The following is a 144,179-nucleotide window of genomic DNA, read 5'->3' on the forward strand; positions in this document are numbered from 1 at the left end:
AATGTGTGAAAATGTAAAATTTGTAACAAACCTCAGTGATCCTTGGTAGGAGAAAAAGCAAAGGCCAAAGAAAACTTGACCACCTGCAGGAAATCAGCATCAAATTACCATGCATGCCACTTTGGCAATTAACAAAAGCAAAATATTCTACCCTGCTTTCTGTTGCTACATGAGATAATGATGTTTCATTTAACTTTTCTTACAATCTTTCCACATCTGTCATTTCACTGGATTCTCTCAAAATTCCTCCCGGGTAGGCAGACCAAGTGTTTATTTTCCATGATGAACAAAATAAAACATTGAAACAAGAGAAGTCTACTCACCTGCCCTAAATCATACAACAAATAAAGCAGAACTGTTTTTAGAACCTAGAATTTAGGACAACAAGCTCTTCCCACTAGATCACACTGTTTGGTTACAACGGCAGTTTCAGAGTCTTATCTCCGGAATTGACTTGGGTCTTTCCCTAGGCAGGGCTTCCATGGTAGTTTAGCTGGTAAAGAATCTGCCAGCAATGCAGGAGACCCTAGTTTGATTCTTGGGTCAGGAAGTTCCCCTGGAGAAGGGATAGGCTACTCACCTCAGTATTATTGGGCTTCCCTGGTAGCTCAGATGGTAAAGAATCTGCCTGCAATGTGGAAGGTCTGGGTTCAATCCCTGGGTTGGAAAGATCCCCTGGAGGAGGGCATGGCAACCCACTACAGTATTCTTGTCCAGAAAATCCCATGGTCTCATGAAGTCAGACATGACTGAAGCGACTAAGCATATACACACAGTCATTTATACACTCTTGAAGGGCTTCCTTGGTGGCTCAGATGGTAAAGAATCCACCTGCAATGCAGGAGACCCAGGTTCGATCTCTGGGTCAAGAAGATCCTCTGGAGAAGGGAATGGCAACACACTACAGTATTCTTGCCTGGAAAATCCCATGGACAGAGGAGCCTTATGGGCTACAGTCCATGGGCTTGCAAGGAGTTGGACAGGACTGAGCGACTAACACGTTCACATTCCCCAGACAGATTCAGCCCTCCTGGGGACAAGATCCAATGCAGCCCAGTAAAATAGCTTTGGGATTTATGAGAAACTGGATCATCTGTGTACAGGAGGCCAGCATCCTAGATATATGACAGAGTGAAAACTTCAGTGTTTAAATCAGCATTTGGGTGAAGATTTGTTCAGTTTTAGGGAGAGAAACCAGCCTGGAACGAGCACACAATATTTTAAATCATATCTCTTCCATTCATTTCCCATATGACCTTGGGAAATCACCTTTCCTTCCTGGATCTCCATTTCTCTAAGGCCCTTCTGCTCTGACATTCTTTGAAGATCCTAAAATGTCTAAATATATGTTATAAAAGGTAATGTTCCTTTTATTCTAAAAAGCATTAAATAGATTCAGGAATACCTGGGTATAGATGAAATGTGGAAATCAGAAAACCAATTGCCTTTATGTATATAGCAACATAAAAATCACCATATTTTAAAAACGCTTCTATTTCCTCTCCCATTAACAGATGGGAAGCAGTTTGATGGAGTTTATTGGATGAAGCAGCTGCCATCTGAGCAGTCACACCACATGAGTGACACTAATGAGACCGGTGAAATATTCAAGAGTCCAAGACTCCCCCCCAGGAAATCACTGCATCTCTATCAGGGTCATAGTGGGCATGTTTGTGAGTTAGTCCTCAGCTCTAAAAATAGGCTGTGTAAATAATAAGGCTTATAATGATGATGACTATTATTTATAGCTTGCCCCAGCCTCCCAGGCAAATGTCTGGGGAAGAACAAAAAGATGCTTAGTATAATTAAAACAAAGAAAATACAGAGGTGCAAGCATATGAGGAAATGAAGCATTTGAACATCAGAAGCTGAGAAATATTTGTTGGATTTGATTAATAATCACTAATGTGGATTTTATTTTAAGATCATTCAGCTAAAAAAGCAGATTGCAGGAGTTTTGTTTTATGCATAAAAAAAGCATCCTGAAACTGACTTTTCTATTAAAAAGTTCCTGTATGGCTAAACCTCTTCTGAGCTTGACTATATTTTTATACTTTACTTTTTCAGAAATAACTTGAAAGAGCAAGTTTTTCTAATCTCCAGATCTTGAGGGATTCCATTTGAGATTAACTCAAGAGATACTTACTACTAAGTGTACTAATGTACACTTTTCAAGCACACAATTTCAAGCACTGAGAATACAGATATTTTATATATATGTAATTTATGGGCTATCTCATTTAATATGTGATATATTATATATCATATATATTGCATATAACATATATTAAATGAGATAGCTCATAAATATGTATAATTCATAAATTCCAGGGGCTCAGGAAGGGATGGAGAATTAAAATACTCTGAGATAAACTGAGTTACAGGATCTGGGAATGTTGGGGACCAGAGTTCTGAAAAGACTTACTACAGAGTGCTATTGATATTTCTCCCACCTGAAAGGATATCTTGGACTTCATCCATTTGACACAGGAGAATGGGGCATTCCAGGAAGAAGAAATAGCAAGGACAAAGGAAGAGAGGAGTGATATAATACTTTAAGAGAAGAGAGAAATGCAACAGAAGGAACAACCAAAGCAAGATTGCAAATGACCACATGAGTCATATGGTGTGACCATATGAGTTCTCCGAAGAATGTCTGACTGTCCTGGGGTGATGAGGAACCACTGGGGGTGTGAATAAAGGGGCTGCCATGATCATATGTATCTCTTAGAAAGATCACTGGACAGTGTATTAGATGATCTGTATATGAAGACAGAGAGACCAATCATAATGCTGTCAAAATAACTCAGGCAAGAGCTGATAAGGGGTTGATCTGGGCAGTAGTTCAAGGGAGGATAAAAAAAGAAGATAAATATGAGACCTAAACATATCAAAGTTCCTGCTAGTATCACTACTCTAAGGCATTTCTCAAGTGATTAAAGAGCCAAAAGGCAAACACAATCAGGTGAAACCATTTAAAAAGGCCACTTTTTGTAATTATTATATGTAGTAGCTATGTGCATTTAAACATAAAACATCCATGTACTGCTCTCAGGGCTTGTAAAGAAACTCTGCAGAGTCAACCATTCTGTTTGGTGGGAAGTTTCACTCTAGTGTCCAGCGGTATTCTCAGCTCCCTACATTGAACACAATCTCTGATAACAAGAGAGAGTCCTGGTCTACGTCTGAATCAACCTGTCTGCTTGCTCACTGATAAAGCAAAGAAACTATTTGCCAAGAAAAGGAAGATCTGGTAGTCCAAGGAATTCAAGGTTTGATCTTAAACTGTGATCCATGACACCTGTTTTATTTTCGTGACTGTGGTTAGGACTCAGTTGACGACTTGAACAAGTTACATCAAGCCTTAATTTCCCTGGCTATAAAGTGGGTGTAGTCGGAAGTGATCCCTACTTAACTGTTTGTGATGCTGCATAGATGACTGGGCTATGCCTATTAAATGTTCTAAGCCTTTGCTCAAAGGCCGTCTTACATGTGTCATTACTTTGTTGACAGTGATTGTGGAGTTGGTGTGAGCTTTGTGGGTGGTGAGGTTGAGTCCCCTAGAGGGGCTGACTCATTTGGTCAAAGGTGCCAAAAGATGATGGAATCAGCAAAACCTGGACTTACCTGGTCCATCAAAGATCAAGATCAACTGACCTATGAAAGAGTATTAAAGGGTTTAGGAGAGAATGGTTAGAAGAGAATGGTTTGATGAGAATGGTTTGAAGAGAATGGGTCAAGTCATATATTCTTGCAAATCAGAGAAAGAAGCAAGAATCAAAAGCAGAAATAAGTTTATAATGCAAATAACTAAAATTGTTTTTAAAATTTGCCTAACTATGCACTGTAGCTTCACGTTCAATATCTCATTCATGCTTCCAACTGATACACAGTTCAGTTCAGTTCAGTTTAGTCACTCAGTCGTGTCCAGCTCTTTGTGACCCCATGGACTGCAGCATGCCAGGCCTCCCTATCCATCACCAGCTCCCAGAGTCTATCCAAACTCATGTCCATTGAGTTGGTGATGCCATCCAACCATCTCATCCTCTGTCATCCCCTTCTCTGCCTGCCCTCAATCTTTCCCAGCATCAGGGTCATTTCAAATGAGTCAGCTCTCTGCATCAGGTGGCCAAATTATTGGAGTTTCAACTTCAACATCAGTCCTTCCAATGAACACCCAGGATTGATCTCCTTTAGGATGGACTGGTTGGATCATCTTGCAGTCCAAGGGACTCTCAAGAGTCTTCTCCAACACCACAATTCAAAAGCATCAATTCTTCGGTGCTCAGCTTTCTTTATAGTCCAACGCTCATATCCATACATGACTACTGGAAAAACCATAGCTTTGACTAGATTGAACTTTGTTGCCAAAGTAATGTCTCTGCTTTTTAATATTCTGTCTGGGTTGGTCATAACTTTTCTTCCAAGGAGTAAGCGTCTTTTAATTTCATGGCTGCAGTCACCATCTGCAGTGATTTTGGAGCCCCAAAAAATAAAGTCAGCCACTGTTTCCACTGTTTCCCCATTTATTTGCCATGAAGTGATGGGACCGGATGCCATGATCTTAGTTTTCTGAATGTTGAGTTTTAAGCCAACTTTTTCACTCTTCTCTTTTACTTTCATCAAGAGGCTCTTTAGTTCTTTTTCACTTTCTACCATAAGGGTGGTGTCATCTGCATATCTGAGGTTATTGATATTTCTCCTGGCAATCTTGATTCCAGCTTGTGCTTCCTCCAGCCCAGTGTTTCTCATGATGTACTCTGCATATAAATTAAATAAGCAGGGTGACAATATACAGCCTTGCTGCTGCTGCTGCTGCTGCTGCTGTCGCTTCAGTCGTGTCCAACTGTGTGTGACCCCATAGATGGCAGCCCACCAGGCTCCTCCATCCCTGGGATTCCCCAGGCAAGAATACTGGAATGGGTTGCCAGTTCCTTCTCCAATGCACACATGCATGCTAAGTCGCTTCATTCGTGTCCGACTCTGTGAGACCCCATAGGCAGCTCACCAAGCTCCTCCATCCACAGAACTCCCCAGGCAAGAATACTGGAATGGGTTGCCATTTCCTTCTCCATATACAACCTTGACGTACTCCTTTTCCTATTTGGAACCAGTCTGATACACAGTAGACACCCAGTAAATGTCAGTTGCATAAACGACTTTATGGTAAGTCCTATTGTTCTCATTTTATATACAAGGAAGAGACAAGGGAGAGGGAAGTTCTGCCCAAAGTCATTGTGCCTTAAGTGCAGAAGAGCCCAGATTTAAACCTGACCTCTGCAAAACTCCTACAAGGCCCCCAGGTCTCCCTGCCTCCAGATGTCACTTTCCTTCCCTATTACCACTCTGTGCTTCATTGCTGGGGCTGCCTTTCTATTTCTGAACTAGGTAATTTTTCTCCATTCTTGACCATCGTTTGACACTATTTCTCCAGATCCTGAGAATTTATTGTTCCTTCTTCCTTTCTGGGGGACGGATGGATGGTGCTGTTTATAACCTTTTACCCATTTTGGAAGTCAATATCTGTATCACCCACACTTGCCACACAAGAGGGATCTACTTCATTAGGAATGTTCTTTACATTCAAAAGGAGGACTCTTCTTAGTAACTGACAGAAACCTAATGAGATCCTCATTCAATGGGAGAAGATCTGAGACATTTTGCTGTTTTATTAACAGAAGTTTATAAATGGTTGGGAAAAATCTCTAAAGAAATACAAGACTGGATTGAATACTTCACTCATTCAATTGTCATTTATTGAGCATCACTTTTTTTCATGTATCAGGAGTTCTTTAAGATTCTGAAAAGATACAAAGACCAATAAGACAGAGATCCTGGAGGCAGAGTTCATAGACTCATTTGGAGGCGCATACAGTCTACATTCATCATTTGTGGATTCTGTATTTGCAAATTTGCCTACTTGCTAACATCAAAATTACTACTCTCAGTGCTTTTGTGTCATTTATCAACATGCACCAAGCAACAAAAACTCAAGCCACCAATGAGCATGTTCCTAGTTGAGGTCAATTGAGAGAAAGCTCTACCTTCTTGATTCATGGCACACTGTAGACAAGTGCCATGTTTTGTTGTCTATGTATTAATAGTACCGTGTTTTCACATTTTTGTATTTTTTTGTTGATTTCACTCTCTGGTCCTCAAGCATTGCGATGAAGTGCTGTCTGGTGTTCCTAAGTGCAATAAGGTGGGTGCTGTGCCTTAAGAAGAAAATGCCTGTGTTAGACAAGCTTCACTCAATCATGAGTTACAGTGCTGTTGACTGTGAGTTCAATGTTAATGCATCAACAGTATATATTAAATCAGTATTTTTGAGCAGATTTTGGGCTCCAAAACCACGGCATATGGTGACTGCAGCCATGAAATTAAAAGATGTGTCTTGGAAGGAAAGCTATGACAACCCTAGACAGAGTATTAAAAGGCAGAGACATCACTTTGCTGACAAAGGTCTGTCTAGTCAAAGCTATGGTTTTTCCAGTAGTCATGTATGGATGTGAGAGTTGGACCATAAAGAAGGCTGAACATCAAACAATTGATGCTTTCAAATCCTGATACTGGATAAGACTCTTGAGAGTTCATTGGACCATAAGGAGATTGAAACAGTCAATCCTAAAGGAAACCAACCCTGAATATTCATTGGAAAGACTAATGCTGAAGCGGAAGCTCCAATACTTTGGCCATCAATACGAAGAGCCAACTCATTGGAAAAGACCCTGAAGCTGGGAAAGATTCAAGGCAAAAGGAGAAGGAGGAGGCCTAGGATGAGATGGTTAGATAGCTTCACCAACTCAATGGACATGAATTTGAGCAAACTATGGGAGTGAAGGATGAAAATGTTATCACCAGAAGCTCACAGGAGCCTAATCTTGAATTTTTCCTAGGAGCAATGGTTCAATATTTGTTAGGTCAACGTTTGTGGTGATTTCATAGAACACAGTCACTGGGAATAACAAAAATCAACTACATATAAATTTATCAGATTCACACAACTTTTTGAGTGATATGATAAAGGTATGAATGCAATACTATGAAAGCCCACAAGAATGAACATTTGACTTGGCCCTGGAGAGTTGAAGGAAGCTTTTCAGATGGGTTGTTTTTGGACCAGGATGTTTAAAATGAATAGAAACTCAATAAATGGAGCAGGCTGGAAGGTCATTTAAGGGAGAGAACCATGTGCAAAGAAGGGGAGCCTGACACGCTGTGAATTAAAACATGATGATTTCGGCCATCTTAAGTCATAGGCTCCAATTCAGCCACAGGCAATGATTTTCAGCCATTACCAAGTTTCTGTACATAGTTTGGGCTGTGATTTTTCTTTTTTTTTTTTTTTCTACAACAAGGAAGTGTGCAGCGTGTCAGCTGTGAAAATTGGCTCAATATTCATAATCAAATCTATTACGCTCCCTCTGAAGCCAGGGCCATGTTTCCGTAGAAACACTCAGTTACATAAAAGAAGCCTGGCCTGCAATGGGCAAGAAACCCCACCACCCTTGGAAGCCATCATCGTCATACTAGAGGGAAGGAGCGATATAATTCCTGAGGAACTAAGTGAAGTGGGAGGACAAAATAAAGATTTCTCCCTGTGAAGTAGTAGGCAGAGAGCGCTGCAGGGGTTCAGCCTCCATTCCAAGTTCTAATCTATGAATCAACGCACCAAACACCAAGTCTGAAATGAGCACCTACTGAATGCCCAGTTAGTCAACGCACTGGGAGGAAAAGCACACATACACACACAAAACTATTCTTTCTTTCACAGTTTCAGAGCTGACATCAGCTCTCCCATCTATCTGCTGGGATAAGTTTTATTATTCTAATTTTAGAGATGAGAAAACTGAAATTCCAAAGGATTAAGTAACATAGGTTCGTACAGCCAGTGAATGACAGAATCAAAATGTATGTTCAGCTTTGACTCCAAATAAAGTGAAGGTTTTCTCTGTGTCTCAGATAAGATCCTTGTCCTCAAGAAACTTGCATATGTGATGAAGCAAAGAGTGAGTGGATCAGATTGTCAACTTCACAGAAGTTTAGAAGAAAGAAGTGTGAGCCTATAGTTCACCATTGTCCTGAAGGCATCATTAGCCTTGGAACCAGTGGTGTTTGACAGCTGGAGATGGGGCAGTAAGTCGTTGGAGGTGTGTATATGTTTATACACACAATCAAAGGATCAGAACAGAAATGTCTTTGGAAGCACCAAGGGGAGCTATGCTGAGAAGTGAAGTGAAGTGAAATTCGCTCAGTCCTGTCCAACTCTTAACGACCCCATGGACTTAGTCCATGGAATTCTTCAGGCCAGAATACTGGAGCAGGTAGCCTTTCCCTTCTCCAGGGGATCTTCCTGACCCAGGAATCAAACCAGGGTCTCCTGTGTTGCAGGCGGATTCTTTACCAACTGAGCTATGAGGGAAGCCCATGCTGAGAAGGGAAAATCTTATGTGTCCAGGGATTTAGAAGGAATGTTCCACCTGCCCTAGGATGAATCTCAGTGGATGGAGAGGAGCCCTGGGTGGGATCAGCTCTTGTTGCTTTGTCTCCACAGGGGATCACTTGTACCCATCACTTTCAACCTTATTGCTCGCTCAACAATATTATTGGAGACCAGTTTGTGCCAAGTATTGCTCTCAGCACTGGGGATGCTTCCGAGAATGTGTTTCCAAATGTCAGAGAGTAGAACTGGTCCACGGAGGGCAATGCAGAGCCCCTGGATGATGATGGCACTTCGCTCCTGGTCTTTCTCATCACTGTCTCCTTTTCTTCCTCCAAACTGCAGTCAGTCTCCTTATTTGAGGTTCCAGTCAAGGCTGCCCAGCCCATGGGAGTTCCCAGAATCAAGTGTAGCCTTCTCAGGTTGATTTTCAGGGTCTCCATTCTCAGCCACACTTTCTCCAGCCCCTGACATTGCAACCACACCAGACCTCTTTGTCCCTCTACCTGGAGGGACCTTATTTCCCTCTACCTTGACCTCATTTCCTGCCTCCTGAAGTCTAGTCATCCTTCAAGGTTCAGCTTAAAAGAATCTGAACCCAATTTTCCCCAATCACAATGAACTCCTTGTCCTGAGCCCACATGAAAATACGTGTTTTAGCCTATTTTCTCTTCTGCCTTGTCATAAACTGGGCTGGCAATCAGTCTGTCTACTTCTCAGGCCAGGGGCGTGTGTTATGTCACCATCATTTGGTTTAGCACAGTGCCTGGCCCTTTGTCAAAGCTCAAGGTATCTCTTTAAAAAAATACATACATGACAAGGATGTCCTTAAAATTAGAACAGTCTGGTTTAAATTTAATTTAATTAAGGTTCATTTTAGAAAATGTATATTTTGAAGAAAGACCACTGAAATTTCATCTCAACCTACCTGCCCCCTCACTGACAGCTTAATTTCACTGTAATCTTTATTATAGTAAACTCTAAACTTGTTATTAGTATTACTGACAAAGTTGAAAGACCATTTCATCCGATTATTGTGTCTTAGGAAACACATAATTATTAAATTTCACACTAATAATTAGAAACCCTATTATTTCACAATGGGCTAGGCAACACCACGCAGGTAGCCCTCAATTACTGAAACAGAAGCCCTCTTTAAGTGTGTGGAAGTGAAATTTCATACATCAAATAGTCTCTTCTCACCAACTTCAGCTGTGTTATTAGAGACAGACGAGTGTGAAGTAAGGAGTCCTCCCGTGGTCTGAAATGACGATGTCGCATGGGGTGAATGGTGTCTGTGGCTGGCTTGTCCTTGCCCTCCTCAGACCCTGACCAGGTTCACGGTGGATTGAATAAGTCAGAAACTTTGCTGTGTATATGTACAGGGGTGGAGCAAGAAGGATTTTCCAGTAGAGCCGCCCAAAGATAATACAGGTCTTTGCAGGGATTGACAACATGGTCTGGTTCAAGTACAGGCAACTTGACTGGCAAAAATAAAAAATGGAGACCTGTGCATTCTGATCCTAAGGTCCCCTACCAATAGGAAGACTATTTCATTCTAACTAGACTGTGCCTTCCTGGCCCCTGTCTGAATTCTTGCCAAAACTCAGAGCAGGAGCTCCCTCAAGAAGAAGAACTTGACCGAGGTCTCCTGAAGCTTTCTAACTCCAGAACCAGGACGGCCTGATGCGCCCAAACCACACATTCCTGGAGCAACTGCTGCAGCCCCCAGCACGTTCGCGGCCTGACCCCTTGTAGGGGTTTAATAAAGTTTCTCCGATGCTCTGGCTGATTGACTGGGAAAGGAAGCAGGAGAGGCCTGTGCCTGCAGGAGGGCCCCCCCAACAGGAGCTCTGACTCACAACCTGTTTGGCAACGAGCAGCCCTCTTTGGTTTCCTGAATCTCTCTCTCTTAATGGCAGATGTTTTAAAACAATGATCGTGACAATGACACTGTAATCCCCTACTTTCCCTTGCATCATAGGGTTTTTTCAAGTGTTTTTGCAGACTTGCTCTGAAGGGTAATAACATTTTTTGGACTAAGCATTTGCAAAGACTTTTGAGGGTCCCTTCAGATAAGGGCAGCCCCCAGGGCTGGGAATCTGTTAATAGTCCGTGCCGGGAGGGGCAGGGAGGAGAACTGGATTCAAAATCGAGGGTAATTTGGAAGGGGGTGGTTGAGGCTGGGATGGTCCGGCTGGGTGCATGGGCGCACATTTGGAAGTGCGGCTAGAGATTAATCAAAAGACCGGTCCCCCGTCCTTTTTCTTTTTAGAGAAATAGTTGGTATGGTGGAATTCCGTGTGTAGAAGTAGCAGGGGCAGATGCAGACTTCCCCTTGGAGGGCAAAGCCAGAGGCCAAGGCCGAAAAAAAGAGCAGGAATAACCGCGTGTGGAGGTGGTCAGCACTATGGGTCTGGGAAGGGAACCCGGCCGGATGACGGCGGGGGTGGGGCTCCCTGGGGGCCGGGGCGGGGCGGCCGCAGCGGGCGGGGCTGGGGGCGGGGCTGGGGCGGGGCTCGGGGCCGGCTCGCAGGCTGCGGCGGCCGCGGGAGAGGCGTCCACAGCGGCGGCGGCTGGGGCAGAGGCGGACGGGCGGCGGAGCAGGGCGGCGGCGACTCGGGGTGAGCGCGGTGCGGGCGCGGCGGGGTTCGCGGCCGGGGGCCTGCAGGGACGCGGACTCCGGAGGCGCCCGGAGAACCCTGCCATCCTTCCCCAGCTCCCGACGCAGCCTTCGGGGAAGGGCGGGCGGGAGGGCGAGCCGAGGACCCAGTTCTTTTACCACGTCTCCGGCGATCGCCGTCCAGATGTCCGGTTGGAGCCCTTTTGCCCTTCTGCGGAGCACAGCCTCGTGATTGTGCCCCGGATCATCTCTCTCGTCGCTCAACCGCTCAACATCTTTCCCCTTCAACCCCAGCGCCAGGTAGCTTGGGCTCCAAAGCCAATTCTTCCAGAAGACCCCCAACTCTGCTTCCCCGTTCCCACCACCAGAGACCCGGCTCCCCACCACTCCCTACCGCCCCCAGAGGCAGGGACGACCCCCGCTCCCTGGGGCCTGCACACCTGGACGTTTGTGCTGCCACCTGCCAGGGAGATTATTTGCCAGCCAGACGGCCCGCAGCTGTGCGGGGACCCAGACCGCCTTGCCATCACCCTCCCCCTCCCCCACTTAGAATCCCAGTCTGAAGAAAGGGACTTCACCGGATCCTTAGCTTTGGGAACAATTTGACCCACTTCCCAAAAGACTGGTCCCAAGCCAGCCAGGCTGTTTGGTGGCAACACCTGTCGTGCCTGCCAGCCGAAGGACTGAAGAGCCTCTGTTATACCGGGCCAGAGGGTCCCTGCGTCCTTCTCCAGGCTCCCCTGATTTTGTGACCAGCGTTCCCAGAGACTGGGGCCACGAGCTTTTGTCATTTGCCGACCCCACCCCGCGTTCTCCAGAATTCCCCTCCCCTGTAGGGTCCAGGACTGATGGGCAACAGTACTGGCCCTGGCCTCTCCTCCCTTGCCCCTGTTTCCCCCTCCGCTCCCCCCAGGGAACCCAGGGCAGAGTCCTGGAGCCTGTATGCAGGGCCTTGATCTCCCTACCAGCCCTTTGGCCCTCCTTCCCTTCCCTGTTAGAAACTTTCCCCTTCTCTCCAGTCACCATCACTCTGGTCGGGCCCGGGGCCATCTGCACAGCGCCGTGTCCCCAGGGCACTGAAAGCTGGGCTGGGACCGTGGGCTGGGACGTGTGCTGGGCCAGTGTAAGGAGGGTGGCTGACAGCCAGGTCAGGCTGGGCATCTGGGCCCGAGTGTTGGTGCGGGGGGTGGGGACGGGCAAGGTTTAGGGTGGGCCATTGGCTTTCCCTGAGCACTGAAGGAGGTCCAAGAGCTTGCTTTGCTGTAGAGAGAGAAGGCAGAACAGGGGCTGTTTTTCCTGCGTGCTTCTGACTGTCTTGTGTTGCTATGGTGACAGTTTTGCCTCTCTTCCTTCTTCTGACTCTTCTGGGAGCTGGTTTTTATTGGTCTGTTGTCCTGTCTTTTATGGCTCTAATTTCTCCTTTCTATTTGCTCTGAAATAAACAGTCGTAAACCTGGGCCCCAGGCCGGGGGACTGGCAAAATCTCACCTCCTCCTGGCCCCCAGGCTCCAGTGAGGGGAGGGTAGAGGAGAGAGGTAGAGACAGACCTGGCCACACCATCTCCTGCCCCCAGCTCTGGGATGGGGGCTGTGGCATCACAGCCTGGGGCTCACAGTGGATAGCACCAGGGCCCCAGTGCTAATAATAGACCCAGGTGTGATGCAGAAGCCCGGGATATTATTTCCTTTCATCTTCAAGGCAGTTCTGTGGTGTAGGGTCCGTCTCCACCTTGGAGATGCCAAGACTAAGCTCAGAGTGAGCTATTTCCCTCAGGTCACTCTGCTTTCAGCACATAGTGGGCACTGAGCTTTTGTTGAATGGATGGAAAAGTGATGGAGCTGGTGGGCAAACACCCAGCTCACTCCCTGGCCACCCCACAGGCTTCCAGGTACTGGTCCCAGGAGAGGGATAACAGAGCTCCCTAAACCTTCGTGCTGGGAGACTCGAGTGGGAAGGGTGTTCCCTAGTTTCTCCGGTAGACCCCTCCAGAGGCCCCTGCCAGAGAGCTACCTGTAAGGTCCTTTGTGTACCCTTGACTCTTCAGGTTGGGGGAGCTGAAGTTGGGAGGAGAGTCAAGCCACTTGGGACTTCCTGTTTTTACTTAGCACCCAGAAGCATTCGGTTTGCTTTTACTCTCAGAGCCGGGTGAGTCGGGGACACGGAGAGCTCAGGAGATCTTCCCAAGCCAACCCTGGGCGAGGAGTTCAGAGCTGTCCAGGCCATGGGTCACCAACTGTCAGCTGTCAGTGACACACTCCCAGAGAAGCTGTTCCCCCCTTTTATTTTTCCCTTCACCACACACTCTTTTCTTCCCCACCCTGCCCCCCCACCCTTTACTTTGCGGGTGTTCTTGGCCTGTTAGTAATGAGCTGGAAAAGCGTCATGGTGGCAGGAAAAAAACAGGGAGTCAGCAGCCCATTGTCAAATTCCAGCCCTGGGGCAGTCACTCATGTGGACCTCAGTTTTAACCTTTAAAATGGGGTTGATAGCATCTCTCCTCCTGGCCACAGTTGGCTTGTTTTTGTAGCTGGAATGCAGTAGCTTACAGGGAGTACATTTTTTTTGCAAAATTGAAAGCCTGGGGAGCCCATCATGTCCTCTTCCTGTTGGGAGGTCTCCATGTTAAAGACACCCCCAAACCACTGCTCAGAGATGAAGAATTGATTTAAGAATAATTAATCTGTGAAAGCTTAGGATCAGAGGCATTCTCCAGTCTGCAGGTCCAGACTTGATGCTGGATCAGTCTGTTTCTTTAGTTATGCACCTTCTGTTAACTGAGCATATACTCTGTACCAAATATAGTTTGGGGAACTGGGGATTTTAAAAAGTGAACACTATTTCTGTTTTCAAAGAATGTAGTCTGAGGGTAAAGACAGACGTGAAAGGAGAGCCTTGCAATCCGTAGGAGAGGTGGGTGATCAAGGAAAAGGTAGGGTGATGGGGACCCAGAAATGGTGACTTGACTCGGCCCCCATGTTAGGGTGAATCATTCATCCTGTGCTTTGTGACTGAAACACAATTCTCTTGCCTCTGCCCACGTGGCAAGCCCTCGGTCCAGCCCTCCCAGCCAGAGGGGATGGTTGCTGAGCCCCTCATTCAGCTCTGTGAGCAGTGTCAGGTTTGTGGCAGGGGCCAGTCCTGCCTTCCTTCCTGGCTTTTGACTCATCCACTCACCGTAGCCTCTGGCTCCGAGTTCATCTTGGTCAAATCCTTTCTCCAAGGCTGCAGGAATTACCTGCCAAGGCAGCATGGTGACTGGAAAGAAAGTGGACTTTTGGAGTCACTCATAAATTCAAACTCTCCTACTGCTGTGTCCTAGGGGTGGGCTCCTGGAAGAGCATCTGACCTCCCTGAGCCTTGGCTGTTGCACCTGTAAAATGGTAATAATGAGACTTGCCTTCTAGGAAGTGAATGATCTTATGCATTTATAGGGTCTGGCCTGGTGCCCACCTCACACTTGCTGTTATTTAGTTATATTGATTAGAAAGGAGTTCTCAGTTACTGGCCCTCTGGGTCCTTTTAGAGCCACGGTGGGGAGCTTTTTGATCTAATTCTGGCCTTCAGAGATTCATTATTGGGGAAAGTTAAAAATCACCCACACTCCTGTTCTAAGCACTGCTGGTTAATCTTTGAGTTCTCTCTCACCAGATAAACTATGCTGAGCAACGTGGTGTTTGATGTCCTCAAAAGGGAACAAATTTGAAACGGCAACAAACACCCTGGGTTTAAGAAACGTGTCACTATGAGAATACTTTGATGTAGTTCCACTGTTTCTTTTTGGTGTCAAGTTCCAAAAAAAAAAAAAAAAATCATTGCCATTGAGGAGATTACTGCATATGTTTTCTTCTACAAGTTTTATGATTTTAGGTCTTACATTCAGTCTATTTTTTGAGTTACTTTTTGTGTGCAGTGTAAGATAGTGGTCCAGTTTGGTTCTTTTACACGTGGCTGTCGTTTTCCCAACACGATTTATTGAAGAGACTGTCCTCTCTCCATTGTATACCCTGGCTCCTCTGTCAGACAACACTTTGAAATGAGTGCTTCACATTTTTATTCTGGGCCTGTTTAGTTTCCTTTTATTTTCTTAAGTTACACTACCTATGGAAATACATTTTCTCAAATCATCACTGCAACTCTGTGATATTAGTATTTTTTGTGCCCTTTGGACAGTGAAGGAAATTGGCAAAGGTCTCTGGTGCAGAGTCCAGCAACTAGTAAGTGGCAGGGCCAGAATTTAAAACTGGGTCCTACTTGCTCTTCGTGCCAAGGTACACAGCACTGTCATCTTCCTTGGCTGGTGTGTCAGTGACCTAAAATAATTGTGTTTGGAGCATGGGAGCAGATTTTAACAGGGGTGGGACCGGTCAGGACTGTAACTCAGACCCAGGCTCATAGTAAGTATTTAGAGACTTTATTGGGGTTTTGCTGTCATCACAGCATTATCAAGGTTTTTGGCAGTTGGCTGAGGTGTCATTCCTAGAAGTGGTGAAGAGGAGAGGAGTTTGGCATGTGCAAGTTCAGAGAAAATTTTGATGATGCTTGAAATAGCTTTCTTTGCCTAAGAGTGGGTTACCGGTTTGTCATTGACATAAATTGAACTGATTTTCGGACTGAACGTATGAATGGAAAGTATGACAGGCACATCCCAGGGATAGGGGGACAGAAGCAAGAAGGTCAGAAAACCTGGTCAGCGGCCCAACAAATACAGGGGTGGTTGGGATTCAGTCTATTGGTATAACTCATGGCTGGGAGATGGAGGTAGGAAAGTGATTACAGAATGGCCCCCTCCTAGCATTTCTTTCCTGGGTGATTTAGAAATTGAATTTCTTTGGCCCAAGGACCCCATTGTTCTGAAAACGGTGCCATGTTTGCCGGCAACATGCTTCCTGGTCCAGCTTAACTCTGCTGACAGATCCGTTTCTATTTGCAATTATCTCAAAGCCTGAGTCTGGTGTCTGCTTGTTTAATGACTTCACTTTCTAATAAAAATTCTATGTGGCATAGATAATTAGATCTTTAAAATGAAACTGGGGAAATGGGATGCCCCCGAAGAGTTGAATTGCAGTTTTATGATGGATCAAGCGTAAAAAATGGGATCATTCACTCATTCACTTAGCAAATGTGTATGAGACTGGTTCTTGCCCGGTGCTCTGCTAGACAGAACACAAGGATCAGGATGGTTTTGCCGCTGCCCGCAGGTAGTGCTCACTCCAGGACAGGCAGGGGAGGAAACACACACCTGAGATGGAGCTTGGAGAATGTCATAAAGAAAAGCAGTGCAAGGGGGTGGGGAGTGGGGAAGTGTCATTGTTTCAACTCTTATTGCAACACAGTCCATTTTGCTCCCCATGGGTGTTGTCTGCAGTACACCTCTATCACACCTGACACTGCAGGGAGAAGAAGCCTGGAAGAGAAAAGTTAAAGCCTGGATGGTGAACGACTCAGCTCTATTCCTAGCTTCCTGCATTGGGGAGGAGGAGCGGTTCTCTGTAGGAGACCGCCCCCCGCCCCCGGCCCATAGCTACAGTTTACGGCTTCCCAGGTGGCTCAGTGGTAAAGAACCCACCTGCCAATGCAGAAGCCACAGGAGATGTGGGTTCGATCCCTGGGTCAGGAAGATCCCCTGGAGAAGGAAATGGCAAACCACTCCAGTATTCTTGCCTGGAGAATCCCATGGTCGGAGGAGCCTGGCAGACTCAGGCTGCAGTCCTTGGGGTCTCAGAGAGTCAGACGCGACAGAGTGATTGTGCAGGTGGGCACACAGCCATAGTTTCAGTTACCCATTCTCAACCTCAGTCTGAAAATAGTAAATGGAAAATTCCAAAACTAAGCAATTCATAAATTTTATGTTGGGCACCATTCTGAGGAGTGTGATGAAATCTAGCACTTTCCGGCTCAGTCCTACCTGCAATGTGAATCATCCCTTTGTCCAACATATTCCTCCTATTAATCACTTAGTACCCATCTCAGTTATCGGATAGACTCTGGTGGTATCACATTACTGTTGTTCAAGAAAGTCTTATTTTACTTAATAATGGAACTAATGTGCAAGAGTAGCGATGCTGGCAATTTGGATGGGCCAAAAAAGGAAATTGTAAAGTGTTTCCTTTCAGTGAAAAGGTGAAAATTCTCAACTTAATAAAGAAAGAAAAAAAAAATCTTTGCTGAGGTTGATAAGATCTAGAGTAAGAAATTCATGCTAGTTTTGCTGTCACACCTCAAACTGCAAAAGTCACAGCTACATGAAGAGTGTTTAGTTAAGATGGAAAAGGCATTGAATCTGTACAATAAGGTACTTTCATCAGAGAGAGGCCACATTTCCATAACTTTTATTACATCAGATTGTTATAATGGATCTGCTTTTTTATTAGTCATTGGTGTTCATCCCTGACTGTGACCAATTTATAAACTTTATCATTGGCACATGTGTATCGGAAAAATCATGGTATATATAGCGTTCAGTACTATTTGTGGTTTCCACTGGCAGGCTTGGAACAGATGGATCCCCTGAGGATAAAGGAGACTCTCCACTGTACTTTCTGTTGGTAAAACAAGAAGGCTTATTTGGTGACTTAGAAGGGAGCTTCCACATCTAGCCGATGATTTGAGCTTCTGTCCCAAAGTGATAGGTGAAAAAGCAAAGCCTGGCAGCCTTAGTCAGCAAGGTTTCAAAAACAGAGCTGGAGTGGAAAGAACCCTGGGTGTTTTCAAAGAACACAGAAATCTTGCTCTCCTTCGTAGAAAGGGGGCCAAGTCTGATTGAACATCCTGATACATAGTTGAAGGTCAAGGCTGATGACAAAAGGGAGACACAGAAGGGCCCCAGGAGGTCAGTAGAGGTGGGAAGGACCCTTACCAGCTCACTCCCACGTTCCAGAGTGTCCACCAACTGGAACGTGGAGGGTTGACCTCCACATTGTGACCACATTGAATGTGGTCTGTCCTCCATATTCCAGTCAGTAGAGGATGCTTTGGTTCCTGCAGAATGCTCTCTGTTTTAAGTTAATAACCATTTTAAAATCATTTAGTCTGATGATTTCTGGATTTTGGAATGCATTAAAATGCATAATCGCTGTGGGACCTCAGAAACAGTGACAAGCACACAACTGCCTCAACACACCATCAAACTCTCTCATCCCCAGTGTCATCCAAACTCAGGATCTTCCAGTTGCAGTGATGAGGCCAAATCCCCTGCTTCTGGAGTAAAGAAGCAGAGAAGACCCACTCAGAGCTGCCTGGGCTTTGGCAAGTTATTCCATCTTTCTTGAGTCTCGTGTTTCCCCAGTAAAACACAGGCAGCAGCAGTACCTTCTGAATAATGAGCATTTAATATCCATTTTTTTAGAGGACTTCCCTGGTGGCTCAAATGGTAAGAATCTGCCTGCAATGCAGGAGACCTGAGTTCAATCTCTGAATTGGGAAGATCTCCTGGAGAAGGGAATGGCAACCCACTCCAGTATTCTTGCCTGGAGAAGCCCATGGACAGAAGATCCTGGTAGGCTGTGGTCCATGGGATCACAAAGAGCGACGGTCCATGGGGTCGCAGGACTGAATGACTGACACTTCCACAAAGAGCTTTAGAAGCAGATATACCCATTCTATGGATGGGAAAACTGAGGTCCACAGGTGTTAGGAAACTTGCATAATGTCACATCATTCATTAGGAAGATTGCATAGCTGGTACCTGAAACCATGTCTGTGTGCTTTCAAAGTGTGGTCTGTCTTTACCTTCCACCCTAGAAATGAGATGATGCCAACACTTTGAGGTCCAGAGAGGTGAGATGGGCACATGGACATTACCTGGGAGCATCCCAGGGCTGCAGCATGAGTGCGTCTGAAGTCCACAGACCTGGGTGGAAGCCTCCTTTTCCCTTGGGCTGATCCCTTAAGCTTATTGAGTTTTCCAAGTTTTGAACTGAAGTTAATAATATTTGTGGCCCAGAAATATTGCAAAGAATACAGGCATACCTTGTTTTACTACACTTTCCAGATATTGCTTTTTTTTTTTTTGACAGATTGAAAGTTTGTGGCAACTCACAGTTAATCAAGTCTGTGCTGTTTTTCCAGCAGCATTTGCTCACTTCCTGTGTCCCTGTTACATCTCGGCAATTATGGCAATATTTCAAGCTTTTTCATTATTATTGAATTTGTTCTGGTCCCCTGTAATCAGTGATCTTTGATGTGACTGCTTCGACTGGCTGAAAGCTCAGATGATGGTTAGCGTTTTTTAGCAATAAAATTTAAATTTTGTCAACTAAGATATGTATATTTTTTAGATATAGTACTTTTGCACACTTAATAGTCTACAGTTTAGTGTAAACATAACATTTATATGCACTGGGAACTCAAAAATTTCAGGTGACTCACTCTCTGAGGTGGTCTGAAACCAAACCCACAGTATCTCTGAAGTGTGCCAGAAATAAACATGTCAGTCTTCATTTTGCCTGATCTTTTGAGAAAAGTGTGTTTGAAAAGTTCATCTACCTCCTTGGCTCCTCTTGTTGTTTTTGGTTGGAAACAGGAGGGAACTTCTTTCTCTAAAAGATGCGTTCCTGAATTGCCTTGGCAAAGCCACCCAAGTCCACTCTCCTGGACCTATGTTTCTAGCTCCTAAGCCTTTGTTTTATACTTTAAATGAACCTGACCATGTTCCTTACTGGAGTGTGACAAGGATAAGACTTCCAGTTGACATCCAGCATTACGCCCACTGTATGATCAGGCTTGCATCCTGTCCTTCCTTGATTTTGTAAATGCATATGTATTTTTTCCTTAAAGTGTTGAGGCTTCAAATCTATGCCCTAGAGCACCTTCAGAAGTAATCAATGGAGCTGTAAGCTGTTTTCTTACATTCCCTTATTTGCAAGTCGAAAATCCAAAATGCTCTGAAAATGCAGTTTTTATTTTTTTTTCATAACTCATGTGGGTGCAAAAGCTGGCTTGATGGTACATGAGACTATTTTTAGTTTGCATTTATCCCACTTGGGATGAATACGTTTTTCATCAGAAGAATGAATGCTCCAGACCCTGCTGGGGGTTCGTGTAACATGGTATCTGTACTCTATTACCTTTCTAAAATATGAAAAATTCTGAATTTGGCAGCACATCTGAGCAAAGGGTTTCAAAGAAGCGTTTATGAATCTCTCTTTCTGAAAGCCCGGAGGAACTCACAGGACCCTTGGTGTTGGGGAGACACCAGAGGGGTCCTCCAACGTCTGCCTGATTCCAGATGCTGTGGTGACATGGTTTGTCGTGTGCTCATCAAAAGCCTTTGTGGCCAGTTTTCTATTTCCTCAATTTAAATAAGAGGATATAAATTAAATGACCAGGCCTGGCACAAAAACAAAACAAAATAAAAAAACAATAACAAAACCTTTTAAAGCATGGGTTCCAAAGTTTCATGGGGACCAAGTATTTTTTTTTTAATTCCATAGAACTAAAATTAAGCTGGGAATTTTTGGTCTAGAGTGGCTTATAATTATTTTGTCATCGGCCTTGGGGGGAAGGTACGAGGGAGTTTTTCAATCCTACTCATCCTTTTAGCCTTGTGAGGAGGAAGCAGGCCTTGGAGAGTGAGCAGGAGGAAGTCAAAAGGCCCGAGTAGGCGTGAGAAGGTCTCCATTCTTATCTTGGTTTCGCTCTTGATTTGTTGAGGGATTTGGGCTCCTTGCCTCCCTTCTCTGGGCCCTTGGAACTCCATTTCAAAGTCAACTAATTCTTTCTTTCTAAGAGTCTAGGAGTTGAAGCTGGGGCCCTCAAAGAGAGTAAAAAGCGTTGATCTGCCTCCTTGACTTCATCCTTCCAGCTTCCATCTGGCTCAAGGTGGACTGGAGGAGGCGAAAGGCTCTGCTTTGGTTTCCTCTGGGCCCGTCCTCTCCGCTTCTCTCACAACACGATCCTTTGATGCTGTGGCCTGGCTTGTGTGGGACTCACCTTGACCCCTGCACCTCCCTTGCTGCCTAGGGAGGGCTCGCAGGATGTTTAACCCAGCCGTGCAGGTGACACTGCCCTGCTGGTGATGGTCAGCACCAGGGCTTGCTCTGCATCACTGGGCTACGGTCAAGGCCATGCCGGGCACGAGTGAGGGGGTGTAAGAAAGGAGGGAGGGAGTGCCCTGTTGCAGAGCACAGGACCAGTGCAAGATCTGCCCAGGGAGACGGAGATGGAGTAGGTCCCTGCCATGGCCTGTGTGGGCAAGGGGTTGAAATTAAAGCATTTAGGTAAAGGATGCTGGGGACCCGTCTAATTCCTGTCCTTCTCTCCTTTCTCCCTTTGTTTCCTCCTTCCTACCTTCTCTTCCTTCTTTCTCACTTTCTTTCTCTTTGGAGTTTACACTTAAAGTACCATCATTCTGACTTTTGCCAGGTTGAAAGTTTCCTCCAGAGTCTGACATGGTTTAAAAACTTGGTGTTTCTTTCTCTCAGAGGCCCCACCCTGTTCAACCAGGAGATACTCACTTGGAAGTAACTCATATTAGGAACTGGGGCCTTGACCTTGCACAGGGGGCTTTCCCCAATGGAGAAGTGATCTTGACTTTGGGGATCCTGAAGTCCTTCAGTTCACACGGACTGTGGGAGCCACTGGGCAGTTGTAAACATCATTGACACCAGGGCATACTGAGAGGAGGGCAGCCCTGGAGTGGCTGATCTTCATAAATTAACAAGGCCTGGGCTCCGGTGGGTGAGCGTGTATGAGTGTGAGTGTATGCCTGGTATGTGGGTGTGTGAGGGTGCATGGTGTGTCATTGTGTGCATGGTATGTGCTATGTATGTGAGTGTGTGTAGATGTGTGTGTGTCAGTGTGAACACGTGTGAGTGCATGGATTTGGAGGTCCTTTCAGATCCCAGGAGATGCTGCCAAGACTTGGGTCTAGCTCCTTTGGACAAGGCTCCCCCTCAGTCTGACTCCTGGCCTTTGTGTAGCTCACGAATGGAACTGACCTCCCAGAGGGTCCCTGGGGCTGAGGGACCCCTGATATTTCAGGGACTAATGACCACTGACAAAAGCAATGCAGAGCTTAACTGGCAGGAAGCAACTAAATTATGTTTTCTTAGGGAGAAATATCTAATCTTTCAGCTTTGGAAACCCAGACCGCTGTCAAAGCTGATTTTATACATGTTTGGAAAGATGCACATTATTTGAGGATGCGACTTTAAAAATAAGAGAAAGGCCTAATACAGGTTTTGAAAATGAAGGACTAGAGAAAATAGAAAGCAATACATCCAGTGTTATTTAGCAATCGGTTGGGGGAAGGTAGGAAAAGATTGTGAAAGCAAAAAGCAAGAGAAGCAGAAAGAGAAACGGAAGAGAAACTGAGCTGCCTTTGCCCTGTGATAGGCGGTGGGCCCGTCTCCTGGTCCAGATTCTTCTGGGCCAAAACCAGGCAGAGCTGAGAGAGTCAGGAGGCTAGAGGCGAAGGTGGGGGAGGAACACGGGGAGAAGTGGGTAGAGAATCCTTGCAGAGTTTGCTTCTACACTTCCGAGGATCAGGAAGACATCTGGGGTGATGGAGAGTGCCCTGTCCAGGGAGTCCCCTAGGGGCCAAGGTCTCCCACTGACCCAGCTGCTGCTGCTGCTGCTAAGTCGCTTCAGTCGTGTCCGACTCTGTGCGACCCCATAGACGGCAGCCCAACAGGCTCCCCCATCCCTGGGATTCTCCAGGCAAGAACACTGGAGTGGGTGGCCATTTCCTTCTCCAATGCATGAAAGTGAAAAGTGAAAGTGAAGTCGCTCAGCCGTGTCCAACTCTTCGTGACCCCATGGACTGCAGCCTACCAGGCTCCTCTGCCCATGGAATTTTCCAGGCAAGAGTACTGGAGTGGGGTGCCATTGCCTTCTCCGACTGACCCAGCTAACCTTCTGTAACCATCTGTCTCTCGCTGTCCCTCGGTTCCTCAGCCTGCAGCTGCTGAGAACGTTCTTCTCCATGGGTGCAAATTGCAGACTTGCTCCCATGGGACTGGGGGCGAGAGTGTCAGCATCTGTGGGTGGGAATGAGATGCTCTATGCATCTCCTCCATCTTCCCTCCCTTTGAACCACCTGTCTGAAGGCACTTTTCCCCCTGTCCACTCTGTAACCCGCTAGTAAGGCTGTGGGCTGTGCGAATATATCTGTTCCACCTCAAATTCAGGAAATGATTTGAATACCTCATATCAGCTAAAATAGCAGCAGTGAGCTTGCTATTTCATCGTATATATGCATGAGTTATTTTTTCTACATAGTTATTTACAGGTTACCCTATACCGACATGGCCCTAATGTTTCAAAGTCTACCACATTTTAAATTATATTTGTAACAGTGAGTTGTGATCTTTAGCATGCCTTTAATACCCATCAGTTCTATTTTGCTAGACTATCTGTATACATTCCTCACCCTACAGACAACCTTGCAAGGTAGATATATTTCTGTCTCTTTTACAGATAAAGACTGAAACTAAGACAGTTTTATAAACTTGCTTTAAGACATAGGATTGAAAGTGGGGCACCAGGATTTGGATTCAAGACTGTCTGGCTCTCAGAGTCCTACTCTTTCCCACACCACATACTTCATACTGCTTCCAGGCCACAATTTTATTTTTTTCTTAGGAAAATCAAATCTTTTTTTTTTTTCCTGACATGGTTCTACTTAAGCCTCAGAAAATGCAATCATAGCTGGAGTTCTTCGTCTCTTTCCAGTGGAGTCCCATGGTGCCCCCTACCTTAATGTAAACTTCGCAAATAATATATTTCCATATAACAAACTTTTGCCATGCATGTGTCAAGTTCTAGAAACTTGCCTGTGTCATTTATTGGGAGAAGATGTTGTGACTTTATTTTACAGAGGTCAAAACTAAGTCTCAGAGAGATGCAGTTATTTATTTTATTATTTATTTTGTGGCTTGCTTTGTGAGTTAACATTTTGGAGTATGGCTTTGTAGGGGGCTTGGGATTTTTCCTTTGGCTGAGGACCGAAGTACCCCATGTTGAATCACGAAATGGAGCCCCAACTGACCCACCCATCTCTCAGCCTTGTTGTCTCTGTCTGCTGCGGTCAGAACCCAGTCTGGTGGTTGTGAAGAAAGACCTGGTTCCTCTTGTCTTTCCCCATCTTGCATCAGCCTGCACCATCCTTGCCCATTTGAGCTGGCCCCAACTCCTGTTCTAGTTTCATGGCTCATCACTGACTTGCCAATATTATGCATTAGCTTCATATTATGGAAGGGATCATGGTGATGTGTTTATCCAAGATTGCACATGAGTTACATATGCTCTTTCCTTTCCTGAACAGATCCTCAAAGATTCACTTCCGGTTTTACATTTACCTAAAATTCGTCCACCCATCCATCATCCATCCACTTATTCAACAAAAACTTATTGAGTACCCACAGTGAGTCAGGTACTTCTTTAGGTCAGTACCTGGAGAGTCAACAGTGAACCAAACAGCCAAACCCCCTGCTTCATGGAGTTTACAATCAATCGGGGGAAAATGGACCATAAATAATACAACCAAGTAAAACAGAGGATGATGTTAGATGGTTGCAAGTTGATGAAGGAACATGAAGCAGAGAGAGGTGTACACAGTGAGGGGTCAGTGGGGAGAGTTTGAGGGAGAAGAGTTGCTATTTTAAGTTGGATGATCAAGGAACATCTCAGAGAGGGTGATGCTTCAGGGAAGACCTGCAGAGAATGAGAGGGTGAACCACACAGCTCACTTAGAGAAACATGTTCCAGGCAGAGAGTCAAAACCTCAGAACACGGGGCAAGTGCAGGACTTTAAAACCTGGAGTGGGTGATGCCGGCTTGGCGATGGAACAGCACAGAGGCCAGGGCTGTGGTTGAGTGGACAAGAGGCAAGTGGGCAGGTTGGGAGGTTGGGGAGACAGCCAAGGGCTGGCCAGCAACTTCAGAGCTTCTCCTTCCAACTGAGAACCTTTGCTGTCTTTTTACAGCCTGCTTTCCCCACCCAGCCTGTGCACCCTGGAGGGAAGTCACCTAGCCCCAGGCCTGGGCTGGAAGGAGAGTGCAGCATTAATGATAACTGTGCGCATTTTTTTCTCTTTGTCTTTTTTTTTTTTCAGTTTTGATTTTTTTATTGGCATATAGTTGACATACAACGTTGTATTACTTCTGCTGTACAGCAAAGTGATTCAACCATACATATATATGCATTCTTTTTTATATATTCCTTTCCTTTTTCTAAAAGCCAAGAATGCTAATGAAAAGTTTATTTGCGATTCTCTGGATAACATGGGAATTTTGAATGCATGCCGCTTCTGAACTCCCAATTAGTGAGTTCCTTTTTGGACAACCATCAAAGAGTTGCCAGGGAAAGAAAGAAGGGGCAGGAAAAAGCTGGAAGTGGAAACTGTGGTGAGGAGAGTGTTAACTGGAGTCCAGAGGAAGAGCACTTCACCAGAAAGTCCCGGGATTAGTGGGGCTGCCCAGATCTCTGCTGGGGACCAGTGTTTACAGAGAGTGACCGCAGGCTGAGCAAGGAGCTCTTGAGAAAGCCTCAGAGTGAAACCCTCAGAGCGTGTCGGGAGTCCAGCCAGGACTTTCCACTCATCACTTTGCTGACTCAGAGGGACCTGGAAGGCCTTGTCTCTGGAGACCTTTCAGGAAAGAAAAGAGCATTCTCCCTGGTAGGGAGTTTCCCTTGCAGAGCTCCACGCTGGTCTCTGAGGGGCCTGGGCTGCTTCTGAGGCAGAGAAAGAACACCTAGGAAATCAGCTAAAACAGGGGTGAGAAGAGGGCTGAGAGGAAGCCTTGGGTCTCCCATGGCATGTCAAGGTCAGGGACCTCCCCTCCGCTGGCAGCTCCTTCATGAGTGTGTGCGTGCTAAGTCACTTCAGTTGTGTCCAACTCTCAGCGACCCTATGGACTGTAGCCCACCAGGCTCCTCTGTCCATGAGATTCTCCAGGCAAGAATACTGGAGTGGGTGGTCATGCCCCCCTCCAGAGGATCTTCCCGACACAAGGATTGAACCCGCATCTCTTAGATCTCCTGCGTTGGCAGGTGGGGTCTTTACCACTAGCACCACCTGGGAAGCCCTCCCACTTTCATATCTGCTCCTAATTCGAATCTTGCATCTTCAGGATCCTTGTAGGACAAAGCTGTCCCAACTCAGAGCAGTTGGTCCAAGTCACTCACTAGGGTTGGATTCTTGAGGGGGTAGGGTTGCAATTCGTGGATATTGAGGCTGGAGGATGTTCTGAAATCACTTGGAAGCTGTTATGGCCTTTCAACAAGGCAGTGATGAAAGAGGGTTTCCAGCCAGATGTGTGTGTGTGTCCAGGTGTGTATGACATAGTTGGAAATGACTGTTCATTAACGAGGGATGCTGGGGGGAGTGATTTTTTCCTCACTGGTGTGTCAGAGGATGGGTTAGTTTAAAAATTTAAAAAAAGAAAAAGCAAAGATTTTTCTTGTTATTTGGATGTCTTATTGTTATTCAGCAACTCTTTTTGGACATTGGGCTATGCTCAGGCATCAAACCAGGTGCTCACGTAGACACAGCATATCAACACATTCCTTATGCGCCTTGCTAGAGAAACCATACTTCAAAACACAGGGGATAAGACCCTTTGCATGACCTGGCTTCAAATGCATGTTGCAGAGGTATAAAAGTGGGGAAATAAAAAGTCACTGTATCTGATAGTAAAGGGCTGGGGGTTTACTTCTGTACCTGCTAGTGATCTGTGTAAAGTGAGTGACAGCCTTTCAGAGCCTCCATCTCCTCACCCACTGGTGGACTTGATCTTCAGCTTTCCCTCCCAGGGATATTAGGAACATAACAAGCTTTGCCAACAAATGAAAAGGTCTGTACAAATTGCAAGGAGTTACTCACAGGGCTGTGAGAGACCTCTGTTAGCAATGAGGGACCTGGTGAGAGGTTTGGATCACATCTAATATTCATTCACAACTTAATTTTTGTAAACTTTGCTGCTCCTGCTATGTCTCTAACTGCCTGTTTGGGCTTTCTTCCAGCTTTCAGAACTGCTTTTCCTGACTTTTTATTAGCATCTGGTTTTTGCAATTCAGTGCAATGCTTTAGAAGTGTACACATGTATGTATTTACCTAAACACCGTGGGGCCGATTGTTTTTTGACCAACATTATAAAAATGGAAGAAAAGGGTCAGGATTGTTGCTCAGAATATGAAAGGACTTGGGTTTTGTATGAAAACAGCACCAGTGGATAAGTAGGGCGTGGGAGGTGTCAGAAGTCAACCTTGCTCTGGTCAGGGTAAGAAACCAAAAGTGTGAATTATTATCTTGTAAAAGCATGTAGGATGCCAGCTCTGTCAGATCCCCCCAAAAATAGCTGTTTAAAATGGAGCTTTCTGGTGAAAAGATCAGTTGCTGCAGAATCTAGAATGCTTTCCTTATATGTCAGAGAGCTGGGACAGAGCATTGAGCCAGCCTGAAATGTGTCTAAATAAATGATTAAGGTGACTCACTCATTCCCCATTGAAAAGAGCTTTGTGAAAAAGGGAAAGTAAGAGGGAAAGAAGAGAATAAAGCAGAGGCAAAGAACAATAGGATTTTAATTTTGAACAATAGGAAAAAGAAAATTGAATTAGTCACTCGTGTCAGATCCTGTGAGCCTCTGTTCTGAATGACTACCACCCTGTGAAGGTTTTAAGGTCAGGGTCTCCTGATGTTGAATTTCCTGGTGAAATAACACACCATTCCTGGGGCTGGTCCAGGGTCTGTGATGGGCATTCTGGGGATATTTGTCATGTAAGCCACTGCAGGGCTACACTGTCCAGTCCAGGAAGCCTTCCCTTAGCCAGAGAACAGTCTCTCAGCCGTGGGCAGAAGGTCTGAGGCTTGCCAGTTTAGTTCAATAAAGATGGAAGCCTTGTCACTCGGTTCTGCATTTCTTTAATTTATGTATCATGTTCTTTGACTACATCATCCCTGATACCAGGACCTGACCCAGAGACCAGTCAGATCTTTATGACTGGCTAGTGTTTGAATTGATCTGCAGTTTGCAAAAGAGATTTTTACACGAAAGGTGAGCCAATCTTGTTTATAATCATATGCAGCAGTGATAAAACATATAGTTTTGTTCCCATGACTTACATCTCTTTGCTGTTTAATTCTGGGCCATCACTTAATCACTCTTAAGTCTTTGGGACCTCAGTCATAGAAGGGACCTGATTCCTTCTTTGCTGACCTCAACATAATACCTATGAATATGAAATGACTTACTATGCCATCAGGTGGTGTATTAGTCAGTTTTGCTGCAGTAAGAAATAACCCCCAAGTTTCAGTGGCTGGTAGCAACAAGCCTTTCACTTACATCATGCATCAGGGGGCTGCTGTTTGGCTTTCATGGTGCTGACCCACAGTTCTCATTCTGAGACAGAGTCTAACTGGGCAGTTGCTTCTTGGAAAGTGTCCTCCTCTTGACAGGGAAGAGAGTGAGCAAGGTGACAGAAACCTGATGCTTCTTGAAGCTTCTGCTCCTCACATCCTTTTCCTAAAAAGGGCAAATGGCCGTGTCCTGTATCGATTGTGTCCCCCTGCCATGGGAGGGAAGGTGGTGTTAATACATGAAGCCATATGGCAACCAGAAAGGCTGTATATTCTTTCTACAACCCCAGACACTGTAAACCTATTAAACCAGATGTGAATGTTATGTTCTTAGTAAAATAATAATTGATGGCCTAGTAGGAACTGAGCTCATATCGGGTGTTGATATTTACGTCAACTGGACTAGACTGTGCCAGGACATTCAAATGTAGTCTCTCTAGGAGAAGAAATTTGAGGTCATTTACTCCCATCTGCTAGGGGTAAAGCCTAGCAGTGTGCCTGGCAAATAGTAAGTACTGGATACAGACTAGCTGCTCTGAATAATTCGACAGAGTCACAGCTACTCCAGTACTCTGGAGCCAAAGAATCAAGTAGGATTAAGGTTTCCAGCCCATTTAAGATGAGAACATTTGGCAACGCATGAATTTTAACTCTATGCTAGATCAACAGGTTTATCAATTTAGTTCTTCACTTCAAATATAATCACATTTCTGAAGCCTTATTGTCCCTTACACTGGAACTCATATCATGACATCAAAGAAGGTTCAGAGTGCAGACATAACCCAAGATCCCCAGCATTGTTCACGATCAGTGTCCTTGTGAGCGACAGTAATAACCACAGTTTTGACTGTTGTCATGTCTCTCTTTGGGGCTTTCCAAAACACTATTATTCTTCATATCTTGTTTAAAGAAATAAAAACCAAGGCCCAAGGATGTGAGGGCGGGCCCAAAGATGTGAGGGCGGGCCCAAAGGCCAAGCGGGAGATGTGGACACCAATCCTCCCCTCCCCAGCTGTGTGACCTTGGGCTAATGACTTGGCCTCTCTGTGCCTCATTGTTCACATCTGCAAGATACACGTGTTAATCCCTGCGTCTTCCTCCTGGGGGTGCTGTGATGATTTAGTGGGGCTGTGCTTGGCACAGAGCCAGTGCTCAGCACACTCGATGGATTTTAGGTTTTGGCCCGGGGCACAGGAGAGAGAGTGGTAGGCAGAGTAGCACAGCGGTCTGGTCTTCCCTGTGACTGGTCTAGTGATGAGGTGTTTGATTGAGGCTGGGGTGTGGGACTCTGTGAACTGTAGAGGAAGGAAGGGATGAGGCCATGCTCCTGTACAAACAGCCCCCTGATGTGGTGCAGAGACTGGAAGATTCCTCAAGGTCCCCGCGTGGGCTAAACCTGAGCCTAAGGGGTCTTGGGGCCCGCTGGGCTTCCCATTTGGGCAGGACTTCTAGTCACTTCTGGTTGGGGGCCTCCAACTGGCACTGCCCCATAGCACAAGGGACGGTCACAAGGATGCTTGTTCTGGGCCCCTGATCGTGTCTTGCTGACAGCCCAGGTCAGGCAGTGTCCGACCAGCTTGTCCAAGGCATGAGGCCTCTACATGTGAAGTGGAGCTCAAGAAGCACGCTCAGAGCCAACCTCAGGCAGGAAGGCTCAGGAGACCCCCGGGGGCCGGTTCAAAGGCAGGTGAGTGCCCTGCAACCCTCTGGGGGTCCTTGTAAATAAACATCACCCTCTATTTCCCCGTCAGACATTAAGTAGACAACTTCTAAGAGGCCAGCGTAAATTGCATTTTTAACCTGCAAATTATGAAACATTGTTTTGCTTTTTATTCTGTAATTGAGGGTTACCTTTTCTCTAACCTTTAATTTAAATAATTTCATCCTGAGCGTCCAGGAATTTCAAAATCCACTTTAGCATCTAAGCCTTTTGTCACCAGCACTAACAGGTTTTTGCAAGACACAGCAGCTCATTTAGAATGCTGTGTTTTATTAATAGCTGGGAAAATACAGGCCTTATTTACATCTTTATCACTTTCCGATCTATTGGCTAGTAGGGGAAGACATTCTGTATGTGGCTCTGATGTAGCATTCAAGTTCAAGGACACAGATTTTCAGGAGGATTCCCACCTGCGTGGTCTTCCTTCCTCTTCCCAACAATCCTGGACATCACGCTTTATGATTTAAGCGCATTTTATAGAATAGGAAACTAAGGCTCAGGGGCTCATAGGAACAGGTTATGGTAGCTGCTAAATGGAGCAGCCACATGAGGCTTGAGCTCACTGGCCAGGGCTGTGCCCAGAACCCTAGCTCCCTGTGCATGGACCAGCTTCTCTGGATTTCTGAGACTCTGCTTTTAGACAGTTCAAGACCTCTCCATTTTCAGGGCTACACTCGACCTCTGCTTTATAGGTTGACCAAACAGGCAGGATTCTTTGAGATCATCTAGACCAGGGATTTCCAATGTTCGATGTCATAGCCACTTGGGAAACGGTAATGTGTGTACAGCACACATAGGAAATGGTGTGCTTGTGGTGAAGCTGCTTGTGGTCATAAGAGAGTGGCCTGGCCACCCTGACCTCATCAGCTATCTTCCTAGACTAAGGACATCTTTGCCACACACGGTTGGTCTGTTTTACAGATGGTAATACTGACACCTGGGGAGGGAAACACTAGAGCTACCTGGTGGCACTTGCGATTACATTCCGTGGCTTGCCTTAACATTTTAGTCACTCCAAATCTCTGAATTATTCATCAGCCATTTGTTACAAATTGTCAGGGACAGCTGACTTGACTGTGTGTATATGTATATTCACATGATCTCTTCCCAATTGGGTTATACATTATCTAGGGACAAGGTCTTGGTCTTGTTCCCTTTCTTTTCTTACTTCCCCCCCACAAAAAAAAGATGCTAAGCATAATGACTTGGACTTTTCTATGTATTAAAGTGTAAATAAACTACCATCCGTCCTTTTCCTTTAAAATAAACTGTGGCATCCTCCTACGTCAAGTATCTCTTCTTCTGGAACACATTCCCAAATGCCCCTGGCTGTAAATAATCTCTGCCTTGTCTCACCCTCCAGCACATTTTCTTGGTGACATCTTGAGTTTTTACTGGTTTTTATCTTATGTTAGAATCGTCGGTGAATGTATTCCATCTCCTTTTCCAGTAATACGACCACTTTGAAATCAGTTTCTGTTACGTGTGGTTCACATAACAGAGTGGCATTTACTTAACAGGCATTCAATTCAGATTCAGTGTTTTCGCAAGCCTCTATTAGACGCTGCACCAGGGCTGTAATATGGGAGCTCACTTAAATTTTAGCAGCCATGTGAGATGGGTGGCGTATATTAGCTTCATTTTATACTGTAAGGAGACTGAGACTGCAAGAGAGGAAGTGCCTATTTAAGGCTGTTTAAGTTGAAGTCAGAACCCTGCACTCCAAATTCCACACCCTTAGCTCCTCGTCCTTGCTCACAATGAATGTTTGCTGAGTAGAAATACAAGCCAAGAAGACGGGACTTCATTAGTTTAGAGGCTGATAAAGGCCCGGCATAAGGCTTGTGTGATTTTTGTTAGTGGCCGGAAGAGTACCCTCGTGTTGGGGAAAAAATGAAAAGAATGTTGGTTCTTATGAATGTTTTCTGCTTGCCTGCCAGTTGTCCCCAGAACATCTGCAAGTTCAGATGAAATATGACTTTCAGATGAAAGAATGTTCTAACTGACCCAAGTCTTTCTTCCCTGCAATGAAAACAATGGGAATTTATACCTTTTTGTTTTGCTGTTAACCAGATTCCTTGAGAATCAGTTTCCTTGATAGATGAGGTAAATCTAATCAGCTGCTGATCTCCAGGAGACTTAATGGTTGTGTCTTTGTGTGTGTGTGTGTGTGTGTGTGTGTGTATGTATGTGTTTATGTATGCAGCAGAGCTATGAAAATCCTGCTTTATTTTTCTGCTCTACTTTCCCCTTATTTCCCATGGCAATCACTGACCCCATTCCAAGTTAAAGACCACACCCCCAAAGGTAGCAGAAACCATGTACAGTGATGCTGGATTCATCTTCCATGTGATTATCTAAGTGTGGCCTCCAAGGAAGTCATTTCTCCAGCCCTGTTAATTCCTGACTCTAATCAGAGCCCCAAAGCCCCTAATCAAGCTTCTGAGTTTGGTGATGGCAAGTGCCTTCATGACCATCTGGGAAGAAAACATGCCAAGAGGAAGCTTCTGCCAGATGACAGTGGTTAAGCCACAGCACCTGCTGGACAGATGCATCTTGAATAGCAGGATAAGCCCCTTCTCCCTGGGGAACGTGGCAGAGAGTGCCCAGAGGAGAAATGATCATCCATGGCTAGAACTCAGTGAGGCTAGTTTTCCACGGGGTTACCAGTCCTCTTGTGGCCCCCTGGTATGATAATTCTCATTTTAGAGATGCATACACTGAGTCATCTCTGACTCAACCCTTCCACTACAAGGACTGACTGTAGAGTCTTTCTGGGTCCAGTCCTAACCTCCTTTTATGGCAGGGTGGACACCATGACCAAGAGGTTCACACCAACTCTACCTTGGATCAAATCCCAGCAACAGAGTAGAGATGCTGAGATGCTGGCAGAGGGTAATGAAGATGGATGTGCCCTGGTGCCCTTGCCTGCTTCCAGGTCTGCATGTAGATGAATTTGACTTCTAGGCACCAGATCTTTCCAGTGTAAGGTACTGGGTGGAAATGAAGGGTGATGTATATTCTGCCTTGAAGACACGTCTCAAGGAGCGTTCTTTCTTAGAGTATATTCTTACATCAAGGAACTGGTCCTGGTGGGAGATGATCAGAAGGCAGTCATTCATTTCCTCATTCATTGAACAAGTCATTTAAAAACACTATGCCTGGGTGGGCTCCAAAGGTATGACAGGGAGCAGGGCTGACATGGGCTAGGTTCTGAACATGCACTTACAGGATGTCTAATTCTGGGTGAATATGGAGAGAACTGGGCTTCCCTGGTGGTTCAGAAGGTAGAGAACCTGCCTGCGGTACAGGAGATACAAGAGACCCGGGTTTGATCCCTGGATTCGGAAGATCCCCTGGAGAAGGAATGGCAACCCACTCCAGTATTCTTGCCTGGAGAAGTCCATGGATAGAAGAGCATGGCGGGCTACAGTCCATGGGGTTGCAAAGAGTTGAACACAACTGAGTGACTAAGCTCATAGTATAGCATGCATAGAACTAGGGATAAAGTCTTTGTAGGGAAAAAGGTGTGTACTGTAAATAAAATTGTACAAGGGATGTTTCTACACAAGTATTTATCAACTTTTGTATATCTTGTTTCATTTTTATTATATGTCTTTTTAAGAAAAGAAGCATGCTGTCCATTGATGTCCCTTGAAAACATCCTTGGCTGGTCTGGATAAGCTGGAAACTGCTCAAGTCTGCTTCTTTCATGGTTTTGTATCATGCAGGCAGGCTTGCGACACTGTCAAATCCTAAGATGTTGGTGAAGGTTCTATCTCTAGGCCCTGGCTTTTTTGTTCCCCCTGCCTACAGATGCCTTTTGGCTGTGGCTGCCTTTCTCTGGGCTAAATGCTATTTATTGTTTAAGCTGCAGTTCAGAGATGACCAGCTAAAACCATTCATTCATGCATTTGATAAATATTAATTGAATGCCTACTTTGTGCCATGCAGAGTTCCATGTACTGGGCCTGTGAGACATTAGTGAGAAAAAGTAGATAATAAAGTTAGTATCACTCAGGCAAAAGTAATAAAATAATGTTTATTGCCTTCTAGCTTATTAGAAGGTCAAAAGAGCATGGGACAATGTGCAGTAAGGGGATACATTTGGATCTGTGCTGGATGTACTTTAAAGGTAAAGCCAAAAGAACTTTCTGGAAGGTTGGATGTGGGCTGTGAAATATAGAGGAGGCTAAAATGACTCAATGTTTTGTGCTAAGAAACTGGATGGATGGAAATGTCATTAGCTGAGATGAGAAAGACTGGATGAAGTAGGCTAGGGAGCAGGGAGGAGTGAGGAGTTCATTGTGGGGCCACATTAAGTTTGAATTCAGCATCCAGGTGTGGCGTTTGAGCAGACTGTGGTTAGTGCAAGCAAGGAAGAGGTCTAAGATGGAAATACCCATTTAAGATTTATCAAAATATAGACAACTTGAAAGCCGTGAAGCCAGGTGAGGTCACTAAAGGCATGAGTCCTGATAAGGAAGAGGAGGACTAAAGATGTGAGTCCTAGGGAATGCCAATGTCAAGAGTTCTAGAGAAAAAGAAAGGGAACCAACCAAGGAGACAGGGAGAGACAGAGATTAACTAGGAAGAAAAATAAGAGACTGTGATCTCCTAAGATTTTCTAGAAGGAACGATGACTCAATCATGCAGAATTGCTGATGGTCTAGTAAAGATGCAGGCTGAGAATTGACCATTGGATTTATCCTCAAGGAGGTCATTAGCGTCATCCACCTCTGACCCCAGCCCACCCAGCTTACTTCCTCTGCATACCACATGGTCCTTTCATGATGCGCCTCTAGGCTGTACTCATTTGATCTCTTTAAATAGCTGTGCCTGCACAAAATAGCTGCATGTCTGCAGTCTTGAGACATCTTCACATGGATGATTCACTTACGTAACATAAATGAGCACCTACTGTGTGCAGGACTGATCGAGATAGAATAAAGCTGCTAAGTCAATCGCGTTGTCCTCTGCCCTCTTCTTCTAGCCTAAGGAGTACAGCAAGACTTATACAGAATCTGTTATCACAAAAGAATGTGATTGATACAGTAAAATTATGGGAGCTCGGAGGACAGAGAGATTTTCCTTGGGGGTCAGTGTTGAAACCATGTGCATGTAGCTTTTGAGTTTGGTCTTAAAGGATGACTAGGATTTGGATTTCAGGAGATGGAGTGGAGGGAAGACTATTTTAGATAGAGGGAAATATAAGAGCAAGGGCATGCAGGTGGGACAGCTGGAAGGGTGACACTGAGCCTGAAGGCAGGGTACAGGAAAGAAAGAAAAGAAGGTGAGGCTAGAATTTAGGCTGGGACCTGGTGAAGAGGACCTTAATAATTAGAAGCTGGGCTTTTATTTTTTAGCCCATGGAGAAATCATTAAAGGTCTTTGAGCTGTGGAGTGGCGTAATCATAGCTCTGCTGCTTCAGGAAGAGTCATCTGGCTGCCTGTGCAAAACCATCCAGGAGAAAGATAATAAAGACCTAAATTAGGGCAGCTGCAGTGGGAGGAGGGGGAGGGGCCGTGTGAGAATCCACAGAAGCGGAATCCCCAGGACCTGGCGTTGGAGAGTGTGGGCTGCCTGGATTGTAGCTGGGGCTCTGGGCCCTCCCTAAAGACCACATGCATGCGTGTGTGCTTGCTGAGTCGCTTCAGTCATGTCCCTATAGACTGCAGTCCACCAGGTTCCTCTGTCCACGGGATTCTCCAGGCAAGAATACTGGAGTGGGTTGCCATGCCCTCCTCCAGGAGATCTTCCTGACCCTGGGATCAAACTTCTGTCTCTTATGTTCCCTGCGTTAGCAGGTGATCCTTCACACTAGTGACGCCTAGGAAGCCCCCTTCTTCAAGTGCCAGGTGGCCTTGGTGGCTGCTCTTGCTTATCACCTCCACCCCCATCCTCTTCCAAACTGTGCGTGCTCAACCTTCACCTCAATGAAATGAAGCTGGCTTATTTTTGGAACTCTGTGATGCCCATGTTCTCTGCATTTAAGAAACAAATTAACGCTGTGCCTTTTAGGACTCTCCATCTGCATGGTGCCCACTCAAAATAGGTAATTGTGGAGATGTGAGCAATGTGCGCTCTGGCAAGGGCTCCTCTAGGTCACCTCCAACCTCCAATCTCTGATCTGTTTCATCTGATCAGTTGCATACAGCGTTTTCAGCAATAGTTGAACAAAAGGAGTTCTCAAAGCCTCAAGAGGGTAATCTGCAGTGCCACCCCCACCAGCAATGTCCTAGGAAATGCCAAGTGACCCAGATGGGGTCCAGGCAGCCTGCCTGATTATTCTTCCTCTGAAAATGCAGCCTCAAGAGCGTAGCCTTTGTACCAGAGGTTAGAAACCCCCTCTCTGCCCAGTGATTCTTTCAGCATCAGCTAGAGTGGGCTGAGACATGGCAGGTAATGATGCCCAGGGGATCATTACTGAGTTCGGCTGCGAGGATGGAACCCCAGGCTGTAGGGGGAAGGGCCTGGCCTGCAGCCAGTCCCAGGATCCCAAGGCAAGTGGCAGCGACGGTGGGGGAGCAACCTTTGGGGCAAGGCTGGCTTCCTCCTGAATCTGCCATAAAAGGATAAAAGTGCTGCTATCTCATCCGCATTGGGTAGCATTGCTGGATGATAAATTTTTTAAAAGTGTGGATTTTCCTCCCTTTTTGCAATGAGTGTTTGTGTGTGTGTGTGTGTGTGTGTGTGTGTGTGTTTATGCGTGTGCACGCTTTCATACAGTTTGCAGGCTATATGTGTTAACAGATGGATTCAGCCTCATCTTTATCTAGTGTTACAGAAGATAAAACTGAAACCGGGTGAAATGCTGCCTTTTCAATTTAAGAGGAAAAACACTTTTTTAAATGCCTTTAAGGGAAGCCCTTCTGGTAGAAAAGAGCGGTCCAAAATATGGTCTGGCTTTACCCACAAGGCGGACCACAACAGAACCATTTAAAAGTGATTTTTCTCCTTCTCCCCGCCTTCCACCTGACTTCTCCAAAATATATGATCCCTGTGTCAGAAGTAGGCCAAGCTTTAAGGCTGTCATGAATTATGTATCAAGAGACATCCTTACCCAGGAGTCTTGAACGAATGCCCCATGGTTTAAATTTTATAGACTACCTCACCTCCCCCACAGTAGCAGCATTTTCTGTTGCTGCATTCTTCCTGAGATGGAAATAGAAAGTGTTTTACAAAAGGCAGGACAAAACGTTATGCTAATAAAGGTAATTGTGCAAGGCTTGGAAACGCTCCCCTGTGAAGGCAGCTTTAAGCCCTGCGCTCCAGGTACTCGGTGAGCAGCCTGCCACGGCTTTGGTCTTTCCTGATTTCAACAGGAGTCAGACATCCCCAGGGTTTCCCTGGTGGCTCAGACGGTAAAGAATCTGCCTGCAATGCAGGAGACCTGGGTTCGATCCCTGGGTCTGGGAATATCCCCTGGAGAAGGAAATGGCAACCCACTCCAGTATTTTTTTTTAATTTTATTTTATTTTTAAACTTTACAATATGGTATTAGTTTTGCCAAATATCGAAATGAATCCGCCACAGGTATACCTGTGTTCCCCATCCTGAACCCTCCTCCCTCCTCCCTCCCCATACCCTCCCTCTGGGTCGTCCCAGTGCACCAGCCCCAAGCATCCAGTATCGAGCATCGAACCTGAACTGGCGACTAGTTTCATACATGATATTATACATGTTTCAATGCCATTCTCCCAAATCTCCCCACCCTCTCCCTCCCCCACAGAGTCCATAAGACTGATCTATACATCAGTGTAGAATCCCAAGGACAAAGGAGCCTGGCAGGCTACAGTCCATGGTGTCCCAAGAAGTTAGACACGACTGAGTGACTAACACAACAGCCATTCCCAGAGGCAGGACTGGTGGAGAGGAGAAACAGATCCACTGGGCAGGTCTCCCTGCCCACCTTTTCTGGCAAGGACTTTTGCCATTTCATCTGAATAGCAAGTATGTTTACCCACCTATGTGTTCTGTAAGATTCAAGCTGAGGTTTGTGAAAATAATTATTTTATCTGAAACTGGGGACATTAACTGGATAAACAAAAAAGTTGGGTGTTTGGTGTTTGATTTTTTTTGCCTCCTTATTGCTAACCCGTGAATCGGAAAGTGAGTCCTGAACACACAGGTGCCCTGGGCGAGACGCTCCCTGGGTGCAGAATCCCAGAGGGCCTTCCGGACAAGAAGGCCTGGGGCTGCGGGCTGTGGTCTCCTCTGCTCTGAGTGCCATGACCTACTCTCCGTTCATTCTTCTGGGGAGTGCATTTTCATATTTGATAGCCTTGAGATAAGCTAGGGGTCATTCTTCATAGAGGCTTCTCATTTTTTTTTAATCTTTAATAAACCTTTTATTAAATATCTCATTTCATCCCTGTAACACGCTGGGGATATGAAGCACACAGTGTGTTTCCCTCATTTTAGAGGTGAAATAATTGACAGCCAGGATGGAATAGTGTGTACACACACATGTGCTCATGCGCGTGTGCACACACACGCAGAGGCATGATGTAAAATATAAACCTGACCGCGTCACCCTGTCCCTGACAAACGGTGAAAGGTGAACAGTAGGAACCAGCTGCCACGTGAAGGGTAGATTCCCTTACAAAGCTCTGCTGGCCCCTGTGGTCTGGCTCCCATTTCAGCCCAGGTTTCCCTCCCACCTGACCTATTATTGTCTCATAGTCCAGCCATACAGCAGAGGATGAGTGGTTGGATGGCATCACCGACTCGATGGGCATGGGTTTGAGTAGGCTCTGGGAGTTGGTGATGGACAGGGAGGTCTGGCGTGCTGCAGTCCATGGGGTGGCAAAGAGTCAGACATGACTGAGCGACTGAACTGAACTTAACCAGCCATACCCAACTCACAGAGTGTCTTACATCAGGAGCTTCATCACCTCCATTCATTTTTATTGCCTTATGACCTCTGTCCTCTTTCCCCCCTCTCCTTCTCAACCCCCATGTTGGCCTGGCTAAGTCCTGTGTGGATTTCAGACTTAGACACTGACCCCTCCACGAAGCCTTGACTGACTGGATTCCCACCACGCGGATGGAGTTCGGGGTCCCCCATTAGTGCTCCCACACGAGCCTCTGCTTCCCCCTTACAGCAGTCACCAAACTGTATTTTAATTCTTGTTTCTTGTCTTTATCTTTCCTGCTAGCTCCTGAGTTCCTAGTAAACACGGACGAGGGGGCCATACTTTGTTCTCAGAATCTTTATCCCCAAATGGAAGAAACACAGAAAGCTAGTGACAGGCGGCAGGGTAGACCTCAGTGGGATTCCTTCTCCTTATTGCTGTACCTCTGTTTGGAGGCACCCCCATTCAAGGGGTCAGCCCACTAGGCAGGGTTTTATACTGTCTCCTGTGTCGTTCAGTTGCATAGCTGCTCTCAGATTCCAAGATGAGGTCCCAGGAGGCATCTTATTTATCTCCTCTACTGACCCAGGCCCTTGGGGCCACGTCTAGAAATATTGACCATTTTCGTAGGAATTTTTTAGTAGGAAAAAAAGTCAAGCTTGCTCTCAGGTCATTCTGAAGATGATTAATAATGAAGCAAAATGATTTTTTTTATTTTGTAAAATAAAATTCAGGCGTTACTGAAGACATTATTGTACTGTTTCTTTCAATATTAGGACTGTAAATGAAAAAGAAAATAATTTGTTTAAGGCAAGAACATCGGAATCAAAGGGATTCACTAGTTTCAATGCCTTCCTTTGGGCTTTAGTGCCTTTCTTTACTTCTCTTAGCCTGAGTCATGACCTGTTGCTGGGTCATGGACATGAGAAATGAATGAGAGATGAGCATGGAAGGGGCCAAGTTCAGCCAAGGATGGAGCCAAGTTCTCACCGAGTGGTGGTTACTTTGTAAATTTCTTTCCCTGGAACTACCCTGCTTCCATCCTGTGGCCCCAAGTCCTACCTGGATCACAATTAGCTTATGCCTACGCTCCAAGAAGACTCTTGAGAGTCTCTTGTGTTGCAAGGAGATCCAACCAGTCCTAAATATTCATTGGAAGGACTGAAGCTGAAACTCCAATCCTTTGGCCACCTGATGTGAAGAACTGACTCATTGGAAAAGACCCTGATGCTGGGAAAGATTGACGGTGGGAGGAGAAGGGGAAGACAGAGGATGAGATTGTTGGATGTCATCACCCACGCAATGGACATGAATTTGAGTAAGCTCCGGGAGTTGGTGATGGACAGGGAAGCCTGGCATGCTGCATGGGATTGCAAAGAGTTGGATACAACTGAGCGACTAAACTGAACTGAATTCTCCAAGTTTCACCGTTTAGAGTTCAGAGACCTGAACAAAAAGACTCACTGAGCAGTCACAAAAGTACCCTCAACTAAGAGTCAATAGAAAACCCCACAACAGGCCTGGGGCAGTGCACCCCTCCCCTGGGCCAGGGGCCCCTCATTCTTAAAGAGGATTGGGGGAGGGGAGCAGGTACTCAGGTGGCTTCCAGCCCTGGCATCCTGCGAGCCTAATTGGTAGCTGAGTGACCTGTCATCAGTCGACCAGGATAAATCAATAGACCCTCGTCATTCTGCTGGCAGCTCTGGTGCCTGAGAAGCCGCTGGGTCCAGCTACATCTAGAACTAGCTCTGAACCCTTGGGGTTTTAATTACAGGGTTTTGTGAGTCAGATGGCTCATGGTCAGGGAGACACTGAGGGGGGTCCCGTCCTGTCATCTGCTCCCTGAGAAATGGGCCGCCTCTCCCAGTCCAGCCCAGGGACAGGGAACCGAGAGGCTCGCCGGGGGTCTTCCAGGAAAGACTTGTGGCAAAGCTTCTCCCCACAGCCCTGCTGACTTCAGGCCCCAGAGGAGTTGGGGCAGTTGGTATGTGGCATGTCATCGCTTTTCTCTTGTGAGCATCTGGGCCATGCCAGCCCGCTTCCCCTGGTGCTTGGAGGGTTTCTTAACCAACGCTGTTTCTGCTTCGGTTGGTTTGTGCTAAATGCATTTGCAGTCCCAAGTGGTACAAGGGATAAAAGGATTGTCTTTAAAAAAAAAAAAAGTGGTTTGTGAATGTGTGGAAAGCCAGACTGCCTGCTGTGTGTTTTTAACAATCACCTCCCCAGAGAGGGTTCAAAAACCTCACCTTTCAAGATGCTTCAACTCCCATTAGAAAGTGACTTAAATAAGGTTGCTTTTCTGACCACGGCTGGCTGCTGTGACTGTCAGGCTGGCGATTATTTGTTGAAGCTGAGTCCCCAGGGCTGGGATGTCACACCATTTCCTCCCATCTCCCTCCCAGAGGAGGTAAAATCCCTCTTGTCAGTTTCTTCTAGCTGGTGTCCCTGTGATGGAGGGTGCGCACACACGAGTGTGAGTCTACTAGAGAGACTACACTTTGGGTCCCAGCTAGACTCATTGCTTTTCCCACAGATCATTACTGAGCACCTACTGTATGCCAGGCACTGTGCTGGTGCAGAAACTCATATCCTTGGGCTGTCGCCCTGTAGCACTTACCACCCTGTTCTGCACCCACTGACCCTCCAGGGTTCCTCCAACTGACCCGAGTTGCCTTTATTTTCCTCTTGGATGCTGATGTGTTCAGGGAACTTCAACAGGCTACATGTTTAAGTATCTTTAGTTCAGGGCTTCTCAACTTTGGCACTACTGACATTTGGGGCAAAACAAGTCTTTGTTTTGGAAACGTCCTGTGCATCGTAGGGTGTTTAGCAGTATCTCTGGCCTCTACACACAAGACGCCAGTCGCACTGCACACACTCCAGCTGTGACAACCGGAAATGCCTGTAGACGTTGCCAAATACATCCTCACAACTTTGAAAGTGAAGATGAAAGTCTGTCAGTCATGGCCGACTCTTTGCGGCCCCATGGACTCCTCCAGGCCACGGAATTCTCCAGGCCGTGGAATTCTCCAGGCCAGAATACTGAAGTGGATACCCTTTCCCTTCTCCAGGGGATCTTCCCAACCCAGGGATCGAACTCAGGTCTCCCGCATTGCAGGCGAATTCTTTACCAACGGAACCACAAAGGAAGCCCAAGAATACTGGAATGGGTAGCCTATCCCTTCTCTAGCAAATCTTCCTGACCCAGGAATCGAACTGGGGTCTCCTGCATTGAAGGCAGATTCTTTACCAACCAAGCTATCTTTACGTTTACTCAAATGCACTTAGGTCCACCGTCCTACCTTATACAGTCGTGTGTCAGGAAAGCAAGGATTCTTTGCTCCCAGTCTACAGTGAAAGTCATTGAGGATCAAGAAGGAGAGAAATGTGCTCAGGCCAAATGGTGAGTTGGGGGCACAGCTGTGGCTACAGTTTGAATCCCCCATCATCCTAACTCAGTGACTTCTGATGGATCCATGGAGTTGTGCCTGGTTAATGTTTAATAACTGACCCTCTGGGGAAAAACATAAACAAACCTGACTAGGAGTGTTTGCCAATTTCCACAGTGTAAGTATTCCCACATGGGCGGTTTCTAATTATAAGACCTCACTGAATGTGAAGTTGGGAAGACATAGGTATAATTGGCTCTGGTGAGCTGGTGCCATGGGTGCTTCTGTCCACACAGCATGCATACAGTGGTCTTTCTGTCTTCCAAACCTTGTTCTTCTACGCTTTCTACCATAAACACACACTCTTATGACTGTGAGGTATGATTGGGGGTATGATTAGGCTAGTCAGGGTTTCTGATCACCTCTGGATAACTATAGAACAGTTAGAGTGGAATTTTCTCCCTTTTCTTTTAGATGGACATCCAGTTTCACAATCTTTCCATCTAAGGAGTTACAGGAGCTCATCAGGAGGGTCTCCTGGACAGAATGAACTCTTAGGCATGAACGAAGTGTTTTGCTCAGCATCAGACAAGTTGACTGGGAGGTACTTAGCGGTACAAAGTAGTGATGGCCACTGGGCTGCAGGGTTCCATATACCATTCCAGAATACCTAGGTGGAATCTTGGCTGGAGTTTTAGTTCAGGCATGAGCTCAGCTTCTGTAAGCCTCAATTTCCATGGCTGTGAACATTGCCTCATCACTGTGGTTGTAAAGAACAAATGAACTGTCTTATGTCCCAGTCTCAAATGCCTACTCTCCCATTGGCTGGTCAATGGAATGGCTGAAGACTATATTGCTGTAAGCTTATTAAGATCAAGAACCTGGTGGGCTACAGTTTATGGGATTGCAGAGTCAGACATGACTGAGCACTTAGTTGGTCTTGACTCTTTTTACCTTGGTCATGGTTCAATGCCATTTGCTCCTAGCCATCTTCTCTGTGGTCCAGCATTTGACGTGGGGAGGGGACCTTGAAACTGTGGGAGGAATTCTCAACTGAGTTCTTATCCCACTCTTGGTGCCACCTCAATATATAAACTCAGGAGTACTTTGGTGTCACTGGAGCGTAGGCAGGCTCAGCGGAGGGGCGGGAGTATGCCGTGACATTTGAATTTGACCTTAGAAGTGGTAGGAAGTACTAGCAGAGTTTTAAACAGGGAACACACATCATCTGATATGCTTTAGAAAGCTCTTTCTGCAGAACATGGGTCTGAGTCCAGGCAGGATGAAACCAGTCAGGAGGCTGGTATAAGAGAACAGTCAAAAAGCGATGAAGCAAAAACGCTGACTGGTGCAGGCCGAAAGTGCTATGAGAGTTCAGACAAAACAGAGGTCCGTGTGGACTGGGTATCAGAAAAGTATCAGAGAAGACTTCTTGGAGGAGGTGAGACTGCTGCTGGCCTGGATGGATGGTAAAAAGGAGGGAGGTGTGTGGAGAGGTAAGTCTGGGCTGCAGAACAGGGCGGAAGAACACTGGGCTTAAAGTGAGAGGTTATATAATGGTGGTTCTCTTTCAGTATGGACCTGATCATGGAGAGATTTGAACACGTCTTAGGAATATGGGTTTCGTTAGAAATTAATGGGTCTCAGAAGGACGATGCATTTTTCTGTAGTCAGTCTGATCTCATCCCAGGCATTTTTTATGTCCATGGTTCCCCCTTCTCTCCCCCTAGGGCCAGGTGTAGGGTGTCTGGGACCCTGATGGGGAGGTGTGTGCATTTGCCCCCTACATCCCTGTGCTATTGAGAAAGGCAGAAGCCCTGTGCATCTTGAGGATGAATGCTGATTTAACGATTCCTAATTTGCCTCGCAACAGAGGGGGGCCCAGGAACTGGAGCAGCTGTGCTATTGTCTGAGGGTCCCCAGTATTTGTCTGCCTGGGCCAGGGTTACGGGCATCTTGTCATCAGCTCAGATAAGCCGGCTCCCAGCTGTCACTGCAGCCCGTTCTCATCACTGTTGCCGCTGTTGACAGGGACCCTCTCCTCTTCCTGAGCGTAACGCACGGCCCCTCATCTCTCCCATCCCTGCTTTGTGAAGGTGTGTCTGGCTCTGTCTGGGAGGGTGGAGTCTGACTAGCCTCATCACGTCCGAGAGAAAGGAGATTTGTACTTTCTTTGAAGTTTTAGAAAACAGAGCTTGCTGGGAAATGACATGAGCAGAATGTCATTACCACTGAGTCTCACGTGAGGAAAACTGAGGCTCAGAGGGGTAAAGCAACTCACCCAGGGTTGCACAGCAAGAGTCAGTGGGGTGAGAACTAGAACCTGTTGGATTTGGCCTGAGGTGTCTGCAGGAGGACCTCCGCTTTCACAGCCTTCAGCAGAGGCCTGGCTTGTCAGAAAACCACTCTCTCCAAGGGCAGTATATAATATATATCCCAGGCTAAGTTTTTTTAGAAACACTCCACTGAAGGGCTGTCTTAGACCTTGAGAGCCCTGAGTTCCAAAGACCTCTCCATTCGTGATGCAGATAGTGCTGAGTGATGTGCTTGGGCTCTGAGAGAGATTTAGGGTCAGAGCAGAAACTGGAGCCCAGATCTCTCGCTTCTCAACCCCCTGTGCTTTGCTGCCTCCTACCCCTACCCCGACCCTACCTAGCCTCATGGCGTAAGCAAGGCCTCTGTAGAACAACCAACCCAAACCACTTCAATGGTGCCTTGTGTCAATGACCAGGGGCTGCTTGGAGTTTGCAGGTGGTTTGTGGTCCTTGGGTGGTACTTGCCCTGTGAGACTCTTGTGGCTTTTGGGTGCAGGAGTGCGGCCAGGCTTTGCACGAGGTGCTGGAGTGCAACAGGGTCGTTGGGAACTTGGACAACAAATGCCTCCAGCCAGACTGGCTCTCAGGCTGTGCTCAGTCCAATCTGGCCGTGGTACCATTTCTTAGTTACCTCCAGGCAGCACTGACTTCGAACTTCCATAACAATCATTGACTCTGATAGCCCAGGTCAGTTTTTGCTCCACTTATTTAGGGGGCAGTTGTATTTGCTGAATTTGAGGGCTTCCCTTATGGCTCAGATGGTAAAGAATCTGCCTGCAATGCAGGAGATCTGGGTTCAGTTCCTGGGTTGGAAAGATCCCCTGGAGAAGGAAATGGCAACCCACTCCAGTATCCTTGCGTGGGAAATCCCATGGACAGAGGAGCCTGGTGGGCTACAGTCCATGGGGTCACAAGAAGTTAAACATGACTGAGCACACATGCACTGCACGGACCACTTTTTTTTTCTTTTTGGACTGGCCACTTTTTATGTTGGGTCGCCCACATGCCTAAAAGGGAGAGATCATTACCACTGAGCAGACAGGGCAGCCAGGTGTCCAGGTGTCCAAAAACTACAGCTCATGACTGTTGGGCACAAGACCCCAGGCTCTTTCCACAGCTCCGTCCTCCCACTAGTACAAAAACATCTGATAGACGAGCTCACTACTTGGCCACACAGAAAGGATGGGCATGTGTAGGGTCCTCCACAACCTGATGCCAGCCTCTTTCTACTGTGTTTCTGCTGCCTCTTTCTCCCTCTCTAGCCACCCTGAGCCATTCACTGCCCCCAGGGAGGCTGGATTTTACAAACTTGGCCATGAGTGTTTGTCATTTGTGCAGGACTTTGAGCTCATTGTGATAGCTTGTGAAAATTAGGAAGACGTGGGCCCCTCCTCTCAAGGCACTTTCGCTCAGTGGCAGAGAGAGCATATGAACATAAATAGCTGTGGTGCTTTCGAGGCTCATTTGATCTTCAGAGTAGCCCGGAGAGGCTTGCTCATGTATGTGGCTGTACGGCTGCACTGAGCGGACTTTGCATCTGAAGATCAGAGAGGTAGTGAGGGACCAGAGGTCACGGAGCCCAAGCAAGACCCAAGTTCAGGCTAGACCGAGGTTTCCTGGCTCCACCACGAAGCATTCAGTGTTTAGGCTTGCACCACCGCCGATGGCCGTGCATGCAAGCCTGTTAAGTTGTGCCCTCGTCCTTCCAGAAACGGGGTGTTCCTGGAGTTGTAGCCTTGGGAAGGGAGGCAGGAACATGAAGGAGCCCCAGAGATCTGCGATTTGACTTTGCTGGTGCTCAGGCTTGTCAGGGAGAGGAGGCTGATCTCCTTGGATCTCTAAGGTGTCTCCCACTCTCTGACCCCAGGGGATGACCTGATGGAACCAACCTTGTGATTGTCACACACGAGGCAGTCACGTGATGTGCGCCCGACGTCCGGCACCGAGTGAGGAAGAGTGAGGGTTGTGTCGCCCCTGTCCCCCTTTGCTCTCTGACGGTCTGGGATGGCCTGAGCCCAGGTTCTGTCGCTGTCTGTCTATGGGCCGTTTCCTGCTCCAGCCTGGGCTCCTTGCCCTTAGCCCCTAGCGCAAGGGGGTCACATGCTGAGATAGAAGAAGCAGGAGTCAGTCAGGAGAACTGTGTTCTGGTCTTGGTATTGCCACCTACTTGCTGGGTGCTGTTAACTAAGTCCCTTCCCTCCCCGAGGTTTCAGGCATCCCCTAAATGGCACGACCAATAATTTTAATAATAGTAATAGCAATAACTTGATAGCAGTAGTGGGTTGAATTGTGGTTTATTCTCTCAGTTGTGTCCAGGTCTGTGCCACCCCGTGGACTGTGGCTCCTCTGTTCATCAGATTTTACAGCCAAGAGTAATGGAGGGGGTTACCATTTCCTACTCCAGGGTATCTCCCTCACCCAGGGATTGAACCCACATCTCGGCGTCTCCTGCTTTGGCAGGCAGGGAACCCTGGCCACCGGGGAACCCCAGAGAGTTGAATAAGATAAGTCCACAAAAGATAAGTCCATGCCCTAAACCCCAATGGCATATGAATGTGACCTAATTTGGGGGAAAAAAAAGTCTTTCTCTTAATCAAAAATCATCACTAGCAGACACTTCTATGCAAAACAAGAGGCTGGCTGTGTGCATTATTGCAGGGCCCTGCGGCCTGTGTCTTCACCAGTCCCTCTGGGGGGTCTCTGGGCTCCCCAGCACCACTGAGCTTTCCTGAGCTGTCAGAGAATCACTGGACCAGAGGTCCTGGGATGCCCCTGATGAAATAACTGCAGGAAGCAGCTCTTAAGAGAATGGGCTTAGTGCCTGTTGCTCTCTTGTTAGCATTTCACTTGTATTGACGTGTGAGATTGATTTAAGACTGATTTCCTGTTTCAAAAGAACAGCAGATTCTTTTTTCCTCTTGATCAGAGATTCTTAAGAAGGCGGAAAAGAAACAAAAAGCTTAAGAAACAAAAAACAAGCTTTAAGTGCCGCCTCCCTCCTCCCCAGGCTCATAGAGTCAGAGGAGAGATCCCTGGACAGGTGGGTATAACCCCACACCCTCCAAGGGTTGGGGGATCGGTGCCTGCTGGCAATGGAGACAGGGCACCTGTCCCAGCCCTGCACCCCCTTCCAAGGAAGCAGGGTCTTGGGTCCTGTCATGGGTGGCGGTTTCTCCAGCAGGATGCAGCAGCTTCTCTTTGCAATGTTTCCTGTCCTGTTGCCTTGGGCCGCCGGAGATGAGAGAGACGCCGAGCCCTCAGGTCTGGGGGACTGGCTGGTTATCAGAACACCTGCCTGTTGAGGTTCTGGGTGCGAGGGCACCAGGCGCCCAGCAGTGCTTTCAAAATCTATTGCTGAACAAGTCACACCCTTGCTTCCCAAATCATAGGATATCTGCTTTATCATCAGCTTGCCTGTTTTATCCGTAAGGCCCATGAGGCCAACAGGTGTAGAAGACTTTCTGGTGAGCAAAGGGAGAGTGGATTGTTGCAGAGGAGTGTTTGGGTAAATTAGAAAGCAGGAGATCATGCAGTAGCATTCTCCACCGAATCAGTGAGGCTTAAAAGAACCCACCCCCGGGACTGTGGTTATAGCAGGGTGACAAAAGGTCTTTGTGTGCCTGGGACAGGACTGGTTAATGCGTGTTGTCCCAGCGGCATGATTATTATTTTAATTTTTTCCTGTTTTCTGATTCATTGATTTCTGTTGCAGTCCCTCAGTTTATTTTTTATTTTTTTGGCTGCACCATGCAGCACGTGGGATCTTAGTTCCCTGACCAGGGATCGAACTCATGCCCCCTGCATTAGAAGAGGGGGTTCTCAACTGCTGGACCACCAGGGAAGTTCCCCAGCAGCATTATTAATAGGCCCTTTTCACTCTGGCAAGAACCCAGGTTTGGATCATAAGCTGCTTGATTACCTTAATAGTATGTAACCATATAGGTGGATATGTAGCATGGATACATAAGTGGATACATAGTATGGATAAAGTGTGGATAATATGTCTAAGTTTAAAGACCTGTACCTTTGTGCTTTAACAGTTCAAAAGTTGGTTGTGGGTTAGCACCATCAGTCATGGGCAGAGCCTGTCACCATCTCATGACACACGTAGCTTAGAGGTAAGACCATGGACCAAAATGTCAGACAACAGTTCAGATCCTTGCTCCTAACCAACTAGCTACTTATCCTTTAGGATATGATTTAGCTTATCTCAACTATAAATTAAGAATAATCATACGGCCTTCTTAGAGTTGATGTTATTACCATATAACCTATATAAAGCATCTAGTTCATTTCTGATAGATGACAGGTGTCAATAAATGGTGGCTGCCATGATGATGACGCTGACGTCATGACTGTTGTTATTTTGGCTCTAGTCTCCCCGTCTGTGAAATGATGAGGGATGTTCTCTGTCCTTTCCTGCTCCCCAGTTCCTCCTGAGTCTGAATTCACCCGGCACCCTTAGAACCCAGGCTCCCTGGTAGTGTGTGCACTCACTGCTCTGGGTGAGAACTTTTGGCAGAGTCTCATTCACCAGCTGCCCAGTGGGTCCCTCCCTCTGTGACACGGGCGCTGAGTTCTCAAGAACACTATCCCTTCCATCCACCCTGATGTCTCTCCCATCTTGGGTCCTCCCTCAAACCCTCCGCAGCCCACCTCACTTCCTCTTCCCACGAGTGGTGCTGTGTCAATACTGAAGCCAGGAAGTCCTTTACTGGTGCTGGCTGACACCCAGGGGGTGGGGGCAGGGCTGACACCCAGGAAGGGCTGGGGACCAGAATCCTGGTCCTGCCTGCTCAGCACCTTTCAATCACTATTTCCCGCCCTGGAGAGTTTCCTCCTTTCCTCCACCTTTGGCATGAAGGCAGTGTCTGCTTCTAGTGCGCCTCCTGTGTTCCCCGTTTCTTTTCACTAAGTGACTGTTCTGTGTGTCTCTTTCTTTCCTTTTTTCTTTTTTTTAAAAATGTAACTGCTTTGGGATGGAGTATGTGCATGCTAAGTCACTTCATTCATGTCTGACTCTTTGAGACCCTATGGACTGTAGCCCGCCAGACTCCTCTGTCCATGGGATTCTCCAGGCAAGAATACTGGAGTGGGCTGCCATGCCCTTCTCCAGGGGATCTTCCCGACTCAGGGGTTGAACCCACATCCCTTAAGTCTCCTGTATTGGCAGACAGGTTCTTTACCACTAGTGCCACATGGGGAGACGGAATATTAACAGCATAGTAGTTAAGAGCAGGAATGGAGCCAGACTGCAGGAATTCAGCTCTTGTCTCTACTGCTCAAAAGCCAAGTCCCTTGGACAAGGCCTCAGTTTCCTCGTCTGTAAAAGCAGCTGGAAGAACACCTATCTGTCCAGTGTGTCAGGGAGTCACCAGGTCTCCAGTGTTCAGTGACACCTGATGCACTGTGGGAACCTGATGAGCAGGAGTCGTATTTTTCTTCACACTGACCGGGGCTCCTGCTGCTGTGGGAGAGAGCATTCTGAGGTTCCCTGACTCAGGGTGTAGGCCCTGCCGCTGGTTAACCTGTGGCTGGAACAAGTAGGCTTTGCCCTGCTCTGGATTCTGAGTCCCCTCAGCTTGGAGGGCAGGCAGGTGGTCTTCCAGGCTCTCCAGTTCCCTCACCGTCTATAGGTATCACCTTCTGTCTGTCCAGTGGTTCCACTTTCAGAACCATTCAAAAATGGCAGACACACAGACGTCCTAAGCTATTTCTCAGCCCCCCCGCCCCTGAAAGGGGGAGGCGAGGTGGGCGGTGGACAGGAGGCAGTGAAAAGGTCCCAGGTCACTAGACTGGAGAAGGTCAGGAGGTGCCCGTTCTGGTTTCGGTTCTGTCCTGTGAACCTGGAGAAGTCATTTTATGTCTCTGGGTTTTAGCTTCCCCATTTTTAACATGGGCTAATAACACCATGCTTTGTCCCTCTCTTAACACATTATTGATCCGGGAGTTTTTTGCAGAAACTGATGCCTGTGACCAGCCATTTGTAATGTAAGTGAATATTGGAACACTCCGGTCAATAATGTTTGGATAACAAAAGATGTATTAATACGTCTCTGGTCAAAAAGCTGTTACAATGACCAAAGAAGACAAGATATTGACAAGAGAGGCTTCCCTGGTCGCTCAGGTGATAAAGAAGCTGCCTACAATGCAGGAGACACGGGTTTGATCCCTGGGTCAGGAAGATCCCCTGGAGGAGGGCATGGCAACCCACTCCAGTATTCTTGCCTGGAGAATCCCATGGACAGAGGAGCCTAGCGGGCCACAGGTCACGGGGTCGCAGAATCAGACACCACTGAGCACAAGCACTCAGGTGCTACCACAGCGCCGCCTACTGGTGGTCTCGGGTGGTGCTGGTTTCCTCCCTGGGGCAAAGGGACAGTGGCTGTGGCTCCGGTCATTTGTAACCATGGCAACAGAAGCAGACCCCGTGCTGATGTTGTGTGAGGTTGGGCTGCTGGTGGGGACCAGAGGCGGAAGTTGTCAGTGTCTTTCTTCACTTGACTCTGTGCTCCCTGACGGATCTCTGGCCTGTGGGTGACTCAGACAGGAAACCGCCAGCCGTCCCTTCAAAAAGCTTGGACTCCTCTCAAAGATACGCTTGCTTTTCATTGCTCTGTGTTTGTTTGGATGGTGGGGGAGTAGTTTACAGAATCAAGGCCAGAGCCCTGGAGCAGGCTTCTCCTTGGGAGGGTCTCCGTGATTGAATGGACAAGATGGAAGGAGGTAGGACCCTGTGAGGGCTGGGTGAGGATCCAAGCTATCTAAATGCTGGTCTGTGGGCCAGAGCCAGTGATGACACAGATCTCTCCAGAAGCTTGGCCCCAAATCCAGGTTGGGCTGTACTTTTTTTTTTTTTTCCTTTTTTTTTTAGCTTCTCTAGATGCACAACAAGTTTGGGGAACCACTGGAGTGGGTTGGACTGGTATCTAGGACTTGTCTTGCGGGGGGGACCTCTGTATTCCCTGCCTACCATCTAGTACCCATTCAGATCCTGTAAAGTATTATTAGTTTTGATATTACAGAGTGATCAGGTTATTAGTTTAGCTTTCTATTTGTGTGGTTGTTCAGCTTACCAGGTGACTGCCAGCCTCAATGGTGCCCACTGGGAGTTGGGGGACTTTCGTTGTGTCTGTAATTAAGTAAAGTGAACAAAAGGAAAAGATTCTGGAAGTACTTAGAGTCATGGTCTGGAGGAGACCCAGCATTCTGCTGGCCTTGACACTCTCAGTATTGCGATAGAAGAAAGTGTGATTCTTGCCGGACCCCACTGGGGGAGATCAAGTCCTAATCAAACACATGAAAATGGTTCTAATTTTGAGAGCATTTGAGCAGGACAGGGGTGGGGACGGGATCACACCCCCTGATACTGATTGCCTCGAAAGTTCCCAGGTCCTTTTGTGACACCTCTGGCTTCAGCCACAACCAAGAGGTGAGAGAGGTGGTCTCCCCTGGATTCTTCTTTAGAAAGCCACTGTAGTCAGGGGCCCTGGCACACAGCGCCCGTGGTGGGCACCCTTCTCCTTGGCCTGTGCTCTGCTGGGAATTCACGGGCACGACCCCAAAGGTGGAGGAAACTAACTTCTCTCCCCGGCCCGACCCCGATCCCCCCACTCCCCACCCCGCTACCACCGTGACCTGGTTTCCCAAAATGCAAGGCTCAGAAATCCCTTTCTCATCAGGCAGGAGTTGCTGTGTTTTCTCTATCATTTCCTTCCCTTCCCCCGCCACTTCCTGTTTTTTCTTCCCCTTTCTCCACCCCCCATCATCTCTCCAGCCTGTCCCTTGTTGTCCAAGACCAGGAACAGAGGCCGGCCGTTGATAATCATGATTTCCTGACAGGCCCTCTGGCTGCTCGGGGCCAGGCCCAGCCCGGCATCTCTGGGGCACGTGAGCCCTGGTTGGCAGCACACAGGAAGCCAGGGCCCTTCGAGCCTCTTGTCTGAATGAGAATCTAACGAGAATAACCCTTCATGTCCTGACAGCATTAACAGCTGCCAGAGAACTTTCGCCTGCCTTCAAGCTAACACACTGGAAAATAAGACAGCTCCTAGTGTTTTTTGGCCTAATAACTGTAGTCCAGTTTAGATGAACAAAACACGGATTTTGGAGTCAGAGATGAGTCCATGCCTAATTCTGCACCGAATTTTCTTTATGACTCTGCAGGGCATTCTAGTTCTTTCCAACTCAGCTCTAGGTCTAACCTTTTGGGAAAATGGAACTCATGGTACCTTTAGGGGAAGTTTTTGAGGATAAATTAGGAAACTATATCTATAAGATTCACATGATATGAATGCTTTGCTTCATGAATGTGGGATCCCTTCTTTGGTTTTGATGTTTTGCATAGAGGAGTGGCTGTTCAAATGTACACTGTTCAGAAAAATCACATAATAAAACAACAAGGTCCTACTGTGTAGCGGAGACATTGTTTTGCTGACAAAAGTCCGTCTGGTCAAAGCTATGGTTTTTCCAGTAGTCATGTATGGATGTGAGAATTGGACTAAAAAGAAAGCTGAGCACCAAAGAACTGAGGCTTTTGAACTGTGGTGTTGGAGAAGACTCTTGAGAGTCCCTTGGACTGCAAGGAGATCCAACCAGTCCATCCTAAAGGAGTTCAGTCCTGGGTGTTCATTGGAAGGACTGATGTTGAAGCTGAAACTCCAATACTTTGGCCACCTGATGCGGAGAGCTGACTCATTGGAAAAGACCTTGATGCTGGGAAAGATTAATGGTGGGAGAAGGGGATGACAGAGGATGAGATTGTTGGATAGCATCACCGACTCGATGGACATGAGTTTGAGCAAGCTCCGGGAGTTGGTGATGGACCGGGAGGCCTGGTGTGCTGCAGTCCTTGGGGTCACAAAGAGTCAGACATGACTGAGCGACTGAACTGAACTGAACTGTGTAGCACAGGGATCTATGTTCAATATCCAGTAATAAACCATAATGGACACACTCAGATATATGTATATATATATAACTGAATCACTTTCTCTGGTAGCTCAGTTGGTAAAGAATCTACCTGCAATGCAGAAGATGTGGGTTTGATCCCTGGGTCAGGAAAATCCCTTAGAGGAGGAAATGGCACCCATTCCAGTATTCTTGTCTGGGAAATCCAATGGACAGAGGAACCTGGCAGGCTACAGTCCATGGGGTCGCAAGAGTTGAACACAACTGAGTGGCTAAACTACCACCATAACTGAATAACTTTGCTGTATACCAGAAACTAACACAAAATTGTAAATCAATTATAGTTTAACAAAAAAAAGGTGGGGGGAATCACATAATGGATGATATCCATGGGAGGAGAGTCCATGTGTATTTCTGTGTTTTCTTGAAACATGTAGTGACAGATAGACAAAAAGAGACAGAGACAGATCAGCTGACCTAGGGGCTGGGTATACAGACGACTCTCATTAAAAAACCAACTCCACCCACCACTGTGCTCATGGGTCCCTCTCTTCCATAACAGTATTTTTCTAAAGGGAAACAGGGAAAACCATGCCAACCACATGCCTGAGGTGGACTGTTTTACTCATTCAGCTCCCAGGGGGTAATACTACAAAAAACTACAAAAACAGCATTCTGGAAAAAGTGCCACCTCTCTTTTGGAAAATCTGTTTTAAAAAAGAAAAAGAAAAACAGAGAGTTCCATTCAGGGTCAATGACCACTTGTTTGAGAAGTCAGATGGGTCACGTGGCTGCTTTTTAAAAATTTGTTTTAAAATTCCAGAGGCCAAAGAGTCAGAGACACGTTCTGATCTGGAGTCTTCCTCCAAGTGGCAAGACCCTTGAGTGAGGCTCTTTTCTTCTCTGAGCCTCAGTTTCCCCAACTACATGTGACAAGGTTGTTGTGTTTCTTCCATCCCTGGTAATCGGTGATTCTGGGGCTGTCTCTGCTCTGCGTAAATGAATGTGTTATGGCCAGAGTAGAAGAGGAAATGGCCTCTCCTAGTAACATGACTTGTGTTCCCTTTCTGCAGATTATCACTCACCAGGGAGAGAGAAACCACAGGACTCTCAGGGGCCACAGTCCTGATCTGGGGAGCTAGACTTGTCTTGGCTGAACAGCTGCTCATCTGATTCGTTCCGTCAGCCTGGATTGGTGACTCCGAGTCACGGGAGAGATCTCCAGGTAAGAAACAACTGTCTTTGCTTTTAGCCGACAGCACGGTGATGACCAGCATTTTTAGTGCAGAGAATCTATGATATTCGGGCTTCCAGAATACCCAGAAGTCTCAAGGATGGTCCTTCGGCCATATTTCTCATCTCTGATTGGAACTCATGCTTCCTTACACCACATACATGTACAAGGAGAAAAAAGAAAAAACAAGGGTATAATAAAGAACTGATGTGTATTTCAAAGTAGCTCATTCTGAAGTGGTCAACTGTCCCCAGGTTCTGTAACTGCATTTTGAGTGGGAGCATTTGCTACATGAGTCTTCTGAGTGTTTAGGCAAGAAACAGAGGAGCTTGAAACATGGAGGGGGAGCAGCTCAGAACTGTTGTTGTAGGTTGCTCTGTCCCTACAGAATCCATCTGAGGGTTTCTTTCTGCCCATCCTGGCCATCCAGATTAAGACCAGCAAGGAGAGAAGTGGCTGACCTGGCATGAATTTAAGCCTCATGCCAGAGGCCTGGTTGGTGTCTCACTTGCTAAAACATTTTGGGAGGTAAAACCAGCTGAATTTCCAGGTAAATTTGGCACCGCGGTGCACCACTACGGACTATGGTGCCCTTGCCTCTTCCCTCATCGCCAGCACGTTGGCTTTTTCTCTCCCACCGCCTCCCAGTCAGTTTTGGATACTTTTCTTCTTACCTGGAAGGGGAGAGGGTCATACCTACTTGAACCTCTTTGAACATCGGCCTGACACAAGCTGACATTCCTCCCAGGTGACCTAAGATCTGCTGATTTTGTCTGCTGGGACTGTGGGGGTATCAGTGCATCTCCTTTAAGCTGGCCCAGGGCACCCACACATCCGAGGTCAGCAGTCACGAAGGAGGTGACAATACGCCCTGATGACCACACGCCCGTTTGTTACTCTTTCAGTGTTTGCTGCTGTTACCTTCTGCTGTCTTCTCCTAAAGCTCATCTTTTTCATTTACATATTTTTATTTTCCCCTGAAAAGCAAAATCAGAAGCATTTCATAAAGCTTGACAGTACAGAAGGTAAGGCCAGGTGATTTCGCAGGTATTTTCCAGTTCTGAAGTCCTGGGGTTATTTTGTCCCAGACTTGTTCCTTATGCCAGATTCTCATTCTTGGGGGAACTGATTTGTCTTGTGCTCCTTGCCTTTCTTCCTCTTATGATTTCTTTCCCCCGAGGGGTCCCTGAGTTGTAGCATAATTCAGAGGAAGGAGAAGAGCTTTTGAAATTAGACAGACTTGATTTCACATCTCAGTTCTGCTATTTATTGGTTGAGTGATTTTTGCTTAGATCATCGTAAATTCCTGAGCTTCAGTTTCCCCACCGTAAGATGGGGACAGTCCCTGCTGTGATGAAGGCTTGTGCTTAGGCTCCAAGGAGACGATAATGCATTGCCGTGGGTTCTTGCAGATGGTAAACCTCAAAAAAATGTCAGCTTCTTTCCCTGGTCATCCTTATTCAGAGGTATTTCAATACAGCTTTGAGCCCCCATTGAGCTCCCTTTGAACCTGTGGCCAAAACCCTAGGGACAGGCTAGTCTACACACACAAGTAAAGAAGAGAACTGTTAACAGCTCTCAATTTCAGCATTCCTCTTCAGTAGCAGCCTTCCCTCTTCTAGCTTTGACAGACCACCTTCTGCAGTTCAACTATTTGACAGTTTGCTCTGTTACATCTCACCACCCTCCCAGCCTCTTGAGTACATCTTTGTCCCATCAGATAGTAGCTGAAAACTAACTCATCACCAGCAGCTTTCCCACTTCAGACCAGCGTACTTCCAAGATCCAGACGAATGTCCTTACAGCTAGGATCAGCTGATTTGGGGGCAGATTTCCTGGCCCCTCAGCAAGACAGTTAGGTTTCAAGCACATGTTTGTCCAGGCCCACAGTGTTGGTTTTCTTCCTTAACTGTTAGCTCTTATGGGGCATTCTTTTATCCAGCCATCCATGCATTCCACAAATATGAATGAAGCATGTCTACACAGCAGGGGCATTCTTGGGGTTAGGGTTCTGTACAAAACAAAGCAAAATTCCTGTTTCCTTTGAGCTTGCATTCTGATGGGATCAAGGGCGTGTCAGTAAATAAACAAGCATATATTATCCCAGGTAGTACTAAGTGTTATGGAAAAAATAAAGCAAAAAATAATGACCATAAAGCCAATTCACAGTGATAGCAGTACCTGTATGCCTGTAGCCCCCAGCCTCCTGTTTTCAGCAGGATACCAGGGAAGCCCCCCTGACTGGGTGTCACTGGAGCAGGATCCGAACAAAGTTGGGGACGGAGGCTTGAAGGAAAGTGGGAACAAAGGCTGTGAAGTGGGCATGTGCTTGGGCTACAAGGAGCTGCCAGTGGCCAATAGGATTGGAGCAGACGGAACGAGGGACAGTGGAAGGAGGTGAGGACAGGAGGCGTGGGCAGGTGGTGCAGGCCTTGTGAGCCACTGTGAAGACTTGGGCTTTTATGTTCTGGTTGACTTTTCCAGAGCCTCCTCTACCCTTCTCCTTCTTCCCCAGAATATCTCAAGGGCCTCATCCCTGAAACATCCTGCAATAGAAATGAAGATGGATGTTCTTGCCCAATAGAGTACTCACCATTCATTCCCAAACCTGTATTGGGCACTCGGTAGTGAGACTCTGGAGATAAATGAGACTTGGCCCCGTTCTAGGAGCCTGTGGCCAGGCACTGGTTCAAGGCTGCTTGGAGAGTATGCATGGATAAATCAGGTCCAAGTGAGCAGTTGTCCTAATTTGGTTACTTTGGAAGCAATTGCCAGAGTGGGAATTTTCTGCTGGTACCTCCCACAAGTTGCTGGTACTAATTTTCTTGGAATTCATTCACCTAGACTGTTGCCAAGCCTGGCCTTTTGGGTTGAGGGAGGATCAATCCATTCAGCAAACCTGTGAGTGCCTATTCTGTGTTGGTACCAGTGCTAGACACCTGGGGAAAAGATGCTGAGATCCAGCCCCTGCCCTTGGGTGGTTTATGGTTTTCCTGAGAAGCCTGCTAGTAATTATACAGCACACCACTTATCAGATGAGAGTGGGTGTGAGGGAGCCAAGAGATGGAGCATTTGGGGTAGTGAGCTCCCCGTCCCTGGGAGAATGTAAGCAGAATGAGGGGCATAGCTGAGGAAGCTTCCTAGGGACACACTATCTCCACTGAGTCCTGGAAGTGAGAGGAGTAGTCTGCCAGGTGAATAGCAGGGAGAGCGGGAAACTTCAGGGAAAGGTTAGGCATTTCCAGGCAGAAAGGGGGCGTACACAAGGGCTGCCTCTCGGAGGACCTGTGAAGGTGAGGTGAAGGTGAGGTGAGTCTGAGCAAGAGAGAGTCATTCAGAGACAGAAGGTGGGAGGACTAACCAGGGGCCTTGAATGTCAGGCCGAGAGGGTTGGGTGAATCCTGAGGACAGCTCAGAGCTGGTAACAGAAACTTAAGTGAAGACGGATGGACCTGATGAGGAAGTTTTACAAAGCAAAGGGTCAGCTTTTATTTGACCCCCTGTTCTGTAAAGTGCTGATTTTACGTCCACTCCTTATAATAGTATATGATCATACCTCAGCTGTAAAACAGATTCATACAGACCAACTGAGTGAGATGCTTGTGAGGGTGCCCAGCCTTTCCACCACGAGGTCCCTGGGAATGGTGAGTGCTGATGGCCCTGCACCTGCATCTTGGTGCACAAATTACTGGGAAATGGTTAAAACACGAGTCTTGTGTTCTATTCATGGGTCGCAAAGAGTCCGACTCTTTGCGATCCCATGGACTACAGCACACCAGGCTTCCCTGTCCTTCATCGATTCCCAGAGCTTGCTCAAACTCATGGTCATTGAATCGGTGGTGCCATCCAACCATCTCATCCTCTGTCGACCCCTTCTCCTGCCTTCAGTCTTTCCCAGCAGGTGAATGGAATTGTACACATGCATTAAACAGACAATATCTGAACCCTCATGATGCACCAGCCACCATGCTAGGCCTGGGAGCATCCAGACAAATGAAGCCCGATCAGCCCCCCAAGTAATTCATAGCTCGTGACAAAGACAGAGGAACCAGCAGTAACAGGAGCAGATGGTGGGCAAGAGCCTCAGCATAAACAAAGTGATGTGGGTGCGGAAAGGGAGCCTGCCCTCTGCTCAGGCAAGTCAGGGAATTCTTCCAAGATGGACCATGTGAGCTAGGTTTTGAAGGATGAGTAGGAGTTGGGGGCTGGGAGAAGGTACAAAACAGCACTCTCATAAATAAGGGCGAACACTCAGTCCTCTGTGATGACGCTGGGGAGGAAGTAGCACAGATAATGCCTCAGCTCTGCTTTGAAAAAAAACAGTAGTCGCTACCTCCTCATCCTCCCACCTCATTCCCAACAGAAACTAAAAATAATCATTGACTAATTTGAGTTCATCCCTTCTCTGACTGCATGGAGATTGTTAGTGATCAGAATTGGATGAAGGGGACCAAGAAAAGAAGTACAAAGGAGGAGGCAGGAGATTTTTGAAACTGTATCTGTCCTGTGTTTCTCTTAGAAAAAACAATCTAGATGTAGATGTTATGTATATGCACACTCTCATGTGTAAATGGATCTGATACATATGAAAGTACATATGTACACATGTATGTGTGTGCATGCATAGTCCCGCAGTTGTGTCCAACTCTCTGCAGCCCCTTTAACTGTAGCCCACCAAGCTCCTCTGTCCATGCAATTTTGTAGCAAGAATATGGGAGTGGGTTGCCACTTCCTACTCCAGGAGATCTTCCCAGCCCAGGGATCAAACCTGCATCTCTTGGGTCCTACACTGGCAGGCAGATTCTTTACCATCATGCCACCTGGGAAGCCAATATACAAGTATGCACACTTTCATATTATATAGAATTTGTTTTAACCGAGCACAGAGCCTGGTGCCCGTGACCTTCAGGCACGCTTGCTGTCTGGAGATGGATGCGGGTGAGAATTGACCTCGCTGACTTTCACACATCCCTGGTGTGTCAAGGTGGCTGAGGGTCATGGTATTGCACGTTCAGAAGCGCAGCAGGAGGGAGTCTGGATGCTGGCCGTGGCAAAGGAGCCTGCAGCTCTGGAAGACGAAGCGCCTCGCCCGAGGCCCGCAGCTATCAGCTGGTCAGGATTCAGGCCCTCTTCTGACTGTCCCTCTCCCGCAGCGCCATGCTGTGTGTCACCCTGTCTATGAAAAGGGAAAGTGTGCCTGTGCGCTCAGTCGTGTCCAACTCTTTGTGATGCCATGGACTATTGCCCACCAGGCTCCTCTGTCTGTGGGATTACCCAGGCAAGAAATACTGGAGTGGGTTGCCATTTCCTGGATCTTCGAAACCCAGGGATCAAACTCACATCTCCTGCATCTCCTGCGTTGGCAGGCGAGTTCTTGACCACTGTGCCACCGGGGAAGCCTATAAATAGGGCTTCAGACTGCAGCAGCAACTCATCGTGGAATCAGGGATACGTGTGCCCGGAAATCCTCTGTAGATCCCTCTGGTGCTGGCAACACACTATACTTTGCTGTGCAGGGGAGGAAGAAGGAAGGAGGGAAGGAAGGGAGGAAGAAGGAGGAAAAGGGAGGGTAAGGAGGGATAGGATGAAGGACAGACATCAGGGTGAACTTGGGTTCTAGTCCAGGCCTGGCATAGACACACCTTTGACCCTGGATACCCCTTCCCTTCTCTGTCATCACTAGGAGGGTATTGGGCTTGATTGTTCAACTCCTGTTTCTGAACTTGTCCCCAAGGAGTGTCCTTGGATTCATTCCCCTGTAGTCCCACAGGACCCCAGTGTAGGACTCGAATTTGCATCACCATCACCAGAAAGTTCTAGAAGGTGAGAAACGAGAGTCCCCACCTCCTTGTGGAGGGCCGGGTCTCCCCCAGCCCTGGAACCAGAACAGCTGAGCCAGTACAGAGAACATGGAGGGCTCAGCTGCACCCTGTCCTCCCAGCCTTCTGCTGGGAGCCTCAGTGTAGCTGCTCCCTTGTTCTGTCCCCCTTTCCAGCACCCCAGCCTTCTTGCACCTCAGTCTTCCAGCCTGGAGAAGTTCAAGTGCTGGGCTTGGCCCTGCACCTTTCTTCCCTGGGGACTTGTAAGCTGCCAGCCCAGATGTCCCAGGAGGGAGCCTGCAACTGACCTGGAAAGCAGGAAGGAAGCCGGGGGCAGGAGCAGGCTGCAAACTGGCAGAGAGAGGAGTCCTGCGGAGTCGTCCATGTGGGCGTGGCTTTGGGCATCAGCACCCCGTGGCTTCTCCTTCCTGCCAGTCAGCTCTCTTTGCCCTGAGCCTGCTGCTAGCCAGGGTTCTGGGGCAATTTGTCATTCAGTCGATCAGTCGTGTCCGACTCTTTGCGACCTCATGGACACGCAGACTTTCTTGTGCTTCACTATCTCCTGGAATTTGCTCAAAGTCATGTACATTGAGTCGATGATGCCACCCAACCATCTCATCCTCTGTTGTTCCCTTCTCCTGCCTTCCATCTTTCCCGGCATCGGGGTCTCTTCCAGTGAGTCAGTTCTTCGCATCAGGTGGCCAAAATATTGGAGCTTCAGCTTCAGCAGTCGTCCTTCCAATGAATATTCAGGGTTGGTTTCCTTTAGGACTGACTGGTTTGATCTCCTTGCTAACACCTCACTTCAATATTCAATTCCATTTCTGGGCTGAGCTGCAGGTTCAATCATTTAATGGCTGTTTATTAGGCATCTCCTGCTTGCAGAGCTTGTCCTGTGAAAAAGTGAAAAAGTCACTCAGTCTTGTCCGACTCTTTGTGACCCCATGGATTTTATAGCCCGCCAGGCTCCTCTGTCCATGGAATTCTCCAGGCAAGAATACTGGAGTGGGTTGTCATTCCCTTCTCCAAGGAATCTTCCCCACCCAGGAATCGAACTGGGGTCTCCTGCATTGCAGGCAGATTCTTGGAATGTCTGAGCCACCAGGGGAAATCCACCCCACCCCCCAACCCCCAAGCAGAACTTTTCCTAGATGATGTCGTTTCAAAGCTGAAGTCAGCAATGCAATAAACACAGGGAGACGTCATGAATGTGGGACACCTCCTTCTGTCCAATGGAACAAGTGGAGCCTCGTAGGAGACCAGAGGCTGGAGAGTTCCTTGAACCAGGCGGCTTCTCAGAGGAGCTGGGAGTCTGGAGAGGAGCGGGTAGCAAGGAGGAGATGGAGGCAGGAGCCTGGGTCGGGGGAGTGGAAAGTAGGCGGAGAGAAGGATGGAGGAGCTGACTAAGGATGAATAGGGAAGGGGCTACCGTGCTGAGTGGGAGGAACAGCTTAGAGGGTGGATTTCTTGTGGGTAGTTTTCTCGTGTGGGTGTGGGTGGAAGCTCTGCTTTAAGCCCTTTTGGTGTAAAATACCTGCTCACCAAGTGGAAATCCGTCCACTATGCTCAGCTCTGCTATCAGGCAAGGAAGAGGGCTCAGGATGCCCCGGTGAAGGGCCCCCCGGCTCTGGGCAGAGCTAGCACAGGCCCCTCTGTGTGCGGCTGGAGAGCCCGGGCTGGGCCTCCTCCTTGAACGGCCTGACAAAGACTTGCTTGTTCTCCCCTGACATCAGACCTCACCCTCAGGATTTCTCTGTTCTTCTGGGGCAAGATCTCACACAGTGATAATAGAGTGAAAGGGAAGGGAGGAATCGAGTGAAGAATGTCTCAGGCGTCACCATGCCAACCGGCTCCCCAGGCAGAGGGTAGGAAGGGGGCGCCAGCCGTATGCGCCCTGGGCATCTTTTGGGTCACACCCTGGCAGGGACAGCCCTGAGCTGCTGACAGCCTGGTTGGAGATGAATGAGAGCTGCTGATGTTGGTTCTGAGAGATGCTAGTGGCCTGGTCAGTGACAGACAAAATATTAGTGAGTCACGTTGATTAATTGCTGCACATAGTGGTTTGCTTGTTTTCTGTTGGTGTGTGTGTGTTTTATCTTAAGTAAGTGTTGCATTTAAACACCTGGTTTTCTATTTGTTATTTTAACAAAGATTTATTGAGAGAGCTCTGCCTTGGAAATTTCATAAAGGTTGTCTTTAGAGGGTTCTCTGAGATCACTCGGTCTTGCTTCTGTCTGATCCTTTTTTCAGATGAGTAAACTGAGGCCAGGAGAATGGGAGGCATTGTGGAAAGTGGCAGCAGGAAAGATGGTATAGCCTTCTTGTCCAGGCTCCAGGATGCAGATCCTGTGTGACAAGCCCTCAGCCTAAGACCTGGTCCGAGGTGGGGGATTACTGAATGCCATCCCTGCTTACCTTCTGTGCTGTGATTTGTGCCAGGCGGTGGGTGGTGGGGGTGGGAAGGGGGCTGTCAATAAATGAACTCACCCTTAAAACAAAATGAATATGAAACTAGTACAAGGGGAACCCCTGGTTTCACTTATCTTAAGACAATGAATCCTAAAACAACCATTTACTTGTGATATACAGGATGGAAGGGAGATTTGGCACTGGAACTTCACATCCTTAATCTAGTGCATGCATGCATGCGTGCTCAGTCGCTTCAGCTGTGTCCAACTCTGTGCGACCCCATGGACTGTAGCCCGCCAGGTGCCTCTGTCCATGGGATTCTCCAGACAAGAATACTGGAGTGGGTTGCCATGCCCTCCTCCAGGGGATCTTCTCGACCTAGGGATTGAAGCTGTGTCTTTTATGTCTCCTACATCAGGAGATGGGTTCTTTACCACCTGGGTCAGATTCATGGCCAAGGCCATAGGCTAGTAAGTGAAAGGGAAGCCAGGGTCTCCACGGTCTCTTCAGTGTGTTTCCCACATTCCACCCTCCACTCCACCAAATGACCTGGGATTACTTTGTTGAGCTGGGTTCTCAGCTGCTAGGAACTGCGGAGCAGCCCCTGACCTGGTGGTTGAGTTAACAATTTGCTATCTTCAAGTGGAATTTAGGAATAGCCTAAACAACACTTGATCTGTCTGTGAGAGCTGGCAACCCTGGAGCATATGCAGGGCACAACTTTCAAATTTAGTCATTTGTGGCCACAGACACCAGCCTGGGAACTCTGGCTGCAGGGTCAAGTTTAAACCAGGATAGCACATGGTTGAGTCATCAAGGGCAGGGCTGGGCTTAAACAGAAATCTGGAGATAAACTTGGTGAGCTTGTTTGTTTGGTTTAATTGTGATCTTGCTGGATCAGCCCAAACAGGGAAGTTCCACAGTCCCTCTGCTAACTCCTCTGTGTATGTCGAGTTTCCTGCTGGAGCATCCTTTGTGAAAACAACACTCTACTTCTGCACACCTCCTGACTCTGTTTATACATACAGGGTGGGGTAACCGATCGCTAACGGAGGATCGCCTGCTGTCCCAGTTTAGGCTTCCAGAGAATTTTCCAGATCCGCAATATAATTTTAAGCGGATGTTGCATGAGAATGAGCGGTCAGAATTCATTCTGATCAGCTTGGATAGGATTTCAGCCCTTCCTTCCTTCCTTTCTTTCTTTCTTCCTTTCTTTCTCTCTCTCTTTCCCTTTTGCAACTGGAGTCAAGTTGATTCAGCCATCAGATCCGTTTCCCTGGGTGGAAAAGGTAATTTGAGAAATTCAGGGGAAGAGGCTGGGAAGGAGGATGCTTACACCAAACGGGTGAATCTATTCATTTTTCTTTCCCACCAAATGTCACGGCTCCATTTCCAGCAAAGTGGTCAAGACCAGTGCTTTCGACGTGCCCATGAACAGGGATGAAGCCAGTAAATGTGTTCAATGAGCGCTGGGTGCCACAGCTGTGAACGTGAGCCCATTTTACTACCAAGAGGAGCAACATTTAGAATATATTCAGGGCGTTGAAACTGATCCCTCTGCTTTGTCCATTTTGTGAAAAGGACAAACTTCTTTTGTGAAAAGTGTTAGTCTCTTAGCAGTGACTCTCTGACACCATGGACTGTAACCTGCCAGGCTCTTCTGTCCACAGAATTCTCCAGGCAAGAATACTGGAGTAGATAGCCATTCCCTTCTCTAGGGGATCTTCTAAACCCAGGGACAGAACCTGAGTCTCATGTCTCTTGCATTGGCAGGCAGGTTCTTCACCATCTGAGTCACCAAGGAAGCCTGACCGGCACTTTTAACGGGAGATGAGCACTCCCCTTAGTGGAGAAAGTACTTAACTGCAAGCTCTTAACATTTGCCCAAAGGAAAGCTCTTGGTTGTGGCAGAAATACATAGATTTAGTATCTCTGAAAGCCAACTACTTATCTACATTGGAAAGTTATTGTGAGAAATTAAGTGAGATTATTTGTGGGCAGCGCTTAAAATGGCATTGAGTGAAGGACTGAGGGTCAGCAGCTGCTAATTCAGAGAAGGAGATGGCACCCCACTCCAGTACTCTTGCCTGGAAAACCCCATGGACGGAGGAGCCTGGTAGGCTGCAGTCCATGGAGTCGCAAAGAGTCGGACACGACTGAGCGACTTCACTTTCACTTTCCACTTTGCTGCATTGGAGAAGGAAATGGCAACCCACTCCAGTGTTCTTGCCTGGAAAATCCCAGGGACGGGGGAGCCTGGTGGGCTGCCGTCTATGGGGTCGCACAGAGTCGGACACGACTGAAGTGACTTAGAAGCAGCAGCAGCTGCTAATTAATTGTGTTTATCTGAGAATGAGGATTTGGGAAGCAAGGGGCTGAGTGACGTCATTTGGGGAGTCTTCAGGGCCCTCTGTGCCCACACTGATACCTATTGGGAAAGATGAATGAAGAGTAGTGGACAGGACTTACCTGGGACGGGACCCACTGCCAGCCCACCTGCTCCAAGGCCAAAAACAGTGAGGACCACTTCAGAATGCAGGCCTTCTTGCCTTGCCAGAGCTTTTATTTCACAGAGCATCCCACAGTGCAATTCCAACCCCATTTGGTGAGGAGACACTATTCCTTTGCCACATCTGTCCTTGACCTTGGACTTCTCCCAGCTCAGCTTCCCAGTGATGCTGAGACAGCTCCACAAGTCTCCTTTTGTGAAAGTGACTCACTGGCCAACTCCTCCTAGCTGCGGGAGGAGATGTCTTTTTCAGAAGTTAATTTGGGCATCACCGAGGCTGTATTTTGCTCTTCTGATGACTCAAGTTTTCTTTCTTTTAATTGTCAGACCTAAGATGTGACTCCTAGGAGTCTGAATCCAGTTACAGCTTTATTAGACTAGATGTGAAAGTGGGGGGAACAATTTTCCTTCCCTCTCCCCTTCCTTTATTCTTTCTTTTCTTCCTTCTTCCCTTTTTTCCTTTCATTCATTCCTCCCTCTCACTCACATTTCCCTCCTCTCCCACTGGCCCCTCCTCTTTCCTTCCCTCTTGCTCTAAGGTGATGGCCGGCACTCCGGTGAGAGGTCCTTGGATACACACGTTGGCTCCCACACCTTCTTCTGTCCACTCACTTTTCCATGTATTCGGAAATACGTATTCCCTAAACAGCCTATTTTGAATTCAAACATGAGTCAGTCCCAGTCCCTTTGCTGTAAGGATTCATCCTTTAGGATGAGAGGCAGACAAGTGAACAAGAATGGCAAGATTGAGGGAAGGTGCTGGAAGAGGGCTCCCAGGGGGGCGGAGGAGCAGAGGGCAGGCCCCTGCCCTGGACCAGCCCGGGACTGGCACCAGCAGCGGCACCGGCCCCTGGCTGGTGGTGGACGTAAGTTTGCTTGGCAGAGAACCACCTTTGTAGCAGTTTTAAATGCCACCTAGGAAGACTGGTCCCACCACTTCGTCATAAGCCAAAGATGGATGTGCCAACAGGTCTCATGGCCAGGCCTCTGCCCAGCTGTCACTCCAAAGGCCTCTCTTCTCTATCCACAGAGAATGTCATTTCAGCCATGGGGGACTTAGAGCTTCCCATCCTCCCAACCCCAGACCTCCACAGCCACCAAATCCCACTGACAATTGAGTGAGCAATTGTCCTCCCACTCCATAGCCCCCTCCTGCAGGAAGCCTTCCCAGGTCCTTCCAGCGAGAGAGGTCCTCTCCTGCCTTCCACCCTCTTCCCAGATACCGGTCATCACTAGAACCTTCCAGCCTTTGTAGCCACCTGTCTGTATTTGGCTGCACTGGGTCTTCGTTGCACACATGGGCTTCTGTTGTGGAGCACAGGTTCCAGAATGCACAGGCTCTCCAACTGCAGTGGGCAGGCTTTGTTGCCTCACTGTATGTGGGGTCTTAGCTTCTCGACCAGGGATTGAACTTGCACCCCCCGCATCGGAAGGTGAATTCTTAACCCCCGGACCACCAGGGAAAGCCCTCTATAGCCACCTTTAAACATGGCTTCTCTCTGCTACCAGGCCACTGCAGGGGCCATGGCTTATGTAGCTCTAGTCTAAGAAGAGCAAATGTTTGTGCCTTTACTGACTATGCGCCAACTTTCCTGTCCTCTGTTAAGGGCTGTGCTGGGTATGGAGGCTGGACCACTGATTAACACCTGCCTTCAGGAAGCTCAGGAGACACATAGGAATATTATATTTTGATAGAAATATTTACAGCATACACAGAGTGTATATATTAGGACCAGAACAAGGAAGAGGTCAGGTCTAACTTGGGAGCTTGTGACAAAGGAGAAGAGGGATGTTGGATTGGGTGGGGGTGGGCATCAGCTGAATCAAGTCACATGTGAAGTGAAACGTAGGTGGATAGATCACTCAGCAGAACCAACAGAGTTTTGCCAACTACACAGAATCTTCAGTGTTACTGGTAATTTCTAGAAATGTTGAAAGAATTCATTACTTGTTTCAACTGCCATTTCCTGGACAAAGTAAGTAGACTCCCAAAGTCTCAGCAGTTAACAGCATCATTTCACCATCTCTTGGAATTTTTTTGAGTCAGCGGACATAGCTTTGGTGTTTTCAAATTACCCCCTACCTACTCCCTTCATGTTACAAATTTACTATTATCGTCATTGCAGTGAGACCTGATTTGGACTTCAAGGGCTGTCAGGTCATCAGTTGCTTCTGGAATTCCCAAGGAAAAAAGTTGGAATTAAAGATCACATTAGACCTTTGAATACACGTGATAGATGAAACCCAGCTGCCTAAGCATTGCCTTATTAGGTACTTCGGGAGCCACTTTATCTACGTATGAAAATTAGTTGTTGTTTAGTCGCTAAGTCGTGTATATGACTCTTTTGTGACCCCAGGGACTGCAGCCCACCAGGCTCCTCCGTCCATGTGATTTCCCAGGCAACAATACTGGAGTGGGTTGCCATTTCCTTCTCCAGGGCATCTTCCCAACCCAGGGATCAAACTTGCGTCTCCTGCATTGGCAGGCGAATTCTTTACCACTGAGCTACTAGGGAGCCCCTGGTTATAGTGAGTGCATTTGCATACATCATGATGTTTGATGCTTCGGAAATACACAAAGACTTGAGAATAATTTCTCTTGGGTCATTTAGGTGTTCTACCTGATTTTGAATTACTGCTTTTTCTCAGAGGTAAACTCTAGAAGCACTGTCTGTCTGCAGCAGTGGCCAATTTCCGGATAGCGTGTTGCATTCTCCAGTGTTGGGAAGCTGTCCCCACCATCCTTCCCAAATAGCTGGAAATCCAAAGGGCTCCATGGACCAAGACCAGGGAGGCTCTGTGGAAGAGCAGTCAGCACACAGTTCTGTTTCTTAAATGGAAGTCTCGTCCTGTTTCTAATTAACTTAGCTCCTGGTGTGACTTTAGGTTGCCTGAATACATTTTTAGAGATTGTTAGACATTCTCATTGCATTAAAACCTCAGGATGCTGGAGCAAGGAGTTTTCCAGGTCATCTAGCCAGTCCTAGAGGGCTAGAGACCATGAGGATGAGACTCAGAGCTAGAGCTGGGGGGTGGAGGCAGTGGGAAGGGGATGATGACCCTCCCCAGGGTCTCGTGGTGAGCACGTGGCTGAAAAGAGATTAGGACGAGAGGCAGTGACTCCCTGTACCACTCCAGTGGGTGGGCAACCCACTCCAGTATTCTGGCCTGGAGAATTCCATGGACGGTATAGTTCATGGGATCACAAAGAGTCGGACATGAATGAGTGACTTTCACTTTCACAGTCATGGTAGCTTCCATGACCTTCAGGCCCTGGGTTACACAGTAACTGTCTAACCCATTCAAGCACCAAGCTGCATTTCTTCCCAGGAGTGTCCTTGCTTCTGCTTTCTGGATTCAGAGTTCCTATGTAATCAGTCCTCAGCAGATTCTCCTGTCTCTTCCTCTACTTTTCCCCCAAAACACAATGTCTGTTTTAGAGGTTCATACTGTTCCTCACTGGGACCAGGCTCACTGACCACGCACTTTCCCATCCCCTGGAATGACTACTTCTCCCTTTTTGTTATCTAAATAAGAGTATCCAACCTAATGCACACACTCCTGTAGTTTAAATGGAAAACAACAAGGGCTTACTGCACAGCACAGGGAACTCTGCTCAGTGTTAATGTGTGGCAGCCTGGATGGGCAGGGAGTTTGGGGGAGAATGGGCACCTGTATATATATATATGGCTGACTCCCCTTGCCGTTCACCTGTTGAGACTATCACAACACTGTTAGTTGGGTAGCTTTTCCCTTCTCCAGGGGATCTTCCCAACCCAGGAGTTGAACCCAGGCCTCCCACATTGCAGGTGGATTCTTTACAGCTGAGCCACAAGGAAAGCCCAAGAATACAGGAGTGGGTAGCCTCTCCCTTCTCCAGCGGATCTTCCTGACCCAGGAATCGAACCGGGATCTCCTACATTACAGGCAGATTCTGTACCAACTGATCGATCGGGAAAGCCCTAATTGGGGTTCAAACACAAAATAAAAAGTTCAAAAAACAAACAACAGAAAAGACTGTCTGACTGAAATAACAGATGACCTGAGAGCCTCTCCTTCCATGAGAGGCTAGTGGAAGAAACATGTTCTATGGGAGGAGAAGCTCCAAGGGGTCATGGGAGTTGTGTTTCTGAACCGATGACTTCATTCATTCACTCTACATATGGAGTTCCTATTGTGTGTCAGGCCCTCGTCTAGGAGCTGGAGGGTATATGTCAGTGGCGATAGAGATTAAAAAAAAAATAAAAACAGTGAGTGGGGAGTCGGGTGAAGTATGATGTTGGAGAGGTTGGTTAGATTGAGCTCCACCGAAAAGTAAGCCCTGGACAGAGGCCTAAAGAAAAACCATGCAGACATATTGAGGGAAAGCATTCTAGGCCTAAAGATTAGCAAAGCTCCTGTGTCAGAAACTCATGTGATAAGTTAAAGAGTGAAAAGGGGAGAGGCCAGAAGCAGTGAGTAGCCAGTGATGGAATGAGGAATTGCAGGCAATGAGCTACCTTGTGGAAATGTCACCTCAGGCCTTGGTGACTATGATGAGAATTGTGTATTTTATTCTAAGTGAAACCGGGAGCCATTGAAGGGACTTTACCAGAGAGTGACATGCTGAAACTTTAAAAAAAAAAATTATTATTTTCAAATTTTTTTAATGGGAGGATAATTGCTTTTACAATATTGTGTTAGCTTCTGCCATACATCAACATGACTCAGCCACAAGTATACATATGTCCCCTCCATCCTGAACCCCCCTCCCCACTTCCACCCCATCCCACCCCTCTAGGTTTTTACAGACCACAGGGTAAAGCTCCCTCTATCACACAGCAAATTCCCACTTGCTATCTATTTTATGAGTGATTAGAAGCTGGGAAATCTTTTAAGAAGTGAGTATGATACTCCTGGCAAGAGATGGGATGGCTTGTGGGCTGGTCTAGGACTCTGATAACACCTTCATGTCTGAGAGATGTTCAAATTCAAGCTGTATCCTAAAAGGAAAGCTGATGGGATTTGTTAGCTTAGATATGGGATGTAAGAGAAAGAAAAGTCAAGGATGACACCGATGTTTTTAGAATGAGTGTCTGAAGACAAGGAAATGCCATTTACTGAGAGAAGAAGGACTGGAGAGGGGGCAGATTCCTGGGGGAAAAATAAAAACTTTAATTTTGGATGTGTGACATGTGAGGTGTCTGTTAGAAGTCAAGCAGTTAATCAGATAAATGAGTCTGGAGTTCAGGCAAGGGGATCAAGGTCAAGGTGACAGTTATAAATTTGGAAGTCATCCGCATACATCTTCTAACATGGTATTTTAAGCCATCAGATATTAATAGTTGTGTCAGAAAGGGAAATTCTTCTTCATGGCCAGAAAGGCAGCACTAAGACCAGTGACTAAAACAAGAAAAATAACGATAGTAACCATCTAGTCAAGGCTATGGTTTTTCCAGTGGTCATGTATGGATGTGAGAGTTGGACTGTGAAGAAAGCTGAGCGCCGAAGAATTGATGCTTTTGAACTGTGGTGTTGGAAAAGACTCTTGAGAGTCAATTGGACTGCAAGGAGATCCAACCAGTCCATTCTAAAGGAGATCTGTCCTGGGTGTTCTTTGGAAGGACTGATGCTAAAGCTGAAACTCCAATACTTTGGCCACCTCATGCGAAGAGTTGACTCATTGGAAAAGACTCGGATGCTGGGAGGGATTGGGGGCAGGAGGAAAAGGGGACGACAGAGGATGAGATGGCTGGATGGCATCACTGACTTGATGGACATGAGTTTGGGTGAACTCCGGAGTTGGTGATGGACAGGGAGGCCTGGCGTGTTGCAATTCATGGGGTCACTAAGAGTCGGACACGACTGAGCGACTGAACTGAGTTGAATAGTATTATGCTCTCAGTCGCTTCAGTTGTGTCCGACTCTTTGCAACCCCATGGACTGTAGCCCACCAGGCTCCTCTGTACACGGGATTTCTCAGGCAAGAATACTGGAGTGGGTTCCTATTTCCTTCTCCAGGGGATTTTCCTGACCCAGGCATCAAACCCGAGTCTCCTATGGCTTCTGCGTTGCAGGTGGAATCTTTAGCACTGAGCCACCCAGGGAATTATGGCAGCTACTATTTATGCATCTGGCCATTTATATATGTTGTTTCATTATTTCTAAAAACCAGCCTTGAAGAGGTTGCAATCATCTCTGTTTTACTCATATTGAAGCTCCGATTCTGGGAGGGTACACGTTGTTAAATACATTGATTAAGACCACCCAGCCAATAAATAGTTGAGCTGGGATTCAAACTCAAGTTCGTATTTTTGTGGCTATGCTCAACATCACAGCTCAGTTTAAGAAGTCTTTTATCTTTGAGAAAGATAACTTAGCTCAGAATTTCTGTCAGCTTGTCCCCCACCTTTGAGGAACTTGTCCGGAAGATGGGGCCTTTCAGATGCTGGGTAAAATACTGCATGTCTGGCTTGTCCTTGCCAACACGGAACACACACGGAACACTGTGAAGCAAGGAAGGGAGAACAATTTGAAAAAGAGACGATACATCAGAAAGATAAGTCACATGCTCTTAACACATCTGAACACTGGCCACAGTTTAAGCCAAGATGTTACCCTTGATTTCCTTTCCTAGTTCCAGAGATCAGATGACAGTACCCACTCTACTGGAGACAGGTGGAGAAGGGGAATACAGGTATTTCTTTCACACTGGCTGAGTGTATCTGTCATATCCTTTCAAGCTTGCCACAGCCAAATGGGGCTTCCCAGGTGTCACTAGTGGTAAAGAATTCGCTTGCTAATGCAGGAGATGCAGCAGACACAGGTTTGATTCCCTGGAGGAGGAAAGGGCAACCCACTCCAGTGTTCCTACTTGGAAAATCCCATGGACAGAGGAGCTTGGCGGGCTACGGTCCATGGAGTCACAGAGATGCAGACACGACTGAGTGACTGAGCACGCGTTGCCAAGTAAGAGCTGAATTTTCCACCTAGGAAAATAAGACCTGAGGGGTGACAGGGCTCGTCCAAGGACCTGCAGGCAACGCATGTTATAGGCTTTCCAGACCCCAAAGTTCATGCCCGTTGCACCGTTGTCCTTAAGAGAGAAGAGGCTGGATGGAATGCTGAGAATGGCTTGCGTTATCCTCCGCCCCTTCCCGGCTGCAGTTCCAAGGACGGCCGGCAGAGGGCGCCACGCCCCCGGCTCTCGCAGCCGGCGGCCTGAAGCCATGTTGAATGAGCAAACGTCTGCAGCCGCCTCCGCGAGATGGAAATGTCTCCTTGGCAGGAAATCCGCGAGGAGCACCGCGGGGTTGTGCAAACAGCCTCACAATGTCCGCTTGTGTGTATGCACTCGGCTTCGCCTGCGTCGCCCACAATGCTCTGGTTTTTTTTTTTTTTTTTTTTGGATAATGGGCCTCTGTGGACCCATAGGCCTTGTCATGCAAAGGGAGTGACCTGTGTTTGTCATAAATGGGCTCTTGTATGATTAATCGCCACGCGAGCGCGCCCGCAGCCGCCGTGCAGCGCCCGCCTCACCTCCTTGCCGAGGCGGTGGTCTCAGGCGCTTTCTTCCCTCGCTCCAAAGCAGCCGTGCAGAATTTATGGCTAAAAGGGAAATGACTTGTTTGCATTGTGGTTGCGGTTTTTTTCATATGCGAGACAGGAGTTGCAGAAAACGACCATTTGTTGCTGGAGGCTAGCTGCATGCCGGATGCTTTCTCGTTGCTTTCTGTACATTATCTCACTCAGTAACGACACTGCTTGGGAACTATTATGATGTGCATTTTACAGATGAGAAAAGCTCAGATTCAAAAGAGTCGAAAACCTAGGACTTCCTTGGTGGTCCAGTGGCTAAGACTTTGTGCTCCCAATGGAGGTGGGGCCCAGGTTCAATCCCTTGGTCAGAGAACTAGAGTCCTCATGCAGCACTGAAGACCTGGTGTAGCCTAAATAAATACATATTTTAAAAATAAGCAAACAAAAGAGAGTCCCCCAAAACAGAAGAGTACAGGACTTGCCCAAAGTCTCCACAGTCTGTGCAGTTGCCACTAAAGGACTCCTTTTGTTTTTCAGCGTGGCCCACTGTCCACGCACTTGGAACTGTCTCCTGGCCTGGCCGCCCATATGATGGAATCGGCGATTTTAAAATAAATGAGAGAGTTCTACTCTTGAGTGTCAGTATGTGTGTTGTACTTCCTGGTATCACGTGAAGAAACATGTAGGTCTGAGCATAGGTGCGTTTTTCTAAGAAAGCTGCTTTTCATCAGATTCTCAAAGTCATCTGTGATCATAAGACAACAGAGTTGAGCCTCCCATAGTATCTCTGTTTTGGGAAATGCTTATTTTCTTCCACCTATTCCTCTGTTAGTCACCTAGTCGTGTCTGACCCTTTGCGACCCCATGGACCTTATGGACTGAAGCATACCAGGCTCCTCTGTCCATGGGATTCTCTAGACAAGAATATTGGAGTGTGTTGCCATTTCGTTCTCCAGGGGATCTTCCTGACCCAGGGGTTGAACCCAGGTCTCCTGCATTGTAGACAGATTCTTTACTGTTTGGGAAGGGGATGACAGAGGACGAGATGGTTGGATGGCATCATCGACTCAATGGCCTTGAGTTTGAGCAAGCTCCAGGAAACTGAAGGACAGGGAAGCCTGGCGTGCTGCTGCAGTCTGTGGGGTCACAAAGAGTCAGACATGGCTGAGCGACTGAACAACAATTCCTCTGTTGGTCTTGTGTGCAGCTGACAATCATATGGTTGTAGATATGCAGTGACTCCTATGGAAACTCCCATTCTGTTTCAGTAGCCATCAGTACAGAGGCTGTGTGCCCGACCCCTGCTTGGAGTTTGGGTGGGGAGGGGTGAAGGGGGAGAGGAGTGGACTAGGAGGAATGGCGTAACATTCTGAAGATGAAGAAGACACAGCCCTTGAAAGAATTCACAGCAAGGCCAGGAGGTCAGGGAGGAGGTTTCTGGGAGGAAATGTTTGATTTGGACCTTGAAAGATAGAACCTCCACAGGCTGAGGGGAGGGGAAGACTTAACAGGCAAAGGAAGCAACATGAGCCAAAAAAACAGAAGCAAGAACGAGGCCAGAGCTCTGGGCACCATCTGTGTTCTGATGTGACAAAAGTAGAATGTTCCGAGGAGCTGAAACTTGAAAGAGCGATTCAGATCAGGTTTCAGTACCAGGTGAAAAATTGGACCCATCTAACTCTGACAGTCAGCTTGGGAAGTGCTTACACTGAAGTGCTTTTCTCCTTTCACCTGGCTACCTGGTATCCCTCCTGGCCAGGGTGTCACCTTGAGAAGCAGCTCCCTGTAGGAGAGGATCTGTCTTTGGGAACTCAGCACACCCCACCCCTACCCCACCCAACCTTTCCTGTCCCAGCTTACAGTGATGGTCTTCACACCTTGCTTGGGTTTCAAATGAAGGATTTTATTTTAAAACTTTACTTGGGTTTGCAATGAAGGGTACTGTGAAATCAAGGCACTTGCTCCTTTCAGAAACTGGAGACCAAAGCAGAGCCCCTCCAGCCTCTGAGATTTCAAAGGAGGTTTTCGGCCCTTAGGATGAGTTTGAGATGTGATGGATCACACCAGCCCTTCCTTGGCTTCCAGTTCTTCAGGTTTTCAGTATATGAAATGGCTTTTGTTGACTTGTTGGTACTTCTGTAATTTTTGACATCCTCTCTCCCCAACCCTGGGCTTCCCCGATGCCTCAGTGAATAGTCTGCCTCTAACACAGGAGACACAGGAGACCCAGGTTCAATCTCTGGGGAGATCCCCTGGAAAAGGAAATGGCAACCCACCCTAATATTCTTGCCTGGAAAATCCCAGGGACAGGGGAGCCTGGTGGGCTATAGTCCATAGGGTGGCAAAGAGTTAGACACGACTGAACAACACTACAAACTATAAAACCCCCCAATAAATTTGAACTGGGAGGTAATGCCCCTAATGCTTTGACGTTCGAGTCAACTCCAAAGTCTCCTTTGGTGCACAGGTCAACCTCCATTTAAGAAAGTTCAGGATCTGATACCCTAGCCTTACGAATCAGGTCAGTCCCTGACTCTGGGAGGGTAGGAGTCTTCAGGGGGCTTTCACTTCCCAGAAGGACCCCCATCTATGAGCCCCATGCCTGACAGTGCCCTCATTTGAGAGGTCATGTTTTACCCCCTGACAGTGAAGTATGGAGGCAAAGAGACCTCAGGCACAGATGTGTGGACCAGCTGCCTATGACATGAGAGCCAGCCAGATAGGGACTGGGGCTGCGGGAAAGCCTTTTCGGGAAAGCCTTTTTTTTTTTTTTTTTTAGGCTGGATTGTCAGATTGCAGAAATAGAAGAGATTTAATTCACCAATGTGCATTTTACACAAGACATTTCCTGTAATGGGCACAGAGTCTGCTATGTAATCTGAGGTGCTTGGGGTATCTGGTGTTGGGTTGAGGGAAGACAAGAGAGAGCCTGAGATAGTGACCAAAGATGATGACCAAAGATTGCACCAGGAGAAGGCCTTAGAAAAGTGTCAGGGTTCGGGTCAATGTGGAAAGTACCTGGATAGAGTTTGGTTTGAGGGGGGCAGCGGATGCAGAAATCTCGGGGACACTTGGGTTGTTGGCTCATAATTCATTAGGCAGTGAGGTGTTTCTTTGAATAAGGAAGGAGGAGGACATTTGGAAAGAGCAGAACTTAAGGATATCAGGGCCTTTCCCAAATTGCTACGCTTGCAGGATATTCCCTTAGAGTTACTGGCCTGGAGTTGAGGAGGGAGGTCCAGTTTGGGGCTAAAGGTTGAGAAGTCTTCTGCGTATGAATGAAAATCACAGTCCAGGGGGTTTCACCTGGGAGCAGGAGAAAAGGTGTAAAGGACGATCATTGGAGACAGACACTGAAAGGTTAGATGGAGCAAGAGGAGACTGCAGACGGACCACTCAGAGATAAGGTGGTGCAAGGAGGTCCTCCAGCATCTCAGGGAGCAGGGCTTGGCCAACGGCACGCAGGGCAAGACTTGTTCTCAGCCCCAGCTCCAAGCAGCAGGAGCCTGGCTTCTGTCAGTTTAAGTACCTGAGAAGCAATTCTGGGAAAAGGAGATCTGTAATCCAAGAGAAACTCAAGTCTGTTTAATCTAAGTCATTTGCCCGTTAGAGCAGCCCAAACTTTGGGCAACTTCCCCGAGTTCCCTTTTGAGTTCTAGAACTGAAGCAAAGCCATTTGAGAAAGGGAATATATAGCTTTCCCAACACCCCTCAGTCCATGGAAGGCATTTCCAAGGCTAGAGCTCAGGGCCCTGGGCTGCTACAGGGGTCACTGTCCCTTTGAAATTGGGAAGTGACCTGGGTGGGCTTCCCTGGTGATTCAGATGGTAAAGAATCTGCCTGCAATCCAGGAGACCCAGGTTCGATCCCTGGATCAGGAAGATCCCCTTGAGAAGGAAATGGCAACCCACTCCAGTATTCTTGCCTGGAGAATCCAGTGGACAGAGAAGCCGGGTGGGCTACAGTCTTTGGGGTTATAAAGAGTCTGACACGACCAAACAACTAACACTGCTACTACTGAGCGGGTTATGACTGTCAGCCTTCTTTCTAGGAAAGGGGAAAGCTCATCCAGCAGTCTCCCCATCACCAGGTTCTTGATTTCACAAGTGGAAGGGAACAAATTCACTAACGATGCCCCAGTGGTGGGCTGGTCCATAATGAAGCAGGTTGATTGTTTCCACATTCACTAGTACTGGAAATTGGGGCAGAGGGGAACACATTGACTTTCATTCCCTAAAAAAGAATCTAATTTTGCCCTCATTTCTTGGAGATTTTTTGCTGCTGTAATATTGATGTTTATGGGGAAATTAGCTCTGATGAGGTAATAGTCTATTTTAGAAAACTGAACTCAGATATTGAAAGGACTATTTTAAACCTGCGCTTAATCGTTCTGCTCCGTAATGGTCTCTGGGTATTTTTTTGGAGAATTCCCATGGATTGCCTTACAACTCGACTCTAGCAGCTTATATTCCGCTGGGAACGCCCAGCCCTTTTGAGGGACACCGTGGTATTAATGATGGATGAGAATATTCAAGGCATTTTCCCATTTGAGTGCCATTACTTGTGGTGTTAAAACGTTTCAAAAACACATTTTAGCCATTAACTCATTTTTATTGTCAGATGAAAGTGCTTAATAGACTCACTCTAGTTTCCCTCCTTCGTCTTGGAATGAAATCATCTGTTGGATTCTTGGCACCACATTCGGCAATGGAACAGAGAACGTTACAAATTCATTGCAGAAGTGGCAGCTGGGGCGGGGAATTCCAGCCCAGCCCAGCTATCTAAAATCGCTAACCTGGTTTAGCAGATTCAGGCTCCTGGAATTTATAGGCTGAACTACTTCCATGCATTCCATTGGTACATTTTTCCCTCCCAGAAAAACAGGTGCTTCTAACATTTAAGAAATGTACCTTTCCCTTGGTTGAGAAGTAGTTTTTTAAGCCACCTATTTTGTATCTGATATATTATAGGCTGATGGTCAACCAGTTTTGCTTATCATTCAAAACAGTCAAGGAGTATAAATGGTGTACGATGGGATTATGTGATCACTAGGAGAAAGTATATCCGAGTTGTGTGAATAGTTGATGTATTGGGGTTGTACTCTCCCCTCCCAGATGGCTCCCTGGATGGTTCACGGGAGATAAGCCAGAGGGGTCACTCACTTTTGGGGGGTGGTGTGGGAAGCCTGCAGACCTCTTCTGTCACTGGCATCAGCTGCCACCCTGGCTGCTGTCAAGATTTCGCCAACTGTGAACCTCACTGATCAGGTTGAAGAGCAAATTGTCTTAATAGCCCTCCTAAAATCACATCCAGTCACCAGAAACACTCCGAAAGCCAGAACTGGACTTCTTTCCACCACCCTGGTGGGGAAATCTCGAGGCTTCATTGAAGTTAGGAGGTCAGACTTCTGGTAAAAATAAGTAAGGCAGGTCGCAGGATGCCCCTGGAGGTACCAGCCTCAGAGCAGAGACCAGCAGCTCAGCTCCCCAGCTGGGCTGAGTAATTGACCAGGTTAACGACCTCTAGTCTTTAGAATTTCATAAACCAGTAAAATTTCAAAATAAACTTTGGGGATTTAGGATGTAACTATCTCTATCATCTTATAAAGTAAATTAAAACACTATAGCCTAGAGTTGTTTGCATAACTTCAGCTTTCTGCAGGATTCATGGTGTAGCTTGTATTCCTCATTTTGCTTGGGAATCACTGGACAGAACCATCTTAAGGATTTCTTGCCAGTGATCACTGTGTGTTGATGCCTAGTGCTAAGTGCTGGGCATACAAAGAGGCGTAAAATCAGCCCTGCCCAAGAAGGCTTTACATTCAGAGCTGGGGAGAAAGTGTGTAATTACCATCCACACTGTAGGCCGTGTGACACAGTAAAAACAGCATGTTAGGTGAGCAAAGAGAAGCAGAGCTCACCCAAGGGAGTGGGTTTTGTTTTCTTTGAACTGGAGTTGAAGAGGAGGGAAGACTTAGGCGGTTGCTTCTGAAGGCCCTTATTTCCAAACTCATACTTGAAAGGAAATTCCGGGGAGGCCGTGGTCGAGGGCCAGTGCTTAGAGGTCAGATGAAATTGGAGTCCAGACTCAGTTCTATGACTCTGGGGCTTGAGAGACTTTTTAAATCTCCAAGATTATTTCTGTATCCCTAAAGTTGGGATAATAACAGTTGCTTCCTCATATGGTGGTTGTGAAAATTAAAATATGATAATACATGAAAAGCTCTCATTGCTATGGCCTGCAGATCATTTTAAAATGTTAGCTGTCATTCTAATTGTAAACAGAAGGAGCAATGTGAGCGAGGGCCCTGAGGCAACAAAGGCAGGCTGCTTTTGAGAAGTGCAGGGTGTGATGAGTGCTGGGCCCACTGGCCCAGAGGAAGAGAAGAGACAGAGGAGCCGGCAGAGGCTGGGGGCCAGGTTTTCTGGACCCAATGCACCCATTTGCATGCCTTGTATCCTGCGGGTCCTGCAGAGTCTTGGAAGTATATTAAGCAAGGAAGGAACACTGTCAGATTTGTGTTTAGAAAGCTGGAAATGAATGGGCGAGAGATAAGACTGGAATTAAGAGGATCAGTCTGGGGGCTCTCTGTAGAGTGCAGACAAGCTCTGCTGGGGGTCTGAATTAGGATAATCTTTGGCCACCTCATGCAAAGAGTTGACTCATTGGAAAAGACTCTGATGCTGGGAGGGATCGGGGGCAGGAGGAGAAGAGGACGACAGAGGATGAGATGGCTGGATGGAATCACTGACTCGATGGACGTGAGTCTGGGTGCACTCCGGGAGTTGGTGATGGACAGGGAGGCCTGGCGTGCTGAGATTCATGGGGTCGCAAAGAGTCGGACACTACCGAGGGACTGAACTGAACTGATCTGAACTGAGACAAGGAAGGAGAGAAGTGTGTCCAATGCAATGAATCACCGGTGGAGATGTCCTTGTTTAGTAGCTGTTTAGCATGTTCTGGGGAGACCCTACTACCGTGGAGCAGAAACTCTCCAGGGGCAGCGACACACTGCACCTTATATTTTAATGTCTTTAAAAAAAGGAACTTGATGTCCCATTTACTTTTTGCATTAGTGGACAGAGCAAGAGAGTGATAGTCAGGAAACCTGTCTTCTGAACCTTCTTTGAACTAATGTCCTGGGGCAAGTACTGCTTCTTAAAACAAGAGCTTTAAAAAGGTGGCCCCAGTTCTAATGTGGAATGTGTTCTGATGACGTTTGGGACTTCCATCTGGATGACTGAAAAGGACATTTATTGTACCTGATCCACAAGTTCTTGTCTGTAAAATGGGTCCAATATCACCTTCCCTGCTTTTGACACGTGTTCATGTTGAGAATAAATGAGTCCAGAAACATCTTTGACAAAGATATGATGTTATATAAATAAATGTCATTGTGTATTTGTGATTTGTCTGGGGCTTATGTTGGTTCAGACTGGTAAAGAATCTGCCTATAATGCAGAAGACTTGGGTTCTATCCCTGGGTTGGGAAGATCTCCTGGAGGAGGACATGGCAACTCACTCCAATATTCTCACCTGAAGAATCCCATGGACAGAAGCACGTGGTGGCCTACAGGTCATGGGGTCGCAGAGTCAGACATGACTGAGCAACTAATACTTTCACTTTCACTATATATTAATAATTATGTTACAGAAAAATATTAGGCTCAACAGAACTTAATCTCCAAACTATGGAGTTATAGGTAAAAGAATCTAAGTCTTTGATTTCTTAAATTTTTGTACCAGGGATGCTGAAAAATTTGTAGCTGCTGGAAGCTATTGTCTCACTCAAAATGCTAAGAAAACCCATGTCTCTAGTAGAGGCATTGAGTCTTTACCATCTTAGACCTTAAGAAAAATACTAGCAAATAAAACCATGTAGGGCTGTTTCTCTGTTTTTTCTCACTTTCTGTTCTTTATTGATGAAAGGTGGTATTGGCTTAGAAATACTCCTTTGCAATAGTTGTAGCTACAAAAGAAATTTTCTAAGTGCTTGTTCTCTAATCATGAAAATCAGGCATTGAAATGTTGGTGTACACAGGCAAAAGTCAGAATTCACAATGCCCATGCCCTGCCCTTGAGTTTTGCTATGTCTTACTTCTAGAAAACAAATTTCCTCACCAGAGATGGCCCTATTTTTTTAAAAAATCACCTGTGGTTGATTTTATTTGGTTTTACACTCTGGAAATACAGCTAATCCTATTGTTTATTTATTTTTTTCTTCCAAACAAGAGCAGAGTTATAACTAGGACAAAAAAATAATTGCACGTGTGTGTGTGTATGTGTGGTGTCTGTGTGCATGTTTTGCTTCTCTTCTCATTTTTGGAACTGAAGTGTTAGCAGAAGACGACTTCTTTAGGAAAATCATCATTTTCTACTGAGCAGCCTATGAGCCAACTCCCATGGAAGTGGTTTTAAGCTAAGAGCCAAGAAGGTAGTCATAGAAAACACCAGTATACATCCCAAATCATCACCACTGAGACATGAGCGCCTCCCTTGGCAGAGACATGCGGGCTGTCTTAACAGACACTGTTAACGCTCCTACCGGGACTAGAGAAACGCCCTCCTTCAATTTGCAAAAAAAAAAAGTGAAAGGATCCATTTCAAAATTGTATTAAGTAAATAAACCTTGAGGAATAAGCCTTCTGTTTGGGGAAGTCACCCAGATTGTGTCTGCTGTTCTGTTCTCACCCCTCATTCCCCAGCTGGGGGCCTCCTCTGTGCCATTACAGATTCCCAGGGTCCTTCATGCCTGGATGGAGTTCACTTCTTCTATGAAGCCAACTTTTCTGGAAGACTCCACCCCGACATGGTTTCCTAAAGAAAGCATGAATTCCTCAAGAAGTATGTTTTTCCCTGTACGTGGAGCAATACTAGTGAGAAATAGGCTGCTTTGGAATCTTAACAGAAGCTGTAGACTCTGTCCCCAGAAAAAGGAGCATAGACCTACAGTACTGTATTATCCTGCAGACACTTTCTGCAGACCATGGACTCTCAGTGTTCTCAGCCAGGGACCTGCTAGGGGTCTGAAGCCCCAGGTTCTTTCTTGTGGGGAAAAGAATGTGAACATTGGGTTCCCAGACCCTCAAGTTCAAATGTGACTCCATCTTTTACTCTCCTGTCATCTTTAGAAATATACTTAACCACCTGAACCTCTTTTTCTTCCAACAAATGAAGACAGTTGTAGCTACCCAAAGAGTTGGTGTAAGGTTTTAGTGAATTTAAGTGTGTGAAAGCTCCAAGCACAGTGCCAGGCACACCATGGGCACTCAATAAAATGTGCATGTTCTTGTCCCCTTGGAGGGGAACATTTTTTTTTTTTTTTTTTTGCCATGAAGGAGGTGAACTATTTCTGTATCTGTTCAAGAAGTTTGTATTGAAATGTGTGTTTTCTAGGTTCCATAACACTACATAAGTTCCCACAATTTTATCATTCCAGACAGTTCCTGTTTGAGATGTCAACATCTAGAAATCTAGAATAATTCCAGTTAACTGACCTTGGCTGTTGTTAGAATCACGTCTCAAGATATTTGACCACATCAGCCAACCAGTCTAAGTAACCTTCTGAACAGATAGCACTCTGCAGCCGGCTAATATTTGGATGTATTTCCATGTGTGTTTCAGTCTGTTACTAATTTTAAAGGCTTAACGTATTTCCCACCCAGGAACTCTGACAGTAAAATCCTACACAAGGCAGACTTTTAGGAGGAAGCTAAACTCATTCAGGTCTCTTGTGACATGTTAATAGCACAAAACTAGGGAAATTAAGAATATTTAACTTCCATTAAGGCATTTTATATGCAAGTCGGGGCTGCTACTAAACAGTAGAATCATCTTCCTGCAAGATTTGCCTTGGGGTCTGAGTTGGAATTGTTCATTAAATTGGAAACACATTGTTTCCTAGAAACCCAGGAGGGTTTGTGAATACTGCCCAGTGATAAGGATGGACTACACTAGTTGTGAGTTTCAATTTGGCAGAACCTGTCTCACACAGGGCTTTGCTCAAAAATATCTTAAAAGGAAACACAAATCAAGACAAGGGAGGAAAAATTAAACAGTGACAGAAAGAACATAAAAGAGGGAAGATTCTTTTGGACAAGACGAGCATGGCGTTTGCCTCCTACTCTGTGTCTGTGTGCTCGTGCACACATGCCCAGGTGACGCTAGTGATAAAAAACCTGCCTGTCAATGCAAGAGACACAAGTTCGATCCCCGGGAGGAGGACATGGCACCCCACTCCAGTATTCTTGCCTGGAGAATCCCATGGACAGAGGAGCCTGGCGGGCTACAGTCCACAGGGTTGCACAGAGACGGACATAACTGAAGCGACTTAGCACACACACACGCATGCCCAAATATTCATATACTTCAAGATCGGCAAGGTTGAAGAAGTATATATACTTCCCAATCTTCTGCCCAACTCATTTTCACAATATTTTTAATTTCTACTTCACCACCAGCAGTGACAGGAAACTCACTATTTCACAGGGCAAATCACCCAGTAGTCTGACAACCCTAATGGTGAGAAATGTTTTCACAACATTGAATGAAGATCTTCCTCATTATTCCCTCATTGGTTCTAGTTCTCTTCCCTAGAGCCACATAACGCCTCTCTGATTTGTCTTCCATAGGAGAATTCTGAGTAAGTATTTGAAGGCGTTAAGATAATCATCATGATGACAGTGGTAATTATCACATATTGTTTCTTGAGCACTTCTTAGAAGCACTGTGCTAGGCATTTTATATCTTTAACCTCATTAATATCCATGAATTGATGAAATAGATACGTTTCAAAAACTCTTTTTATAGATGAGAAAACAGGCTTAGAGAGTCAGTGCCTTGCCTTGGATAACAGAGCTAACAAGAAACAGGTAGGATTGCAAGCAGTCCTTCCTAAGTTCTTCTAGCTTCACATTAGTGACATGGGTGACTTTGGGTGATATCTCTAAGTGGATGTGAGTATTCTCTCAGAGGGAGGAGTATGGAGACTATATTATACCACCAGCTGCCCTCAAGAGAACTGCTTGTTATGTATTTTTATTTTTGTTTATTCTCCCTTCACCACATCTTTCTTACAGTGGCATTTCTGTTCTTGTTGTTAATTCCTACAGCAACATAAACACTATCAGGAGCCATGTGCATAGAAAATTACAGCCCTGAGCTCCATTATCCCTCACAAGCTCAGGTGTCTGAGTCACGAATTAGAGGAATGCCTTCAGCACCCAGCATGAGATCGCAGCTCCATCAGTTCAGTTCAGTTGCTCAGTCGTGTCCAACTCTTTGCGACCCCATGAATCGCAGCATGCCAGGCCTCCCTGTCCATCACCAACTCCCGGAGTTCACCCAGACTCATGTCCATTGAGTCAGTGATGCCATTCAGCCATCTCATCCTCTGTCCTCCCCTTCTCGTCCTGCCCTCAATCCCTCCCAGCATCAGAGTCTTTTCCAATGAGTCAACTCTTCCCATGAGGTGGCCAAAGTACTGGAGTTTCAGCTTTAGCATCATTCCTTCCAAAGAACACCCAGGGCTGATCTCCTTCAGAATGGACTGGTTGGATCTCCTTGCAGTCCAAGGGACTCTCAAGAGTCTTCTCCAACACCACACTTCAAAAGCATCAATTCTTCGGTGCTCAGCTTTCTTCGCAGCTCCATAGATATATGTAAAATGAATGAAGGCATTCATTCATTCACATAGAATGGCCTCCTGAAGAAGAAGTTTTAATGACTAGAGCTGAGAGCAATAGACACGTTGCTATTTATTTAAATCAGTTCAGTTCAGTCGCTAGGTTGTGTCTGACTGTGACCCCATAGACTGCAGCATGCCAGGCTTCCCTGTCCTTCACCATCTCCCAGAGTTTGCTCAAACTCATGTCCATTGAGTCAATGATGCCATCCAACCCTCTCATCCTCTGTCATCAATAATGACTACATTTCCCTATTCTTTCAGCTTGGGGTTGCAGATATGTCACAGATTTGTATTTCTCTGTAGGGTGGATTCACCGTTGCCAATGCCTCAGGCTGCAGTTTCATTGAGAATAACTTTTTGGATGTTATACCTTTTCATTTTTACACTCATGAAGTACTAATCTCATAACTATTGAAATGTCAAATCGCAGGAACCTCTGACTTACCTGGGAAACAGGACCTCTTGTACAGGCTAAAAGGGATTCCTGGGAGTGTAAATCTGTTTTCTAAACTCTTTTCCTTGGGAACTTTGAGAAATTTACCTTTCTGGATAGGTAATTTAATAATGCCCTCACTATTCTGCTTCCATTGACATAGTATGTTCGCACACCAATGGGACAGAAATCAAGCAAGGATTAAATATTAACTGTAAGGATTCTGGGGATTAGTGAAAGGGAAAGGGGAAAAAAAAAATTCTAGAATACACCTGAACTCTGCCTCCTATGACCATTACCCAATTCTTTGAACAATAACTCATTGCTAAGTTATCACTTGTCACCTAGCATAAAAATACTTTCTATTAGGTCTTCTGATGTAGTTATAGGGGTTCAATGGTATTTATGCAAATCATTCAAAAATATCTAAGCTTTTAAAAAGTATGTTTTTTATACTGCTAATGGTGTTTGGTTTTGTGTTCCCTCTCCTAGGCTTGCTGGGATGGGAAACCTGCTCAAAGTCCTTACCAGGGAAATTGAAAACTACCCACATTTTTTCCTGGATTTTGAAAGTAAGTTCCAAAAATTAAAAGATTATGATGAAAAAGCTTCACTTTCTTTATAGTTTGTTGATAGGGGAGTTATAAAGATTGTTATGTAATTCTTAAACCACATCCAAATGTCTCTCTACATTTCTCTGAGTCTTCAAAGACCATTTCCTCCTTTCTTTTCATATATTATTTTTTTTAAAAAAACAAAAAGTATCTTTTTAATATGCTTATGCTTTTCTTTGATTTTAGAAGCAGTTATTGTAAGCCTAACATCAATCATCATCATGTATTTTCCTAATAATTTTCATGAATTATTATGTCATAATCCAAAGAAAAATAGTATACATAGTAATTTACACAGATTAATATAAAACAAATATCACTAGATGTAAAAGAAAAAGTGATAGATAGCAGAAATGAGACTTAGAGGTTTTGTAGTTTTGAGTAATCTCTGTCTGCTCTTTGTGTATTATTCGATAATACAGAACTGTTTCAGAATTTTGAGATGTAGCTTTCATTTGAAAGATTTTTTTAAATCAAAAACTTTTAATTAGGGAAAACGGCTTATGAATCATGACTGAATACATACAGAGATTCTTTCTTATATTGTTCATGTTTGAATATGTTTATCAATGAGTGACACATTCATTTTAAGCAACTTATCTCATGTATCTATACTTATTCTTGTGGTCTCCTCCTTGTGAATTGCAATTCCACAATACCAAGCACAGTTAAATGTCCTTTGTCCCAGTAGTCATCATCTGTTGCAAACCTTAATCTGCTTTAAACTATAGTTTCAAGTATTGTATTCATATTAAAAATAAGTTGAAACTTCCTTGCATATATATTAAACCTTCTAACAGAGATTTTCTAAGTAAATGCTAGAATAACTTTCTAAGACACAGCAAACCAAACTATGAAAGATCTCTGGAGCTATCTTTTTAAAATCTTTGTTATGCCTAAATACCTACTTAAAAAGGAAAAGTATTCCCCAAACTCATACATTCTGAAAAAAATTTTTAATGCAAGTTATATTCAATTAAAGAGATCTCACTTGTGATTTAACTCAGTTTGTTATTGTTCTTGTTATTTTGCTAAGTTCGGCTGGATTTGATTGGGTGTGGTTGGTTATGGTTGAGTTGAGCTAGGTTTGGCTGGGTTTGGTTGTGTTTGGCTGAGCTTGTCTGGGTTTGGCTGAGTTTGATTTGGTTTGGTTAGGCTTGGTTGGGTTTGGTGGGATTTGACTGGGTTTGGCTGGACTTAATTTGGTTTGGCTGGATTTGTTTGGGCGTGGTTGAATTTGGTTGGGTTTAGTTGGTTTTGGCTGGGTTTGTTTGGGTTTGGTTGGGCTATGCTGGGTTTGGTTCAGTTTAGTAAGGAGGGCACCTAGGAACTCAAGAGCCAGATTGATATGATACTTCAAAAAGATTTTTTTTTTTAAACTGGTGTGACTTTTGCTATTCTTCTATAATATACATATCTTTGTTATTACAGGAAGATTTATTAATAATTTTCTACATTGTTGCAGAATGAACTAGCTGTTATTCCAACACTCTAATTTTACTACTTGCATCTTTAGTTGGTCCTTTCCACTCCTTGTCATACGTATTTTACACTGTTTCATTCAGCGTGCACAAAGGCCAAAATAGTGGTAAAACAGCGTTCACTCACAACTTCAGGGGCATATAAACAGCTAAGGGAGTTTCATGCTTTACTTTTTTGGAAGTTCAAAACTCCACATGCATGTGTACATGCTTCTCACAATGTCACTCAGAATTCAGTGGCCCCATTTGCCTATGTAGCTGTTCTTGAACTTTGGCCTTCCCATGCTTCCACAAAGAATAATATTGAGTTCTTTGTCAAGTCTAATATGAAAACCCTTTAAAGTGATAAAAGTAAAATACAGGAATTTAAAGCATTAGTTTTCAGCTGGTGTTCTCTGAAGCACCAGAATTCTGAGGCAAGATCTCAGGGCATCCCCTTCCCCAGCAACATTGCAAAGGGGCCTCTCTTCCTCTCTCCTACAACCCAAGGACTCTGACCTACTCAGTCTTGTAGTTTGGCCATTTTCTTAATATGTTATTTAAAGAAAGATCATGGTGGCCGAAGAAAACATTTCAATATTTTCAATTTTGATAATGACTTATAGTATCAAAACTCCATTTATAGATATGCTCTAATTTCTTCAGGAAGGGGAAATGTAGACTGGATTTTCATGTCTGGTGGCCTATTACTAGGACTAGAACTAAAGTATTTAAGGAAAATATAAAACTATAAATTTATAGACATGTACAAAATCCTGTTTATATCCCCCTTACTACCAAAGAGAAGATTAACATTATTTCACTGAGTCTGAGAAGATGAGTCACTGGGCTGAAGTCACACAGGGAATGATTGGGGAATTGAGGTGGGTGTATAGATGTCTTTGGCCTTCTTCCTCCCTTTGCTTTGATTCCCTTAAGTGCTCATCATAGGCAGCTTCCAGGAAGTAATACAGCCATCATCTTCTGCCTAATTAGAGAGGGAGATGAGATGTCTCAAAAAAAAAAAAATTGTTTTCATTTCTTGATTCTTCAAATCTTATTTCCTAAAGCTGGCTTTCAAGAAAGAAGGATGATGGACTGGAAGGGTGGGGAAGATGGGCTGAGGTCATAATTTTTCCTTGAGTATGTAGATTTCAGTTTATTATGGCAATAGTCTGTTGAGTATGGTCATGAGCATCCGTGTAAGCCTGGTGACATCAGGGAGACAGAACTAACAAGAGCAGCCATTGCCTAATGAAGCCCCAAGCTGGTGTGGAGGACAATATAGGCAGACAGTTCAAAGATAAAATAAAATAAGGGGCTTAGAAGAGGCATGGTGCGGCCTGAGAATAGAGGGAGAAACTTCTGGTTTCAAGAAATGGATGACCTCAGGAGGAATTAGAGCAGTTTTCTTGCAAAGGTGGAATTTGGAATGGACTTAAAACAATGTGTATTTTTTTCCGAAGACCTAGAAGACCTGGGTTCATTTTCTGGATTGGGAAGGTTCACTGGAGAAGGGGAAGGCTACCCACTCCAGCATTCTTGCCTGGGGAGTTCCATGGACAGAGATGCCTGGTGGGCTCCTTACAGTCCATGGGGTCACAAAGATCGGACATAACTGAGCAATTAACACCTTCACTTTCAGAAGACTTTTCCAAAGAGAATAGTTGAAATCCCTGAAGGAAAACTACAGAAGATTAAGAGCTGAGTGGATGAGAACTTCAGGCATGCTTGTGTTTAAAGGGAGCTTGAGTAGGAGAGAGGCTACATTGAGGGAGAAGCAGGGCAACTTAATTGAGATTCCTGATGGCAGGGCTTGGGCCTCACCCAGTTTGGTGACCCAGACATCAGCTTGTGCTGAGTTAAGAGACCGAATGAGCCCAAGTAACAGATGCTGGCCATGTGAAGAAACAGGATAGAACAGGCTAGATAAAACAGCCAGAAGACACAGACTTTCAAGAAGGAGGGAATGTAAATAGATTCAGATGCTGAGAGTAGTCAAGAAGGCTTGAAAAGGGGATGATGAGTTGGGCAGTTAGCTGCCTAACAGATTCAGGATTTATTGCTTTAAATACAGAGGTTGGATTGCAAAGAGTTAAGGAGGGAGTCAGCAGTAAAGGGAGGAAGGCAGGCTGAACAGAGTGTAACAACAGCTTAAATGCATGTGGCACCTCTGCTTTGAGTATTGAATATTCTTTTTGAAGTCAGTGATGGAATATAATTGAACTGGGTCAAATAGATATAATTAAGCTGGGTCAAAATTTAATACAAAATTAGACACATCTGTCCTTAGGTTTTCCAGTTGTGTAGATCTGATTTAAATTTGTTTGACCTTTGTAGTAGGTTCTACAGTCTATGCTCAAATTTCTACAGTCACTTACCGTCTTTTTATTGTTTTTTCATCCCATGACTACTTTCTTTCCGTGAACAGAAATGTTATATTTTGATGAAGTGTGATTCATCATTTTCTTCCTTTTTCAGTAAGTGCATTCTGTATCCTCTTTAAGAACTCATGCCTATTCCATGGTCATAAACATACTCAACTACATTTCCCTAGGAACGCTTTAGAATTTTAAGCTTTACCTTTAAGTCAATGATCAATCTTAGCAAGTTTTTGCATATGTTATGAAAGAGATATTGGATTTATTTCTTTTTTCATGTGATACAAAATTATTCTAGCACAGACGGCATTGCTTTAATGCTCTTACTATAAATTTGTTACTATTTATAATACGTGTGGGGCTACTTAGGGACCTTTTCTTCTCTCTCATTGCTTCTTGATCCATTTCACCAATTAATGCCAAAACATAGCAACTAATAAGTTAGGAAGTCAGGAAAAGCAAGTGCTTCAACTTTGCTCTTTCTCCAGATGTTCTGACTATTCTAGCACCTTTACTTCTCTATATAATTTTATGTATCCTTCAAAACTAGCTTTTAATGTCCACAAAAAACCTTGCTGGGATACTGATTATAATTATGTAAATCAATAAATCAGTTTGGAGGTAATTGACTTCTAGGCAATATTAATTTGTCTCACCTATGCATATAGTCTTTCCGTTTGTTTAGATATTCTTTAATTTCACTCAGAAATATTTCATAGTTTTTAGAAATCTGACATATCTTTTGTTGAATCTACCTTTACTCATCTCATATTTTGACTATAACAGTTTTCTTACCCTCAGTATTTGCAGCAGTATGTATTTCCCTATTTTGTCTGCTTTTCTTTATAGCGTGTTTCTTATAAACAATATGTAGTTGCCCCAAGCTTTTTCATCCAAGCTGAAAATATCAGCCTTTTAATTGGTATGTCTAGTCCATTTACTTTTAATTATTGTATGTGCATTTAATTAATGTTTGTATTTCTGTATCTTGGTGTGGTTTCCATTCGTTATCTTTTCCCTCTTTGTTTCTCAGTGTCTTTCTGTCTTTTAAGTGAACCAAATAATTTTTAGTATTCTTTTGTGTCCTTTCTGCTGACTTTTTAGTTGTGCTTCTTGGTTCTTACTTTAGAGATTATTATATACACCTTTAACTTACTGCCATCTGTCTTCAAAATGCATTGTTTACTTCATGAAGAATTTAAGAAACTTGTCACAGTAGACTTCCAATCACCACCCTTCCACTCACTCTTTGTGCTATTGTTACATGTTTTACTTCTGTGTACATATGTTATAAACTCATTGCAATGTCTTTATTTTAAACTTTAAACTCTTGAATAGTCTCTGTGTGTTTATTTTTGTAATCTTAATAGATCTTTTATATTTACTGACATATTTTTCAGTGTTCTCCATTCCTTCTGACATAGCTAGGTCTCTTTGGTATTATTTCACTTTAGCCTAAAGAACTTCTTTGTGGAAAAGATTTAGATGGCATCTTATGCTTATGTCATGTGTGACCTATTCAATATCTGACATAGACCTGGGCATGAAGCATAAGCTTAGGAACCTTGGCTTCTTCATTGATGCTAATTCAGTAACTATCTGCAGAGCATCTTCTGTATCCTCGCTTCAGGCAGGACCAGCAGAAGTGGGGGTCGGGTCTTAGTGGAGCAGAGGGGCATGAGGGGGAATGACATAAAGTACAGGAACATTAGAAGAGCACAGACTCTTTTTCAAGGAGTGTGTAACTGTTGGGGAGATCAGATGCAAGCACAATGAAGAGCCAATAGTACAGGTAGCAGAGAAGAAATCTGTGATAGCTAGAACAAAGAGAAAGTGATGGACTAGCCAAAAGAAGTACAGGTTCTAGGCTGGGATGAACATACGTTTCTTAGGCTATAGTAACCGAAAAGTGATTTTCTTATAAGAAAAATCCACCTTTATGAGCATAATAGGGATGCCAAAAACCATAATGGTGGTTGATGGGGTTAGTCGAGAGGGAAATTCTAAAGCTCCCAAGCCATGGTACTTCCAGAAAGGCTCTGTGTATTTTGACTTGTTACAACTACAGTCGCCTACTCTTTAAAGCAAGGGTGTGGGTGCATGTCAGATTATGCAAACAGCTGGAATTTCTTTGGGTGATGCAGAATACTTCTTACTACTACTGATCTCTTCTTTCATCTCCCCCTCTCTGGTATGCTCACATCTGCTGCGGTTGTGCATAGGGGGCTAGATAATCTTGGAAAGGGAAAGGAGGAAAATAAAGGATGTTTTTGATCACTTTACAAATGAAAGCAAAACAAACAAAAAGCAAAGGAACAGAGCAGACCTGGGAAGCAATTTGTTTATGCCAGGGCAGGGATTCATTCAGAAAGATTCTTTCAGTTTCTAGCACTTTCACTTTTTAAGTGCTTTTCAGCTGTCAACATCCTCTTTATGATCCTACACGTCACAGACCCCCACAGGACCATATAGGGAGGAGACGAGGTTCTTGCTAGCTCCCCTCCCTCTACCAAGAATTCATCTGAGACCAAGAGATTAATTGGCTTGCCCTGAGGTCTCATATTTAGTGAGTGAAAACTTATGATAGGATCTGGTTCTTCAAAAATTACATCCCTGGAGCTCTCTTCCCTCCATGACATCACAGGGATGCCTCAGCATGTGAATGAAATAAACAAGCCTTCAAGTGCCTTAAACCTCACTGCTTTTTGCAGTCCCTCATCTGACTGTCCCTTGGGAAAGGGTCTGGCATAGGATGACTGATGTTCCTGTACAAATAAATATGTCAGTCCCGTCACACTTACATCTTCTGACAGACCTTTGCAATTTTAGATTGTTTTTTTGTAAGCAGTTAGTATCGTGCTATAAATCGTTTCCATTTTTACATCCCCCAATGTTCATATCAGGGCTTCCTTGGTGGCTCAGATGGTAAAGAATCTGCCTGCAATGCAGGAGACCCAGGTTCGATCCCTGGGTCAGAAAAATCCCCTGGAGAAGGGAATGGCAACCCACATCACATCAGTGTTCTTGCCTGGAGAATCCCACGGACAGAGGAGCCTGGTGGGTTACAGTCCACGGGGTCTTAAAGCATTGACCTGACTGAAAGACTCACACACACACACACACACATATAATGTTAATATTAAATAGTTATTACGCTTCCTAGTTTATCCTGAAGGGGTGAAGGGTGAAATGAGGAAGTGGGTGGAGAAGGAGAGCTATGGATTTAATTTATGGTTTGGCAAACCCTTCCTGCTCTACATTTCTTTGGTGTTTATACAACAGCTGGTGGGTGCAGAGATAGGGATGTATCCTACTGATGAAATGCCAGGGCTTCCTTCAAAGCCAAAGACATCTCCAAATAAATTGTCTTCCGTTCACATTTTCTTCAGTTAATTTGTTTGATTCTCTGTCAGCTTTTCCACACAGTCTTGAATAGGTCTTTAGGGGTAGGTGTGTGTGTTCCCCGGGCTTGTGGAGACAGAGTGCATCCTTGGCTGATTTACAAAGATAAGAACTCTTTGATTTGACAGCCTTGCTCAGGGTTGAGCCCTGCCGCCTGTGCCCTGGGGTATGTTCACCAAAGATGTTCCTTTCTGACAAACAAAGCTGGTGGCCACCTTGCTTTGCATCGGCACAGTGGAATGCCGAGAATTCTGCTCTCAGTAAATATCACAGTCCGGCATGAAACCTCCCCCTGACCCCGGTGACTCTAAAATGCTGACAGTTAATATCCACTGTCACTGGGAAATTGAGTCAAAGGAGGATAAATAGGTCCCCTATAAACAAAATGAATACTGTTGAACTTTCTTAATTGATAAGATGGTGCTTTTTCCATTAAAAATTCTAGGCACTTGGAATTCAGCAAATTCTTGACAATAAATGTATGTATTCAAGGTCACAGGGCACATGATACATTTTCATTCTTTCCACAACAGCTAGAATAGGGGTTTAAATCACTGCCTGGAGAAAGGCCTGGAGAGGCTTGTTCCAGGGCTCCTAGAAGTGTTGGTTTCTGAAATTGCCTGTGTAAATCACAGGCACTTTTAACAGCTTCATTGTTAGACAGGAACAGTCCAGCTTTCTGTAACCATTCTCCTCAATTTCGATGAAATAACTGGTGATGATTAGGAATTTAGAATGTGATTCTTAGAAGAAACATCACTAAACAATTCACTGGCTAGAACTGGAAACAGAGACCCATTTCCATCATCATCATTATTATTAATGTGTGTATGTACCTTTGACTTAAGATCAATCTTTGCTTTAAAAATAGAAAAACAGAAGCCTTAATTCAGAGTTCCTGTTCACTCAGCAAATGCTCTAGGAGGTTGCTGATAGGTTAAATAGTAACCTTTCCAATCACTAATTCTTCTGGGTCTTTTTCAAGATGTCTCTCCTTGACATCTGAAGACACAATACATTTTAAAAGCATGGTGACCAACTGAATCTCAATTTGGAGAATGCCGAAAGTGCAGACCCCAAAGTCTCTCAAAGGACTATTCCAGAAGGTGAAATAACAGCTTTAGAATTAGGACAGTAACATTAATGCAGTTTTGCACTCATCAAATATTCTATTAATATGTTAACCACACTGAGGAAACGTTGAGGCCATAGATAAATGATGGAGGATTTAAAAACACATTAACTAAAGTGTGAATAGCCAGTCTGATTATAGGTAAATGCATATTGTCTTCATGGTGATAGTGAGACATGCAACAGTGGTAAAGCCATTTCAGGAGACAAGACAGAGGAGAGGATCTGGAGTAGTAAGATCTTTATATTTTTCACCGCTTCTCAACACCCGTGTTCTCTGTCATATGGTCAATTTCATCGTTTATCCATTGAGACAGACATGACACGTTTAGTAAGTTTCTCCAATGGGCAGGGCATATGGGAGCCCGGAGGACAAGCAGCCAGGCCCTATCTTCAGGTAGCTTGGTATTCAAAGACGAACAGGAAAACCATCACAAAACAATATGAATTGCTGTTCAGTTGCTAAGTTGTGTCTGATTCTTTGCGACCCCATGGACTGCAGCAAGCCAGGCCTCCATGTCCTTCACTATCTTCCAGAATTTGCTCAAAGTCATGTCCACTGAGTCAGTGATGCTACCTAACCATCTCATCCTCGATCACCCCCTCTCCTTTTGCCTTCAATCTTTCCTATCATCAGTATCTTTGCATCAGATAGCCAAAGTATTGGTGCTTCAGCTTTAGTGTCGGTCCTTCCAATGAATATTTAGGTTTGATTTTTCTTTAGGATTAACTGGTTTGATTTTCTTGCAGTCCAGGGGCTCTCAAGAGTCTTCTCCACACCACAATTTGAAAGCCTCAATTCTTTGACACTCAACCTGCTTTATGGTCCAACTCTCACATCCGTACATGACTACTGGCAAAGTCATAGCTTTGACTCTATGTTTCAATCATTCAGCCCATTTTTCTATTGCCATTACTGTGTGCCAGGCACTGTGTTAGATCCTGAAGATACAGTGTCAAATGAGACAAATAAGGTCTGAGTCTTACAGTCTTGTGGATCAGATTCTCACTTATTAGTCCTGTCTGTTCTTTTAGCTGGGGGATCAAACTGGGGTGAATTATGAACTTAGGGATATGGGCCAAGACCACATGTCCCTTAGGGTTACATGGTCCTTTTCCCATTTGAAAATCAAGACAGACAGATTAGGGCTTCTCCCAGCTGGTACTTTCTGTCTCAAAGTTTATGCCACTTGTGATTTGAGTCCTCTAGACTCTTACAGCAACCTGGCCCAGAAGCCAGGGACTATGTAGTCAACACCGAGGGCTTAATTAATAGCTAGAAGAAAAGATGACTCAGTTCCCTGACAGAGAAAAGTGAAAAAGCCTAGGGCTTGCAATAAGCCTAACCAATTATGGAAGAAAATGAGCCTGTAATTCAGGAGACTCGAGTTTGAATCTTGCTTTGGAAGATTCCCCTGGAGGAAGGCATGGCAGCCCACTCCAGGATTCTTACCTGGAGAATCCCATAGACAGAGGAGCCGGCGGGCTACAGTCCATAGGGTTGCAAAGAGTGGGACATGACTGAAGTGACTGAGCACGCATGCAGGTACCCTTTCATTAGTGAAGTCTGCTGGGAGAACTCAGTTCTTAGGACTTGGATTTTTAAAAACAGATTTTAGGAGATGACATCTGTCCTCTTCCTGTATTAGCAATGCCTTTGTTTTAGATGGAGATTAATTTCCTAACTAGCCCAGGCAAGAAACCTATTTTATAGGCATTGTGAGATAAATAAAACCCTATCTTTACCACCATTCAACTTCCATCCACCAGCCCTCACAAAATATTCCTGCAGGCAAGAACATACATTGGCTCCAGGAATGTAAACAAGTCAGAATTCATTGAGGAACTAAGTGGATGTCTCTGTGACTGTTAGAATTTGTTCTTCAGCATTTAAGTTTAAATGCATTACTTATTTTTGTGGATAAGTTTCATGGTTAAGACCAAAGATGAACAGTACAGGAGTCTTTAAAATGAACTCTCTGCACTTCTTGAGCTCATGTTCAAAAAGGAACTCCATTGCTTTCTACATCACTATGTTCTGCAAAGATACACCTATACCATAGCTCTGAAGGATTAATTACAGAAAATCTTAAGTGTTTTTTAGTATGGAAATATAAGGGGGGACTATTTTCCCATCTAGACTCAGATTCACAGACTTTCAGTCACAATAGCTTCTATTAAATATTAGAATTGGATCCCAAAAGGTAATGTTTATTCTTTCTATCACCCAGTGTACCACTTGACACATAGTATATGTGCAAAAAAAAAAAAAAGTGATCTATACAAATAAAGGGGTGCCTACAATGATTCCATGGGCTTCTTAGGTGGCTCAGTGGTAAAGAATCCACCTGCACTGCAGGAGACATGGGCTTGATCTCTGGGTCAGGAAGATCCCCTGGAGAAGGAAATGCCAACCCACTCCAGTATGCTTGCCTGGGAAATCAAATGGACAGAGGAGCCGGGTGGGCTACAGTCCATGAGATCTCAAAGAATCAGATACAATGGAGCGACTGCGCATGCACAATGATTCCAACAATCTTTGTTAGATGTGAGTGAAATATTTGTAACTATTTTGAACTCAGTAATGGCCAGATCTTCTGTTAGTTTTCATTTCTTTGCACCTTATTATGTTAAAGAGGAAATACCATGCCTGCAGGAGTCACATAGGATTGTCTAGCGGGTAGAATTGAATGCCGAGCCTCTTCCCAGGCTGTTTATAAACACAAGCCTCTGTGTCTCTTGGTTTCCTGTCTGCCTAGATGCCCAGCCCACAGAAGGAGAGAGGGAAATATGGAACCAGATCAGCGCCGTGCTCCAGGATTCCGAGAGCATCCTCGCAGACCTGCAGGCGTACAAGGGCGCAGGGCCAGAGATCCGAGATGTATGCCAATAATAACACTAAGCTGACAACGCCCTTGGTGGAGAAGGGAAACCCACACACGCACACACACAGCAAGATTAAGTAATAGCCCTAGTTTTTCCTAGCATACCAGGAAGAACAAGGAGGGTAATGTGTCCTTAAAAATGTATGAATGGTCCCTTTTATTCAAGTCCACTGATCTGAGCACATAGTGCTGTGCACCATGTAAAGTGCAAGCCATTCTCTCCTCTGACATGCATTGGAAATTGTGGGACTTACATTTAAACAATAATTTGTCAATATGTTGCTTCGTGTAAGAGAAACATGAAATCTGTGAACGGTAGTTGAAATATGAGTCATGAAGTCTGGGTGTATGTGAACTTTCCAACATTTTGTAATGATTTTTGGCAGGTTTCATGACTATCACAATCAAGAGACATAAACAACCTCCCTTAAGGAGCCTGCTCATCTGTCATCCTGAAATGACGTGTAAGATCAAAATAATAAGTGCAGGAAAAAGAAAACAGTGACCAAAACAACAAAAAAAATGGCAGTGTGGCTTTTGAGAGTTTGTCATGCCTTCAAGGCAAGAAACCTCACACTCCTTTTGTTTGAAATAATTAGCTTTATGGAAGTATCAGCACACACACACATTGCCATCACCATTTTCTGAAAAAAAACAAGACATAGCAACAACAATAAAATGCCGCTAGCATCATAATCCTCAAACTGCTGAAACCCAAGCAAAACAGCATTTCAAAGAAAGTAGCAGCCTATTAAGAGGTTATTTTTCTACTTAAGGGTCACCATTTAATTTAGGCAATTTAGGTACCATCTCAGACTGTCAGGAATGTAATACATATTATAGAGAAAGGAAAACATCTACAAAATCTGCACTTCATAATGAGCACTAGCTCTACTTTAGAAGAATCAAATGGTCATGGAGGAGATCTGAATTGCTTCCAATTAAACATGCTTTTTTTTTTTTTTTTTTTTTGCATTGAAGATACAAGAAGTGAGTCAAATGACATGGTGTCTAATTGTTGAGCCATTTGCATTATGTTCAAGTGCTAAAATCACCATCCTAATTGAGCATCTTGGACAATACTTCCATGAACTGATTTAGGCAGTATACATTAGCAAAAGACAGCAGGAATTTTATTTTTTTTTAACTCAAATTCTTTCTCAATCTTAAGTCATTTTGACGTGGAGCCTACCGCTTCTTTTTAAGCAGAAAATTCCATCGTGTTTTGGCAGGCCATCCAAAATCCCAATGACATTCAGCTTCAGGAGAAAGCTTGGAATGCAGTGTGTCCTTTAGTCGTGAGACTGAAGAGATTTTATGAGTTTTCCATCAGGCTAGGTGAGTATGTGTTTATGATTTTCATGTCCCTCTTGTGAAACTCTGTGATGGTATTTGAGAAAGTAGCAGGAAAAGCTCAGGGGATTGGAAACTGCCCCACATCCACTCTCGTGCATCATCAGAGGCCACTCAGATACAAAAACAGCGGTCAGGTCCGTCTCTGACAACATGCCTCAGAGCTTCTTCCCTGCATTTATTGGCATGTTTCGAGTGTCTTTACTAATGGGTCTTCCTTTGGTTTTATTCTCAGATAAGTTCTATTCTTAACAGTATTACCCTGTCTGATCACATTTCCAAAGGACAGAGAAGTTGGAAAATCCATGTTACCTGCTAACCCCAAAAGAAGTTGGTTGGCTGGAATCATGTGTTAAATTTATTTGGTTGGCCAAAAAAAGTTAATTTGAATTTTCCAGATGACAGCACAGAAAAACCCAAATGAGCTTTTTAGCCAACCCAATAATATAGCAAAATATAAGAAAGACAAATATAATGTTCTTTTCTTAAGCTTAAAAACAAAAAAACAAAAAAAAACAAAAAACAAAACCAACTCTGTGCAGGTACAGGATGGCTTTGCAGAGTTCAGAGTAAAATCAAGTCTGGTTGACAGTAGTCTCCATGTGACCACTGATATGATATAACCCCTCTCCCAACAGTAAAGCTATCTGAGGTTTCACTGGTTAAAACGTATGATATGTCTAGAATGAGGAAGGGGGTTTTACTGTTGTTCCATCGCTCAGTCATGTCCGAGTCTCTGCGACCCCATAGACTGCAGCACGCAAGGCTTCCCTGTCCTTCACTGTCTCCTGCAGTTTGCTCAAACTCATGTCCATCAAGTCGGTGATGCCATCCAACCATCTCATCCTCTGTCGTCCCCTTCTCCTCCTGCCTTCAACCTTTCCTAATATCAGGGTCTTTTCCAAAGAGTCATCTCTTTGCATCAGATGGCCAAAGTATTGGAGCTTCAGCTTCAGCATCAGTCCTTCCAATGAGTATTCAGGGTTGATTTCCTTTAGGAAGTGTGTGATCATGTTTTATTCTACTTCTGCCATAAGTGAGTGCTACATTTTAGGAATTAAACAGAGAAAGTAAAGTACCCTGGGGGAATAATAGCCGTGATGTTGAGAGAACTTGAAACTGAGACTCCAAGGGAATAGTTCAATGAACTGAACCAGTTTTTCAAAAAGAGTTCCTGAAGACTCTCAGGTTGAAGAGGGATTGACTTCTCAGTTTCCTCAAAGTGTGTGTCTAGACCCCTTGAACTGAAATCATAAGGAGCCAAGTGTCAGCTCAGCAGACGGAAAAAGATCCACCAAGGTCAAGTGGGCTGCCTCAGAAGACAGTGTGTTTCTGTAGATAGAAAATGCTAGTGATGTCCTCAGAAAAGAAACTGTAAAAGGCCTCTGGGGATGATAAAATCAGCACTAGCGAACCCTTGTAAAGAGCCAGATAATAAATATTTTAGGCTTGTGGGCTATCCTATCGTTGTTACAGCCACTCAGCCCTGCCATTGTGGCACAGAATGAAAATATTAATGAAGCATGGCTGTGTTTTAATAAAACTTTATTTGCAAGAAAAAGTGACTGTGGACCTGATTTAGCCTGTGGGCCAGAGTTTGCCTACCTCTTCTCTAGAGGATTGATAAAATGACTTGATGCCAAGAAAAATATATTGAATAAAAAGCAGGAAGGAAGGTTTAGAAACAGACAAGTGAGAGTAATGAGACTGTTTTCAGGATAGTAATGGAGGTAGATATGGCAGCAGGTTTGCAGAAAAATATTCCTGGGATTTGCTAAGAGTGTCATTGCAGAGAAGGGCTGGTGTGGACTGGAAGTCTCTCCCTGCAAAGCAAGCAATGTAACCCATGCATTCAGGGCCACCTCATCTCATCCTGGGTCATGGATGGCTGTCTCATCCATCCATGGATGGCTGTCTCATCCATCTCAACCACAAAATCCTATTTGTGGTTTTCTACAGTGTTAGGATTTGGAACAGCTGAACATGGGAGGGTCCAGCTGAGCTTTGGGACCATGGGTCAGTTCTGCAGTGGAGGCAGCCTTCTCAGGCATGGAGGGCAGGGGGGGTCCTTTTCCTCCTTATCCACACACATCACATTTCACACTGTTCTGTGGGGGAAAGGTGGAGAGGAAAGACTCACACAGGTCATCTCTGAGAATGTCAACTGGGGCTGCAAATTGGGCTTTTTGAAAAATCTCTGTGGTCCACCTCAAATATGTATGTATCCCTTTGACTTTTAGAAAAAGCTCTTCAGAGTTTATTGGAATCTCTGACCTGTCCACCCTACACACCAACCCAGCACCTGGAGCGGGAGCAGGCCCTGGCCAAGGAATTCGCGGAAATTCTGCATTTCACCCTTCGATTCGATGAGCTGAAGGTTAGGCCATGTGCGCTTGGACAATTTAACAGATTCACACTGAGCACCTGCATGTCCAGGTGCTTTGCAGGGCTGTGGGGTGGGGAAAAAAGATGAGGGAAGTAGCTCCTTTCCCCAAGAGACATGTGATGTGGTAAGAATTCACACTCCTTGTGGTCAAAGTGATTTACGATGGTGGTTTGTATGTGGAAATTCAAAATCTGCCAAATACAACCAGAGAAAACATCTCAAGTGTCTGTTCCTCTTTGGAAGCAAGTGTGCTTTCCCTAAAATCTAGCCTAGGGTAAAAATAGGGTGCATTCTTAAATAATGAAGCTCTGAGTCTATTTTTAACCCAAAGTTGTTTTAACTCTTGGGTAACAAAGAGAAATCCTGGTATCTGTACAAAATATATTGCCTGGATTTTGGGTAAATAACCCCCCTCTGATGCTGAGAAATGACCTTCTTTCCTCTTTTCTGAACTTCAGATGAGGAACCCCGCTATTCAGAATGACTTCAGCTACTACAGAAGGACCATCAGTCGCAATCGCATCAACAACATGCATGTGAGTCCCTGGATCTCCTGGGTCGACAGCCCCAGGTTCCAGATCTCTTTTAATTTCTGCATCAGGAGGGGCACAGGGAGAAGACAGAGCCTTTGTGATTCATTTTCCAGAAGACACAATTTGAGCTGTTGACCGTCTCTTTATCAATCGCATCTTCTCATCTTCTTTTCATCAGCTAGACATTGAGAATGAAGTCAACAATGAGATGGCCAATCGAATGTCCCTGTTCTACGCAGAAGCCACGCCGATGCTGAAAACCCTCAGCAACGCCACCATGCACTTTGTCTCCGAAGTAAGTGATGTTGAGCAACAAAGTGCCTTCCGCCCAGTTGCCCATCAAAGCTGCTAACAGGCTAACACATTTGTGTCTCCCATTTAGAACAAAACCCTGCCAATAGAGAACACCACAGACTGCCTCAGTACGATGACAAGTGTTTGTAAAGTCATGCTGGAAACTCCGTAAGTTAAATCAGAGGTGTATCCATGTCAAGAATTCACGTATCTCTAACAGTGATGATGGTGGTGATGACCGCTTCTAACGTTTGGGTTAGCACGTCAACATTTCCTTATATATTAACTGAATTAATTTCATAAAGAACTCTGGCGATAGGTGTGTTATCCCCATCTTAAAGCTAAGGAAGACAAGGCTGAAATTGGTTAACTGACATCTTCCCAAAGATCGCGTGGCTTGTTAGATGGCAGAATCAAAACTTGAATCAAAGATGCAGGAGAAGTTGTATGCAGATCAAATGGTGGATTGAGTTAAATGACTGGGTATTGTTATAGGTATATTGGAGAAAAGATTTGAGAGACGATATAAGTATGCTGGAGAAAAGATTTGAGAGAATATTTGAAACCAAGAGTAGAACTGGTAAGACTATTATAAAAATGATAATGAAAATCTCTCTCTCAGGCATGTGGCAGTTTCTTTGTACTTAAATTAGTTGCTGGATTTTAAAAATGCTTGAGTTGTTGAGGTGAGGCAGTATAGTAATGAGGAAATCTTCACTCCAGTGTCAGGTTTCCCCTTATTCTACTTATTTTGTAGCCCCTTCTGTGCCCACTGACAAGTGGTCTGACCTTGGTTTCCTCACCTGATGAGATCCCCATAATGCCATCTACAAGGCAGAAAGTTTGGGAGTGCCAAGGCATCAAGAGTGCCTTCTAAAATGTGATGCTCTGTTCAAATGTAAGAGGGCATTCCTTCCAGATATTTAATTTATATTTAAGTTAATATTTATTCCAAGATGGAAATAATAATCATCATTGTGGAGCCAAGTCAGAATGAAGTTGATGTTAAGAAAGCCTCTAGAATTGGCCTGAATTATCTGAATCATCAATGCCCCTGTCAAGGTAAGGGAACAGAATTCAAGCTCCACAAATACTCTCAACCCAATGAATGGTGTGTAATCTCTTTTAGGTATCTTTGCCAATCTAATTCAATCTGCAGCCTGTATCTTAACAAAGGAAGTTACCCTGACTGGCGACGCAGTAGCTGCTCTATAGAAATGAGCTTGATTCGTTTTCTCCATAATGAAGCCATTATTCTCTATAATCTAGGACAGCCAGAGAGACCTGCTATAAAATATTCATGATTGATGGGTGGGGGGGTTTTATATGTGATGAGCTGGCTCGCTAAGGGCAGAAGAGAAGAGAATTTACTGCCCTCCAATTTACCTTGTTTTCACACTGGTTGGATAGATTCAAGGAGAATTATCATCGCCAGTTTCTTTAAGAGCTTATTAACCTGGTTCTTGCAGGTCTAGGATTGTTCTCAAGAGAGGATTGGAGGAGGCTAAACTAGCCAGTTGTGGAGCCAAAAACAAATGGATCTGTCACGGAAGTAACACCTCTGCCATTTCTCCTCTCTTCCAGGGAATACAGGAGTAGGTTTACCAGTGAAGAAACGCTGATGTTCTGCATGAGGGTCATGGTGGGGGTCATCATCCTGTACGACCACGTGCATCCCGTGGGAGCTTTCTGCAAGACATCCAAGATCGATGTAAGAACAGTTATGATAGGTGATTTCCCAGTAGGGGCTCGTGAATGTCGCCAAACAGACCTTGCTTCTCTCTCTCCCTCCCCTCCATCCACCCCCCACCAACTGCCCATGAGTGAGCTCTCCCTGTTGCAAATCCATCAAGGCATCTCTCCTTGTAGCAAAAAGTCCAGTCCTGTTCACGGGCATACAACAAATGCATCCAACCTCAAAGACACAGAAAGAGAATGGAGACGCTGATCCCCTCAGCTTGTAGAGGGGCTGAGGGGTGAGCAGTCACTTAGCTGCTAGCTGCCCTTCAGCTTTTCCACGTGCCATATACGTATTTACTTGTATATATGTATCTCAGCGTGAAAAGCATTAGGAGATAACTGGATTACAAGACACCATGGTCAAATCCCAAACAACGTTCCAACTTCCTGTCCCATTGCCCAGCAGAGAGCACCACCTGATTCTCATGCTTTTTCTTGTCCTTGGACTATGCTTGAGCCCTGCCCAGAGCGCCCGGCCTCTTCTCTGGTAGGGGGATTCCTTTAAGACACTCCTCACATGTCCCCTCATGTGGAGCACGCCTCCCGCACCCTGCATGGAGTAGAGCCTTGCTTCTCCTCCGGCCCCAGAGCGCCCGCCATTTTGGATTTTCTAACTCCTTCACAGACTCTGGTGCTTCCCTGGTAGCTCCACAATAAAGTATCTATCTGCCTGCAGTGCAGGAGACACAGGTTGATCCCCGGGTAGGGAAGATCCCCTGGAGAAGGAAATGGCAACCCATTCCAGTATACTTGCCTGGGAAATCCCATGGGCAGAGGAGCCTGGTGGGCTGTAGCCAATGGCGTCACAAAGAGTTGGGCACGACTTGGCAACTAAACAACAAACACAGATTCTGAGTTTGTGGACAAGAGCGGAGACCAGGATGTATACACCTGATGCCCACTCCATTGCCTAACAGTGTCTTTGGTCCATGGAGCATAGTGCTCATAAAATTTTTGCTGAGTGAATGAATAGGACTGGAAAACAAATGATGGTGGTGTGCAAGTGATTTCCTGTTGACTGTGAGATAAAGACACTCCTCTCAGCCCAGTGTTTGCCTGCAGCAGCACCCAGCAATGTATCCCTGTATTAATTTAAAACCTTTTAAGTACAGAATAGCACCTTTTGGTACTAACTTATTCTGAAACAGCTAAGTAGGGGTATGCACACTCTAGGCTCATTCATGCATAGACAGCAGCATCTTTGATGCTCTAGTTCTGTGCAGACAGAAGGTCCAGATGCCCAGAGGGGCTGTGAGTCTGAAGAGTGTAAGAAAATTTTTCAGTTTATAATACAATTCAGTTTACTCATGTTGAGGTTCTGGCTTCCTAGCATACATAGCTAGCCATAGTTCTCCATAGAGTTTTCCTTATTTTTAATATAATTATTTTTATTTCTCAAGAAAATAAATATTTATATAAAAATTTGGGGGAAATAAAGGAAATTAATATACAGAACTTTAAACATATCTGTGGTAACCTCACCATGGACATCATGTGTCATCAATATGTCACATATGTTTGTCCCTTCATTTTATATAGATGTTTGGGTGTCTGTGTGTATGTATTAATACTTAACAGATTAGCACCCTGCTATAATTGTTATTTAAAAACATTTAATTTGCATAACAGTATATTACAGAGTTTTTTCCATACCAATAAATATTTTACTGTATTCTTCGTGAGGCTTTAACATTTTTATGCTATAGATTGAGCATAAATAGCTCTATTAATAACCCATGAATATCATTTGAATATGGATTGAATTTATTACCTAGTACTCATAGGACATTCTCATTTACCACAGCCATTTGTTAACTTGTCAGAGAGTCAATAATTAAAAATACACTGAGTACCATTATGTCTTGTAGCCTTAACTTTTAAAAAAAGCTCGTCCTTGCTTGTCATTCACTGGCTCTTTCTGTGGAGGCTGTAAACATTATATGATGTTAGTTCTAACCCTCCCCATTCCTGATGAAGTCTGTTTGTTCAAGTTGGTCTTACTAAGAATGGCTTGCTTGTACTGAAGCTCACCCATGTCTCTAAGAAAGTTTCAGCTTTACAGAGCACAGTATGTATACTATATAATGGGTCATTTTTCTCTGATGACATAAAGGCTCTCCTTCCAGATACCAGTCTGCTTCGAAGTCAGCAGTTACAGGCACGGGGTTTATAAACCCTCAGGGTATCAGCATCAACTATGAAGAAGCAGATAATGAACTAGATCCTGTCCTTACAGAGAACGTGTTCTGGAGCCCAAAATGGAAGTACTGAGCTCTAGACACCCAGATGAGGGAGAAATTCCTTCTGTAGAGAGGCAGAGAAAGAGGGCGATGTTTCAGGTGGATCTGGGGAATCTTACCAAGTGGACGGAGAGAAGGAAGAGTACTCCGAGCAGAGGATTCATCCCAGCAGAGTCATGGCGGCCCAGAGGGTTGGTCATCATTTAGAGAACAGATCCTGTTTGTGGGTGTGAGGGATGCAGGCTGGAATGAGGTGGCATTTTCAACTGATTTCCTTAAAACTACATGGAGCGATCCAATACAGTATCACTCTTTAAGCCCGGTCCCCAGCCCACACCTCACCCAGAATCCCAGACCCCCACCTCCTCTGGACACATGAGGTATGGCCGGCCTCAAATCAAAGGTTCTCACTTTCACACAGACCTGCTCCTCCTCTTGGGCTCCTGTCTCAGGTATTTCACTTCCTTTCAACTCAGGGTCAAAGCCAAACCTGGGGTTTTTCCGCAGAACCAAGGAACAGTCTTCTTCGCTCTTCACCTTCACACCTCCTCAGACACCGAGTCCTGTGGCCTGGACCTCAGCGCGTCCTCTCATCTCGCCCTGATGCTCTGTGCCTACTGCCGCTCTCACAAGCTCACTCATGCTCTCCCTCACACCGTCACTCACGCCCTCACTCTCAGGGGCTCCCACCGGGCCTCCCATCTCCAGCTCTACTTCCTCAGATCCCTTGCAGTATTAACCACATTATTAGATCGTTGAACACCTATCAAGGGTATTTTCCACAGGTCAAGGCCTCAAGTCCTGAACATGTTGTTAAACGCACGTTGAATATGGTCCAGAATGCATCTCTGACTGTGTCTTTTTAGTCACAACCCAGGCTTTTATCAGCCTGAGATCGAACTAGAAATTCCCGTAGAGTATCCACCACACTTCTGCCTCTTTTCTAATCTGTATCCCCATTTCTCCGTGGGCACTTTTTACAAGAACACATATCAAAGGATGACAAGGAGCTGTTTGTCTCTCTTCTCCCACTGGGCTCTGAGCTCTCTTGGGAGAGGGACTGAATCTCTTCATCCTGTGCTTGTCCCCATCCTGCACCTGTGACAGGCATCTCTGATTGACCACGACATTCTTTTTGGATGAGGCTAAGCATACCCCCAAATGACTCTAAGCCCTGTGCTTCAGGCTGCCCCCATCAATCCAACAAGCTTTATCAAGTCTTTGGGGAAAAGCTTTCAACCTACAAAAACATTTTCTAAGTGACCATTGTAAGAGAGGTCCTTAGTACTGTTTACCCAATCAGTGCATGAATATCTGTGAGTTTAAAATGACTGACTGTATTCTTTCCAGAAGGATTCTTCCTTTGCCAAAAAAATTCCTGTATATGAGTAATATAATGTGATCTATTAAGATGTAGATTTAGCTTTCATGTATTTCCCAAATGATGAATAAATTATATTGCAAGGACACAAAAAGCTAAGAAACTTACCCGGTTTAGGAAGATGCTAAATAAAGAAGGATGGATGAAACCCAGGCATTCTGCCTCCATGTGCTTCGTATTCCTAACTGTTGTCCTTTACTGGCCCTCTCCTGGCCTGGGGAGGGAGACAAATTAACCTGAGCACTAAGATCTCTTAAGGTTCTCTGAGAAATGCCAGTGTACTATCAGGGATACAAATATGTGGTGGTTACTTCTACCTGGTGAAGGTAATGAGATCAGAAGAGGCTTCCTGGTGTTGGTGCGCTCCAGCTGAGTCCTAAAAAAGTTTTAAAGAGATTACCAGTCAAACAACTAAAGGAGGAAATGCATTCTGGGCAGAGGGTGGTGTAAAATGATCAGGTTTGCAGTTCATTTGGTCAGCCTCCCCTGAGCACAGACTAGAGAAGCTCTGCTCTTGGCTCTGGTGTCCAAGACAAGAAAATCAGTCTCAAGTCTTTGTCTCCAAAGGCCAGACACAGAAGATATTCAATTGTGGTATAATATGAAAACTGACAGAAGCTTCTAGAAACCCACAGAAGCAACTCACTGGCCCGACGGAGGAGGAAGGTTTATTGGTCATTTCAATATTTGCTTTCTATGAAGACAAACAATGTAGTATTATTACAGGCAGATATTGTTATGGACAGATACTATGATGGGCAGAATTGCTAAGGTATTAACCAAATCTTGTACTTTCTCTTCCTAGATGAAAGGCTGCATAAAGGTTTTGAAGGAACAGGCCCCGGACAGTGTGGAGGGGCTACTGAATGCCCTCAGGTGAGCTTCAACCCTGTGGGGTAGCAACCCTTCAGATCCACTGCTAATTTAGATGCTGCTAGGGTCCAAGGGCTAAAAACACCAAGCTTAACCTCTTACGTCTGTTAACACATGTTGAGGTCAGCCCCATTTTTATCATCCCCTTTTCACAGATGGAGGAAACTGAAATTTAGAGAAGTCAACTCACTTGGCAAAAGTTCTCACAGCAGATGGCTGAGCCAAGATTAAACCCTGGTCTGGGTGACCCTGCAGGTCAAAGACCAGATCCTGGCCACACTGCTTTGTGGTTGGTGGGGACTTGTCAGGAGAAGAAGCCTCCTGGGTCTCACTTCCCCCTCCACCCCTGCTCCCCAGACCTGGCTGCATATGAGAATTAGGTGGGTAGCTTTTGCCAACACTGATGCTTGGGTCCAACCCAGACCAGATTAATTTTAATCGCTGGGATAGGGGCTCAGGCATCCATTTTGGGTTTGTGGGTTTGTTCTGAAGGTCCCTGCATGAGGCATCTGTGGAGTTGCCAATACTGAGAACCCTGCTCCCATGTCTGGATGCCCTTGTATCTGGTCAATGCCCCTGACAGCTCCTCACTGCTCCTGAGCCATGCTAAAGCACCTGCTCTTCCCAAGGACACATGCACTTAATCCACTGCAGGGCAGGACTCTTATTTGTTTAGCTGTGACACATCTATATAGTTTGTTGAATCAGGCCAATTGGATTGCCATCTGGAAAAGTTTATGGCCCATGCTGTCTTAGTCATTGGTGATTTCCCTCTGTTCCTCTCAATACCATTCATGTAGTGAATGTTCAATAAGTGAAATGAAGCAATGATACTCTATGATGTACAACATGTATGTTTCATGTTCTCATTTAATCATCACAAGTCAGAATGGTAAGATCTATTATCCCCATCTAATAAAGGAAGAAACTCAGATGCACATGACATGAATAAATTATACACTGAGGCTGATCCTTTTTGGTGCAGCTGCTAAGTCACCATTCTTCAGAACAGATGTAGCATTAACCTAAGAGTCTTTCAAATTCTGTGGGTAAACCAAGGTTTTTTTCCATTGATGCCCATTTCATAGAAGGCAGACTTTCCACACTCACTAAGAAAACTTTTGGCTTCTGACTTTTTTTTTAAAGATTTTTTTGATGCAGACCATTTTAAGTCTTTGTTAAATTCATGACAATATTGCTTCTGTTTTATGTTTTGGTTTTTTGGCCATGAGTTGTGTGGGAATCTTGGCTCCCCGACCAGGGATCGAACCCACGCCCCTTGCACTGAAAGGTTAACCACTGGACCATCAGGGAAGTCCAATGTCATTCTGTTAAGCAAGGCTTGGAGACCAGGGCACTGTGGTAGACTGCAAGTTCCACTGAGTTCTTGGCATTTTGTGTCTCTTCTAGGCACTGTGATGGTCAGAGGGTACAGACTTTTGAGGCAGCCAGACCTGGATCCACATCAGAAACCACAAATTGTTCATAAATCATGCATTGTTGTATTTGTCATCTGGAATGGGTCATTTAACATCTCTAAATCTCAGTTTGCTCATCTGTAAAATGGAAGTAATAACCTATCCTGCAAAGAGTTAGTGTGAGTGTGAGTGAAATAAAAACTTCCACAGTGCTTGGAACACAGTCAAGATTTTACTACATGTTAATTCTCCTTTCCTTCCTTTTCATGACCAGTAAATGTGAAGATACACATTACACCACTTTTCTTTCCTATATGGGTCTGCCTTAGTGCCCCCTTGCGGTGGTAATGAGGATAAGCACTCTCACAAAAGGAGAAAACAGTAACTAGAGAGTTGGATATGTTGTTATGGTGACTGGGTGGTAAAGAATCCTCCTGCCAGTGCAGGAGATGTGGGTTCGATCCCTGGTGGAGGAAATGGCAACCCATTCCAGCATCCTTGCCCGGGGAAGCCCATGGACAGAGGAGCCTGTGAGCTATAGTCCATAGCGTGGCAAAAGAGTCACACATGACTTAGCAACTAAACAGCAGCAACAGTGTTGCTATATGCAAACCAAGCTTTTACAATCGGTGACTCAGGAGGTGTGCCAAGAGCCTGCACTCAAGCACGTGAAATCTGTCTCCCTGGAAAACGAGATTGCTTGTTTCTCCTTCATGTAATTATTTGATTAGGTAGAAGATCTATTTGTTTAATAACCAAAATATAAACTTCTTTGGAAGGAAGGATCGAATATTAAATCTGAGACTAAGTTGGACACTGAAGTGTGGCTCTTTGTGTAAAGAATGGATGCCAAGTTTGATTTCTAAATATCAGCTGTGCCTCTCAAGCCAAAGATGAGCTGACAACTCTGATCAAAGCTTTCTCAGAGCATACTGTTTGCACACTGTTTGCACACTGACTGCCGTCATTTTCTTTCCATCCAGGTTCACTACAAAGCACTTGAATGATGAATCGACTTCCAAACAGATTCGAGCGATGCTTCAGTAAAGCCTTGCTCAATGAAGAGGATCTTTGAACTGACCTCAGAAGATGTATATGTTTACATAATTTAATACAGATTGATGTTAATACTTGTGTATTTACATAACCGTTTCCTTCTTGTCACTGAAATATATGGACCTTCATTTGTATCCTGACTGACTCAACCCAGAGATCATAAATTGACTGGAGAGCCTTACCTTCGATGTCTAAAACAAAAACCCCTTCTCCAAAAGGCAGAATTTGGAGACGTTGATCTTTGCTACTGGAGTTCCTTACGCCTGTAACAATCAGAACTTCCCAACAGTTTGTGGTCATGTTTTAATTCTAGATTAAATTGATCTCTCTGGGAAGTATAGTTAGAGAAACACAAAGAGTTTGATTTCCTGGGTCAGCCCAGCTACAAGAAACACAACTGTTATCCTGACAGAGAGACAGGGGGAACCCCAGAAAAGAAAAATTCCAGTGGAGATATAAGCCCCAGTGTCTGGAATTCAGCACACCCCCTCTCTTTCCTCAGAAGGCACAGCACCCATCAACTTTTCTGTTTGCACCTATTTTATTTCTCAGCATTCTCTCTTCCTATTTTGATTTATACCCTGTAACATTCCCTTTCCATTTTTCAAGAGGAAAAAATCAGCATGTTTGCATCAGTTTGTGGAGGAGAAAGGAGAATAGAAAGATGCACTCTTGTGGCTGGGCTGGTGACTGTCGTGGAAGTGGGGACAGGTGGGGAAGAAGGGCATCCAAGCAACAGTGGCAGTCATCTCTCTGCTTCAACCCTCTGTCTCCAGGACCAGGGAAGTGGAGCTCTGGCTAAAATTGTGGGTGAGGTTGCTAATGTTCCAGTTGTCTGTGGAGTGCTGGGCACACAACTCCTCCTAATAGGAGCCATGGCCTCTGGGGACCATTCATGTGGCAGCAAAGATCTAGCTAGAACTTAACTAGTTATCAGAAAGCTTGGGGACTTTAGAGAGGAGATTTTTATTTTCTGATTACCTGATATTTAAAAGACAGCTCCTCCAGGACCTAACTGCCAGCTTGTTACAATGTATAAACTCGGGCCTGAGTACTGGGATTAAATGGTAGACTTGTTGATTCAGAGTGAACTTGGAAAATTCACTTAAATTCTCTGTGTCTCACTTTCCTCATCTATAAAATGGGCAAATAAAATAGATAACCTCCAATACTCCTATAAGACCATGAGCCAATAAGAAGACTGACTCTCTCATCCTTCCTTTGTAAATAGAATCCGGTAAGCATCACCCCACCTTGCCTTGATGATTAGCGATGTGACAAGGGTTATCTGTCTGCAGATCAGAGGTTAGAGTGCAATCTTGGAAATCTTCTATTTATTCTGGTCTCCAGTGAGGATGAAGTCAAACAGCATCACCCCTCTGTACTACTAGAACCCAGGATGCCTCATTGCTGATTCCATGTCCTTTTCTTTTCACCACGTGGCCTATGCATACATACTATAGGGTGATATTGGACACTTTTAAATATTCAACCTGGCCTGTATAATTGCTTGCCTATTTCTGATGGAAGCAGAGAGTTACCCAGGGAATGATAATGCCAGAAGTTGGGTTTGGTATATCAGGGTTTGATGACATTGTCCCAAGGAATGAGCTGTCACACCATTACTTTCTGGATTTTGGTAGCCAGGTGGCAGTCCCTTGAGTCCTCTAAGAATAGGAGAGACATATTTAGGTTTTATTTTTAACAAATCCATTCAGTGGCAGAACGGATTCCCTGGTCTATATCTAAATGTCAGTCAGTCAACAAAGAGAGGAAAAGCCCTTTTCCTTGGAGCTTTTCAAGCTGAACAAGTACAGCTGGTTGGATGAGGGTTCTGTCGTCATAACAGAAATGCACTAAATGGCTTTCAAAGACCTTTCCGAACCTAGGGATTCTAAAACCCTAGAGGAAGCCAGAAGTTGGGATAACACTGGGCGAACAAATTCATTAGATACTCAGCTTCTTTTACTTGGAAGCCACATGTTGTCTTTGGGCAACAACTGTCAAGACTAGAAATGTAGAAGTACTCAATATTTATTGTCATAGGGTCTATTTTCCTCCCATATCAGAGAAAGGACTTGGAGAGTAAATGGTTGAGCACATTTATAGTTTTTAATTCGACTTTCTCTCAAGTGGGACCAAACATATGGGGTGAGGAGCTGCCGGCCTGCCCCAATTTAGCCAGGCCACCTTGTTTCAAAGCCAAGATTCACCAGAACATGGATTCTCAAAAGCCCAGGGCCTGAACTATTGCCTCCGGTTAGCAGCAGGACAGGTTAACTGAATGTCTGTGATCACTAACAGGTGGTGGGCCATGGGTCCACTCCAGAGCTATAGTGGGAGACAGATTCTTTTAACAGGCTGTCCTTCAGGTGTCCTTGAACAATCACATTTTTGTATGCTGCATGCACGTGTGTCCAGGACCCAGGAGCTGTTCAGGGGAAAGTGCTAGCCACGGTATCCATGTCAATGTTAGCTATATTTCATATTTGAGGTCTCATAATTTTCAAATAAAAGTGTACCCCATTACTCAGATATTTATTTTTGGGCAAGTGACAAGGTGAAAATGACATTTCTTAGATGCACTGCTACTTTGGCATTATAATTTTGTTCTCGGAAACGTTTTATGTGCCACTAGACATTAGTTTAAAAAGAAAGTGACCATGTTTTAAATTGTGGTGACCCATTGGAGCTGGAGTTTTAATTAAGAACCAGAAAGAAACTCCTGGATACTATCCTTTAACTATTAGTTAATACCATGCTTCATTGGTGTTTGCTCCTAGTCACCACCATTGTATCAAGATATTAATGGTAAACTGAGGTTTTTAATACATTATCACATTTAAGTAACAATAATTTCATGCTTCTTCAAAAGAAAAATGAAGCTTACTCAGTCTTGGGATCTAACTGTGCAGTAGACATCAGAGACTTTTCATTCAATCTTGTATCCCAGACAGCTACAAATTTTTGTAGATGTTAATAATAAACATTGGAATTTTGTCTTAAAGAAACAAAAACTTTGGAACCCAATTTTCCCTCTACATCTATAAAGGCTGTTGCATACACAAAGCTGTTTAAAAATTGTCATATGTTGTTTGCTGAAGTCATTGTAATTTTTTTGCCTGCTTTGCCTCTTTTTGTACAGAAGTTTTGAGTGTGAAATGAAAATTAAAGTTTGGTACATATATTTAAAAATACACTTCTTTTATATGATGTTCAAGGTTGAGTGGGTAATAAGCACACAGTCATGAATACTTGCTGTGCTAAGTGTTAGTCGCTCAGTGTGGCCGACTCTTCGCAACCCATGGACTATAGACCACCAGGCTCCTCTGTCCATGGAATTCTCCAGGCAAGAATACTGGAGTGGGTAGCATTCCCTTCTCCAGGGGCAAACCCAGGTGTCCTGCATTGCAGGTAGATTCTTTACCATATGAGACACCAGGGAAGCTCTGGATGCTTGCTGCACATAAATATTTGCTAAATGTCTGCTCTGGGGATCAGGAAATCACACCAATTGCCTTCGCCTCTCTAAGCCTCCATTTCTTCATATACCCAAAGTCTGAAACATCCAAAATGAACTCCTCTTGGTACCAGCTGTATTTATGCACTTCAACAAAGACTCCCATTATTTAAAAAGACATAAACTACAGAGATGCATGACGTATCTAGAGATGCATGAGACCTACTTATTCAAGGATGCTAAGAAGTAAAAGAGCATTTATTTGCTCTTGTATTTTTTCTCTTCAGTGCAGTAGCACTTTCTTGGGTTGGCAAATTAACAATAACCTATTCCATAAAAGCATATTTTTCAGGCAATTTAAACTCTAAAGCAACTCTCCTAATGATTAAACACTGAAACTTTTCTAGAGCACTACTTTTAATCCCTGAACCTCTTAAGCTGATCACCTAAGACCTAATTGTATGTGTTTTCAATGGGTCAGAGTCCCCAAGAGAGACTTTCCATGAGTCTATATGCAAAACACAAAGGGAAATGAATAAGAATAATTTTTCTGTAAATTGACACACAGACAAATTATAATGGACAAAAGCTGGAAAGAAGCAAAAAGAAAGGGGCCTTTGTGAGAGAAGAAAGGGAGAGAGAGACCCTAATTAAATAAATGCTGAGAGTCAAAAGACATGAAAAAAAAAATGAGTAAGCATATGTGTGATTGTCAAAGGGAACACAACTGGTAAGGAATTGCACATGCTTCATACCAGCCAGAAATTTGGTTGTTAATCAGAGTTCTCCTGGAAGGATGGTAAAGGAGAGCTCAGCTGATATTTTCCTAAAACCTAGTGAATATTTCGGAGAAGGCAATGGCACCCCACTCCAGTACTTTTGCCTAGAAAATCCCATGGAAGGAGGAGCCTGGTGGGCTGCAGTCCATGGGGTCGCTAGAGTCAGACATGACTGAGTGACTTCACTTTCACTTTTCATGCATTGGAGAAGGAAATGGCAACCCGCTCCAGTGTTCTTGCCTGGAGAATCCCAGGGACGGGGGAAGCCTGGTGGGCTACCGTCTGTGGGGTCGCACAGAGTCGGACACGACTGAAGCGACTTAGCAGCAGCAGCAGCAGTGAATATTTGCAATCAGTAGTCTATACCTGATTTTGTACTTTGAGTTACCAGTTATCAGTTGTTCAGTCGCTGAGTCGTGTCCAACTGTGCAGCCCCATGGACTGCAGTATTCCAGGCTTCCCCGTCCTTCACTATCTCTTAGAGTTTGCTCAAATTTATGCCCATTGAGTCAGTGATGCCATCCAACCATCTCATCTTCTATCATCTCCTTCTCCTCCTACCTTCAATCTTTCCCAGCATCAGGGTCTTTTCCAGTGTGTTGGCTCTTTGCATCAGGTGGCTAAATTATTGGAGTTTCAGCTTCAGGATCAGTCCTTCCAGTGAATATTCAGGGTTGATTGCCCTTAGGATTGACTGGTTTGATCTCCTTGCAGTCCAAGGGACTCTCAAGAGTCTTCTCCAACACCACAGTTCAAAAGCATCAATTCTTCAGTGCTCAGCTTTCTTTATGGTCCAACTCTCACATCCATACACAACTACTAGAAAAACCATAGCTTTGACTAGATGCCAGCACTTTGTTGGCAAAGTGGTGGTGCTGCTCAATTATCAATAAGCAGACAGAAATTCTAGATGTTTGCTATTTGAAAGGTATGTAAGGGTAATTAGTCGTCACAATGTAAATGACCAATTAAATAATACTGTATAGTGTTCATTGATTTATTTAAACTATTTATATTAATTAAGTACATTAATATATCCAATACCAAAATCCTGGTCACTGTGGGTTACCTCCACCCTGACTAAGTACACCTACATGTACCACTTAGTAAATAGAAAGGTCTTGGCCATTCTGTCTGCTCCAGCTCAAAGGTCAAATTCCAAAGAAGGGAATTTTTCTTCCTAGGTCTCATCAAGTTCCTAGGGCTGTATTTTTACCACTCTAGCTCATCCCTTGCCTGATGTCCCAGAATTTCGTTTAGAGTGTCTTTTTGGCTGAAAGTTCTTGTAAGACTATCTTCAAGATAGTCTTTTCTGTATAAAATGTTCCAGTTTTCACTATCAAATTGCACATTTCCAGACTTCTCTTTCTCTCTGCCTTCAGTTTTAAATTGTCCTTGTTTGCCCCACAACAGGCTTTTTCTCAAGTCATGAGCTATATTTTATTAACATCCCTAAGCCATCCAAGAGCTAAAGTCTTCAATATTGTGATTTGAGAACTGGTAGTTCTAAAAGGCTTCTTACACTTTGAAGAAGCTTATCTCTAGAAATTATCAAAAGCACTTGGAGGAGGCCATAAAATTCTTTCCTTCCAAATTTAAATAGATTTAAAAGGATTTTTTAATTCCTTTTATGTGACAGAAATAAAGTAATCACTATGGGGAGAAGTTATGAAGGTTGTGGTGCTACATGTGAATATGAGTGGGAAGGATGCTAAACCTCTCTTTTTTGGTTCTTAATGGATTTAATGTATCTGGTGCTAAATATAGGCCACTTGCGAAGAGTTGGACATGACTGAGCGACTTCCCTTTCACTTTTCACTTTTCACTTTCATGCATTGGAGAAAGAAATGGCAGCCCACTCCAGTGTTCTGCCTGGAGAATCCCAGGGATGGGGGAGCCTGGTGGGCTGCTGTTTATGGGGTCACACAGAGTCGGACACGACTGAAGCGACTTAGCAGCTAGCATAGGCCACTGCACAGCAGTTTAAACTATGTGTTTGCTAGAACACTTTCTAACACCTTACACAAAAATAAACTCAAAATGGATTAAAGATCTAAAGGTAAGACCAGAAACTATAAAACTCTTACAGGAAAACATAGGCAGAACACTCTCAGACATAAATCACAGCAAGATCCTCTATGATCCACCCACCAAAGTAATGGAAATAAAAACAAAAGTAAACAAATATGACCTAATTAAACTTAAAAGCTTTTGTACAATGAAGGAAACTATAAGCAAGGTGAAAAGGCAGCTTTCAGAATGGGAAAATAATAGCAAACAAAAACAACTGACAAAATATACAAGCGGCTCACACAGCTCCATACCAGAAAAACAAACAACCCAAAAAGTGGGTCAAAGAACTAAACAGACATTTCTCCAAAGAAAACACACAGATGGCTAATAAACACATGAAAAGATGCTCAGCATCACTCATTATTAGAGAAATGCAAGTCAAAACCACAATGAGGTATCATCTCATGCCCATCAGAATGGCCACCATCAAAAAGTCTACAGACAATAAATGCTGGAGAGGGTGTGGAGAAAAGGAAACCCTCTTACACTGCCAGTGGCAATGCAAACTGGTGCAGCCACTATGGAGCACAGTGGGGAGGTGCCTTAAAATCTGGAAATGGAACTGCCATATGACCCAGCAATGCCATGGCTGGACACACACACTGAGGAAACCGGAATTGAAAGAGACAGATGTACCCCAATGATGTTCATTACAACACTGTTTACAATAGCTAGGACATGGAAGCAACCAAGATGTCCATCAGCAGACAAATGGATAAGGAAGTTGTAGTACATATACACAGTGGAATATTACTCAGCTATAAAAAAAGAACACATTTGAGTCAGTTCTAATGAGGTGGGCTGGAGCCTATTATACAAAGTGAAGTAAGTCAGAAAGAGAAACATTAATACAGTATATTAACACATATATATGGAATTTTGAAAGATGGTAACAATGATCCTATATGCAAGACAGCAAAAGAGACACAGATGTAAAGAACAGACTTTTGGACTATGTAGGAGAAGGGGAGGGTGGGATGATTTGAGAGAATAGTATTGAAACATGTATATTACCATATGTAAAATAGATGACCAGTGCAAGTTTGATACATGAAACAGGGCACTTAAAGCCAGTGCTCTGGGAAAACCCAGAGGGATGGGGAGGGGAAAGAGGTGGGAGGGGGCTCAGGTTGGGGACACATGTGCACCCATGGGTGATTCATGTCAATATATGGCAAAAACCACCACCATATTGTAAAGAAATTATCCTCCAATTGTAATAAATAAGTCAATTTAAAAAATAAATTATTTGTTTTATTTGTCCATTAGACATTTAAGTTCCTGGGGGCAGAAAAATGTGTCCTAATGAGTGTGAAGCTCAACTTAGTTCAATAGCCAGTAGATGTCTACAGAAGGAAAACTCCAGGGTCCTGAAGGCTGAGGGTGCTGAAATGAGAACTTGAGAATTAATTTCTACATCTCACAGCCATCCACAGCCACAAATTACCTGATTCTCTGGCTGGTCAGCTTTATTCCTGGAGGAAATTTTTTCCTACTTGTAAGGGTATCTTTAACCTATGTGAACACAGGGCCTGCAGCTTGCAGCAGATATGCCAGGAGTCCAGCTGAGAAATCAAGCTGTTGTCTTGATCAAAAGTCAGAGTCATCTAGTTCTGACAAAGGCAGGCATATTAGTCAGATTAAATCTTGCTCAGTCTGGTGCTAGGCTGTTACTCCATCAGAGAGTTGAGCTTGAGGCAGAGGCAGAAAGACAAGAGAAGCAGTTTTCAGTAGTGAGACAGATCGGTTCAGCACCTTGGATAGCAACTGATGCTTGGTGCCCAGGCTGTCCACAGCCATGTATCCTGGAATCTATAAGCCCTATTCGTTGGTTCAACTTTATTTCTTGAACTCTGCTTATCAAAGACAATATGTCCTTCATAAAATTAAAGTTTTTTTGGCAGCTGGAAAATAATTTTTCCATGATAGGGAATTCTGAATATTACATAAGAAATAGTTTTGGAAAGGCCCATATATCATCTTGCATTTTCATATTCATAATACTTTTAGATTCAGATCAGACTCATACTAATAAATCTTTCTTCTTCTTTGTCCCTACTCCTCCAGCTGATAATTAAAACCTAACAAGTACCCTTTTTAAAGGAAAGACCTGTCAAATTCTCTTCACTTCATTTAGCTTTGTTTATACCATCTCTTCTTTAGAAGATCACGAAGTCTTTACTTTTTCCTTTCTTCAATTCATTTTACATACAGCTAACATTCATATTTCTGTGACATACATTTGACAATGTCTGTGCCATATTATTGCCTTTATCATGTTCCTTGAAATATCTTCTTGCAGATGCTAATTGGTATTCCATGAAAAGAAAATCAATTTTCAAGTACTGTGGAATAAGTTTAAGCAAATTATTTTATCTACTTATTCTTTTTACTACTAGAATTTTTTGTTCATTGTAGATCTCCACAGGAGGGTAAAGCACATGATATGTAGCAATTCTCAAGTGTATTTGTCTATAGAACTCATATGCCACAGACATCTATGATTTCTCATGGACATTAGCATTCTGAAGAAACACGGTTTAAGCAAACCCAAGATGGATGTGAGAGTTGGACTGAAGAAAGCTGAGTGCCGAGAAATTGATGCTTTTGAACTGTGGTTTTGGAGAAGACTCTTGAGAGTCAATTGGACTGCAAGGAGATCCAACCAGTCCATTCTAAAGGAGATCTGCCCTGGGTGTTCTTTGGAAGGACTGATGCTAAAGCTGAAACTCCGATACTTTGGCCACCTCCTGCAAAGAGTTGACTCATTGGCAAAGACTCTGATGCTGGGAGGGATTGGGGGCAGGAGGAGAAGGGGACGACAGAGGATGAGATGGCTGGATGGCATCACTGACTCGATGGACGTGAGTCTGGGTGAACTCCGGGAGTTGGTGATGGACAGGGAGGCCTGGTGTGCTGCGATTCGTGGGATCGCAAAGAGTCGGACACAACTGAGTGACTGAACTGAACTGAACTGACTGAAGAGCTTAATTTTTCCATCTCACTTACCTTCTATCAAACATGCACTTCACTTCCCCATGCTATAAAAAAACATTCATAATTTTCTGACATATGTATTTTTTCCATACTTATAACATTGATAATAATGCTGCTCCTTCTGCCTGAAACTCTATTTCCCCTACTTTTTCTTGTGAAATCCTATTCATGCATTTAAGACACTGCTTAAGTGACTCTTATTCTTTGACCCTTTCCATGCTTTCCCCAAGCAGAGTTAGTTACTCTTTCCTGCGTGTCCCCTGTTCCATTTCCATTACCCCAGTTTCAGATTTAGGTACTACTGGAGAGATTAATGGTGAGCACCTGTGCTTAGGTCTCATTTTTTTTCTCTTGGTCAAATAAGTCACTAAAATAATAACCCATATCTGAGATTTCTTCAAAAGACTTAAAATTTTTCAATCAACTCTATAATTTAAAAAATATGTATTATTTTGAAGATCTGAAATTAGTCACTTAAGAAATCATCTCAACTGACATTTTTAGGCAAATATTTTCAGTAAAGTCTTAATATTTTCAGTATTTGTGAAGCTTGTTAGTGTAGTCTATACATTTCATTTGGTTTTTAGTAACTTGCATTTTCATAGAAAATGGTACATTTTATCTACTTTAAAAAGTATTTAGCAAGACCTTCTACAAATTATTTATTATTTTATTATTTTCTCTTTACCTGTGGTTGTTTCTACTTCCTTAGAATAAACATTTTTGAATTTACAAATTATAAAATATGACAAATACATGATTTATCTGTTCCTATGTGTGTGTATATGTGTGTATATATATATACACACATATACACACACGGGTACATGAGTGTACATTTTAAGAAGTAGCTGTTGGATAGCAGTTCATGGTTTATGAAAGGGAGGGTCACTCAAAGTCCAAAAAACACACTAGGTTTTCATTCAGGTTACAGGACTTACTAAATGTATAATCTTGGAGAACTTTATTTGTGCCTCAATTTTATCATCTGTGGAATTATGTTAATTATAAAAACATGACAAAAGGTCTTTCATGCAGTAACCAGTTAATAATTATTACTTATTATATCATTGAAAAAGCAAGAGAGTTCCAGAAAAACATCTATTTCTGCTTTATTGACTGTGCCAAAGCCTTTGACTCTATGAATCACAACAAACTGTGGAAAATTCTTAAATGAATGAAAGTACCAGACCACCCGATCTGCCTCTTGAGGAATCTGTTATGCAGGTCAGGAGGCAACAGTTAGAACTGGACATGGAACAACAGACTGGTTCCAAATAGGGAAAGGAGTACATCAAGGTTGTATATTGTCACCCTGCTTATTTAACTTATATGCAGAGTACATTATGAGAAACACTGTGCTGGATCAAGCACAAGCTGGAATCAAGATTGCCAGGAGAACTATCAATAACCTCATATATACATATGACACCACCCTTAGGGCAGAAAGCATAGAACTAAAGAGCCTCTTGATGAAAGTGAAAGAGGAGAGTGAAAAGTTTGACTTAATACTCAACATTCAGAAAATTAAGATCATGGCATCTGGTCCCATCACTTCATGGGAAATAGATGGGGAAACAATGGAAACAGTGACAGACTTTATTTGGGGGGCTCCAAAATCACTGCAGATGGTGACTACAACCATGAAATTAAAAGACGGTTACTCCTTGGAAGAAAAGTTATGGCCAATCTAGACAGCATATTAAAAAACAGAGACGTTACTTTGCCAAGAGAGGTCTGTCTAGTCAAAGCTATGGTTTTTCCAGTGGTCATGTACGGATGTGAGAGTTGGATTATAAAGAAAGCTGAGCACTGAAGAATTGATACTTTTGAACTGTGGTTTTGGAGAAGACTCTTGAGAGTCCCTTGGACTGCAAGGAGATCCAACTAGTTCATCCTAAAGGAGATCAATCCAGAATATTCATTGGAGGACTGATGCTGAAGCTGAAACTCCAATACTTTGTGTGCCTGATGTGAAGAACTGACTCATTGGAAAAGACCCTGATGCTGGGAAAGACTGAAGGCAGGAGGAGAAGGGGATGACAGAAGATGAAATGGTTGGATGGCATCACCGACTCAATAGACAGGAGTTTGAGTAAACTCTGGGAGTTAGTGATGGACAGGCAGGCCTGGCATGCTGTGGTCCATGGGGTCACAAAGAGTCGGATACTACTGAGCAACTGAACTGAACTGATACTTATTATCTATGGTAGCAATTTTTATCTTCATTATTTCCCACTCTCTTAGTTAAAGCTCCTTATTTTACTTTTTAACCTCTTCATTTCTTATTTTTACAATGTCTTTCATAGACTATTTAGTGGTTTTTTCCCTCTGTTCATGAAAAAACTCGTTCAGGAAATGCATTTTTCTATGATAATACCTTTAGCTTCACTTCATTACCATTTTTACTAGATTACTTTATACTCTGAGTGTAAGTTTTCATCCATTTGTGCATAATTTAGGAGTGATTTTAAGTATATTAAGAATTGAGGATTTTGTTGAGTTTTGTACTCTAGTTTTTGTCATTAATGTTAGTATTATCATATCATGATTAGAATGTGTGATTTATACTATTGCTATCATGGCTATGTTTTTTTCCAGTAGTCACGTATGAATGTGAGAGTTGGATTATAAAGAAAGCTGAGTACCGAAGAATTGACGCTTTTGAACTGTGGTTTTGGAGAAGACTCTTGAGAGTCCCTTGGACTACAAGGCGATCCAACCAGTCCATCCTAAAGGAGATTAGTCCTGAGTGTTCATTGGAAGGACTGATGCTGAAGCTGAACCTCTGATACTTAGGCCATCTGATGCAACGAGCTGACACATTTGAAAAGATCCTGATGCTGGGAAAGATTTAAGGCAGGAGAAGAAGCGGACAACAGAAGATGAAATGGTTGGATGGCATCACTGACTCAATGGACATGAGTTTGAGTAAGCTCTGGGAGTTGGTGATGGACAGGGAGGCCTGGTGTGCTGCAGTCTATGGGGTCACAAAGAGTTGAACACGACTGAGCGACTAAACTGAACTGAACTGATCATTTTGGAATTAACCAAGGTTTTCTTTGTAGCCTAATATCTAAGTCTGAATTCTCCCCAAAAGCAGATCCTAATGCTAAGACTCGGGCACAGGTAGTTTATTTAGGAGATGGCCCCGGGAAGCAGGGGCTGGGAAACAGACAGAAAGAGATGGGGCAGGAGGAGCATGTAATAGCAGATGCTTCATTGAGAAACTTACTTCTGAGGACAAGTGGAGCCCAGTCCTTCTGAACACTCTCTAGGGAACTATACAGAAACTCCCAAATATTGTCTCCCTAAAGGACTGAATGCTGAGGCTGCATCTGTGCATGAACTGAGCAACCTTTCTTCATTTCAGAGAAAATCAAGAAATAGAAAAGTGGAGAGAGAGTTCAACCCCCAGCAGGCCACCAAGCATGTACTTACAAATTGCCCATTGCAGCCACTGCTGACATCTTGGTTAGGCCTAAGCAATCTGGTGCGGGAACCCATCTTGTAGGTTGCACATAAAATCATCACCATTTGTAAAGTGTGCCAATGGTAAGGATTTTTTTTTTTTTGCTTTTTTTTAAAGACTCTTGGAGTATAATTTCCAGTCTTTGCTTCTAAATTTGTATCAAGGAGTAGCTTAATACTTCACAAGGCAGACAGCTCTATTCAGGAATATATGATCATATTGCCATTACAAAAGTCAGAGGTGCAGAGGAGTAGAACCTTCTTATTTATCAGATGGTAAATAATCAAATTTATTTGGCTAAGAGTTTCTTTATGTCAAAATGTAACTTGAATAGTAAATAACTCTCTCATACTGATTATGAACAGATGGAATAGATACAATCTTAAATCATCAGCATTAATAATTAACTGGAAGTGTATTTCCCCTATTATTACAAATAATAGCAGATTTTATAGAGTAACTTATCTAGATAGAAATAACCCCATAAGAAATTATATTTTATATTATATTTTATGATTGGAAGAGAAAACTTGAATGTCTCTTTTTACTTAAGAGATTTGGAATTTTTTCTTTAGTTTCAATGTAACTTGTTATTATATCCTATACTACTTCTGAAAAATCATCCCAGCGGGTTTTGGATTGTCCTGTGATATGATAAAGTCAGCATAAAATTAACTGTGGCAAGTTAAGAACATGCATTTATAAAAACAGAAAGGGGAGCTAAATAGAATATATTGGTTCAGTTCAGTCTCTCAGTCATGTCTGACTCTGCGACCCCATGAATCGCAGCACGCCAGGCCTCCCTGTCCATCACCAACTCCCGGAGTTTACTCAAACTCATAAATAGAATATATAAAGAATATCTAAAAATATTTAGGACAGATGATGGATTAACACTGCTACTGGTAATTGGGGATCTTATGTAACATAAGATGTTACAGATGGTAGGAATTACAGATATGAAAGGTCTGACTCTGACAGCTTTTGCCAGTGTTTTTAATAAATGTCTCCTTCTAGCCTTAGACAGAGTTGAGCTGTTTGAGAAGCAGCCATGCATGGTATGCTGACTTAAACTAACCTGTTATTAACTCATCTTGTAACCTCAAGATAGTTAGACCATACCTGTGGAATTGTAGTTTTCCATGTACTATGCAACTTTTTCAAAGGGTTGTCAAATTAGCATCTCAGAATTCTTGTGGTGATAAGTGAAGATCACTGACCCTTGGATAAAAGGGAGGAGGTTCTCAGTGAAAACATCCTTCATTTCTTACCCAGAATTCAGTCACTTATTTCTCATTGCTCACTTACTGAGTTACTTACACTGAGTATAAGCCCCATATGCTAATCGCCAAGGATATGGTTATGAAAGTCAGAGAATTAACAGTCTAGTGAGGGGACATAAATATGATTCAATTTTATAATTATTATGATAGAGATAAATGCAAAGTTACATGTTAGGAAGGACATGGGAAACCTAATCTTGCCTAATTGGTTTGGATGGAGTCACCAAAGTTACTCTTGGCAAAGGCAGCTGAGGTTTGAAAACTAGAGGGAGACCTCCAGAAGGACCAGGGCTAAGGCGAGATTGTTTCAGATAGGAATAGCGTCACATGCAAAGGTAAAAGACCATAATACCAGCAGGGGCTTTGTATGGATGCAGCACATGCTTTTGTTCTCCCCCCTCTCCAGGGGTGAGAGATAAAAGATGAGAACCCAATGAGAGGGGAGGCCAAACAAGAAAGTGAAAGGTTAAGAGAGTGATGGGAAGATATGGAAAGACTTTCTGAGAAGTGACATGGTCAAATTTATGCATTCCAGGGATTACTCTGACTTCTGTGTGGGAGGACAATCTGGAAAATATAGACTGAAGAGCGGAAACCAACAATTAGTAAGGGTACTGCTGCTAAGTCACTTCAGTCGTGTCCGACTCTGTGTGACCCCAGAGACAGCAGCCCACCAGGCTCCCCCATCCCTGGGATTCTCCAGGCAAGAATCCTGGAGTGGGTTGCCATTTCCTTCAATGCATGAAAGTGAAAAGTGAAAGTGAAGTCGCCCACTTGTGTCTGACTCCTAGCAACCCATGGACTGTAGCCTACCAGGCTCCTCTGTCCATGGGATTTTCCAGGCAAGACTACTGGAGTGGGGTGCCATAAGTATAAATGGTTATAATAGTACATACCAGGAGTTAGACTCAGCTAGTGAATTACATAGATTAACCTCTCTACACGATCCCTACTGCTTAATAAATCCCATTTTTACAATGGAGAAAATTGAGGCCCAAAGAGGTAAAGTGAATGATCCAGGTTCTCAGAGATGTAAGTGGCAGGTCTGGGATTCTAAACCAGGCAGCTGAGTCCCAGAGTTCATGCTCTTAATCTCCATGCTAGGGAAATGTGCTTGTTTATGGGCTGTCACTGTGTGTAGGCAGTGGTTCAGCACTTAGCATACTTTATCACTCTTCACAGCAATGGCTCTGAGTAGGTGATAGTATTAGCCCCATTTTACAGATGAGGAAAGTGAAGCACAAAGAGGTTGGAGAAGTTTCCCAAGGGCACACAGCTAAAAAAAGGTCAGACTGAAGATGGGGACCCAGGCTGTCTCATTCCAGAACCCATTCTTTTAATTACTGTGATCTCCCCATCAACAAGTGGTTGCTGGAATTTCAGAGACATTCTAACTATTGAAGCAGAAACTTACCTGATATAAAGCCCTCATCCATGTTAGAAATTTAAGGATTCAGAAAGAATTAAAATCATCTGCCAAGACTGGAATCTTTATTTCTTTTGACATGATTGGACTTGCTGATTTCCCTGACTAGAATCTTCCTTACTAGGTTCTGAGTTTTTTGAGGAAAGGGACCCTAAATTATTTATCCTTGTATTCCAAATACATATTAAATAGGACATAAGAAATGGCAACCCACTCCAGTATCCTTGCCTGGAAAATCTCATGGACAGAGGAGCCTGGTGGGTAGCAGTCCATGGGGTCGCAAAGAGTCGGGCACAACTGAATGACTAACACTTAGTTACTTACTTAAGAAAGTTAATTAAGGCAACCCAACCTGAAGGTGTTTCAGCATAGGCAAAGAGGTCTTTGAGTAAAAAAGAAGTGTCTGACTGTTCAGGATGCTACAGCCACTAACCACATGTGACTTTGTTGTTTTTCAGTCACTCAGTCATGTCAGACTCTTTGCACCCCATGGACTGCAGCATGCCAGGCTTCCCTGTCTTTCACTATCTCTCAGAGTTGCTCAAAATCATGTCCATTAAGTTAGTTATGCCATCCAACTATCTTACCCTCTGTGGTCCTCTTCTCCTCCTGCCTTCAGTCTTTCCCAGCATCAGGGTCTTTTCCAGTTGGCTCTTTTCATCAGGTGGCCACAGTATTGGAGCTTCAGCTTCAGCCTCAGTCCTTTCAAATCAGATAAAATTAAGTAAATTTTAAAATTTAATTCCTCAGTCCTGCTAGCCACATTTCAAATGCTCAGTAGTCACATATAATAACTAATGTGGTGACACACTGAGACAGCATTTCCATCATGGCAGAAAGTTCTATTGAAGACAAACGACATGGCCAAAAGTTCTATGGAAGAGAGCTTGCCTATTACCCAGGTATTGAAATGTCACTGTCAAAACCTCCTGGGCAATTTTCCACAAAGTGGTTTTCTGGGTTCTATCCCAGACCTACCGTATTAGAATTTCTTTGCAAGAGTCAAGGAATCATAATTTTCTATATATGTCTATATGGTTTATTTTAAGAAACACTGGCTTAGATTTTTGGACTTCCATATTGTTGCCTAAAAGCCCCTTTGTTCTAATAAAAGCTTAACTAGAGTGCCAGCAGGTGAAACAAACACAAGTAGGGCTGCTTGACTTGGAGAGGAGAATGGGTCTGGATAACTACTTGCCCACCGCCTGATCTCCATGGAACACTGAAGAACAAAGACACTGAAATTTATGGTTTGAAAATTATTGGTCCAGAGATTATAGGAGCTTCCCAGGAATGCCAGGGTGCTGACTCCCCAGAGAATGGGACTTCCCTTGTAGCTCAGCTGGTAACATAATCTGCCTGCAATGTAGGAAACCCTGGTTGAATTCCTGGGTCAGGAAGATCACCTGGAGAAGGGATAGGCTACCCACTCAAATATTCTTGGGCTTCCCTGGTGGCTCAGACAGTAAAGAATCTTCCTGCAATACAGGAGACCTGGGTTCAATCCCTGGGTTTGGAAGATCCCCTGGAGGAGGAAATGGCAACCCACACCAGTATTCTTGCCTGGAGAACTCCGTGGACAGAGGAGCCTTGCAGGCTCCAGTCTGTGGGGTCGCAAACAGTCAGACACAACTGAGCCACACGTGGCCCTAAGTAAACTCAAAATTGAATCTTGAGCCTTGGGGACTTCACAGTCTAGGGACTGATATATTACAGAGCTACGGCAAGCAAAGCTTCATGAGGTGGCAAGCGGATATTAACGGATGCTTGAGAAAGGATGATGTCAGGTAATCTCTGAAGACTTGACTTAGATCCAGGATAGATTTCAACTCAGGTGTTGTGCTCAACCATCACTCAGTCAAAGCACAGGCACTTATGGAAGGGGAAAGGGAATCCTTAACCAAGTGGGTCTAGACACAATAATGCCTCCTGATGGATTCTTGAGGTTGGCCCACTTTTTTACAGGAGTCAGTGTTATTTCATTCACCTGCAGTAAGTCTTGTGCTTACACTTTTACCCATTAATGGAGTTTCCTAACTCACTTTGCCATCTGTAAGAGATGAGGGCCATGCAACTGTGAGAGAGACAGGCATCTAGGCATCCTCATTCTTTTACCCAATGTTCAGCCTAACGCAGTCATTAACATCTATGTGGGACACTTTACCCAGTGATGTCAGATCATCTCTGTAATGCTGCCACTAAAGCAAAATCCTTGTAGGTGACATTTTTTATCCTTTAATAAAATGCATGTGCTTTTGGCCCCAGGTGTTTCTTCCTCTGTATGAGCCACGGTTGAGCGCTGGTGTTGAAGATCAACCATGCATAGAGATATGTTTACTGAGTCTCATCCATTGTCTTGGGTCCTTTCAGCTCTGACATCTTATACCATGTATGTTGCAGTACTGATGGTCAGGGCATGGAATAAACGAATGAACAAAACACAGACAGAAGGCTATTCTTTTGAATGGTTTTTATTTTCAGGGTTTCATTTGTAAATTACAGAGCATACCATATTTATTTAACTTAATCTATCAGGATGACACTTCATTAAATTAAGAAATTTTAATTAACTAATGAAGATTTCATTGTCTATTCTTTTTATGTTCACATTAGGGTAGCCATTTTGATGACAATGTTTATAGCTGTAATTAAATATTTCTAATAGGTTTAGTTAAAATTTGCAAATAATAAGGCATATTTCATCTTTATTTTATTATTCATGGCATATCCAATTTAGCCTTGTGGCAGTCACCCAGCTTTATGTGTCTTCTCTTATTTCTTTTCACAAGTCTGTGCTTTACTTCAGACAAAAGTTTGAAGTAGTGATAAATCAGGGTTATAAAATCCATGAAATTTATCAATGGATCCACGAGCAAAGGAAACCCTCCTTTTCCTGCTGTGGTCTGTGGAGTAAGGCCACCCCAAGTGACCACCTCACATACATAACTCACAGCTTGATTAGCATAAATCCAGTGGGCGACAGCTTGGCATGTATCCCTGAGTGTGACACCATTCAGAAATGCACTTTCATGGCATTCCTAAGGGAGGGTCATTCTGCTAATGTCTGTACACCCCAGTGGTGAGGAGCTGATTATTCCAAAGGAACGTTGGTCAATCAACTATTTGACATTGGTTTTTAATGCAATCTTCCTATTCAATTAAAATATATCTTATTTTTACCTTACCTTCATTTATTTCTGGATCTACTTTCGGGGTCTTCACTCATTATTCAAGTATTTATTTACTTTCCATTACATTCCACTGGAAGGAAGAGAATGGATATAAACTGAAGCCAAACATAGTGAGTTTATTCCCAGTTCCCAGAGGTCCAAGGACACTGACTAAGCCCTTAATATGCTTCTCTTCTTCCCCTCTTTCCTTCAGCTCTCCTTCCTGTGGCCATTGTCCAGCTCCTTCACCTCCTGTCTTTTTCCTTCAGTTTGTGATGGTGACCAACCTACTGCTGACGGCTAGATCCCTGCCTGTTTTCTGCTGTCTCTAACACAACACGCCTCTATCAGGAGCTCCTTTTATTACCAAAGATATAAACCAGATCATCCAAAACAAGAATGGAAGAGAATCTCCTCTTGCAAGGTCAGCTAGACTTTTCGGCCCCCGCTGTCCCACTGAGTCACTCACCCATAGCACTGATTCCACTGTCTCCAGTTGAAGAGCAGCTCAGCTTCTGGAGGGAAGATCCAACATCAGATGGTGACAGATTGTAATACACCCTGACCTGGAGGCAGATATAGTGCATCTCCTCCTCTCTGCCATGCTCCTTGCCCTGAAAGTATTACTGTTCTTTAGTGGCATTTTTGACTAATCAACTGTGACAAATGCTCAGAAGACTCAAGCAAGACAATATTATGAGCATCAGTGTCCAAAATGCTTAATAAAGAGAGTAGTCCACTGATTTTTCTTTCCATGCTGATGATAATTGGGTGACCTTTTCTGGGAGGTCTACTGTATCTTGTCAAAGTCCTGTTGCTGTGATAGTCAGACTTTGGTATGAGTGTTAGCAAAACTTCCAGGGTAGGAACAGCATTTCTCCTAAAAAGAATAAGCCATTTCCACCCAGCCACCCAGAGAAAGAGGTCTGTTCCTCAAAACTAGAATCAATGAGGAGGTTAACATGCAGCTGTAGTAATTCCTACTGTTTGGAGGCTGAATGCTCTTGGATCCAGACCCTGGTGATGGTAAATGCTGGATGTGTTGGGCTCCTGGGAGTAAAATGTGAAGTTCAGGCCTACCATGTGTTAGGATCTGGAAAGGAGGTATGACAGCCCTGGGCACGGACTGAAGACACTGAGGTCATAGGGTGTACTTTACACATTGGGAGTCAGTGCCCTGTTGGGATCTGGAGTCGCCCTCGGCATCTGCAGGGTATTTGACAAGCTCCGCAGATCTCTTGGTCCCTGTTTTGTGGCCACACTTTCAGCCTGGATCTAAAAACCTGCCTCTCGCATTCACTGACCTCTATTGTCTTGACCTCCTGAAACCCAGGTATCTCCAGCTCAAAATAGCCCTCTTCTTCCTTCAAAGAAACAGTTCCTGACTCCTCCAGTCCATGAAAGCTTCTCTCGCCTGAGCACCATAGTTCTGACTGTTTGTGCTACTTGTTTTCCTATCGTTTCAAAGTGGCTGCCTTCCTAAGAGACTGTTTTTGATTTGCTTTCACATGGATTTGTGTGGTTTTTTTCTCCCCAGCAGAGTTACAGTCTTTTGGAGGGTGAGATAAGACCAGAAATCCTCTGTATCTCTTCATTGTACAAATCCTACCTCTCCATCTGGCTCAGTTTCATAATTAGCTGTTGAACTATCCACAATGCATGATCTAATGCTTTTTCTGGAATGCTTAGTAAAACCAATGAATTTGATCCAATCTATTGCTATAGTCTACCCTCCTTGGCTGAACACCCATAAAATCCATTCCTACTCACGTTCCCCAAGTTTCTAACAATATAGTAGCACAATTTTCATTCTTGTTGGTATAAGCTGTTTCCACCTGGGCCTTAATATGGCACTAGTAGTAAAGAACCTGCCTGCCAATGCAGGAGACATAAGAGACTTGGGTTTGATCCCTGGGTGGGGAAGATCCCCTGGAGGAGGGCACAGCAACCCACTCCAGTATTCTTGCCTGGAGAATTCCATGGACAGAGGAGCTTGGAGGACTACAGTCTATAGGGCTGTAAAGAGTTGGACACGACGGAAGCAACTTAGCACTAACTATGGGTTTGTTGGCAACAGAAGGTGATTGTGGAAGATTTTAAAAAGAGAGATCGTCCACTATAAAAGCACCTACCTCAGGTAAGATTAAATAATAAGATTTTCAGGTACAGGAATGTAAGTCTGACTTCTGTGTACAGGAGAATTAGGTAATTTCAGTGCCAAGGGAAACCCAGAGTGACTTGGCAGCTCAAGATTGTCAGTTGCATCCGGGGCCAACCAGATGTTCTGAACCCTAGTTTTAGTCTCCTAATCTTTCTGAATGAGTGTCTTCACTCTCACATAAGAAACTTGGCAAGACTCTGAGTTCAACTGTAATTTAGCAACTTGCATAATACATTTTTTGGTGATTTTTTCACAATATCAGCCCTGCAGCCATAAGAAATAAGAACATATTTTAGAACCACCTTGTAAGCTCTTTGCTCCTCAATCTGTGACTTGAGCTGACAGTTATAGGACTAGAGCTTGTCACTTTCTTTCTATAATTGCTCGAGCGCACTCTGAGGAGTCATCCCACACCACTGTCCCCATTGTCATCCTTACTGCCACATAGGCCACATCTTCAATTGGCACTTTAACACATTCAACCACAGGCGACAGCTGGACTAATGGCAACGCCATTGCATCCCATGAATTGCTAGCACCTCATTTTCTATCAGCAAAAAAATACAGCGCTGCCCTCAAGTTCAAAGACACAACCGAAGCAACCCAGAATCTCAACTTTGCATATCTATCTCCTGAAACCATTCTCAGCTAGGGTTGAATCAGGAGACAGAGAGCAAGCAGATATTTGAACAGAAAAAAATAATAATATAAGGAATTATTCACTGTAACAGTTACAGTTACTTTGTAAATGAGTAAACTACTCTGGACTTGCCAAGTGGCGTTAGTGATAAAGAACCTGCCTGCCAATGCTGGAGACATGAGATATGGGTTCAATCCCTGGGTGGGGAAAAATGCCTGAGGAGCAAATGGCAATCCACTTCAGTATTCTTGCCTGGAGGATCCCATGAACAGAGGAGCCTGGTGGGCTACAGTCCAAAGGGTTGCAAAGAGTTGGACATGACTGAAGCAACTTAGCATGCACACACACAGAGACTACTCTAAAGAAATTTCTAAGGTTGATAGAAATCCTCTAAAGATGAAATAAACTTGAAAGCCTGGGGCCCTCTCTCAGCATGGAGCTCACCTCATTGAAGAAGGTGCGTTTGTATTCTGCTGGATGGCAGCGAAGTTCATTGTGTTGTCAAAAGAGCTGGTCCACAGATATCAGGCTAAGGCTGGTGGGCAGGGAGCTGCAACTGAAAGTGACCAACAGGAAATACTCCATCTAAGAACAGGTAGATTGAAACAGATGGGCAGGGACCCACAGCCATGACTGGCAAGCTGGAAACCTACCATGTGCGGGCCTGACAGGGAAGCCAGTCATTGGAATGCCTGTGAGACACACTGGGGATCTGCCCACAGGTGTACCCCACAAATCAAAGGGAAATTGTCTATAGAGGAACCACCAAAAGATGTGGGGGTTAACCCCAGTGAATGTTCCCAAATGTGATGCTGACAGCAGAAAGACTGGAGCAAGAAGCAGCAGAATCCAGAGAAGGAGTCTCTTCCTCCTGATTTATCTCTTCAGTGCCCTCTACTGAGAGAACTAAACATCGTGTGAATGGGCAAAGAAAATACAGAGTCCCTCTCCATTAGCACAGAGCCCGCAATGAAAAGTGCTTGGGGGCTGATAGATGATAAATTGATACCTGGCACAAAAGCATCAATTACTATGATAATAATTAACATTTTATATAGTCTTTACATGTTGTTACATAATCTTTATATTTATGACCTTATTGCATCCTTCCAATTATTAACTTCACCTAAAGGATAAAAAGTTTGAAGTTCAAAGACATTGACTTATCCAGAGTCCCACAACTAGTAAACAGAAGAGTTGGAGTTCAAACGAGATTTTACATGCAGCATGAATTCTTCCTACTGAACATCTCACCTTCCCCTGGAAGGAGCTAGAAGGAAGGAAGAGTCCATTGATAATTTCAGGACAGCAATATTTACTGAACATCCACTACATATGAGGCACTGAGTTGGGTACTAGATATGTGGAGTAGATAAAAGAGACATGGTCTCTGTTCTAATGGTGCTCACAGTCTTGAACACGTTGGCAAGTTTCATTTATTTAAAAAATAAATAGACATACAAATATTTCCGGGACGTCCCTGGTGTTCCAGTGGTTCAGAGTCCGCCTTGCAATGCAGGGGACATGGGTTTGATCTCTGGTTGAGGACTAAGAGCTCACATGCTGCAGAGCAACTAGGCCCGTGAGCTGCATCTAAGACTCAACACAGCCTAAACATGATAAATAAATATTTAAAAAAAATTTCAGGTTTTGTAAGGTATAGAAACAAAATCAAAGATACTATGTAGGTGCTTACATGGCCATTTACAATGCAAAAGCCTTTTTTCAGCTTATAGGCCATGTGGGTTATAACAAAAAGTTCATGAGAGTCATGGAGAGCTTGTAGATACCTGGTCTCAATAAAGAGACATATTAAAAAAAATACATGTATGAGTGCAAAGGGTAAGGAGGGCACAAAGGAAAAGAAATGGTTCTATGAGGGAAATAAGGAGCAGTTCGGGGGAGATTAATTAAGATGGAGTATTAAGGGAGTTGTGTTTGAGGAAGGCCGTTTGGAACAGATGGGTGAGTTGTTAGCTGGGCAAAGAGTGGGGTGGTGGAACATTCTGGGCAGAGGTAGCAGCCCCTAGGTGGGTGAGAACTTGATGCATTCACACACACACACACACACACACACACACACACACACACACACACAGAGCAGTAGAGCTGGAGCCCAGAGGGTGAGAGGGAGAGGAACACGGAGATTAAAGAAGAAGTGGGGAACCAGTCGTCAGATCATCCACATATCCAGGGCTTTGTGAAGAGGCGATCCAGGAGGCAGTCAGGCCTGGGAGCAATCAGACATTGAAGAGAAGGAGGAAGAGGGGAGGGGAGCAAATCAAGGGCAGAGCCTCAGTCAGCAGCCACGGGGCGGGGCTCACCTGGCTCCCCAGTCATACCCGTGAAATGCTGTTATGCGTGTCAGCCTTCAGGAAAGGCCCGCCTCCTGACCCCGCCCCCCACCCCGACCCTCACTGGCACACATTCCTTCCAGGTCTGCACTTTGATGCACACACAGAGAATTCAAACCATCTTTCCATGTCATCATTTAATCTGTTGCTCCAAGCCTGACAGAAAGGGCATGAAAGCAACCTGACCGTCTCGCCCTCCAGAAGCTGGGGCCATTCAGGGTCCTGGAAAAGGATGGGCTGCAGAACGCAGGAGCCCTGGTCTCATTATGCCTCAGCCTGGATCTCACCTTTCAGCTTCACATCTGGGCTCTGAGGGAACAGGTCACAGAGACCAGTTGGTTCTAGTCAAGAGCGCAGGCTCTGGCGTGGGACACCCTAGATTCAAACTGAGCCTTTATGTCCTCCAAAGACGTGACCTTGGTCATGTAACTAAACTCCGAGCCTCACTCAGCTCCCTCATTCTCAGGGATGGGCATCGTTCTGGTATCTAACTGATGCAATTGCTGTGAGTGGTAAGTGAGTTGAGTGAAGGCTTAGACTAGTGCAGAGCACACAGAAAGCACTCCGTCAATATTTGCTATACTATCTGGGTCTTCTTTGCATCCTCCTGTTTCACAGACATGGCAGAAATCACTATCCCATTTTACAGCTGGTAGCTGAAGCTGAAGCTCCAATATTTTGGCCATCTGAGATGAAGAACTGACTCATTGGAAAAGACCTTGATGCTGGGAAAGATTGAGGGCAGGAGGAGAAGGGGGTGACAGAGAATGTGATGGTTGGATGGCATCACTGACTCAATGGACATGAATCTGAGCAAACTCCGGAAGACATTGGAACACAGAGGAGCCTGGCGTGCTATGGTCGATGGGATCGCAGAGTCAGACATGATGGAGTGACTGAACAGCAACAACATATGATGGACTGGAGGCACCATAAAATCAAGTCTCTTGCCTGAGAACATGAGGCAGAGCTGGTCCTCAAGCTCAGGCCATCTGAGCTCCAGTCTAAGACTGAACCGGTTAACACCAGACCTCAGTGAAATTATCATGGGCAAGTTGCCACCATCTTATGGGTCTCAGTTGATGCCATAGTAAGACAAGAGGAATAGCACTGTGCAGTCTCTAAGTTCTCTTCCTGATCTGCCCATTGGTGTGCCTACAATCCAATCTGGGGGCTTTGCTATGGTGGAAGTAACTCAGGTTCTGCCTGTGTGCTGTTCCTGGTTGGCCCGGGCATGGGAAGCACAGGGCAGGATCACACCCAGCCTTCTAAGCACCACTGTTTCCCCAGGCAGCACATATGTCAGCTGCCAGCCCCTGCTCTGTGCTCCGAAGTTTCCCTTGTCACATAAAATTCTTCTTTTGACACTGTTTCCCTTTAGAAAGAAAGTAAATCATAACTTTTCACTTAAGTATTTCTGCTTCTAGTCAGACCTGCTTTAGCCTGAAGTTGAAAAAGCGTATATTTGGTTGGCTCACATTTCAACTCAGTCTAATAGATATTTGCTTAAGGGGGAAAAAGGTTGAAGAAAAAAGGGAAATGTCAAAACGGAATAATAAAATGGCCCATAAACAGAAGCAGGTTTTCTGCGATACGTTACCCCGATAAACCCGATAATGGTTCCCAAATGCACTGTCCTGGGTGGATGCCAGGCGGGGCGGTGGGGGGTTCTGGGTTATTTTTAATTTTACTGTAGCCAAACCATGACCTCATCCCGAAGGAATTCTCTCCCACCAAAGAGCTGTATCGAGTTATTTGTCGGCCAAAATTCATTTGAATGTGGATTCATCGGAAACATGTGTGACCACAGAAGTGGCCAAGAGGGAAATCTGGGAAAAAGTGGGATTTTCAAGGAAACCCTTCCCTTTGTTTTAATGAAACAAGCTGGTTCTTCTGGGGCCTCGGGCCTTTGATACTGTCATCCCTGGGCCTGCTGCTCTCTGTGACCGTGCGGTGCCCTCAGCAGACCCCCTCCCATGTTCTTAGCAGTCCACCACCCACCAGGCAGGCCCTAGGGCAGCCCACTCCCACCCCCTAGAAGGACTCAGGGCTTGGGCAGATGCTTTGGCCATTGCACACATAACTTAAATACAGTCAGTGCATAATACAGGCCTTGAATAATAATAGCAATCCCCACCTTTTATCAAACACCTACTCTGGGCATTGCCCTCAGTGCTTAGCATGTACCATTCTCTCATCCGCTCAACAAATGTAGAAAGCTTGAGGATTTCCCATTTCATTGATTAAAAAACAAAAACAGGCTTAGCAATATTAGCTCCCCAAGAACACTTGGTTATTTAGTGGCTTAATCAAATTTCCAGCCCACGCTTGGTTTATCTCAAGCTTCTGCTCTAGTTACAATACAGTGCTTCTGCAAATAGAAGTTTTTGCCAACACAAGTTTGTGTACCTGATACACAGTGAGGCTAACAAACTGAGACTTAGGAGTATGGAGTCCAGGAAATGTTACTGCAGGGCCAACCAGGGAGAATGGATGGGCCATTCTCTAAAAAACCACAAACTCCCCAGTCCTTTTCAGGGAGAAGGTTTCATAGGCAAATTTTGGGTTGAAGGTTGCAGGGTGTATGACTGTCTTCTGATTAGTTGGTGATAAGGTAACAGGGCGGTGCCCTAGGGATCTTGGGCTCAGCCTGAAGTTGCCATCCTCCACCTGGGTGGGGGCCTTTGTTCCTGCAGAAAAACTCAAAGGTATTATGAATATTCCTTGAGAAAGAACCCAGCTCCTGCTTTAATCACTACTCTAGTTTTTCTTGATTATTCCTCCTTTGTTTCTGCATTTCCTCCTTTCCCTGATTAACACTGTTTGAATCTACTCTTTGGAATTCAAGGGAGGTCAGGGAGCTTGAAGGCATTCTCCTGTAATTAAGAAACAGGGCACACAAAAAGGTTTTTGTACCTAGGAGAGCCCCACAAGGTCCTGCTCAGGTCCAAGGTCTTCAAGAGACTTGGAGAAGAGAAAAATGCCCTCAGTTTGGAAGCTCAGGGAAAGCTTCATGTAGGAAGTAGCATTTGGGCCAGTTGTGAAGGACAGGCAGCATTTGGACAAAGGGAGATACATTCCAGACAGAATGAAAGTCAAGAAGAAAGGAGAAGGCAACAGGAAACGTGAACTGAATCTTGGGGGGCGGGGAGCGGGGGTGTACAGAACCTGCTTTGACTCCCAAAGGAGAAGAGGGGAAAATGAGATAGAAATGCCCCATGGGGCTGCATCGAAGAGGTCACTTGGTTTTCAGATGTCTGGGCAGACTTGACCCAGAAGGAGATGGAAGAATCATTGACAAGTTTTTAAAAAGGAAATTGCCATGAGTTGTCATCTAGAAGGGATGGCGTGGGGAAGTTGGGCATTACAGGAAACAGCTGGGTGGAGGCAGGGCTCACAACATGGGAAAGGAGAACCAGAAAAAGAATCAAGAGGATTTAAGATCATTTTGTGGGGGGAAGAGAGAGGGAAAAGTGCAGGATGAACGCCAGGTCTCTGGTATGAGTGAGTCAGGGGTCAGGGGCCAGAATCATTTACAAAATAGCAGTGAACTTGTAGGCAAAACAAGTGCATCTTGCTTTTGAACATGTTCAGCCTGAGTTATGTTAGTTCTGTCACCCCAGCTCCCACGTGGTGGGACTCAGTCACATCCCTCTCTATTTCCCCCAAGCTCTTAGTACAAGCCTCAGTGAGTATAATCCGCTCAGGGGAAAGCATTGAAGTGATCAATGGGTCCTATCACCCCCCACCTTCCCTCTGGCCAAACAGCCTTGACAAATCAACAGAGCTGGGTTTGACCACAAGCAACATCCAGACCGGGCAGACAGTCAAAGCACCATGTCAGCAGCTAAAACCAGTCTCTACATCTAGACAGAACCAGAGAAGCAGTTTTCTGAGATTCCACATGACAGCACTGGGGGTAAGAAAAGACCTGGCATGAGCATAGGAACCTGCCGTTCACCATTCTCAGCACTGAGATGGACCTGCTCGCAAGAAGCCATCCTGGCCAAAGAGTCCCAAGGCCTTAGGAAGATAAGCCTGCTCAGAGCAGTTGGTGTTGTTCAGTGGCTCAGTCATGTCCAACTCTTTGTGACCTCAAGGACTATCAGGCTTCCCTGTTCTTCACCATCTGCCAGAGCTTTCTCCAATTTCTGTCCATCGAGTCAATGATGTCAGCCAACTATCTCATCCTCTGTTGTCCCCTTCTCCTCGTGCCTTCAATCTTTCCCAGCATCAGGGTCTTTTCTAATAAACTGACTCTTCATATCAGGTGGCCAAAGCATTGGAGCTTCAGCTTCAGCATCAGTCCTTCCAATGAATATTCAGGATTGATTTCCTTCAGGATTAACTGGTTGGATCTCTTTGCAGTCCAAGGGGCTTTCAAAAGTCTTCTTCAACAGCACAGCTCAAAAGCATCAATTCTTTGGCACTCAGGCTTCTTTATGGTCTAACTCTTACATCCACACATGACTATTGGAAAAACTATAGCTTTGACTAGATGGACCTTTGCTGGTAAAGCAATGTCTCTGCTTTTTAATATACTGTCTAGGTTTGTCATAGCTTTTCTTCCAAGGAGCAAGAGTCTTTTAATTTCATGGCTAAAGTCACCATCTGCAATGATTTTGGAGCCCCAGAAATAAAGTCTGTCATTGTTTCCATTGTTTCCCCATCTATTTGCCATGAAGTGATGGGACCAGATGCCATGATCTTAGTTTTCTGAATGTTGAGTTTTAAGCCATCTTTTTCACTCTCCTCTTTCACCTTCATCAAGAGGCTCTTTAGTTCCTCTTTGCTTTCTGCCAAAGGGTGGTGTCATGTGCATATCTGAGGTTGTTGATATTTCTCTTGGCAATTTTGATTCCAGCTTCTGCTTCATCCAGCCTGGTATTTCTCATGATGTACTCTGCATATAAGTTAAATAAGCAGGGTGACAATACACAGCTTTGACATACTCCTTTGACAATTTTGAATCACTGTTGTTCCATGTCCTTTTCTAACTGTTGCTTCTTAAACTGCAAACAGGTTCTCAGGAGGTTGGTAAGGTGGTCTGGTATTCCCATCTCTTGAAGAATTTTCCACAGTGAGGGAGGTCAAATCATCAGCTTAGGTTTTCAGTCAAGTTCTTTTTCCTATGTAAAGTAACCCTGTAGGAAATTAACTATTCTACTGCCTTCTCAGCAATAGAGACTCTGATAATAGGGAGAATGGTTTCCTGCAAGACCAAAGAACAATAGTCTGTGTGTCTGGGAGCATCATGATTTTTTCTAGTGTCTCTAAAAACAGTCCAGAAACTGAGGCAGAACTGTGTTTGAGTGTCTCCTGCAAAGATATGGGTCAGCAGTGGCCTGCCACAGGGGCAGGGGCTCTGGGTACAGCAGACCTGGGTATGGCATAAACCCTTTTGGAGGAGGTCACCATTAACCCAACCATAGAGCTGCTAGAACTTACAAAGGACTGGGGAAACAGAGTCTTGGAGGGCACAAACAGAACCTTGCATGCACCAGGACCCAGGAGAAAGGAGCAGTGACCCCACAAGAGACTGACCCAAACTTTCCTGTGAGTGTCCAGGAGTCTCCAGTGGAAGCGTATGTCAACGGTAGCCTGCTACAGGGTTGGGAGCACTGAGTGCAGCAGTGGGTGCATGGGACCTTTTGAAGGAGGTTGCTATTATCTTCATTGCCTCCACCATAGTTTGGCCTCAGGTCACACAACAGGGAGGGAACACAGCGCTGCCCATCAACAGAAAATTGGAGTAAAGATTTACTGAGCATGGCCCCGCTAATCAGAACAAGACCCGGTTTCTCCCTCAGTCAGTCTCTCCTATCAGGAAGCTTCCATAAGCCTCTTATCCTTCTCCATTAGAGGGCACACAGACTGAAAACCACAATCACAGAAAACTAACCTAACTGATCACATGGACCACAGCCTTCTCTAACTCAATGAAACAATGAGCCATGCCATGTAGGGCCACCCAAGATGGACGGGTCACGGTGGAGAGTTCTGACAAAACCTGGTCCACTGGAGAAGGGAATGGCAAACCACTTCAGTATTCTTGCCTTAAGAATCCCATGAATAGTATGAAAAGGCAAAAAGATAGGACACTGAAAATTGAACTCCCCAGGTTGGTAGGTGCCCTATATGCTACGGGAGGTCATTGGAGAAATAACTCCAGAAAGAATGAAGGGATGGAGCCAAAGCAAAAACAACACTCCAGTTGTGGATGTGACTGGTGATGGAAGCAAGGCCCAATGCTGTAAAGAGCAATACTGCATAGGAACTTGGAATGTTAGGTCCATGAATCAAGGCAGATTAGAAGTAGTCAAACAGGAGATGGCAAGAGTGAACATCGACATTTTAGGAATCAGTAAACCAAAATGGATTGGAATAGGTGAATTTAACTCAGATGACCATTATATCTACTACTGTGGGAAAGAATCCCTTAAAAGAAATGGAGTAGCCATCATAGTAAACAAAAGAGTCCTAAATGCAGTACTTGGATGCAATCTCAAAAATGACAGAATGATCTCTCTTTGTTTCCAAGGCAAACCATTCAATGTCATAGTTATCCAAGTCTTTGCCCCGACCAGTAATGTTGAAGAAGCTGAAGCTGAACTGTTTTATGAAGACCTACAAGGCCCTCTAGAACCAACACCAGAAAAAGATGTCTTTTTCATTATAGGGAACTGGAATGCAAAAGTAGGAAGTCAAGAAATACCTGGAGTAACATGCAAATTTGGCCTTGGAGTACAAAAAGAAGCAGGTCAAAGGCTAACAGAGTTTGCCAAGAGAACACACTGGTCATAGCAAACACCCTTTTTCAACAACACAAGAGGAGACTCTACACATGGACATAACCAGATGGTCAATACCAAAATCAGATTGATTAATATCTTAGCAGCCAAAGATGGAGAAGCTTCAGCAGTCAGCAGAAACAACACCGGGAGCTGACTATGGCACAGACCATGAACTCCTTATTGCCAAATCCATACTTAAATTGAAGAAAGTAGGGAAAACCACTAGACTATTCAGGTATGACCTAAATCAAATACCTGATGACTATACAGTGGAAGTGACAAACAGATTCAAGGGATTAGATCTGATAGACAGAGTGCCTGAAGAATTGTGGACAGAGGTTCTTGACATTGTACAAGAAGCAGTGAACAAGTCTATCCCCAAGAAAAAGAAATGCAAAAAAGCAAAATGGTTGCCTTAGTAGGCCTTACAAATGGCTGAGAAAAGAAGAGAAGCTAAAGGCAAAGGAGAAAAGGAAAGATATACCCATTTGAATGCAGAGTTCCAAAGAATAGCAAGGAGAGATAAGAAAGCCTGCCTCACTGATCATTGCAAAGAAATAGAGGAAATTAATAGAATGGGAAAGACTAGAGATCTCTTCAAGAAAATTAGAGATACCAAGGGAATATTTCATGCAAAGATGGGCACAATAAAGGACAGAAACAGTATGGACATAACAGAAGCAGAAGATATTAAGAAGAGGTGGCAAGAGTACACAGAAGAACTATATAAAAAAGATCTTCATGATCCAGATAACCATGATGGTGTGATCATTCACCTAGAGCCAGACATCCTGGAATGCGAAGTTAAGTGAGCCTTAGGAAGCATCACTATGAACAAAGATAGTGGAGGTGATGGAATTCCAGTTGAGCTATTTTAAATCATGAAAGATGATGCTGTGAAAGTGCTGCACTCAATATGCCAGCAAATCCGGAAAACTCAGCAGTGGCCACAGGACTGGAAAAGGTCAGTTTTCATTCCAATCCCAAAGAAAGGCAATGCCAAAGAATGCTCAAACTACTGAACAATTGCACTCATCTCACACGCTAGTAAAGTAATGCTCAAAATTCTCCAACCCAGGTGTCAGCAGTGCGTGAACCATCAATTTCCAGATATTCAAGCTGGATTTAGAAAAGGCAGAAGAACCAGAGATCAAATTGCCAGTATCTGTTGGATCATCAAAAAAGCAAGAGAGTTTCAGAAAAACATCTATTTCTGCTTTATTAACTATGCCAAAGTCTTTGTGTGTATTACAATAAACTGTGGAAAATTCTTAAAGAGATGTGAATACCAGACCAGCTGACCTGCCTCTTGAGAAATCTGTATGCAGGTCAAGAAGTAATAGTTAGAACTGGACATTGAACTACAGACTGGTTCCATATCTGGAAAGGAGTCCATCAAGGTTGTATATTGTCACCCTGCTTATTTAACTTATATATATTCAACTTATTTAACTATATTTAGCTTATTTAACTTATATATGCAAAGTATTTCATATGAAATGCCAGGCTGGATGAAGCACAAGCTGGAATCAAGATTGCTGGGAGAGATATCAGTAAACTCAGATACACAGATGACACCACCCTTATGGCAGAAAGTGAAGAAGAACTAAAGAGCCTCTAGATGAAAATGAAAGAGGAGAGTGAAAACGTTGGCTTAAAACTCAACATTCAGAAAACTAAGATCATGGCATCTGGTCCCATCACTTCATGGCAAATAGATGGGGAAACAGTGACAGATTTTATTTTCTGGGCTCCAAAATCACTGCAGACGGTGACTGCAGCCATGAAATTAAAAGACACGTCCCCCTTGGAAGAAAAGCTATGATCAAACTAGACAGCATATTAAAAAGCAGAGATATTACTTTGCCGACAAAGGTCCATCTAGTCAAAGCTATGGTTTTTCCAGTAGTCATGTATGGATGTGAGAGGTGGACTATAAAGAAAGCTGAGCATCGAAGAATTGAAGATTTTGAACTGTAGTGCTGGAGAAGACTCTTGAGAGTCCCTTGAACTGCAAGGAGATCCAACCATTCCATCCTAAAGGAAATCAGTCCTGAATATTCATTGGAAGGACTGATGCTGAAGCTGAAACTCCAATCCTTTGGCCACCTGATGCGAAGAACGGACTCACTGGCAAAGACCCTGTTGCTGGGGAAAATTGAAGGTAGGAGAAGGAGGAGACGACAGAGGATGAGATGGTTGAATGGCATCACCAACTCTATGGACATGAGTTTGAGTAAGCTCTGGGAGTTGGTGATGGACAGGGAAGCCTGGCATGCTATAGTCCATGGGGTCTCAAAGAGTCGGACACAACTGAGAGACTTAACTGATAAATAGCACATTGTTCATCAACTACACTCTGATGTAAAATAAAAAGTTTAAATGGTGCAGGTATCATGGAAGACCTGGAAAACGAAGGAAGGATGGAGTACTCAAAGTGTCCTGGTTCTACCCATGGCAGACTGATGCATGTCCCCAAATATCCTCTGTGCCCTGTGGCCCCTGCTGAGAGAAAGCCCAAGGGCTTGGCACCTTGTGCCTGTTCCCACATCCTTCGTCCCAGCTCTCTGGGGTCCTTCTGGCCCTTCCCCATCTTCCCTTCAGGTCCAGCTCCCTGGCGAGGGTCTGGAGAAAGCACCATACTGGAGTGTGAAAGATGCTCCATCCCGAAGTGTCCAGGGAGGGGACATGCATTCCCTTCTGTCTGGTCTGGGTCAGGACCCCTTCATAAGCAAGGAACACGGTGAAGTAGACAGAGTGGCAGAGCTTAGTCTGGTGAGAGCTGGCTGCAGACAGACAAAAGTGGCCAGTGTACTCACAGTCGAGAAGACTTCTCCAGGAAGGTGGGGGCAGTTATGCTGCATCTTAAGTGATGAGTAAATGTTTCCCCTGTAGGGAGAGCAGGGGAAGGATCTACTTTCAAAAGAGGTAAAGCTCCTATATCTGATTAGCCCATGGGCTAAATTGTACTTTTAAAGACAGAGAATTTTTAAATTACATACACATCCCCTATTTGCTGATAAGGATGGTACTCCCCCTATGCCATGATCTCAAATCCTTTTCTTTATTGTCCATCCCAGCCTTGGACAACTCAAAGTGTTCCCCTCACTCTACAGAGGAAACAACTGAGCTTTGGGCTGAGTTTCATTGCATTGACAGACTGCAACTTCCAACATTCCAGTTGGAACATCCAGTTTATCAGTGGTGATGGCCTCTGATTTGTCTGTTGGGGGTCCCTCCATGAAGCAGCCACTGGATCCAG

The 144,179-nt window shown here is 44.7% G+C and overlaps 1 protein-coding gene across 6 annotated transcripts; it reads left to right on the forward strand.

Moving 5' to 3' along the window:
- Window positions 1-10,967: 10,967 nt before the first annotated feature.
- Window positions 10,968-113,503, forward strand: CYRIA (CYFIP related Rac1 interactor A). 6 transcript variants are annotated; one of them, XM_019970672.2, is made up of 12 exons: window positions 10,968-11,064; window positions 54,627-54,778; window positions 85,654-85,733; window positions 96,909-97,030; window positions 98,267-98,372; window positions 100,628-100,764; window positions 101,232-101,309; window positions 101,485-101,601; window positions 101,689-101,768; window positions 103,185-103,311; window positions 107,767-107,837; window positions 110,236-113,503. In XM_019970672.2, exons 3-12 carry the CDS (start codon window positions 85,664-85,666, stop codon window positions 110,297-110,299), a joined length of 972 nt encoding a protein of 323 aa, XP_019826231.1. In that variant the 5' UTR covers window positions 10,968-11,064; window positions 54,627-54,778; window positions 85,654-85,663; the 3' UTR covers window positions 110,300-113,503. The 6 variants fall into 6 exon arrangements, with proteins under 6 accessions (XP_019826231.1, XP_070655207.1, XP_070655211.1 ...); XM_070799106.1 differs by lacking the exon at window positions 110,236-113,503 and adding an exon at window positions 109,245-110,229; XM_070799110.1 differs by lacking the exons at window positions 10,968-11,064; window positions 110,236-113,503 and adding exons at window positions 11,212-11,363; window positions 109,245-110,229.
- The last annotated feature ends 30,676 nt before the right edge of the window (window positions 113,504-144,179 follow it).

The sequence above is a fragment of the Bos indicus genome, chromosome 11, assembly GCF_029378745.1.
Source record: "Bos indicus isolate NIAB-ARS_2022 breed Sahiwal x Tharparkar chromosome 11, NIAB-ARS_B.indTharparkar_mat_pri_1.0, whole genome shotgun sequence".
NCBI classification, from domain to species: domain Eukaryota; kingdom Metazoa; phylum Chordata; class Mammalia; order Artiodactyla; family Bovidae; genus Bos; species Bos indicus.

Bases quoted from the DNA above. Each gene is read 5' to 3' on its own strand.
- CYRIA (XM_070799106.1), top strand. From the start codon at position 85,664: ATGGGAAACCTGCTCAAAGTCCTTACCAGGGAAATTGAAAACTACCCA. The intron at 98,373-100,627 runs GTGAGTATGTGT...TTTGACTTTTAG, and splicing joins TGAGTTTTCCATCAGGCTAG to AAAAAGCTCTTCAGAGTTTA. The intron at 103,312-107,766 runs GTAAGAACAGTT...TTCTCTTCCTAG, and splicing joins GCAAGACATCCAAGATCGAT to ATGAAAGGCTGCATAAAGGT.